General features: G+C 38.1%; 6 protein-coding genes and 1 long non-coding RNA gene across 13 annotated transcripts; all 7 read right to left on the bottom strand.

The window, feature by feature from the left end:
* Positions 1-13,484: 13,484 nt before the first annotated feature.
* LOC121962436 lies at positions 13,485-17,886 on the bottom strand. Its single transcript, XM_042512692.1, has 7 exons — positions 17,669-17,886; positions 17,352-17,503; positions 16,256-16,526; positions 16,000-16,145; positions 14,453-14,684; positions 13,772-13,947; positions 13,485-13,507 (listed from the first exon to the last, which is right to left on the bottom strand). Exons 1-7 carry the CDS (start codon positions 17,884-17,886, stop codon positions 13,485-13,487), a joined length of 1,218 nt encoding a protein of 405 aa, XP_042368626.1.
* A 639-nt stretch (positions 17,887-18,525) lies between these two features.
* On the bottom strand, positions 18,526-21,126 carry LOC121962435 (fucolectin-5-like). Its single transcript, XM_042512691.1, has 4 exons — positions 21,093-21,126; positions 19,827-20,109; positions 18,800-18,951; positions 18,526-18,533 (listed from the first exon to the last, which is right to left on the bottom strand). The coding sequence occupies exons 1-4, from the start codon at positions 21,124-21,126 to the stop codon at positions 18,526-18,528; spliced, it is 477 nt and encodes a 158-aa protein (XP_042368625.1).
* Positions 21,127-22,456: 1,330 nt separating this feature from the next.
* LOC121962434 (C-type mannose receptor 2-like) lies at positions 22,457-28,417 on the bottom strand. Its single transcript, XM_042512689.1, has 10 exons — positions 28,294-28,417; positions 27,483-27,539; positions 27,367-27,403; positions 27,191-27,229; positions 25,916-26,281; positions 24,744-25,082; positions 23,899-23,952; positions 23,251-23,339; positions 22,656-22,742; positions 22,457-22,477 (listed from the first exon to the last, which is right to left on the bottom strand). The coding sequence occupies exons 3-10, from the start codon at positions 27,398-27,400 to the stop codon at positions 22,457-22,459; spliced, it is 1,029 nt and encodes a 342-aa protein (XP_042368623.1). The 5' UTR covers positions 27,401-27,403; positions 27,483-27,539; positions 28,294-28,417.
* Positions 28,418-44,396: 15,979 nt separating this feature from the next.
* On the bottom strand, positions 44,397-45,054 carry LOC121961917. The gene is made up of 3 exons (XR_006107094.1): positions 44,969-45,054; positions 44,692-44,853; positions 44,397-44,555 (listed from the first exon to the last, which is right to left on the bottom strand). It is a non-coding gene; the product is annotated as an uncharacterized LOC121961917 (long non-coding RNA).
* Positions 45,055-49,184: 4,130 nt separating this feature from the next.
* Positions 49,185-65,845, bottom strand: supt16h (SPT16 homolog, facilitates chromatin remodeling subunit). The gene is made up of 24 exons (XM_042512440.1): positions 65,270-65,845; positions 64,140-64,232; positions 62,630-62,800; positions 62,258-62,410; positions 62,014-62,160; positions 60,533-60,684; positions 59,432-59,604; positions 58,573-58,663; positions 58,407-58,480; positions 58,106-58,218; positions 57,912-57,977; positions 56,667-56,765; positions 56,137-56,252; positions 54,629-54,782; positions 54,405-54,532; positions 53,613-53,875; positions 53,411-53,529; positions 52,540-52,778; positions 51,757-51,832; positions 51,305-51,474; positions 51,081-51,210; positions 50,721-50,847; positions 50,437-50,511; positions 49,185-49,969 (listed from the first exon to the last, which is right to left on the bottom strand). The coding sequence occupies exons 1-24, from the start codon at positions 65,333-65,335 to the stop codon at positions 49,863-49,865; spliced, it is 3,102 nt and encodes a 1,033-aa protein (XP_042368374.1). The 5' UTR covers positions 65,336-65,845; the 3' UTR covers positions 49,185-49,862.
* A 1,214-nt stretch (positions 65,846-67,059) lies between these two features.
* tox4b (TOX high mobility group box family member 4 b) lies at positions 67,060-80,498 on the bottom strand. Of its 6 annotated transcripts, none has more exons than XM_042512204.1 (10): positions 80,383-80,498; positions 75,378-75,446; positions 74,606-74,656; positions 72,446-72,733; positions 72,104-72,364; positions 70,976-71,296; positions 70,105-70,185; positions 69,165-69,806; positions 68,896-69,050; positions 67,060-68,313 (listed from the first exon to the last, which is right to left on the bottom strand). In XM_042512204.1, the coding sequence occupies exons 1-10, from the start codon at positions 80,386-80,388 to the stop codon at positions 68,256-68,258; spliced, it is 1,932 nt and encodes a 643-aa protein (XP_042368138.1). In that variant the 5' UTR covers positions 80,389-80,498; the 3' UTR covers positions 67,060-68,255. The 6 variants fall into 6 exon arrangements, with proteins under 6 accessions (XP_042368138.1, XP_042368134.1, XP_042368135.1 ...); XM_042512200.1 differs by lacking the exon at positions 80,383-80,498 and adding an exon at positions 77,218-78,330; XM_042512201.1 differs by lacking the exon at positions 80,383-80,498 and adding an exon at positions 77,248-78,329.
* A 1,811-nt stretch (positions 80,499-82,309) lies between these two features.
* On the bottom strand, positions 82,310-111,943 carry LOC121961835 (solute carrier family 12 member 6-like). Of its 2 annotated transcripts, XM_042511873.1 has the most exons (27): positions 111,839-111,943; positions 106,687-107,523; positions 101,561-101,655; positions 100,854-100,982; positions 99,507-99,653; positions 99,345-99,399; positions 96,574-96,704; positions 95,599-95,840; positions 95,389-95,516; positions 95,113-95,298; positions 94,468-94,632; positions 92,792-92,890; positions 92,340-92,397; positions 92,038-92,212; positions 90,709-90,827; positions 90,509-90,607; positions 90,302-90,421; positions 89,973-90,077; positions 89,248-89,416; positions 88,931-89,126; positions 88,264-88,433; positions 88,036-88,167; positions 87,033-87,140; positions 86,728-86,784; positions 84,369-84,604; positions 83,763-83,896; positions 82,310-83,682 (listed from the first exon to the last, which is right to left on the bottom strand). In XM_042511873.1, exons 2-27 carry the CDS (start codon positions 106,901-106,903, stop codon positions 83,591-83,593), a joined length of 3,564 nt encoding a protein of 1,187 aa, XP_042367807.1. In that variant the 5' UTR covers positions 106,904-107,523; positions 111,839-111,943; the 3' UTR covers positions 82,310-83,590. The 2 variants fall into 2 exon arrangements, with proteins under 2 accessions (XP_042367807.1, XP_042367808.1); XM_042511874.1 differs by lacking the exon at positions 86,728-86,784.
* Between the last annotated feature and the right edge of the window lie 2,480 nt (positions 111,944-114,423).

Genomic DNA, 114,423 nt, shown 5'->3' with positions numbered 1-114,423 from the left:
TATCATCAGCATCTGCCATCCTTTCCAAGATTAAATCCAATCTTGATTTATGAATCCATTTGCTCAGTCCAGAGCCCTTCCCCAGAAAAAACAGAGGCAAAAGGTACCGGCCTCGAAGGTACTTGGCATAGTGGTATTCAAATCCCTCGAAAGCTTTCTCCATGAATGTGACATTCTGTTGCAGGTCAGGGTCAAAATTGAGGTCAAGAGATAGCTGGGCAGGCTCTCTTCTTGTTTCTTGCTCTTCACTGATGTCCTCATCATCCCAGGTTTTGTCTTCTGACCCGTCATCCTCTGTGGACTGTTGCTCCTCTTCTTCATCATCCTCTTCTTGAGCCACCTGAGGCTCTTTCTCAGGCCAAAACAACAGCAGAACCAAAAGGTAAAACTCAGGGCTTCTACGCCCAACATCCGTGTCCAAGAATCTGTGAATTATAGCTTGGAGTTCCTCCACTGGGGTGAGATGAGGAGAGTGATCCGTCCTGTTGCTCAGGATGATGTTGGAGAGGATGTACGTCTCAGCAGCTCTGACATCATCAACACTTGCCTCATAGGTGGTTTTCAAATCATCTTGGATTTTCTCTAACTCAGAGATGGTTATCTGGTCCTCCTCAAATTGAGCACGTCTTCCCTTAGATGTGAAAAGGCCATGATTTAGATGATCCAGAAGGCCTGGAAAGCTGTTGGTTTCATCAGCTGTTTTTGTTGTGTACAGTTTGTAACAAAGTACAATGTCCTTCCAGAAGTAAGGTGGTTCAAGGGATGTCATGCCAGGCTGGGAGTAGTTTAGGTACCACTCAAAAAAGTCAAACTTGGCTTCAACTTCCATTTTTAAGTCTTTGATGAATCTGTGTCTCTCAGGGTAAGACAGTACCCTACTGAGTTTCTCAAAGGTTATCTTTGCCACTTGAATGATGCCAAAACGGCCTCTGTTGTTGAAGGAATGTGAAATGCTCACAGCACCAGCTGCATCCATCATTTCTGGGCCCTCTTCTTTGTTAGCTTTCCTGTCCACATTTTTGAAGGCACTGAAGGCCACTGCTGCCATGTGTAGGATATCCTCCTGTCGCCTGGCTACCCACAACAAACAGTTTTTGTAAACCTGCCCTAGAGTGTCAGCTACATATGAGTTGTTTGGAGCTCTTCGAATGGCCTTCATTGCCCATTCTTCAGCATTTCCATAGTCAATTCTGCCTCCTTTGATGTAAAAGAGACGGGAAACAGTTTGGGGGAAGATGGGGTTCGGTTTCAATTTATTTGATGCCCGTACCAAGACAGACACAGCCTTGTAAAAATTCTCTGTCTCCAGTATATCTTCAATCAACCTTGAGAACTTGTCTCTACCCTTTTTTCCAAATTCTCTCTTTGTCAGCAAATCTTTGACAAACTGAAGAATATGTGGTTGGAGCTCAGTTCCACAAAGTGAGACTATAAATTTCTTTACTGTAGCACTCCGGTAAATCTTTAAGTCAGCTAGTATATTCACCGCATGTTTTGCCAGCACTGGGTGAACCATTTGTACCAACACATCCAGTCCAGGTCCTGGACTGGATGTGTTGATTAAAACCGTAAAAGGCTCCATTCTCTCTTCAAAGGGTGGGCCTCCATGGATGGGATCAGGTGGTCCGAGGATCCTTTGACACTCAGACATCAGGAGGTAGGCCTCGGGAATGTATGCATTCAGCAGTGCCAAAAAAGAGAATAGTTGGGTGTTGGTTGACTTTCGGTTTTGTTGTACATACGGTTTAACATTGTTATCAAGGTGCTGGGTCAACCTTTTGATTTCCTCTTCTATTAGCTCCTCAGAGCCAACCACAAAGGTATCATCTCTGCTGTCAGGGGCCACCGTGTCTGCTGAGTTATTTTCCATGATGATAAACTGAGACTTTCAGATAAAGATGGAGGGTTTTTTTCCTCTTTTTTGTCTTTGGTTCTGTAGTCTAGCAATATTCAAATACCTGAAGATGAGATAAGATCAGAGAACATGTTAATCTTTTAGTTTAACATCTACATATATATATACTTTCACCTTTCTGGAGGGTTTTCATTAGCCTCATTTGTACTGTGGCTCTATGGATGGTAATGACGGTCAATGTGTTGGTCCAAGGTATTTACACAACCATCAAGAGGATTGAATGATGTTTTGTGTGGACATTTATGGTACACAAAAGATGAACCTTAATGACTTAGATGATTCCATTACATTTTCACTAGTGCCATCATGAGGCTGATAGTTTAGTTTTTTGTGAAATGTCTCAATAAGTGTTGGATGGATGACCACAAGATTTGGTACAGATCCTTTTGGTGCCCAGATAATGAATAAATGACTTTTTGATCCCATGACTTTTCATTTAGTGTTGATATCAGGTCAACATTTTTAATTTTTCCAATTGACTGTTTCAGATTTCATAAACATTACAAGTGGGTCCAAGTTTATTTCCTGTTGTTGTTAATGTTTGTTAATGAAGCAGCCCAGACAAGCCCAGATGAAGTGTGCCAGACAGTAAAGCCAGTTTGACATAGAAAGAGTCATCTGTAAATCAACATCACAAACGCACCCTGGCACTCTAGCTCTTGTACATTCGGAGCGCTGCTGGAATGAACCATTGGGTTATCCAGACCACCTCACTCTTGCAGTGGCAGAATGTACTATTCCAGGTATAATCAAAATATGTTTAAAAGGTTTCAACTAGGAATGGATCACTACGTGATTATCAGCAATCACAATTTAGTTAAATAAAAAGTGAAAAGCCTTGAAGTAGCTAGTAAGATCATAGCATGCATCTCTAGATCCTAATAAATTGCATTAAAAAAATCTATTAAAAGAAACAAAGCAGTGCAAAAATACACAACACAAACTTATGGAAATTTTGTTACCTGTTTGAGTTCCAGCAGGTGTTTGGATGACTGAAGAGCCTGAGGATGTAATTTATAAACAGCGTTAAGTCACACCTACTTCATACTTGACATTCATGAAACCTGAATATAGCATAATGTCATTCCTTCTTGGTGACTGAGCATACGACAACATTACGACAACAAATGTTCTGTTGTTTGTGTGATATAATACTTTCAATAGCATGTGCTTGAAGACCAGATGCCACTTTTAAGTTGCGTTTACACAAAAATAAAAGTGAAGTCCTGCAGCTCAGTCACTGCAATGGTAATAATTCTAATTTCCTGTAAATGTCTCCAGACCATCAGAGTTTAACACTAAAGCAATTCTAATTTCACTATATTTCACTCAGGAGCTAAATATTGGACTTACATGCATCGGTTCACTAACATTGATCCATCTTAATAAACATCTTTGGTTAAGAGTTCACGCTATTCTCAGTGGCACCCAAAAGAGGAGACCAGGGGGGCCCTGACCTTCTGATATAACTGGAGGTGCCCCCTGCGGCTCTCCCCGACAAAAAAAATTGGATGTTGACATTACTGTTTTTAAGTGACAACTGTGACACGCTCATTTTTAAAGCTAGCATAAAGTTGAATGTTTCAAAATTCCACTGTTAAAAGAGACTATTTGTTGTAACTTGTAAGAAAGTTTTTAGGTTGACTCAATGAGAAGACATGTTTAAGCATTACAAAATTACATCAACTATTCTTCTCAAATTCAGTCATCTTAAAAATTTAAGGCATAACTTTTTTGGTTAAAACAAATTTAGCTTTACAGTGGTAAATTTGATGAGGTAAAATTATAATATATATGAAAATTTGGATTTAATCACCAAATAAACAGTACGCATGAGTGTATTTGTCTCCATGACGTCACCCTGCAGCAGCCTTTGAATGGCTTCTGTAATTAACCACACCTGCAGTAAAAATAAAGACAGAATAATTTAATGAGTTAATAAACCTTGGTCTAAGTGCAGTTAAAGATATGTTTTGAGTAAAGAAGGAATTATTTTAAACTGTCACGTTATCAAATTATCAGCCTACTGATTGCTATACAGTAAAACAATAGTGATTCATGCAGTAAGGTGTGGGTGTTTTATTGCATAGTCTCAGGTAAAACTATGTGCCTGTCTGTGTAGTTCCATTGTCAAGATTTGTTCATTGCTGTCAGGTCACCAGAGGATTTTGACTTTTGACACACCCTGTTTTTCCATGCGTGCCTGAAACTGAATGCAGACATGCAAATATTTCAAACTATCGACTCAATCTCTCTTTCTCTTTCATTTCCTCTTCATCTGTGTTAGTCTCTCTTTCATCTTACTTGCTTCAAGAGTGAAAGACAGTTTTGGGATCCATGGCTGCAATTTTATAAACTAAAAACAAAGATTTTTCTTTTTTTAGTATTTTATCCACCATAAACAAGCAGTGAAATTTACAACTATTTTTTTTTTAAGATATAAGTGTTCATATGATCCACTGCGCCCACCTCGTCTCTAATCCAGCACTTCTGTGGTTGTGAAGGTTAAGTTATCCGTCCTGTATGCAAACTCACTAAGGTGTGTGATGTATATTTGACTGCTAGTGTACTGTGAAGTATATACACAATTACATAAGTGCATGGCAAAGTTAAGCCCTCAGATCTGTGGGCTAATAGATTCCTTTTGAAGATTTACGTAAGTGTTACATTTCTTTTTTTAACTTTCAATAGACATTTTGGGGGGTTCTTGGGTAAAAAACAAACAAGTTCCCCAACCAATATGACCACATATGTCGCCTGCCCTCTACTATGAACCACACTGTCTTAAAGCGGCAGGAAATCAACACAATAACAACAAAAATGGCCATTAACAGTCAATGTTTTAAATGTATTTCTCTTTTGCATCAATAACAAATGTGGTATGACTAACATCAGCATCAAGGCATGAATAATCACATTTCACAATTAACATGGATATCACCTAAAGGCAATGAGTTTTCTGTGTTATTACTGTGTTAAGAAAGTCCACCAACTCCACATTAAATAGATTCTTATAATTTACAAAATCATATAAGTTTATAACTGTGTACATCAAGATAAATTTACTTGCATGCATTCAGCAAAAGTGTAAATGTTTAAAACACAAGAAAATATCTGCAGATATAAATCCTCTTGTATATGTATAATATAATTTAATCCAAAAAAAGCACGATTGAATATCACTTCAGCATGAGCAAAAGGACCAGGTATCTAATTTATTTACTTAATAAAGCAGGTTAGACTATTTTGAAATTTCAAGAGGATACAGTATGATTCTTAGAAAATTAAATAAACTGAAACTAGATGCATTAATAAAATAATCATGTTCAATTCTTCAACAATTCAATTCATTTTAACCCCTAACTCCATGGACACTTCTGCTCCACAATTCCCGTCCTGCAATGAGAGAAAAAAAAGTTGGTTTTTTTTGTTTGTTTGGTGTTGTTTTGGGGCTTTTATTTAGAAAATTACTTAAGTAAGCACATGAAAAATACATTTATTTTTAAGTGAAAGCAGGTTGGATTTCAACAACATACTCAAGAAAATTTTCATATAGAGAGTTGGTCTACATGTGGCGTTTATGTCATCTGGTCTGAGTATTGAAAAATGAATAAGGATGAATTATTACTATAATTATTATCATTATTATGATTATTTTAAATAATTGCTTTGGTCATAGTCTGTGTTTTTTTGCAGACTTATCTAAATAGTTAATTAATATCTGTCTAATTAACAGCATTGGATCCATACAATTTCCTTCTGGAGGCTTCCATTTAAGCAAAAAATACTCAATAAGTCTAAATGTACTATAAATTACTAAAGGCTCAGTTTGTTCATACGTCACCTACACAGTCACTTCTAGCAAAACATATATTTTTGGGATCGCTTACTGAACTAAAGGGCCATAATTTGGGATCCAAATGGAACCAAAAATAATAATGTGTAACTGGAAAACCAAGACTGAACCAAGAAAGTGAATAAGTATACTTTCATAGATTATTGGCACCCCAAGTGTCATGGCCCCCCTGGTCTTCCTCTGCGAAATTATACTTCAACTGCTGACCAGGTAGAGACTCAAAATGGCTATTCAGAGACGTAAAACCACCAAAAATGACACAAAATAACCTCAAAAAGAGAGAAAGAATAAAAACACAAAAAGATACATAACAACTAAAATCACCACAAAATCTGCTTGCTTTGCTCCTATGTAGGATAGGTGGTGAGGCCCTTGGAGTATTTGTGCCTGGGGCCCATTGTCTCATAATACGCCCATGTGTATTTCCCAGAATGTTGAATTATTCTTCAAAGTGTTTCAATAGGTTTGCAATAGGTTTTCTCAGACCCCAAACTACCATCCTGTTCCTGAGTCACAGGGTCTCAGCTGATAAATGCTGATCGAATGCTATACTGGAACGGTGTCTGTGGTCGAATATTTTTTAAGATAAGGAGACTACGCTCACCTGTTTTTTCATGATCTACAACTGCTCCTGAGGTTGGTAGACGAGTTCACTTATGTAACTTCGCCAGCTGAGATGGAAATCAGTCAGCGACTCTTGTCTCAGTGCTGTCTCCAGCTGAGAACAAAAAAAACACATCCTATAGTTCACTGTCATAGTCTCCAGAAATAGCTTTACCTGCCCATCTGTGTAATGTTTACATATCTGTAAATAAATCATCTTTTGAAAAGCTGAATGACAAATCATTGTGTTTCTTTTATATATAAACAAGTAACTGGTTGTTTTATCATTAACCTGAAAGTGGCTGCTAACACTCAAATCTGTGCCACTAGTCTCATTTTCACTCAAACGCAGGTGCAAACAGATTCCATACACATGTAAGTATTCATTTTTTTACCTTTTTCAGTAGCGCATCACTGACTGTGGAGTCAGTGAGGTCGGCATCAGAGTGCAGTGTCATCCTTATTATCATCTTCTTTACTTTAAGACCTAAAACATCCCAAAACAGAATCACACTGTTAGTTATTATTGTTTGGAAATGTAAAATGTGGACATACAGAGATAGAGTGTAGTTTGTCTGTTTTTGTTTTTTTAGCACGTTTGTAATTTCCACTGGGCTTTGCAGGACAAGTCCAACTCATTTTTAAAAAACCTGCAATAACTTTTTTGAGCCACTTGGTGGCAGCAGAAACAAGTTGTAACACAATGTAGATATATTATCTTCTTAAAAAGTTGTTGTGGTGACCTTGTCAAAGGAAAGGTGTTTAAAATTTAGGGGGATTCATGAGCATCCAGCGAAAAAGCTAAACTTCTGTCAGTTAGGACCCATTCAGTGGTCGCTGCTCAGGGGGTTTTCACCAGAAGCAAATCAGTGTTTCTTCTACATTATTTGACATGTGACAGACTGGCCACTCACCCAGTGCCTGATGTTTGCTCACATTTTTTCTCTGATCTCTTAATGTGTGCTCACCTCATTTCTGAATTCAACTTTTCAGCCAATCAGCTACTTGACTAGCTCAGCACAGTGCTTTCGGTGTATGATTCAAAAACCCAAACGGCACCTTTCGCATCCGCGTGATACTCCCCTCAATGGCATCAATTGAGAATGCAGCCAATCAGAACCAGTCACTTTATTATTATACACTGCTGGACGGCACCTGCCACATTAGCCTGATACACAGACAGGCGGCATCACTTAAATAATACGGCCAGACAGAACCTGTCATGGTTGCATGGGTACACAAGGTACAAATACTCACCTACAGATGAAGAGGGAAGGTTACATGGCCTTCATGTATTGCACCTGCCTTAAAATTCTACACCAGCTTCAGCAATCACAGTAATGTTGCACAATATAATTTTGCAACAAAAAACAAAAAATAGCAAATATAAAATAGCAGCTTTTACAAAAGGATAAAATTTTAAAAAAGCATTAAAGGAAGATAATTTAAGAGATTTATCTTGCAGTTTTGCATTTCAATTACTCACCCCCCTGACAGACAAACGTGACCTTGCCCTCACAATTAGCTCCGATCCAGCGTCCCTTCTCTGACATCGCAGCAGATGCACAGTCTCCCCAAGACTGTGAGCCACTCAGCCAGTACCTGAAGGAGGTTTCTTTTCCATCCGACCACACCCAGGCATCTTTGAACAGCCCGGTCCACACTTTGTTTTCATCTGATGTTGTGGCTACATTGGCAATCAATGAGTTATCTTCATCTGTGCTTGCATAGGCCATGTCAGTGTGCCGACTCCTGCACAGCTCTTGACTGTTCACCCAGTTTTTCTTCTCTGAGTAAAACACATATGCTGGGTTTCCATTCGGCAGGCCTGAGGAAAAAGACAGGGTGATGGCAGCAAAATTAAATCAAATCAGTTTTTTTATCACTGTACATCTGCTGCAAAAATCAAGCTGTATCATTTACTCACGATCATAGCACACAAAACCTTTGTCCTCGTCACACACTATATCGATCCACGTGCCTCCTTCAGCCATCTCTGCACACTCTTCGAAGCCTCCTACGTTGTTTGGTTCACCGTCAGCCCACTTGGTGAAATGCGCCCTGCCTCTGCCATCGGACCACATCCATCTCTTAGTCGTTCCTTTCTTAAGCCCGATCCAGCTGTATGCTGGATGATTGCTCAGCGTCTGCACCAGTTCGTTCATGTCTGCCATGTTGTTCACAGTAGCAAGGTCGGCGTACTTGACTCTGCAGAAGCTCCGAGCCTCATACCAGGTCAGGGCGTTATTGATGTGGTGGTACTGCTGACGTACTTTGGGCAGAAGTTTGGACATTTTTTTAAAAGAAGAAAGGGAAGCAGAGCAGAAACATACAAGCTGTATCAAAACTAGAATTCCATGTTTGTGCCAAATTTCAAAAATTTCCATCCAGGTGATCCTGAGATATCGCATTCACAAGAATGAAAATTTTTGTAGGCTATTTTGCTCTTTAAGAAGACCATTCAGATGCATGTAAGAAGACCAGTGTTTTCATATTCTTTAGCAATGCCCTTTAAACTCCTTTGTTTAAACACCTTTATTTTCAAAAAGCCTTCACATCTCTGTGTGTAATTCTTAAAGAATTTGCATTTTGTCACACACATTAACAATAAGAAATGTTTCAAAATGTAAAATTAATGTTGGTCCTGAACTGGAACTCACTCTGAGCAGCTGTGGTCATCTGAAACAAAAGGAGAATCCCTGTGAAAAAAAAGCAAAAAAAAAATAGTGTTATTTCAATATTTTAACAACCATTACAGTCAATAGTATAAAAAATAGATGCTGCTAATTTATTGTGCTTACCAAAAAAGGGCATAGCACGTTGTAGCCACACCATTTAATCTGTGAGCCAGAAGATAAAAAAATGATACTATGCAGTTTATTTTTCAGCATAAAGCGCATCATAAAATGCATATTGCATTAAAAAATATAGATATATCGGTCCCATATTGACAAATGCAAGAACATACGGTATAGTTTTAACATGGACTTACCTCTCTTGTTGATGAAACTTTCTACAGTCAACTCTGTTTGGAGGCTCAGGTTATGTGTCGGGAACAATCATGGAAATTTCTGTCATTTCATGCAAAAGTCGACCAGCAGTGAGGGGGACACGCAAGCAGATTTGTTTACTTGGGCTTCAGGTGGTTAAACAAGCTTGTTTGGTTGCCCACCTTTGTGTTTGTGTTGTCTGTCAGCAGTGTCGTTTCAAGTCTTACCAAGCTTATTCCTAAATTCTAAACTACATGATTAAACTAAAAACAACACTTTACAAGAAAAACATATTAAAGTGTTTTAGTGATTGTGCATTAGCTTCATTGATGTTAAACATTATGTTACATTTAAGCACTTACAAAAATAACATGACATGAAAAATATGAATAGATACAACAGAGTTTAGACTGTTTACATTTTGTTATTAAATCTTCAAAAAAAGTTGTGGTTACAGTTTACATTCACATCTATGAAAACATGAATGCTTCATACACCTCTTCCCCCTCAGCAGCACAGGAGATCCATACAGTCCTCTAGTTTCAAGATCAGCGTCAGCAGCTCAGTATCTGACCAACTGTCTCCCCTTCTGTTCCTGAGGTATGACATTGAGTAATGGCCAGAAAGGTATTTTATGCAGAATATTATAATGTCACAGTGAAGTTGACCTTTGACCTCTTGGACAAGCTTCAGTTGGTTGTAATTTGGAAACTCACCACTAGGTGCCACTAAATCCTGCATATTTAAAAACAAACTTTGCATCCAGTTATGTAGAATACATTCAAAAGAAGAGGTTAAAAATACTGCTTTTGTTTACAATCTCTTGTCACCTTACACTGTTTTTCTCATTTATTTCTTCCGGTGCACACTATAGTCCATGTTGTTCAACATCAGTCCAGTAAGAGTAGCGGGGCTCATGTTTCACCTCCCTCAGGTAGCAAACACCTCTTGGAAAAAAAAAGCACACACACACTGTTGTCTGAGTCCCTCCACAGGTAAACATGTAGAACAGAAGAGTGAAGGGCGGCTGTGAAGATGAAGATGAAGAGGAAGTGTGCCGGGCTCTAAAGCCAATTTTTCGTAGTGACCAAACAGGGGAATTACAATTCCCAAGTCTGACACATGATGCCCTAGGGCCCAAAAACACTTTCCCATTAACTGCAATGCCAAAACAAGTTACTGTTTTTCTCATGTCGGCCATGTTCTACAAACAGGCCAGTGTGCAGTGTGACAAACACTATTTATACAGGATTTTCCAAAAAAAGAACTAGTTACAAAGCATTTTACAGAAAGGAGAAAACACAAAAAGGTTATACACAGTAGCTCACTTGTACAAAAGGCTATGTCACAGTGGCCACAGGTTTGACTCCAGCTTGCGGTCCTTGGCTGCATGTCATCCCCTTTACGCTATTATCTATCCTGTCAAATAAAGGGAAAACACCCCAAAAGTAATCTTAAAAAAAAATAAGGTTACTTAGTGGACAAACAACATTTTTAAGCCTATAAAAAAGACAAGTAAACAAGTATTAGTAAGTCTAACTGAAACTAAGAACTTGCTAAGAAATCGCAACTTATTTCATTTGTCTTGTGCATTTATAAACTATACTTGCCAAACAGAAAAAAAAATTAAGTTTTCGACACTTTCTACATTAATATGTTAAAAAAAAAACAACTTCATCTTCTTTTTGAAAAAAGGCGAACAGATGCAAGATAGCTGCTGTATCATTAAAGTATTGCCCTGCTCAAAAATTGAATTTCAGTTTGAATTAAACATCTAATAAAGGTCTGTTGAAACATGAATACATACAAAAGGGACAACTATAAAGTGACTTCAATGAAAAGAAAATTAACTATAAATTCTTACTGTGATGTCTCAGTGTGTGAAATTTGTCTGGTCATTATCCAGCTGATCTTAAAATCACTGATGCCCTTTTTTTTCATCTCCGCCTCCAGCTGGGAAGTATACAGACAAATGAGTTAACTTAACTTTAATAAATAATGGTTTCGATACAATTCAGTGTAGCTCTTATAAACTATTCATTACTAAGGGAGTACACCTTTGCGAATGCACAAATAAAATAAATCAGTTCTTTTTCTCACCTGGCTCAAGATTTGTTGTTGGATGACTGGCTCACTCATGTCAAAGTCAGTGCTGATTCTCAAAACAGCTCTTTTCCTGAAGTCTGAAAAATAGAAAAATAGCTGCTGATGTCTTTGCCTGGCTGAATCAATGTTAAGCATGTTTCAGTCCTTTGACTACAGTTGTAGAAGCATCACAGTTGACCAGCTTTTAAAGAACAGAATGAGTTTTGCACTCACAGTAGCAGAGAAACATAGATTTGGTGTCGCAGGACCTTATGCTCCATTTTCTGGTGGAGACGTACGCACAATTCAGACCATCTCCTGAGCTGTTGTGTGGCTCATCAGACCAGTATCTGAACGAAGAGTAACTCCCATCTGACCACTTCCAGGAGTCCACAAACAGGCCAATCCAAGCCAGCGTCCCTCCCGGTACCATGCTCTGGATTTCCTGGTTCTCAGCCTCGTTCCTCACGCTGAGCAAGTCCGTGTGGTGCTTCCTGCAGTAGCGCTGAGCATCGGTCCATTTCATTGCTGTTTTCACAAGAATCTTTGTTTCTGGTGCACCGTGTCTGCCTGTGAACACAGAAATATTCATCATTAAGAGAGTCAATTGTTCCTGGCAGGAGAAAACAATGAGACATTCCTAAATAGAAATAGACGTTCATTAACAGAAAATAGTCGCTACATTAAACTCTTTACAACCAGGTCTTTGGATTATTTTGAGTAACCAGGTCATAATTTCTAGAAAAGCACATAACTGTTAATTTTTTCTTATTTTCATTAATCCATTCCATTATTTGCATTCCGAATTAGTTCAATTATATTTAAGAGAAGGGAGAATCTCTATGGCCAATATATATAACAATCTAGACTACTAAATAACACTGCAGGTTGAGGAAAAATATGCATTTTTGATTTTGGGGTGAACTGTCCCTTTAGGCTAGCCAAGATTTGTAGTTGCTATAAAACATGCAAAAACAGTTAAGTTTTTAAAGACAGTAGAGAACACCACATCAACTACTTAAACTCTGTTAACACACAAATAGTATTTTCCATAATATTACCATCAACGCATAAGAAGTAGTGAAGTAAGTCACAGTTCAGGTCTATCCATTCACCGGTGTGGTTTATGCCAGCACAATGCTGGATGCCGCTCTCATTGCTGTGTTCAGCATCACTCCAGTTCCTGAAACCAGCTTCACCATCTCCATAGTAACCCTCATCTAAAAGAGACCACCTCCAGGTTAAAACATCTTCATACAACCCAATCCAAAAGTCGGTGAAGTTATTCTCCATTTTGTCAACGACCCTGTTTATGTCCTGAGCGTTGTTGATGGTGGCCAGGTCAGTGAACTTCTCTCTGCAGTAGGTCTGGGCTTCAAACCATGTTTTAGGTTCTTCATGAATGAGAATGTACTCACGGCTACAGGAAGGGCAGTAATCTGTTGGTAGATGTAAACTCATGATTTACTTTATTTGTTAATGCATGATGTTGGTATGAAGGACTAGTACTCACCTGTTGCAAGTCTACAATGGTTTCTTTGCATATGACGTCATACATCAATGTACCCAAAAACTGCTGACACTGCACAACTGCCTATTATTTGTGCCGTTTATAGCTATACCAATTTATCAAATTGGGAAAAACCAACCATTTTAATTCCCGAAACGAGTAGGACGTAAATGAGAGATGTGAAAAAAATTCACGGATTTACAGTGGCAAATGTGGATCAAAAACCTCTGTATTAAGTCTGGAGTAGTGGAGTCACCTAATGTCAAATGTTAACATTAAAGCGAAAACATGCCTCAAGTTGGATGCAATTACAATGTGCTGTGACAACCTCATCGTGTTTTTAAGTCACAACCCAAATTTTTAGCGGCATTCACCTGACCTCTAGGAACAGCTGACCTAATAGATAGAAAATAATAGTATAATTTAAATTGTATCTAAAAATATCAAACGTTGGCTTGTGTTGCATTAGTCTTACAGCAGTGCATCCATGTACAGAGTTAACATGTAAAAGACTGTAAAAGACTGTTACAATCTAGCACCTTTACACACTGCCAAAAACGAGAAAAAAAGGCGAAAATCTGAAAATCTGTCATTTGAAATGCCAATTTGCATTCATGAAAGGAAAACACACCCTCAACATGGACTCAGCCAACACCAGCACATTTGACTTGGCAGTAAGTTTTATCAACAAGGACTGTTGTTTTAACAAGGTAATCATGTAAATGACAGTATCATCTGCAAATGAGATGACCTTCCATGTCCGGTTGGATTTTGCATTAAAAGGATTTAGTAAAATTGTATTATCTGCTTACCATGGGGCAGGGGGCTCTGAGGGAATATGTTTTCAAGATTTTCCCAAGTGCTATAGACCTCCACCTCACACAGAGGCGGTGGTTCCTCTGGATGCATCACAGTCACATAGCGACCCACAACCCCTCCGCAATCCAGAGTTACCAGAGATTGTGATCTACTGGGGATGGCCTTACAGCTGAAATAGACATAAAAAAAACAGAGAAGTTAAGCTTGGCCCTTCTTGATTTGCCTTTGAAATCGAAGTATTTATTTTTTAGATTATAAAATATCTACAGTATTATCTTCCAAAAACCCAGCAGATGACTTTAACAAAACTCCCAAAATATTGAGGTAATGTGTAACATGGTCAAACTCCAAAGTATGTACTGTAGTCTTGTAAATTCTCCCATATTTTGTTGAGCCTGTCTATCCACCCGAACCTCCTCCTTCTGCAGACTTTGTTGCTTTTCTAGACATTGGACAGAAAGTGACGATGTGTCCCGAAAATGGTCACAGAGAAAATGCAAAAAGTGCATTGTGGTTATGAGGTGAGCCGCCAGATCGGGACTTTGTTTCCACATTTAAATAGTGATTTTTGCAATGCAACTGCAGAGCTGATGCCGCAGATTTTCTTGGAGGGACAGTCTCCACTTCAAATGTGAGGGATGCATTTGTCCAACTTTGTCCTATTATACATTTACCTTTTGTTGTCCACTTGGACATCATCACTATGGTAGCAGTCCTCAAGGTAGGCAAGCTGGATCAGAGTTACATTGTATGGAACCAGTAGATCCACCGTCACCCACTGGCCGGGTTCGTCTTTAGTTTTGCTGCAGGTCTCAAACTGACGGCCATCGATAACTTTGCTGGCTTCCCCACTAGTTTTCGTTCTCAAAGAAGACTGAAAAGCTACTCCTCTCAAAGCAACATTTTCTAGCAGGGAAAAAAGGTGTAAGAAAGATACATAGTATATGTTTTGGGTTGTTTTGAGTACAGGGGTGTAAGAAAAAGCCAAAGAGGCATTGATGTGAGCTTGTAATGGAAAATAGTGGACAATAAACACAGTTTTTTTTTGGTCTATATCAAGATTTTATGTTGATGGGAAATTAGGAAAAAAAATTGCAAAAATTGAACTGAAATTGACTGACGTTTTACATCGTTGCTGGTTGGAAATAGCTTTGTGGTGTTGTTTTTTAAGTAAGAACACATAAAGCTTGTTCAATTCCAGGCTTTTGGCAACACAATCAAAGCAAGTTACATAATATTCATCTTGTTTTGCTCACCTGCATCTTGTGCATTTGTGTATCTGATTTTTTAAGAGCAACTTAACAGCAGGCTCAAAAGTTGTATTTTGCTGCCATCTGTCAGTTTAGACAGGATTTACACAGGTTACTAAAGTTCTTTAATCAAGAGATTTAAGTGGATATACATTGTTTGTGTGTGTGTTTACTAATGGTAACACACATTATTCTATCATGTTGATGATAAAAACATTGAAAAAAAATGTAACTTGTTATTTATAGCAGGCTATATTATTGCAATGTTACAATACAGGAAGCAGTCAGTGAGGAAATAATTAAAGGTAAGACTCTGAGAGCACAAGTTTAAACCACCCAATAAATTTTGCGGATTTAGAAAGAATTCAGGCTGAAATAAAATTATTTATGTTGCTTTTTACAGTGAGATTGATAAGTCTGGATTTACAGTGAACCTGGGTATAAATCAGTTGTCTCAAATTACTTATTACTTATTTGTGGTCTAAAAGTTGTTGATACCATAAGTAGAGAGATTTTGAGCTTTTCAAATGATGATTAGTAAGTGTGTACTCATAAATAATCCTCTAAACCTTACAAATGCTCTACTGGAGAAATACTAGTTTGTAAATGTGTAGAAATATTTTGTACTTGTAGAAAAAAATGTCTAAATTAAAATTCAACACTTGTGCAACCTGTCACCTGTGTTAGCCTAATTGAATTAGTTTAAAGAGGGAAAAAAACATTTTGACTAAAAGAAAATACTGCAGGCTGTCATTTTGTTGTGTCACTGATAAAATGTTGACTAAAACTATAAAGGATAAAAACAACTAAAATTTGCCTAAAACCAGTAAGGATTTTGGAATAAATACTAACACTAAAGCTAAATTAGCTGCCAAAATTAACATTGCTGCTCGGATCGCAACACTCTTAAATAGAAACCTATTTTGATTTTGGCAGGAACATTTTCATTTGTCATGGTGTGTGGAGCTTACCAAGCACAGTGCCATAAACCAGTACTTCACAAATAGTCAAAGTCTTCTTAAGTCCCGGAAGAACAACATGGACGAAGCGACCTTCCATTACTCCACACTGGTAGTCGTATTTGAGCTGTCCCTCAGAAATGGAGATGACGGCACACCTGGCAGGAGGAGGAGGTATAAGTAAGAAACAAAAGAGAAAATCAAAGTGGCTGATAAGTATATGTGCAACTACATCAAGTAAGTACTCTTTCGTTCCTGTTAATATCACCTCTGGTTGCTGGTGTCATTCCTGAGCCCGATGCGGACCTCAGCACCGTTCAGCTCCTCAGAGTTTCCGTTGCTGATGATAGACACAGCAGTTATGCGGTAGATACTTCTCAGGTCCAGTTGCCACCAGGGGTTGTCTTGCAGTGGGACGGAGGCGCATGTTTCATTTGCGTAGCTCGGCCCAGGGTGCTCATCAATGGCCATGAGTGGAGCGGCTGCTGCAGAAGCCGGTGGTGCAGACTGCATAGCTACTCCTCTCAGCGCCACGTTATCTGGCAGGAGTGTTATGAGGACAATTGTAAAACAAATAATTAAAATTAACAAGTAAAGGATTAATTTGGAAAACCACAGGGTTGGTCGTCCTTTAACATTACAGTCAAACAAGACAATGGGTCTACAGCCATGCCGGTGGCTCTTTGAGGCTGTAATGCCAATTGTAAAGCAAACCAAACTATCAGACAATTAACCAAAGTATTAGACAAATAGAAAATCTGACCTGATATTAGTACTTTATAAAAGTCCATCAGAAGAACATTTCTATCCCTATATCGAGTCTTTAGTGTGGCTAAAATCCCCCAAAAACATTTCTAGTTTTTCAACAAATCTAATTTTAAAGTAAGGATGACATAAACACACTATGATTGATCTAATTATCTTAAATTGATTAAAACGTCTACAGATATAGCATTATTTTTGATTTGCAAAATGAAACTATACACATACTATTATTTTGTAAATATGGTTTGGTAAAGATTTGAATTCTAGAAGAAAAGCTGTATACTTTCTGGATTGCAATGAATTCACAAATTTACCTTTATGTGTCCGTTAAGTGTTTTATGTTGCAGTCATTATTTCAAATGTATTACTTTTCACATACATCACTTCAGTTATTATCAGTTAGATGTAATTAATGTTGACATCTCTGAACATTTCTGATTATAATTTCTAAAACGTAAGTACTACAGGATAAATAAATACATTTATTTTAACTCAAAAGAAATGCTTAGCATTGATATTTTTCAATTTCAACTTTCTTCACACAAGAATTGCTGCATAATTTAATCAACATTAGATTTCATTGTTCAGTGTCGAGTTACCTCCTGTAATTTGGGTAGTGGCGTACACTTTGAGCTCACAAAGCTGAACTATTTTTGCTACTCCAGGGTGGAAAATGTTGACGTAGCGTCCTCTCATCTTGTTGCAATTGAAGGTCATGGTAACGCTACTGCTCACGGTTATGACGGCACACCTATGGAAAGAGGAGGGGAAATAGACAAATAATACAAGAGTAAAGGCTTATTATACCCATTAAAGATGTATAAACTTTTAAAACAGCAGCACATTTCTTCAACCAACATTTAAAGTTCAGTCTTTGCAAGTATCATTATCAGGTGAGTGCAACCCATTGCATCACCTGGGATTGTTGTTGCCATTGTTCTCCAGCGAGTCACCAATGCGGATATCAGCCCCGTCTAGCTCATAAATGCAGCAATCGACTCTTCGGATGATTTCAATGGATATGATGTCATAGACACCCCGCAGGTCCAACCTCCACCAGGGGTCCTTCTGAAAATAAGTGGAAACACAGCTCCCTTGCATATAGTTTGCATAAGGTTTGCCATCAATCGCCATGTTTGGTGTTTGCCAGTGGTCCCAAAATGAAGACTGTGCAGCCACTCCACCCAGAGCCACGTTAGCTGGAGAGTTAGCACAATAACAAATATCAATGTTAGGAAAGCAAAATACATTTTTTCAAAAACACAGAAAAGCACTTAATGATAAGCTTAAAAACATTGTAAAATTCAAGTCAGAAAATGAATTTTACAACAAAATGAAGGCATGTAACTAATTGATTATTGGTCTCAATTTTTCATCAAAACACAACAAACAAATAACAAAATGCCTCTGACTTTACATTGTGTTGTTGAATCTCACATTTATGTTTATTTATCAGTGGTGGTTCTTCAACTACACTATCTCATAGAAAAATACTGTACAGGGTGTCCTACACATTCATTAATTTGTGGCAGGCCACAACAGCTAAAACATCTGCTGCCATGAATAGATATTTGGAGCTGGACTGTTAATTAGGAGTGCTAGTGGGATGTAAACATATATTATTGTTTATTTAGAGCATACTTGGGACCGAGACAGCGCAAAAAAACATTAGGCGCATTGAAAATGAAGCTTAAATGTTCAATCTGCTGGGTGTAAAAGTTTGCTTTCACTTACAAATATCTGTAAACAGCCCATTTAATCCATTAATGTGATCTAATCAGCTGTGAATGGATCAACAGATTAAGTGACAAACTGCTGCTGAGGAAAAAAAACAAACCAAACTCACGGAAAGTTCCACCTGATGTACTCTTGTGCTGTAATGAAGGTGAATTTTGTACTCATGTTTAATATTATCGGTATTAAGCCATGCCCTATTTGTGTTTTAGATGTGTCTTGAAGCAGTTAAACGTCACAGAAACTTTTTTTTCTTTATGATTGAATGACTGATTAAATTCAACTGGCCTTAGATGCCATTGTTTAGTGTTACCTCCTGTAATGTTGCTAGCAGCATACACTTTGACCTCACAAAGCTGAAGTCTCCTGTTTGACCCAGGCAGGAGGATGATGACGTAGCGTCCTCTCATCTGGCTGCAGTGGAAGTTCATGACAGCGTTACTGGTCACAGTAATGATTGCACATCTGAAGCAGAATGAGGAGGAGAGGAAAACAGATTTTTTTTTTTTTTAAGTCTTGTTCTTCAGCTATATCATATAGCTTGTCTCAGGCTGCGAAAACCAAGATAAAACAAGATACAAAATGATAAACATGACAAAAATTAAAGATATAATCATAACATACAAATTAAAAAAAAATAGGGCTATCTTAAATTGAATTGAATACAGTTAGAAATTAAATCAACTTAAGAGGGTTTTGTTTTGGTCTTCAACAAGTTTTAACAATCTACACTTAAGTTTTAACTCTTCCAGCGGTTCACATTGGGTATAGTCTTAAAGTATCTACATGTATGTATGACAAACTTGCCCAGTAACTTGGCAATATTGAGAAAAATACAGATAGTACTGGAAGAAAAACAACATCTGTACAGGCTGTTGTCAGTCAAATAACAGAAGAGAAAAACCTTAAAACAGCATTATTTCTCCAACCAACATGACAAGTTTACAGCTACTGGCAACTTCATTGGTTTGGGAAAAACAGGACTAAATGACCCCACACCCCTTATAAAAAAAATGTGATATGGACAAAATATTGGTGTGAACATGAAGGCTGAAAACAAAATGGGAATCCAGTCTTATTTTAAGGCGAGTTTAACCCTTTGAAAAGGAAATTAGTTTGACTTCTTTCAGAAACACAGGAAGAAAAAGAAATTACCATCTACAGAAATATATATTCCTGTAATATTAAATATACTTTGGAGGACATTTTTCCATGTGTTTCTTAAAAAAGTTCAACCATCGTGCTCAGATATCAAAGTGTCTACTAGCTTGTGAAAAGTGTCTTTTAGTGAAGCACAATAAAAATTGATGTTGCCCCAAAGTGTTAACTCATTACATCACCTGGGATTGTTGGTGCCATTGTTCTCCAGCGAGTCACCGATGCGAATTTCAGCCCCATTTAACTCAGAAGCGCAGCAATCTGTTCTGCGGATGATTACAATAGTTGAGATGTCATAAGGCTCCAGCATGTCCACTCTCCACCAGGGATCGTCCTCAATCAGGGTGGACGTGCAGCTCTTATACCCATAGAAAAAAAAAAAAAAAACATCAATCACCAAGCTCGGTAGATACAACGGGTTCCACAATGAAGACTGTGCAGCTACTCCACTTAGAGCCACGTTAGCTGCAGAGTTAGCACAGTGACACAGATTCAATTAAGTATGTTTGCACTGTAATGCATGTAAAACAATTACACAGGAAAGCGTTTTAGTGGTAAAATTTAACAGTGCATTTTTTTTAAACCTTTGAAACTTGCAGCAACATCACTTTTTAATTTCTCTCCAAAAATGAGATGGAAAGGCAATGAGCAACTTGGTAAGAAATGTCACACAAAATTGCAGGAAATTAGTAGATTTAGCGAATTATTTTTAAAAAGCTAGCAAAAAATATAGAAAATAAGACAAAAAAGGCTGGGGAAAAAACTATAGTCAGAATTATCATATTCGTATATATTTAAATTTATTTTTGAAAATCGTATAATTTTTAAGTATTTCCCTCTTGGCGATTCATTTTTCTGTAATTTCATTTGTCTTTGAGCACCATAATTCAAGTGCCATCTGGGTCCATTATATTGGAGATACAACTGATATCTCTAACACTCACAACTCACACCAAAACAATCTAGACTGATAAACAGCACCACGAGAAAAAATATATAGTTTTTGGGCGTAACGGTCCCTTTAAGTTGTATTTTTACATTGTTGCATCTTCATATTTCTTTAACCTCTACTTTTTAATAATGAATATTTTTTTACCTGCCTGGTGAGAAATCCTCAAACTGAGAAATATAGACCCTGCAAATACAGTTGAACATTGAAATCAAACTCATTTATACACAATTAACATGCATCTTACAGTTTCATAGTAGGTTAGCTGGAAGCTTAAATATATATATATTTTTTAAATTTTATAAATAATACATATTTTATACCAAAATGTAATATACTAATTTACAAATTTAGGAAAATAACAGAAATTAAAATATATTCAAGATCACAATTTAATCTGTAAATTACAATAAATTAACTTTTTTTTTTTTTTAATATTGGACCTTGCACAGAGCACTCCCACTTACTTAAATGTGTAGTATAATATTACATGACTTACCCCAAGTAAAAATTATTTTCCAACTCCGCTCCATGATCTATGAAAGGTTTAATTTAATTTATAGTGTAACACAGACAATGTTTTAAAACCTAAATTATCTTAACTACAAAACATTTGTTTATGATGTCCAGACTTTTGTTCATGAAAATTGCAGACATCCTCTGTTCCCAATCCTTCCTGTGACATCCATTTGAATTAGACAACATACAAATAAATGCAAACCACATTTACATGCATGAGAAACTCCTGTCTCCTCGGTGGTGTCCAGGTCGAGTATATAAAAATAAGAGTGCCTTCAAAATAAAATAGTATTTAAATATTGTCTAATCTCTGAAAAATCACCACATGACATGGAGAAATTCGTCTTTGCTGCAACTAAACAAACCATACCCGAACCTTCAGCTCAAGACGGTTTTGTTCTTAGTGGTTAATTTCTCCATTCATGACAACTGTTCAGGGCGTGAACTCTGATATAAGTCACTCATTTACTTTTTTTTTTTTTTTTCCCAAGTAAGGTTTGTGATCAACAAGCTTGAGAGACTTTCAGGTTTTGTTCTATGACTAAAATATGTCAGTAAATATCCCCAAAACTCGTGAACGTTTAAGCCCTAATGTCTTAAAAAAGGGTTTACTTAACTTGTCGTTAAAAAAGGCGGTTGCTGACAAAATATTGATATCAAAAGCTTTTCCTTTTAAAGGATTTCAAAATCAATCTGGTGTTATATTTTTAATAAACAAAAAAAGTTTTGTATTTTAGAAATTATTGAACGATTAAATCATCTTTAACATTGTTTTAAAATAATCTCTTTTATTAATGTTTTATAATAATAATATAAGAGTAACTCGTGGTAGTAGTAAGTGTGACACTTCATATTTTTGTATAAAGATCATTCAAATTGAAAGATCATAAACTTTAAAGTTAACACGTGATTAAGCTGGATGTCCTTCATACTGACTTTTCTGCTTGGAGGCCAATATTTGGTTTATGAGGAGGCTGTTATTTGATTAACCAAATTTGTGCATGTGCATCAAATTGAGTTTAAGCAAATTAATGGGCGGGCACTTTGTCATGTGCAAACCAACACACACTGGCTCATAAACCAGTCATGTTATCTGTGAAATAACTAGCTGCAAGAAAGGGATAACATTACATTCATTTATTATTATTATTTGTTTATTGATTGCAATACATCTTCTATTAACTGCAGAATTCTGTATTCAAAAAAATTGTTTATAAAATATTTTATACAGACATTATCAACAAGAAAAATACTATACTTGTACAAATTACTGTTTCTAACACATTTTTTCCAATTTTAGGTTATTGCATGAGGTAGATAATTCAATTCAGTTGAGGTTTTACTTTATTCCTTTTCCACATGCATCTGTTGGTAAAAGACACAGCAGGTGAATCAGAGCTGCAAAAATAATAAATAAATAAGTTAAAAAAAACAATGCTAAAATCTATTTTATTGCATGTTATTGCATCAAATAAGCTACATATACCAGCATGCCTGTGCTGGTAATTAATGAGGTCAGCTGATTTTTGTTCAGAGTCATTACCTCTCTCTTGGTTTGTGGCTCTGCCTTTAAATTCCTCCAGTGCAGTTTGACGTCAGTGATGCCCTGCATGTTAAGAGCTGCCTCAAACTAAAAAAAGAAACACAATATCAGAAAAAAGAAAGCTGTTTTATTTTCTGTGGTGCTATGAATGGAACAATTAAAACAACAACAAAATTTTAAAAATCCCCATTAATATGGGCAATGCCAGAATTACTTTTTCTATTAAATTTGCTTTTGATTTGTTTTTCTTGTTTGTTTTTAATTGTTCTTTTCTCTTTCTGTTTGTTTTTTGTCTGTTTTTTTTTTAACTTTGGTTTTTATTTTATTACTGTTTTATCATACTTGTATATTTTTTTGTGTTCTTTTCCTTAGACTGTAAATGGCAAGGTGGGAGGTATATGCTGAGATAGTAATTTATGGGAAGCGGTATTACCATTGAATTGGTACCTAACAGTGTTGAAGATGGACATAAAAAGACCAAAAAATATGAGAAGTATGTGAGCTTACTGCGAACATCTCCTCTGTGTTAAAAAAAATAAAAGAATGGAACAATAAAGTTATTTCAAAGCAGCCCAAACACAGCTGCTTACTGTACCTGCTGCAGGACTTTATGTCTGACGTTTGGATCTTTGAGGTCAGAGTCAGTCTGCAACTTCATCCTCACTGTTGTCATTCTAGTCCCAGCTGGAGAAAAAAATGACACCATTTAAGCTGCAATTAACTACTTTATTATTAATTCTAAAAACATTTTGTTAAATCATGGGAAAACAGGATCCAGGTTTAAAAATACCAAACTCCCCCTTTAATAGATTAATAAGCCATTATAAAGAGCAGCTTCTGGGTTGCCGGTGCATTGAAAATCTATTTTTTTTTGAACATGAAATTTGCTTTTCAATGAACTGTTCAACCACTTCAGGGCAGTTCATCAGTGAATACACTGAATATATGTGTTTTTATAGTAGTAAAATGTATTTATATATGTCATGAAGAGACGAGCTAAACTAGCTCAAAGTGTTGATGTGGAGCTTTAATTAAGCATCTCATTTATGTTTTTAGGCCATAACTTAAAAAAAAAAAAAAACTTACAGGCATACTATGGTGGAATATGTGTACGTTAATTTTACTTTACTTTTGCTTTTTACTGCATTTTATAGCTGTTGTTTTGAGTTTCTTTGCACATAAGGATTATGTTTGTGTATAAATCAAACCACACTCAGGTTTCTGTTGGGATCATATTATATACCTGGGCTGACGGTGTTGGGTTCAGGCTGCGGACTCAAAGTCACCACAGTTATATCTGTCAGAAAGATAAAAGTATATAAAAGACAAGGGGAAAAGAGAAGAAAAAAAGTATTTCTTTATAATTTTAATTTTTGTCAAATATATTATTATTATTATTATTATTATTATTATTATCATTATCATTATTATTATTATTTATTTTATTATTATTATTATTATTGTGATCATCATTAGCATGATATCATTATTATTTATTCTCATTATCGTTGTACTCATTATCATGAGTGAATTTATTCTGAGATTAGGAAGGAAGGAAATTTGAGGTTTTATAGCCGACTACATGGCGCCTCCCTCAGGTAACTGCACCTCAGCACAGTTTTGAGGTACTTGTACTTAACTTGAGTAACTTTTAATCTCATGCCACTTTATAATATATAAAAATAATAGACATACTGTACAATACATGCACATGGTTATGTTATGGTTATTTTGGTTCGTATCATTGCCATATTTTCCCTTTTCTATCTTTATTTGTGTTCTCGAGTTTTGCGGTGCTTTATTTTTATTTCATAGTAATGTTGATTAAAATGAAATAATTAAGAAAAAAAGTTCCTTTTAAGTGAGAACCTGCTTGGTAATAAATCTATTCTGATCTGATTAATTGTCCATTTAGAAGAAAAAATAGTGACAAAAAAAATAAAATGCTTCCCAAATAAAAAACAAGCCATTTGCTGGCATCACCTCAGACTCTACAAAAGCTGTGATTGTTATATTTTTCCACTATGAACGTTTTATAGATTAAATATGGAAACTATAAAAGAACGTGTATGCAGTATTTGGGCTTACTTTGACAGAGAAAGTTGAATTCGGCATCACAGTTCCAGTCGCTCCATCCCCCTCTTTGCATAGCAGCACACGCCTGAGAGCTGTTTTCATTATCAGGCTGCAAATCCCACCACCGTCTGAAAGGGGATGGGCTGCCGTCCGACCATTTCCAGGCGTCTCTGTGCAGGCCGATCCAGGCCTCCTGCACGGTCGCTTTCTCCTGCAGCCTGCTCCTTACCTGCTGGTTCTCAGTCTGACTCCTCACACTGACCAGATCCGTGTGCTGCAGCCTGCAGTACGACTGAGCCTCAGTCCAACTCTTCTTCTCGGTCACCAGGACGTATTGATCTTCCTCATCATCTAACAAGGAGAAAAATAAAACAGGAGATAGATGCAAAATCTGTCTCACTTTATACATTTCAGCTGTACAGCGTGCTATTTCTGTTACAGACCAACAAACAACAAAACCAGCTATTTTAACGAGACATCTGGAAGCTTTCAGCTATGTTTGGAGCAACCAAACTGGGGATTTTCTGAACTTTGGGACAAAAAAACAGTGTGTTTCTTAACAAAAGTTGGGGATGTTTTCAGCCATGTTTGTGACAAAAAACAGCGTACTTCTTTTAACAATACATTTGATATTTAAAGATGTGTTTATGGCAACAAAACCAGATATTTGTATCGAGATGTCAGGTAATTTCCAGACATGTTTGGGGCAATGAATCCAGATGTTTTTAACGATATGTCTCATTGTCAGCATACAGGGTATCTTTTAACAAGGTGTTGGGACATTTGAGGCCATAATATGGTGACAAAACCAAATATATTCAACGAGACATCTTGACATTTCCGGCTGTGCTAGCAACTCAACCTGGGACCTTTCGAGCTGTGATTGTGGCAACCAAACTGGGTATTTTTAACAAAATGACAGAATGTTTCCAATCGTATTTGTGCAGATATTTTTGACGAGACGTCAGGACATTTCCATGCAGACATTCTCAGTGTAATGATCCTAACTATAACCATGTAAAAGCCTTATTCTGTGATTAAAAAGTTGGCAGCCCTGAACATAAAAAACCTCTACAACTACTCCTTACAGACAAGAAAATAGTAGTAATTTTTATAGCCACTAGAGGTCAATGTCAGGTAAGAATGAACACTTCTTCACAATTACCATTTCTGCCACATCTCACCTCTGAAACAAATGAAAGGCAGCTTCACGTGGAAGCAGCTGTTGTCCCTCCAAAAACCGTCTTCCATCATGGAGACGCAGTGCTCGACGGCTCCGTCATTGTCCGGCTGATCTTCCTGCCACTGCCTGTAGTCCTGCATCTCCAGATGTTGATCCATCTGAGACCACTTCCAGCCGTTGACATCATCGTACAGGCCGATCCAGAAGGACACGTCAGCGTTCATGGTGTTGATTGTGCTGATGTCCTTGTCGTTAGATATGGTGGCCAGGTCGCTGTACATCTCTCTGCAGAAGCTCTGCGCTTCCACCCAGCTCATATTTACGTCAGTGAGAGGGATGTACTCTTGGATGATGAAGTATGTGAGGCCTGTATTTGGAATAATAATAAAGCAACACTTAGCTGATCTGCTGACCTCAATTATTGACATTAAAAATGTTTAATTGAATGCAGTCACCTCTCGAACCTTCAAAGTTTGCCAGTTTTAGCAGTTTAAGAGATATTTCAAGATTTTTTTTTAAGTTGGTTGTATGTATAATTAAATTAAAATTACAGCTGTGGTTGCCAGAGTAATTCTGTTAAAACTGAATGAAGATGTACACAACAGTATAACCTGTAAATTTTAAATTTAAAACTGTTGTAATTCAACTGTAAAACTGTTGCAATTGCAACATTTTTAAACTGATATAATGTCTGCAGTTCCATCACCAGTCACCTTATGTGCCAAAACCCTAAAATTACATAAATAAAAAGCTACACATTAGAAAATTAGCATATTTCTTTCAATTTAAAATAGCTCTATGGGCAGGTGAAATAACTTTTTTTGTCAATGACCTATAATATTTATACCAAAAACGTTTTGTTATTATTTTTTAGAGTGAACATCAATGGGAAAGTTAAAGTTTTACAAGTAGTTTAAGTAGTTTAAGTAACATTCAAATGTAACACTCAAATATTTTTAAATCAATTTGCAGGCTACATATTTATCTGTAAATCATAACAAAAAAAAATAAGCAATTTTAGCACAATCAACGGTTATTCTCACAATTATTTAAATGTTTCATTTTTCGTTCAAGTTCATTGTGTCCGCATCTCTTCTTAACAAAATCTGCGCAATCTAGCAATTCTGTACAACCCAAAAATAATAATAAATAATAAATTATTGAGATGACACATTTTAGTCAAGCAGCCAATTGGTGAAAGTTTTAACAATTATTATTTAAATTAAATTGATAATAGGTTTAGTAATTTTAGTCATTATAGTACACGTTTTCTTACCTGTCTGGTGTGTGACTCCTGCAATAGTAAAAACCGTCCCTGAGAATCAGAAGTAAAAATCCACTGTCAGAATTTGGAAAAAAAAAAAATGAACAGCACAAATGTACAGATATTGTGAACAAATAATTAAAATGTTGTATTTTTTTTTTGATAGAAGTTGATAAAAGAATACAAACCAAAGAAAAGCAGCTTCTTCCAAACTCCCGCCATAATCTGCAATAATGACAGAAATTTCACAAATAATTAACAAAATACACAAGTACACAAATTGTTTCTGTAGATGTGGTCTTACCTCGTCTTTTTCTCTTCACTTTGAAGAAAATTTACTCCCATACCTCCTTCCCCGTCGCTGAGTTTGCATACAAAATGGTCGTGACCACAAGTAAGTGGCTGTGTATATTTTGTCAGTCTGCTTCCATCTCAGTGAGAATTGTTGTCAAGTGTTAGACAATCAGAGAGGAGATGTTTGCATTCATGACAGCAGTTTTGAAATAACTATTCAGATCCTTTTCTGTGAAAATACTCAGTTACAAGTAAAAGTCCTGGTCTGAAAATGGTATCTGAGTAAAAGTATGTATGTATAATCAGGAACATGGACTTGAAAAACCCTATGAGGAATCTCACCTCAATGAGGATAATAAAAAAATACAATAGCCATATAATCAAAAAAAGTAAACAAAGTCAATAAACAAACATGAAGTGAGTAAACATATTAGATTCAAATGCTATCTAAACACAATATCAGCTAACAAAGGGACAAAAAAAGACATTAAAATGGCCTGGGAAAAAAAGTGTTTAAAAAATAATAATTTAAAATATGTAAAATATGTTTTAAAGCTACTTATTTCTTCTCCCAAAGTTGCTCACTACCATATTTTTTTAAAAAAGAAATGGCACCAATTTGCTCAGAATGCAAATGCTGAAATATTGAAAGGCATCTCAAAGCAAAATAAGTAACATTGCTCCACGTTTCAAAGGGTTAAAGCCGTTTGAATGCACCATATTGAGACCCTGACACACATTGTGATGCCGTCAGGACCACATGTTGCAGCTTGCATTTTTGGAAACTTAAAAAAAACTTTTTGCATAACTTGCATACTCACCACATCTGTTGATCCAGCAACTTCCCAAAGCCACTGAAGCGGTGCTTCAAGTCACAATCAGAAACCTGATCAAGTCTTTGTGAAGGAGATGTGTCGCACTGCATGAGGCACACAGTGTCAAACCACATAATCACTGTTTCTTTAAGGTAACTGTGTCCCAAAAATGCTTTTCTAGTCATGCACAGTCCAAATAAATGTATTCTTTTAAGGTAAAATCACACATTTCAGAGTGTGCTTTTCATACTGGTCATGCCAAAGTACACCTGTGCTGTAGACGAGCTTGCTCTTCTTCTTTTAGTTTATTGGCGGGCTACAAACCGACGTTAGAGGTGCATGGCGCCACCTACAGTACCGGAGAGTATAACGCCATGACTTGTCGGGAGTTTAGTCCGGATATTAAACAATAAAGCTGTTTAATCAGCATCCTGACATGCCACACCTGTCAGATGGAGGGATTATCTTGGAAAAGGAAAAGTGCTCATGAGTTTATTTTTCACATTTTTTACAGTGCACATTTAAAAACAACAAGCTGGACCAAAACACTTTACACTGAGATAAAATAAAACAGAGGAATGATCAAAGAAAAACAGTCATGAATACTAGAAAGTGAGTGAAATTAAAATCTATAAAATCTGACATGTTGATATTACTTAAAATAAACCAACTGCCTTGAAACGGGAAAGTAACTGTTAATTTAATAATTAATTCATTTTATTTTGTAAAATGTTGAAACTTAAAAATGACAAGTGAAATTATTGTTTTCTTTCTTAACTTGATCATCAAAAACAGGATTTTGCCAATGATGAAGTTAGGAGATCTGCAAGTTCTGTTTTCTTAAAATGTTAAATAAAATAAAATATGATTGACTAGTTTGCAAACAGCAGAATACAGATATTCAGGACAATAAACTTGATTAACCAAAGTTGCGAAAAAATTGTTTTAATTAGACTTGTACAAATTTTAAACCAGAATGAAACAATACAAGAGCTTTTTCGCCAGTGACTAGCTGGGCCAAAGAGTAAAACCTCTGTTTTATCCTTGTTTAGATGAGGAAAGGTTCAATTTCTAAAAGATTTGCAACCAAAATTTGAGAAAAGCATATCTAGTGAGAGGATTTTTTAATCTTTTTTTTTTAATCTTAAACTTAAACCTGAAAAAAAGGCGCACAAAAACAAAAGAGTTGCATTTACATTTTTGTTTAGTGTTCGTCCCGAGTACAGAAATACAAATGAGCATGTGTTTGTGTTTAAGAGAGACGTTCCCCAATATATTTTGGTTTGCAGTAGACCACAGCGATGTGTACATGATGTCTGGACAGGACATTTGGTTACTGTCGGTTAATGTTTGTCTGAGTGAGTTAAAACTACAACTTTGTTTTGAAAAGGCCAGGTGAGCTGCTTGTTTGTCTTGTGCACAGCTCCTGTCCTTTTTCACAGTTTATTACAGAGAGATTAATAAAAAATAAAATTACAGAAATATTATTTTCACCAGGATATGAAAACCCCTGAATGAAAAATGAAAAATCAAGAAATGAGTAAAAAAAAAAAAAAGCTGTACAAAGTACATAAAAATGACCTGACAAGGGGGGCTGTGCATTTTCCCCCAGCCACTGAGGGAGGGTCAAGATAAAAAAATAAAAATAAAAAACTACAGTAACATGCCAGCCACCTCCCTCCTCTCATCAACAAACAGTTCCTTACTGCATAATAACCTTATTGTAGCTCTATAAAGATGATCACACACAACTATATCACCACTTGGACATGTTACAGAGAATAATCTTAATAAAAGATCATGTGATTTGGTTTGGCTGGTATTTCTTTGTTGTGAATTGCAGGTCATACTTTTGAAATAAACTGTTGTATGTAAGAAATAATCTTATATATGTGAAAAGGAGAAAAAAAACACTATTTATCCACAGTTCTTTTTTGTGTGTGCTTGTTTTCGAGTAATTTTCTTTTACAAATTTTTACTCATTTTTATACTATTTACAATTTTTTACTAACATTTACATTTTCTTTTTTTATGCTTGTTTTCAGATAATTTTCTTTTACTACGTTTTATTCATCTCTTGATATCAAGCTAATTTGCTCAGGTTTTTAAAGGGTTAAGCTAAAGGGTCAGTTACAGGGTGACTTTTTAAATGAATTCACATAAAGTGATGCAAATTTTCACAGTTGCAGATTGTTTTTCCTTTCAGACAAATACAGCGAGGCCAGTTGAACTTTGACTCATGCGTCACTCCTTTTCACCATATTGTCATCCGTTTGAATTTGTTGTGATGCAAAATCATGACGATTTTCAGGGTGCCAGAGGTCATTGAACATCTGCATATTTACATTTGAAGACATGTTATAGTTTTGGTTTTCAAATACGGCAGTCTGGTTTTGCTGCTGCTGCTGCTGCTGCTGTTCATCTTCAGAAGGCAACCTCAGGACAAAGTAACACAGGAGTCCATCCATCAGGAGTTGAAAGTTTGTGCCAAATAGAGCTTTCTCAAACATTAAGAGATGAGTTGAGTCCCCAACGGAGGCCATGCACCGAAGAATAAAAGTTGGGGCGAAAATACCTAATACTGTGAACATGGTGACAAGCACAATCGGTATCTTCTGAGCAGCAGCAAAGGGGGATGTGGCTAACTGTGTACATTTTGCAATGAAAACCAAAGACAGTACAATAGTGTCAATTTCCAGGAAGATTATTACCCCCCCGAAGGAAAATAATAAAAAAAGAGGGATAAAAACAAATATTGTCACAATCCCCAGTATGTAAACAGGCCACATTCTGACCCCCTTTTCCGGTTGGCACAAGTAACGGAGGCACATCAGAGCATTTTTGAGATGTAAAACAAATCCGAAGTTTCTCAAGAGGAACCACGCAAGGATGATGTAAGAACAGGTGAGTTCAGAGTCGCAGCTGGATCTGAAGATCTCAAACACCAAGATGATTGCTGAGACTGCATTCGCAAAGTCCAGAAAGATCAGAACCAGAAGATTGCCGTACATTTTTTTTACAGGACTGAGGCAGCTTCCCTGACACGAGAGGGTCAATCTGATGGCTTCGTTAAAAGCTTTGAGCTTGCTGCGCTGCAACACGAAAGCCAAGATGTAGGTGGCGAGCCCCAAAAAGACAGAACCCAGGAGAAGTCCTGCAACCACATTTAGGCTCCATGAAGAACTTAATGTCCTCACTTGGGCTGTTTCCCGACCATGGGGCGAGCTGCTAAAAAGACTGATGAAGCCCTCCATGATGTCAACAGATGAGTTTTGACAGTCTGTTCAAAGAGAAAGACCAAAGTCTTGATTTACTTTTATCACAGAATATAATCCATACCAACCCTGTCTCCCTCTTATTTGTTTTCATTATCACATTGTGGTAAGAAAATAGGTGCTACCTGAGCTGCACACACACGGTGTAAAAAGGTGGTTATGGTGGTGGTGCATACAAAGCACTAGTAGTGGAAGAAGTATTCAGATAAAAGAAAGTCCTGCATTTAAAATTTTACTAAGGTAACCGTAAGTATATGTAAGAAAAGGTATTTAAAATATTAAAAGTACCAAAAAAAAACTACAAGAAACATTTCAAAAACTCAAAATTGTTTAAATTTAAGTAAAAAAAAAAAAAAAAAAAAAAAAAAAATATTTTTTATTTTTTTTTTTTTTTATAACACCTGAAAATCTAAAAAAAAAAAAAAAATACAGGGGGAAATCATTTAAAAGAAAAAAGAAAAAAACACCAATAAAACTCAAAATGTAAAAAAAAGTTAATAGAAAAGGACAAATGTTTATCATTCTACCAAAATATATTTTATACACTCCTCTGGTTATGCAACAATTTTAACCTGTACAGTAACTAAAGCTGCCAGACAAATGCAGTAAAGTAAAAAGTACAATATTCCTCTCTGAAGTGTAGTGGTGTAAAAGTATAAACGGTATGAAGTACAAATAAAGTACAAGATTTTCAAATTAATACTTAAGCACAGTACTAATGTAAATGTACCTTTTTCTTTGCATTCCACCACTAAAAATATGAAAAAAAGCTCTTCTCTTTTCACAATAGCAAATAAGTGTTTTGCAATTATGCATTTTTTCTGTTAATTTTGAAGTCACTACTTGTTATTGCTTGTCAGTGGTATCAACTTTCTATATGTTTCTAAAGGGTAAAATGTGCATGTAAATGTAAAAAAAAAAAAAGAGAGAGAGAAAAGAAACAAAGAAACAAGAAATGGTTTTTACCTGATTCAGGTGTTGACTTTGTTGCAGGAAAAATCTCTTGAGTGTCTAACTTTGTCTCTTTGTGCTGCATATTTATGGCTGTACAATACCTTGTAAAACTAGTGTATCAAGCACATACTGGTTTTTTTTTTAATTTCCCTTTCCACAATTCCACTGCTGACCTCATTTTGGCCGTTTAAAACCTTTACAACATGAATTAAAGTGTTGAGTGGAAACACGTGCAGGTTTTACAGATGTTTGGATGAAAAACCCCAAAAGCAATCAAGTTAATCATTGATTTATCTCGTTTATCACGTTATGGCGTAGTTTTCAACCTGGCTCTCATTTGGAAGTGTGAGGGATCACATGGTGTGAAAGAAGCATTCACACTTTTTTATTGTTTTGTTGAAGGACGATCTGCTGACACATTATAAGCGGAAAACTAGAGCAAAATTTCATTTAATACTCTACCCTACCCCTAACAGTTTTAACTCTTAAATAAAATCTTTACAAAAAGACACTTCAAGTCAGTCCAGTCAACATAAGAAAATGTTTGCATTATACGTCTCTGCAAATCACAAATGTCATTTTTAGGTTTTCTATGTATCATGATTTTGACTGTACTTTGTTTTGGGGGATGGCAAGCGCTTTTTGGTGACCTTGTTGATTTTAAGTAGTTAAACCCTCTTAAATTTGAAAAAAATGTCTTTCAAAAACATGAAAAGAAGGCAATGAAAGAAGAAATAACCCCAGCAGTTAGCAAGAAATTAGTTTTAAAAAAAAGTGCAAGAAAATTACCAGAAAAATTGTTTAAAAAATAAAAATAAATTAATTTAAAAAAAATAAAGGTGCAAAAAATTTGGAAAAAGTGCTTATGAATTTATAATAATTCTATGACATAATTTTAAATATTTAATTATAACAACTAAATCTAGTTTTTCCTTAAATGTTTTCTTCCTTTTTCCCTAGCTTTTTAAAATAATAATTCTCTAAATCAAATAATTTCTTAAAATTTTGGGGATCATTTCCTATCAAGTTGCTTATTGCATTCTTTGTCCCATGTTTTTGAAAGTCGCACCAATGTACTTCCCTAAACTTCAAGGCCACATCTGTTTTGGGGACGCACAAAAAAAAAAAAAAATCCAATCAACGATCACACAGCGCAGCACTAGATTTTAAATGTAGTGTATTTTGCACAATATTAGACATGTTTTGGGAATTAAATGAATGTAAATGAAACAATAGCCAAAACAATGTTTATTTAAAACTTTTTTTTGTATAAAGAAAAACAAAACTTTGAATTATCATCTTTTTAGGCTTTATTATCCACAGCTATTCAAAATCAAAGCTCATTAACTGCAATATGTTTTTTCTGTTTAGAAATCATATTAAATACTCATTGCTTGATTTCATCCACCAACCATCCAACATTTAAAGGTCACTTAATATCTTAGGTTTTCGGGTTAGGGTTTTAAAGGAATGGTTAATTATAGGGGACCAAAATTAAAAAAAAAAATAAATCAATACAGTGTGAGTGAAAGTGATGCTAATATTCACAGTTACAGATGTTATGCCCTTGAAAACAAAAAACAGCAAGGAGTATTTTGAATTATGAGACATTCCCCTTCAATAAATGATCTATTGTTTGCAATTGTTGTGACGCATAATTATGAAAATGTTCACAGTGCTATGAGATATGATTAAACATCTGCACGTTCGGAAGCTACATTTGCAGAAACAGCATAATTTGGGTTTTCAAAACTCTCATGTTGCTCCTGTCGTTGTTCCTCTTCCTCAGACGGCAACTTCAGGATGAAATAGCACAGGAGTCCGTCCATTACGATTTGAAAGTTTGTGCAAAGCAGAACATTCACATAAATTGTGAGATAATCAGTTGAATCTTCACGCTTGGCTGCACTGAACATTAGGCACTGAAGAATAAAAGTGGGGGCGATGACAATAAAAAACGTGAGCGTGGCGACAAGCACGATCTGTTTCTTCAGAGTGTCAGCAGAGGGGGACGCCGTGGACACAATACATTTTGCAATGATAGCCAAAGTCAGTCCAGTGGTGATAGCTGTGAAGGCATATATTGACACTTGGCTGATAAGTTCAAGAAAAGAGATAAAAGCATACAGAGCATAACAAGGGACACACACAAAAGTTGACAGAAACACTAATATGTAAACACGGCGCAGTTTGGCTTCCATTTGTGGGTGGCACAAGAAAAGGAGGCACACCAAGGCGTTTAGGAGATGTGAAACCACTCCGAGGCATCTCCACGTGGACCATGCGAGGAAAGCGTAGAAACAGGTGAGTCCAGAGCTGCAGATGGACGCTGTCAACTCAGCTGCCAAAACAATTGCTGTGATTGAACTCAGAATGTCAATTAAAGGCAGAAAAAGAAGCATGTTATGGATGATTTGAACACCCCTGAGGGTGTGCTGCTGGCACAAGAAGATCGAGATGATGGATTGTTTGAAAGATTCGAGCCTGCTGCGCTGCGACCAGAAGGCCCAGGTGTAGCTGGCGAGCCCCAACAAAAGGTGACCCATGAGAACTCCTGCACCCAAGCTAGGGTTTATTGCCGTCATATTAAAGGCCATTTCTTCATCATTGGCTGAGCTGCTGATAAGGTAGCTGACGTTCTCCATGGCGTGGTGGGCTGACTAGTTCTTCCGTCCTGTTAAAAAGAAAGAGAAAAGTCTTGTTGATTACAGATTATCATCCACACCAATGCTGTTTCCTGATCATTTGTTTTCATCATCACGTTGGGGTAAGAAACATGGCTGCTGCTGCCTGCGCTGAAAAGAAGAGAATTGTTAACCAACTTACAAGAGCTACACAAATGGGTTAAGTTTTCTCAACTTGATTTCCAAGTGGATGTGTAAACTGAACTCAATTTCTTGATTTAAAAAGGAAAAAAACACCACCAACAAAAAAAAAAACTATAATTTATTTATCACAGATTTGAGCAATTATTTTAAGTTGGGTAATAATTCTTTTTCAGTGTGGATAAAGGTGAGTAATTACATGTCAAAAACAACACTTAATCTAAATGTAATAAGATTAGATAGATAGATAGATAGATAGATAGATAGATAGATAAATAGATAGATAGATAGATAGATAGATAGATAGATAGATAGATAGATAGAGAGATAGAAGTTGAATACAACCTTAGTCCAAACACAATCAAAATAAAGATGATCAGTCCTTAAATAGTAAGAGAGAGAGAGAGAAACAGCGAGAAACAGAGAGAGGAAAAGTGGTAGCATAAATTAAAACAGTGGCAGTTTGTTTTAAGATGATGAGAATACAGAGCATTTTTAAACAGGTAAAATGACGACAGAAAGATATTTAAAGGTAACTCATTCTGATATGAAAGGAGCTCGAAACATAAAAGCATTTAAACCAACTTCTATAGACACCAATGGCACTATAAAAAAGGGTTTGAGCTTTTCGGTGGCTAAATTAATGTATAGGGCAGGATTCTGCCAGTAGTGCCGCTTTCCAGCTTCAACAGCACCCTTGTGCCTAATTTCCTTCCGAAACAAGAAAGGAAGAGTTGTTTTTGTGATTTCACATTTTTGTAATTTATTTTGAAGTTGATGTATCGTCTAAATTTAAATGATGAAGACGTGCTTCCCTTTGCTAGCTGTCAATGTTCAAACACATTAAAAAGTATTTTAAAAGTCAACACCAGATATTAAGTACTAGTTATTTATTGTCAATGGTTTAATGTACCCATATTTCTAGAAGGTAAAATGAACATGAAAATATATTTTGGTTCTTACCCAATTTAGGTGCTGACCTCTTGTAGCCAAGGAAAAGTTGATATGTGACTAACTTTGTCTCTTTAGTCTCCATATTTATGACTGTACCTTGTAAAACTTGTTCATCCTTTTTTTTACCACCTTAAATAATATAGCAATACCAAGACTGACCTGATTTGATGAGCCACATTAAATAAAAAGAAGCACTTTGTTCAACTATTTATGCTTCATTTTTTGTTAACCGATGTGAGGCTGATTCTACTTTTGATTCCAAATGAATGTTACGTCTACATGTTAGCAACATTTTATGTGTTTAAATTGTTGGGCAATCTCACAAAAGTGCACACAAGTTGACCATCTAATCAAATAAAGCTTTATATTTAAGACGAGAGGGAAACCTTTTTTTAACCAGCAACCACTTTGTTAAAACCTTTGCATTGTGGATTAAAATGTTGAGTGAAAATATGTTTAGGACAAACAGACACGCAGATAAAAGACCCAAAAAAGCTCTCTATTTAATCATCATTTACCTACATTTATGCCGTGAAGTTGTATCATGCAATTCAACTTAATTATCATTTGGAATTATCATATGATGTGAATGATGTGAAACATTCACTTGTTTATTGTTTTGTTGAAGGTTGTAGCAATCTGCTGACGCATTAAAACGTGCTGGAAGACAATTTATGATGTCTAAATAGGATAGTTAGCATAGTAGCATGCAGTTGTTAGCATTTAGCTTGAAGCACAGCCTAACAGAGATGAAACTTTAGTTATGCCGGGCAAAATTGTTGTGCATCATTTGGAATATAAAGTGGGAAAAGTGGTGTTTAAACATGTTTTTACCAATGAATTTTCAAATCTTTAATTATGTTTTACCTAATTTTCATGACCTTTTTTGTGTATGGGCCTATATAGCGATACAGCCATACATAGCCTAATTTACACACATTTCCCAGCAAACAGCCGGCACTTGCTAATTTCTCTTGCTTATAAGACATTCCCATCACCAACTAGTGGCATATACAAATTCATCAGACCAGTATGTGCTAGCTCTGGTACTTACATATCGAATGACACAATGCATATTCAAGTTCTTCTCAAATATTGTGTTTATTCCAAACCATTTCCAGACCTGGAAAACAGTTTTTCTAACTTTTTCAGTTTTTTTTGTGACTGTGGGAGCCCTGGCAAATACACAGGGTGCAAATTTAAATGCAATAGCAATACAGTGTAAACCCCAAATATATTTAGCCTACAACATTACCATAATTATGTATGGATCAGGAAATAGTATGGAACTAAAATATCAACAGGTAGACGGCAGGTTAAATTACTTAAAATGAGAAGAAACACCATTTTATGATTTATTAATTCAATTTTATTTACAAACCCCTTTATCACAAATTGCACGATATATGATACAAGTTATCCACAAATCTTTAAAATCACAACTAACATATTTAAAAGACAGGAGCTCAAAATGAATGAAAAACTGTGACAATGTTATGACATGTTTTCCATGAATTTTAATGAGAAGTTTTCCACAGAGTAGATTATTATTTTAGATTATTTCTGAAATTATAAAAATTCTGAACATGAAAATTAGCAGCATACAAGTCCCCGGTGAGCAAAATGTTTTACTGTTTGAATTATGTTCTTACTTATACTTTCAGCATTCACACTCATGTAACAAATTAAATTTTATAGAGTGAAAAGTGATGCGTTTGTCCTTAAAGACAAGAACAACAAGGAAGGATGAATTTTGAATTGAGAGGTATTGTCTATTGACAAATAATTGATTGCATTTGTTATTATGCAAAATCCGGAAAATTTCCATGGTGCCAAGAAATAATAAAACATTTGCACATTATGAAATAACATCTGCAGAAATAGCATAGTTTGTAATACCTGAACTCTGGTGTTGTTGCTGCTCTTGTTGTTCTTCCTCCTCAGAGGGAAGTTTCAGAATACAATAACACAAAAGTCCGTCCATTAGGAGAATAAAGTTTGTGCAAAACAGAACAGTCACATAAACTGGGACATAATCAGCTGAACTGGCTGCAATGAAACTTAGGCACTGAAGAATAAATGTGGGGATGTAGACAAATAAGAACGTGAGCATGGCGACGAGCACAATTGGTTTCTTCTGAGCGTTAGCAGAGGGGGTTGACATGATGAATTTCGCAATAATAGCCAAAGCCAGTCCAGTGTTGATAGCTAGCAGCCCGAATATTGACACCAGGCTGACAAAAAAATGAAGAACGACAAACACAAAAGTCAAAAGAAACACCCATGTGTAAACACAGCGCAGTTTGTCTCTCCATTGTGGATTGCACAGGAAAAGAAGGCAAATTAAGGCGTTTAGGAGATGTAAAACCACTCCGTAGCATCTCAGCACGAACCACACGATGAAGGTGATGGCACAGTTGACTCCAGAGTTGCAGCTGGACCTGAGCAACTCCACCGCCAAGATGACTGATGTGATTGCATTCACAATATCATTAAAAAGCAGCGCAAGAGACCAGTCGTAGATGATTTGAGCACCCCTGAGACTGCCTGGCTGGCACGTGAAGGACAAGATGAAGGCGTCTTTTAAAGCCTTGAGCCTGCTACGCTGCGACCAGAAGGCCCAGCTGTAGCTGGCAAGCCCCAACAAGACAGAACCCAGGAGAACTCCTGCAACCAGGTCAGGGTTTACTGCAACGCTTGAGATAATGAAGGTTGATTCCCGACCAAAGGGCGAGCTGCTGAAAAGAGAGCTGATGTTCTCCATTGTGCGGTTGTCTCAATGGTTTTGTTGTACTGTTGGAGAGGAGAAAAGTCTTGATTTATTTTAATCACTCAAGCAACATTATCCACAAACTACTGACTTACTGTTCTACTAATTTCTTTTCAGTCATGTTATGGTAAGAAGCTGCACCCTGGATAATCACACATTAACAAAGGAGGTCTTTTAGATGCTGTTAGAGATTCATGATATTGGATTTTTTTTCCAATATCCGATATTTAATATTATCTATATCCACTTTTTTCTCCACTCTAAATTTAGTGATCATCAAGTTTTGTCTGTAGTGGATTTCAAGTCATCTCATGCACACTCTGATTGTGATGGTCACCAGCATTTGGAGACATAAAATTCAGTGATATTTATTCATTGCGCAAAATAAGAAAAAAAAAAGCGCTCAACTTAGAGTTGATGCTTTACATATGTTTACGTTCTCAGTACTAACAAAATAATATCTGCCCATGCAGACAATGTGCTGATATTATGGTGTATTCCCAGATGGAGGACACCCTGAGTTCCACGAATAGTTTGGTTTAAGTGACAAAAGTTCTTTGGTTAATGGTCAGGAAAAAAAGCTGTTTTATTAAATGTCAGGAAAGTGAATGTGTCATGTGTCGTACCTCAGGTCACTGAGTGCTCTGAGTGTCTTAACATGACCATAAAATAGTTACTATGCAAGTAGAGACTTGGGGGGGAACAAATTAAGTACTATCTGTACATTGCTGTGTTGATAAAAAGAACTTAATCCAGCGGGCAGTACATAGAAATAGATTTTAATTCTGTGGGATACACTGTACCCCTGTAAATCCTGATCTATCAGAGTCGATGTTTAAATGACGTCTATTGCTGAGTGGGTTTTAGAATTTTGTCAGGTAAAAAGTGAACACCAAATAGCATATCACCATGTCATGTCATTGGATTCATTTAGCTACTTTTGTAAAAAGTAAAATGACTATTAACATTTTAAAAAACTGAAGATTGGTTATTACCTGATACAGGCACTGACCTCTTGTTCCCAGGCAAAAGCTGCAGTGACTAACTTTGTCTCTTTGACTGCACTTCATGGCCGTGTCTCATAACACTACTGCACTGAAGCACACACCTTTAACTTCCTTGTATCATCATGTGATGCCAGTACTGACCTCATTTGGCAGATAACAAGTTGGAATTATTGTTCATTTTCGTTTAACCTTTTAAGTTATGTTTTCATGTTAGAATTTTTATTTGTTCAATTTTTGAGGAAAAATGGTGAGTTCACATAGTCTGACCATCTAAATCATACTTTTCTTCAATTTTTGTTGCCTCTTGCGAAAAACTCTTTTGGCCAGCAACCACTGTGATAAAGCTTCAGAATGAATGAATTTAAGTGCTGAGAAAAACTCATGTGTGTAAAGATGCTCTGGGAAAAAAAACCTTAAAAAAGCACACCAGCTTATTATTAGTTTACCTCAATTTCCCCCAATTAGTTGTATTGTCTGTTCTGCATCACTTGAAATTGTAATGGATTGTATGACGTGACAGATGTTAAACATTTATACTTGTTTATTGTTTTGTTGAAGGACAATCTGTATAGATGGAAACTAAGAGCATGTACTATCCGTAATGCTACTATTGTACTGAATACAACTAGCAATAGAGTGCCCAAAGGGTCATGTTTTTATAGGCTGATGAAGAAATTAGCATCCCTCTGGTTCCCTCGTCAAAAAGGCAACGGGATTTTTGATTATTGCAAAAAATAAGATCTGTGCCAAACAAACGTTGAGGTTACTTACACGTTGTTTGTTCAGCAAGAAGTTCGCAAATGATTTTTAATCAGCACATATCTATCTACCTAGGATTTTAACATAAGTATGATTTTAATAGAGAGGGAGTGAGTGTGGGGGACATGCTATATATGATATACAGTGAGATGAAATTCGACAACAGAGATGCATAACCGATTAAAAATAACAAAGGTAGTGATAATGGAAGCAACAGTAACAATAGCACCAATAATCAATGCTATAATAGTAAAAATAATGGTAATAATAATAGTAATATCACTACTACCATCGCCACCACTAATAAAAATAACAAAAACAATAATAATTATGCCTATTATTATTACCACCAGCACAATGGGTCGCATAGTGGACAAATGGTATTTTGAATTGGATTTTTGATGTTTGAGGAACTTCATTCGATTCAGTTTTAAGACAGATGACATTGTTGAGGTGACCTCAGCACATTCACACAGTTTCAAGTTTACAAAAAACTGAAATCGGTTAAAACTGAACTAAAATGAAGTTTGTGTGTGCGCGTGTCTGTGTCTGTGTGTGTTTTGCTTTTGCATTTTATGGTGGTATTTACTTTTAACTGTTTAACTGAAATCTTAATATGATAACTTGATAAATAATTAAGGTACACTGTGTTAGACAGAAACCGATATTTAGAGTTCAGAAAATAAAACCTGCACAAATATTTTATGTTATAGTGTTTGCTTTAAACAAATAAAATATAACATTTTGGTTAGCCTAAGTCGTGTTGGCATACAGAACTTTTTATATTTGAACAGAGTCGGGCTAGCTTGCATGATAGTTGCACTTTTCAACAAAGTGCAAACACAAAATCCTTATACAATGCCAAAATCAGGTAGAGATTCACAGAATACATCCATAAATTTAAAGTAGAATTAGGTTAACAGTAGGGTACATTTCTTAATGTCCCATTATTAGTCACCAGCATAGCTGTTGTTGAATGTATTACTGAGATCTAAACAAAATGATAATTAAGGTAAACCATTACATTTTACTCCTCTTCCAGAAACATAAAACCCACTGACCTTTGTTCAGTTTCATCACTGACATACTGCTCCCTTGGCATGATCTTAAATTTACACTGATATCAAAACTCATCCCGATATGTGAGAAAAATGAATGCAAACACGTGACTAAGAAACATTCCCTAGGGGATGACTGCATGTGACATATTTTTCTTCTGTGTTACTGCATGCAGTAAAAACCTTCATTTAGCTCTATAAAGATAAGCTACCATATCACCAATGGGACATATTACAAATGGTTTTGGATATGCTAAAATAATAATCAAATGATCATATACAGTATTTCTTTCTTTCTTTCTTTGTTTCTTTCTTTCTTTCTTCTCTTCTTTTTTCTTTATGTAAAGAAAAACAACAATTTTAGGATACAACAACATTTTAGGATATATTATCAACAGCTGTACCTTGTAAGACTATTGCATTCAGTCACATACCTTCGTTTATTTCCTTGTCAGGCGTGTGCTGAACTAACCAGTACCGAGCTCATTCGGTAAATGACAAGCCAAACCTCCACAATAAACAAATAGCAGTTTATTCAAGTCGATATTGCTTTTAACCATGTTGTTTTGTAAAAATCATAATAAAAAACTCAGATGCAGAAATAATTTCAAGTCCTCAAATCAGATGTTAAAACTAAACATAACAAGTAATAATACATGTGAAAATTGAAAAAAACATCTTTTCACAGTACAGCTTTAAAGATAGGAGAAATGTTCTCTTGTTAAATGTAATTTGGTCTTAAATTAATTTTGTGTGGTCAAAGCAGAAGCGATCCTCTTCATCTTTTCTAGCTTTCTTTAATCTATCCATTCATCTCAGTCAGTTGGTTTCTCATTATTTCAGAGGTCTCTTCTTTAAGCCCACCTTGATGCTCGTAGGAAGTCCCAATTTTATAAGCACATCACGAAACTGACAAAGCAACAAGAATTTAACTTGAGTAATTTTAGTGACAGATACTAATCTCCGTACTTGTTAGAAGGACCAGAAGAATTTAATACCATAATATGTAGCAGCAACTCTTACAAAGCCACTTTGCAATTAAGGGAGATGTCATCTTCATATCTTTTCTCATTTAAAAGTACATATAATATTCTGATAAAGAATGGAAATGGACATTTATTATTTTGGACATTTATATTTTGTATCTCACCTGCACTAACACCAATTCTTCAATGTCGTCTTCACCAAGTTGTGTCTGAGAGGTAATTTTCACCCCCAGGCTTATCACATGTTTTGCTGAGGAAAAAAAAACATTAAATACATTAACTTTACAAACAAGCATACATATTTTTTTAGTTGGCAGTGACATCACATAAGGCTTTGTGAATAAGGATCATTTTTGAGCCAAGTATTAAATTGACTTTTAATACAATCTTTGGAACACTAAAGCCACAAAATGAATCTAACAATCCTTTTCAGCGTCACAACAACAACAAATTAAGACTGTCACATCGCTGAATTTTTATAGTTAATCACGATTAATCACATTTTTCATTGCATGTTTGCAATTACATTATTCTTAATTTCAGAACAGTTTTGAAGTCCATATTGACAAGGTGAAGCAATTCTTACCAGATGTATGGTTTTTGCCCAAAACTGCATGGGACTAGTATAAAGTGGGCATGTCTGTAAATGGCAGGCTCATGGGTACCCACAGAACCCACTGTCATGTAGATATCTTGAGGTAGGAGGTCAAGGGACCCCTGTGAAATGGCCATGCCAAGCTAATATGATACACTTGGTACTCTTGGATTCCTCAGGTTTACTAGTTTCATATGATACCAATATCATCACTCCAGCTTTAACACCCTCCCAGTACAGCCAGTTAAAGACAGGAATGTTGGCCAGGATCGCCCACAATTAACGCTATTTGAAAAACTTAAAAATAAAAGCGAAAATAAAAAAGAATTATGAACGAAAAGCTTTTTTCCTCCTTATTTAAGCATCATGATCAAAATCACAATTACTGGGACTACTTCTTGTATGATCCATCGTTGGAGTTAAATACTTCTGAGATAAAACCTTTTTACTGGTTGAGTCCCCTTGCATGGTGGTCATTTTGGGGGAAGACAAAGCTGGCTGGTTTGGAGTTGCATTTGAAAAGTGGAGGCATGATGTCCCAAGGCACCACTGATAAAAATAAATATAATCTCACTTACCTCCAGTAATGGGTCTTGTTCGGTCCATTTCTTTGGTTGAAGGCTTCCCAAATGAGGTAATCTGATTATGACCAGTGGTAGATAGTATCTCACTGGTGGTTCTTTTATCTGGGGTCAGTGCAGATGTGGTGGACATGGCCGAGTTGTCTGGAGTATCACATTTGTGATAACAAAAAATAGGAACCAAAAGGTTTAACAAAAATTATTCTTTATGACTCCTATATCTCATTGTTATTTTGTTTGGGATTACTGTGGTGGTGGTAGCAGAAGACAAACATTGCTATTTTCGAGATCAAGATGTGACATTACCACAACCAATTGAGAAAAATAAACTGAACTCACTGGTAATAGGTCTTGTTTGGTCCACATTTTTGGTTGAAGGCTGCCGAAACGATGTTATCTTTGTACTGTGATGATGAGTAGTTGATTCGACCGCAGTGGTGGTTCTTTTGTTTGGGGTAACTGTGATGCTGGTGGTGGAAAGAGATGATATCTGTGGAGTTTGGTCTACAAATTGGAGATATTGACAAATTATATATTTTGAGATGAATGAGCAAAATAGAAGCAAGGTGTGAGGGTATTCTCAAGATGTGATAGTACCACCTCCACTAAAAAACAAAATAATTAAAGCAACCTAACTCACTAGTAACAGGTCTTGTTTGGTTCACTTCTTTGGTTGAGGACTGCCCAATCGTGGTAATCTCTGTACTGAGATGACCAGTGGTTGATTCAATCTCAGTGGTTGCTCTTTTATGTGGAGTTGTTGTGGTTGGTGTGGAATGGGTTGATATCTGCGGAGTTTGGTCTACAAATTGGAAACATTAACAAATTATATATTTTAAGTTGAATGAGCAAAATAGAAGCAAGGTGTGAGAGTACCACCTCCACTAAAAGTGAAAAATAAAAGTCATTTAACTCACTGGTAGTAGGAATGGGTTCAGTGTGGTTTGCTTCCTTGGTTGAGGGTTGCTCAACTGAAGCAATCTGAGTACTGAGACGACCAGTGGTTGATTCAATATTGGTAGTTGTTCTTTTATTTGGAATCAATGTGGTGATGGTGGAATGAGATGATATCTGGTCTGCAAAATAGAGATGTGAACAGTTTATACATTTTCAAACTAAAAGATATTTTTTGCCACATACATTTCCAAAGAAAACATATTTAACTTGGTATCAAGTTCTTTCTTTACCCAGTTAATATGTGGTGTTCCCCAGGGATCACTGTTCAAACCCTTTCCATCGTAAGTTAACATGCTTCCTTTTGGCAACATACAGTAATATTTTACCATTATTTCCAAAAATATTGATGTGTGAATGATGGCCAGCATCACAATTTCCTAAATCCCAGCTATAGAAATACTGACAGGGTGTAATGAAGAATGTAAACTGTCTCACCAGGAATTGATGTGGTTTGATTAAAATCTGGGGTTGAAGGTTGCACAGATGAGGTGATCTTTGTGCTGCTTGAATTGTCCTCAGTGGCGGTTATTGTGTTGAGGGTTGCTGTGGTGGTGGTGGTGGTGGTGGTGGTGGATAAAACTGCCTCATCTGGAGGGATGTTAACATGTGTGGTTTGGTAAGAATAAAATGAACAACTATGCAAAAGCAGCAGTAGCCACCAAGACATTCACCAATCTTAAAAACAAACCCTCACCTTTTTCTCCATGGCAGATAAAAACAAGCTTTTTGTTGCAGTTTTCATCTGACCATAGGCCTGCGTTTCCTAGATCAGTCGCAGTGCAGTTCTGCTGCCCGTTGACATTATCAGGCTGTCCTTCTTTCCAGTAGCGGTAGGTGGAGTCACTTTGATCTGACCATTCCCGCGTCCTTCACAAAGACACAAAGGTCTGTCACAGGATTTTCTGGAGTGTCTTTTACCATTTTTCAACACAAAAACATTGATCAAATGAAGGGACAAGGGACATGTGATGCTTTTCATACCTATTAAGGCCAATCCAGACACTCATGTTGCTGGCCAAAATCTGTAGTTCCTGGTTCTCTTCCTCATCTCTTACACTTGCCAGATCTGTGTAGCGTGTCTTGCAGTAAAGCTGAGCATCAGACCAGCTCATCTCCTCCTTAACAAAAATGAAACGCTGACTGGCTGTCGCTGAGGAAGAAAAGAAAGATTTAGAGAAAAACCTCATGAATCTAACTTAAACATCTGCAACAAAGCAGAGATATGTCATGAGCTTGTCCTGATGCAGCTTTAACATAAAAACACGGTACATGAAGCTATTATGTGTCAATCTATTATGCATTTATAAAATGTGAACTCAGACCATCAAAACAGATGAAGGGGATCCTCAGGAGGCACTGCACGTCATCCCATACTCCCCCACTCCACATCCGCACACACATCTGGTTCCCGCCAAAGTTGTCAGGCTGACCAAAACCCCAGTTCCTGTAGATCCTTCGGTTGTCGTAACGGGGGTCTGAAAATGACCATCTCCAGCTGGTGCGGTTGTCATGCAGGCCAATCCAGGCCCTCCCTGTAAAGCCTCCAGTGGAGTCCTGAGCTGTGTTTACCAGCCGGTTCATGTCCTCTATGTTGAAGATGGTGGCCAGGTCAGTGTACCGTTCTCTGCAGTACTTCTGGGCATCTAACCAGGGCAGGGCGGTACCAATGAAGTGGTACTGAAGAGAAAGGCAGCAGGCATGAGAGCACAGGCCTGTGGATGGACGACATTGCTATTTATCAGTAGGAAGTCACTTACACCCGCTCTCCACCATCATGGAACCAGTTCAGTTACGGTCCTTGCACTTCATTATAAAACCTTTCGGAGCATTTCCACCAAAAAATAAATTGTTTAAGAACCTGCAAAGTTGATTATACATCTGTAACAAATTCACAGGTGATTCATTTAATCTGTGACTTCACTGGGACATAGTCTTAGCTTTAAGGGGATATTCTTAGAAAATGTCGAAACAATTTTGTCACTAGGAGTAACTCTACCAGGAAGCTGTGTGAATGCAGCCCCAGGGATTTCCAAGATGGTAAGAAGGACAATAAAGACACTTAAAATCCAGCTGACATACTCATCTCTTTTAGTCCAAAACGTCATCATTTATTCCCCCTCAACATGAGGCCTAAAAGATAATAATTACCAATAGATGTTGTCCTGCTGGTTCTGCCAGTTCAGACATAGCAAACTATATCTTAATGACAAGTAATATTTACCTGTGAAGAGCAATAGTAGAGGCAGTTGGCACTTCATGTCTTGTCAGCTTTCTTCACACGCCTTTGTTTTCCTGCAACACACATCAACATTTAGAGAACGTTTTAACAGACACTAGACAGTGTACTAAAACACTGTGGATCTATGTAAACATTTATGCGTCAGTAATCTTTTTTCCTGTTTTGAGTACTTTAATTTTATAGACTTGACATGTTTATTTTGATAATACTAATGTGCTTTAACTCAAGATTTTGAAAGTAGGACTTAAAGTGTAATAGCATTTTTTGTCTACAAATCCAAAACTCACAAGCTGTACTGTATAATACATAATTACACGCTTGATTTAAATACAGAAGTAACTCATCTAAAATATTCTATTTGTTAGTATTTGCTACTATACTCAAGACTACATCAAAGATCCAATGATTTAAATTAAGACGAAAGAAATACATCTGCAGGTGGCTACAAACATTGCAGTTTAAATGTTCAAATTAAAGCATAAAGGACAGAGAAAATGACATTTTGTTACATTTAAACTTTATGAGAAACAGTATATTAAATCTTACTTACCTGTAGCTTCTTAAAGTTGTTCTGTTCGTCTGTCTGACCTAACACACTAAGTTGTGCACAAGCAGGATGCGACTTCAGAAAAGTTATCTTTGTTGTAAACGGGAGGAAACTTTCTCACCAGACAAGTTTCTGGTCCCCAACACATTTCTTTCTTTGAACTAAGTGACATGACATGATTCTCCAAAGCAGAACAGGTTTTGTTCTTAAGGCACATCCACCCTCGGGGGGGATTATTGAGCCACAAGTCATTTTTAACACTTAACACTTCCTTGGTAGAGATGAGTGTTAATTGAAACATCTCAAAAATAAAAGCAACTTTCACATAGCTATTTGGCGTCAAAAGGTCAAACTCAAAACAATTAAGTTAAAATTAGTTAATCCCTTTTAGCTTCCCAACTAAGTCTTTGTGTTAAACACAAATACTAATGCAAATCTTTATTCCTTGAAGATTATCTCTTACTCCCCCTCTCGTAGTCACGTATTGTTAATAACATACTCTCCATTGTGTCCCAACATAGAAAATAATGGACTTGGAGGGGTCACTTGAGCATATTATTACCTGCTTAAAAAACATTTAAATGCAGCTTAATCGTGCCATTTGTTACACAGTTACATTATCTGTGTGTCCGCCAGCTGACATGAAACTGCAATGCAGAACTACTATTTCATACAGTATTTTTTCCACCAGACAACTATGACAAGATTGAAGTTTCTGCAGTAAAAATGCTGCTCTGAACATATCTTAAAAGCATAGAAACTCTGGTATGTAAAACAACAGCTGTACATAGCGAACTCCTTAAAGGTCCAGTGTGTAGGATTTAGTGACTTCTAGTGGTGAGGCTGCAGAAGTGGGTGATATTTTTTGTTGCAAATTACATGTTTAAATTTCACCAGTGCTTATAATTACACATATTTAAGGGCTTGAGTGACAGGCTGTTTGCTGATAGAGGCCTCGGCTCCCAGTCAGCACCACCCTGTCGCCCAAATATGGTCACTTCTGGTTCCTAACAAAAAAAAAAAAAAAAAAAAAAAAAAAAAAACAGCTAAAATGCCAAACTTGAGGATTACAACCAGCAGCCCAGAAAGCACGAAACAGTGGCTGTGTCCATTATTTATACGAGCTATGGAGACGGTGTGATTGTTCGCAAACACGCAGAGAAGCAGCAGAAAGGAAGAAAATTGAACATTCAAAACAACAGTTCCTTTTAATTTTATTACAAAAACAAAAACAGGATTTTCAGAATTAACAGTACAACAACAAATCTACTGAGAATAAACAAAAAAGGGGAACAGAGGAGCACAAGTGCGAGGGAGACGGCGTGTGTGTGTGTGCATACGTTTACAAACCCCACTTTAAAAAAAAAAAAAAAGAAAAGAAAAAATAATCAGAAAATGTATCAGCCCCCTTCAAAAAAAATGTTCCATCTTATTACTACAATTTAACAAACACTGAAGAAAACATGAGGGAAATGCAGAGGCGGAGGAGTCGGAGAGTTTCTCAGTTTTTATATAAAAACACTTGGCAGAGGATACGTCAAGCCTTTTCTTTTATTATTCATTAGTTAAGAAACTCATCTTTTTGAACAGAAAATAAACAATGCTAGCAATAAAAACCCATTTAAACACACATGCACACACACAGACAAACAAATATGAAACCCTGATGGATGGATAGAGATGGGAGGTGGGGACAGAGAGGAGAATGAGGAAAGGAAGGAATGAAGAGGGGGAAGAGGAAAAAGAGCTAATGAACGAAGTTTGTGTATGTGTGTGTGTAAGTGTGTGTGTAAGTGTGTGTGTGTAAGTGTGTTTGTGTGTGTGTGTGACTGTCCTGCTGGTTCTTTCTTACCATTTCAACATGACACTTCACTGATCGACACGAAGATAAGGGGCGTCTACGTCTATATACACATCGTGTGTCTGAGCGTGCGCGTGTGTGAGTGTGTGTGTGTGTGTAAGTATATGAGTCCAAAGAGCCTGTTGGGGTAGAAGGGAGGGTCAGCTAGGTTTGGCAGTATGTGTGTGTGTGAGAGAGAGAGTGTGTGTGTGTGAGTGTGAAAGACATTTAGGACCGTCGCTTCTTCTTGCTGGGCAAGCTGCTGTGAGAGGGTGGCCGCACCTTCCTCTTCTTGTTGGAGGTGTCCTCGTCCTCGTAGTGGCTCTCTCTGTCAGCTATAGGACAATACGTGAGACAATTAATATTTTTAACAACGATCGTTATGTTATGTTTACATGTTTGAAATAAAATATTCATTCATTCATTCTTGTGTCTTTACTGAAGTTCTGCTTTTTGTTTAAAAAAAAAAAAAAAAGATGGGACAGTGTCTTGATTGTGTTAAAACTGTTTCGTTCTGATGTAAATGAAAAAAAAATACACTTAAATTAACTTAACAAAACGTCAGCTCCACAAACATCTGTTTCGTTCAGCTCTTTCATTATTAAACATGTATTTTACACACTTTAATAACATTTTTTCCTGTTATTTTTCCTATTCTATATCAATTTTTTTTTAACTTTTGGTGTTTTTTGCTTTTGTCTATATTTTTTCTTGATGAATATATCATCCATCAATACATCGAAGCAAATTTTTAGGTTAAAAAAAAAAAATCAATGGCAACAAACCAGATTTTCATACAGACCTTTCCTGGCCTCTTCCTCCAGCTCGTCCCAGTCTTTGCCGCTCTCCTCCTCGCTGCCCACTGACGCGCTGTAATCTGCAAACGCACATGGCAGACAGTAATGAGCGCGAGTAAGTATGAGAGATTTTAGATTCACATCTGTACACTGAGCCATGAAACCAGTCAGAACAACACAAAAAAAAAAGGACAACAAAAGCTCCCACTAATTATTTGACCCTGTTTAGTGATCTTAACAGGTGTCACATGATAAAAAAACAACCAAAACACTTGGTCGAAAATTGTACCAGAGTCCTCCGTCTCCGAGCTGTAGTCCTCGTCGCTGTCTTCCTCCTCCTCCTCCTCTTCATCTGCAGACGGGTTGAACGTTTCATCCTCTATTTCTGACTCTGAATCTTCCTCGGCGCCGCTTCCCTGCGATCGAAACAGGACAGTCAGAACGACACTATCAAACAGGGAAAATACATGAAGTACAAATTAGTTTTTTTTTGATTGAAAAGAAATGAATGGATGTAGCAAGAAAAAACAAAAAACTGGTACGCACCGTTATTTTCTGCAAAAGAAGTCGATAATTACCCCTAAATTTGCCCCGTTTATTTCCACGGCACAGACCTGTTGAGTTTTTTGGTCCAGTGTGCAGAACGTACCTCGCTCTCCGGGTCCAAGAAAGACCAGCCTCCCTGCTCGAAGAAACCCTCGGGATCATCGACGATGGTCTTCATGATCTTGGTCCAGTTCAGAGACTGGACTCCCTCTGTGTACTTGATGTCACACGAGCTGTGAAAGACACGGAAAGCAGAGCAGCATGTGAGACGATCTGAAATAACATCATCTGTTTACGGTCTTTGATAATAATAAAACAAAAACCTACTTGAGCCACTCTTTGATGGGGTCGAGCGAGTTGACGGGCACGGCGTTGATCATGGTGACCTTCTTGTTGTAGTCCTTGTAGACGATGACCATGTCGAAGTTCTTCAAGTGGAACTGCACACGCTCGAAGTGGACTAACTCCACTTTGTCCAGAGTCACCACGAACGGCGGCTGGACGCAGAAAGCAAAGATTTTAAAATCACTGAAGACAAAAGAAACTAGAAAAATATTGAAAATGCAGAGAAAAATGTCAAAAAAAGCCAGAAAAATGTCATGTTTTATAACCTGAGAGATATTTTTTTGAAACATTTTGTTGATAAAAGATAAAAACCTGCCTACAGATGTCCTTTATCTAAATACCAAGTTTTTACTGCACATTAACTAAACAATTTTCCTGAATTTTTTTGAAAGTTAAAATCATGAGCATCAATGCCGGTCAGTGTGCCCACTCACCCATTCAGTGACGTTGACGAGGGAACTGGACGTGGGTTGTAACAGGCAGGTACTCCTGTAGGGGGCGCCCTGGAACCTGTAGGGAACCAAAATATTTAGTCCACCTGCTCACAAAGCTTTCAACCTTTCAAATGTGTTTCATTCATGATTTGCTCTAACCGGAGCTCCCAAACATTTTCATGGACAAAATTTAAAAGACCTTTACATGATTTTTCAAGTGCCCATAATTTTTTTTTTAAAACTGCAATTTGAGCTAGCTGACATACATGGAGGGAGAGACCGAGCATGGCGTTGAATGACACTTTCAATAACTCCATGACTTTTCCAGGCCTGGAAAATGTGATTGGAAAATTCATTCATACCCAAGACTTGAAAAAAATCAAATGAGGGAGACCCTCATTTTCAATGTTGCCGAGCATGAACGAAGACATTAAAAACAATCAACAAGCAAACAAATAACAATAGAAATAAAATCATACAAAACAAACTAAGAATGTAAATGGCTAAAAATATGAATACAGGATAACATAAGTGTTATGTTGTAGAGGCATAAATGGTGTGGATGTATCAATAAAAACATTTACACTTGTATTTATCGTCTGAATTTGGTGATAAGAGTTACAAACTCTGAAAGCCAAAACTTTATAAAATCAAACGTAAACTGACCAAATCAAGATGTTCACATAAATCCACGTTTATCTACAAATCAGCTGCTGCAACAACAGACCGATTTCGATAGCGCCGCATTTTACATTCACGTCACTAAAAGTGTGTTCGACTCACCCGAGGTCTCTGAACGGCACCTCGAACTCCAGCTCCTCTTTAGTCAGCGTCTCCACCTTCTCCTTGAAGTTCTTGAAGGCCGACTTGAGCTTGTGCCTCATCTCCCGCTCCATCTGCTCGGCGTACAGGTCGTCTCGGTCGTGCATGTGTTGATGTTTGCCCAAATCTGTGGTGATCTCCCCGACCTCTGTGTAGAACTGGACGTCCGTGTGGCGCCTTTTGCCGAACATGATGGCGTTCTGGAGGGGAGGAGGGTAAAATGAAACATTACACAATCCTGAAGCTGAACTAAACACAATTTATCTTAAGACCATTTTGGAAGGACATACGAGGCATTTTAACCCTACAGAAACCACGCACCGGACACATTTCATAAGAAAACAAATGCAAAGTGAAATTTAATGTCATCAAATGTAAAATGAAGCAGTATAAATAAATATAAACAAATTAAAAGTAGTGTAAATAAATAAACAAATGTAAAATGAACCTGTGTAGGTAAGTGTAACAAAATTAAAAGTAGTGTTAAATAATGAAAATTACATCAATAATATAATAAATGAATGTAAACAAATGTTAAATGTAGCAGCGTAAATGAATGTAAAATGTTAAATGTAGCAGTGTGTAAATGTAAACAAATACAAAATGAAGGAGTGTAAATAAATGCAGAGAAATGCAAAAATGCAGCGGTAGTAAATGTAAAAAAAAAAAAGCAAAATGAAGGAGTGTAAATAAATGTAAATAAATGCAAAAACACAGTGCTAATAAATGTAAAAAAAAATGCAAAATGAGGCAGTGTAAATAAACGTTAATAAACACAATGTGAAGCAGCGTAAATACACATATTCACACAGTGTTGAATCAATAAAGCTACCTTGAGGTGGAAGTGTAGTACGATGATCATCTCCCCGTCACACGGCTGGAAGATGGCGTGTTTGATGTTGTTGTAAAGAATGTCCACTTTATCGCCGCGGACCGACGTGAAGCGGAAACCTGCGAAGAGGAGGAGAGCGATTTTAGGCTTTTCCAAGTTCTCGCCTCCACCAGACTCCTGTCCATCTTTAGCGCTCTCTCACCGTTAGTATGCGCCTCCAGCGAGCCCTGCATCCTCTTCTGTGCGATGTTGGGTCTGATGTAGAGGTCTTTGAGCTTGGGGTTGCTGCGGTTGAGGTTGATGATCAGCGAGTCTTGCTTGATGATGCCCTCCTTCTCCTTCTCTTCGGCCTCTCGTGTCTTGTAGCGCTTCTGCACCTCCTTGATGATGCGGAAGGCGTTCTGCAGGTTGGTGGAGGGAACCGATGTGTCGCCGGGAGCTTTGAGGTTTGACGCTCGGTACGTGCTGAGCGGGAAAAGAGAGGAGAGTTCAATGATGGAATTTTTTTTTTTTTTAAAAAGGAATAAAACATGCTTTAAGTTAATTTAAGTAGAGGTGGAAGAAATATTTTTGGTGATTTTAAAGCATGCAGCATTTCATTAATTTTTCTTTTTTTTTTTTTTTTAATAAATTTTTGAGATTTGACAACACAATGTCAGAGAAAAAGATTCATTAAAACCTTTTTTCAATGTTTAAGACTAATTTAACACATTTCATTAGCAATGTAGCAATTTAGGCTTTTTTAGATTAATTATTTTTAATTACTTTTACTTAAGACCCTTCTGATTATTTAATTCGCTTCTGCACTATCATGAGTCAAATGCCATTCAAACAATATACTGACTTAATCTTCACTGACTAAAATTTCAATTAAAAAAAAAAAACGAGGAGAAATCATTTAGTTTTCCTCCGTCTGTCTGGCTTGAAAATACATGAACCCTGAACTGGAATTTCATGAAATAATCTCATCATTTTGCAAATAGTTGGGACTCACATTTCTTTAACAAACGTGGCGTCGGGGTTGGGGAAGATGTTTCCCTCCTGTCGCCCCAGAGAGCTGCCGGGGACGTAGAAGTTGATCCTCAGGTATGTGTAGTCTCCTTCTACGGACATACTGATGTTCTGGACAGGAGAGACGAGTCATCCGTTAACGTGAAAGTCCGTCGGGATATTAGAGACAAAAAGCCGGCGGATGTTGAAAGATAACCTTCAGCATACCTTGATGGTGGCGATGTGGAACGGCGTGGCGATACCAAAAACAGGCATGATGACGGTCTCGTATTTCTTGTCGATGAAGATCTTCATTTCTCTGATGTCCTTTTCTCTGGGCATCTGAGAGACGTTCTTATAGGACACGTTGGATTTTCTGGCCCTGGAGAGGAAAAGAGAGGAACTTAATTAGCGGACAGAAAGTTAATTACAAGCGTGAATCCAAGGCTCTGCATTGCCTACTGCTACTAAAACAGAATTTTACAGAAATACTAAAAAAGGCAAATAAAGCAGGTAGTGCTGGACGATATGGCTTTGATATAGTATCCGAATATTTTTAGACTATGCACAATATACAGCTTGATATTTTGAAATCTCCCCTAAACTACTGTAAACTATTAAAATACAAATCTGCAATGAATGACTCCACAATATTTAACATAAAGTCCTTTTTATTGCTTTAATTGAGAAACGTCAAAAATTACGAACTCTACGTTTAAAGCCTGTGCACAAACCACAGTTGAGATTTTTGTTCATCTGTGTATTTTTTGTTTGCAGTGTCAGCCTAAACAATTAAAAATGTTTATCTGTAAAGGGAGTTTGGCACGCTGCTGACCAGAGTTTCCAGATCTATAAACAGTTTTATTCATTGATGTTATTTCAATCACAATAGTTTTGAATCCACCTCAGATATGTGGGATGTTCTACTGTTTGACGAATGTTGTCATATTCTGACAATAAATAAAAGTTTAAACCTTTAACTAATAAACTTAATGGTTTCTTCAACTCTTACCCAGGGAGAGAAATCAGCCTTTAACCCTTTGAAACCTGGAGCAACATCAGTTTAAGTATTTAAAACTTTGAGCGAACTGGTGCGATTTCTCTCAAAAACATGAAAAAAAGGCAACTTGGTAAGAAATATTTACAAATTGCACAAATTATTTTAAAAAGCTAGGGAGGAACTGTTTAAAATGATGTTACTGGATTATAATACATTTCAAAGCATGTTTTTAGATTATTTCCATGTTTATTTTTCGTTAATTTTTTTTATTACTAATTTTCTGGTCATTTTCTTGTACACTTCACCATTTCTTGTTAATTTTTGGGTCCCTTTTTCATTTATTGCTCATTGCCAATTTGCTTCAACGTGTTAAGAAATACTGATTTGACATTTATTGGGATAATTATCAATATCAAATGATATAAATCTGAAAATCACTAGTAAAATGTCACAAGAATTAGGAGAGATTTTTTTCAAATTTAAATCGTGCTTCTATGAAGCGTACATGTAATAAATGAAGTGAATCTAAGTCACAAATGCTATAATGCAAATTTAATATCTAGTTCCTGTTTTCATGTAGTTCTAACAGCTGCCGAGAGGAAGCAGCACACGTGTGAAAGGATCGATGTCATTTCTGTAATTTTTGCTTCTCACAGTAGGATCGTGGTGTTTTATTATAGGGATCCGGGTTGTGAGCACTTGCAGAAATGTCTGACTTGTAAGCATTTACACTCACTTCTGAATCTGCTGCTCTCCTTTCTGCTCCGTCAGGCGACGCTTGGCTTCTTCGTTCAAATTATTGGCCAACTCCTTCTGGTGAGCCCGCCTCTTCTCCTCCGCCGTCATCTCATTCTGAGTTTGACAAAAACAGACAACTGAGTGATCACACACACAGAAACACTGGTATTTTTTTTCTTACAAAAGAATGGAAAAACAAACAAAAAAAAAAAACACACATGCAGAATACGGACATGTTTCACAAGGCTCTGGATGGTCGGGGAAAAATTAAAAAAAAAACACAAAAAAAGAAACTCATTCAAATAAAAAAAAAAAAAAGGGCGATAACTTTTTCCCTGTCAGTATGTGAAGTCATAAAACTAAACCAGTTCAGCTGATGAGATTTTAGAAAAGACACTGAATACTTACCTTTCCAAGTAGCTGGTAGAGTACAAAGACATTCACACTTAGTTATTAACACTCCCTCAAGGTGCCAAATAAACACTGATCACCAGTTTCAGATGTAACCACGCAAACATCCGCACTTACTCTGGTTCTGTCGGCGAGCAGGGCGGCACTGCGAGCTCCCTTCCCCAGCAGCTCCTCGGCATCGTCTCCTTCCTCCTCCTCGTCGTCCTCATCGTCATTCTGAGAAGCACGGCATCAAGAAAAATGTTTCAGTAAATTAAAAAAAAAAAAAAGAACAATTTTTTTTTGTTGGGCCTGTATCCAGTGAAACATAACTGTAGTAAAAATAATAAATAAAAAAAAAAGAACGAGCATTTATAGACCATTTTATGCCAAAAAAAAATATGTATTTTTATGGAAAACCCTCAGCAGACCAAATCACAAACTGCTGCTGAGGAAAAAAAGAACTCATGGAGAGCTCCACATTTGAATTTAAAGGGCACACAGAATGATTTAAAAAAAACAAGCAGATTTAAAAGATCGTCAGTCCGTCGATCTCCAGCTACTGCTGCATACACACTCATCTTGCACGAAACATGCAAAGTGCATGATATGTAGATTTACACCTGTTGTGGAGATTCACAGGCACGCTTTCCGCCTGGAAACGCTTTCATGTGGACGTTAGCGCCACGAGCTGATTGGCGCTTGTTAGTCACGGAGAGTTGTTTAACGGTTTGGTGTGCGAATAGGGACACATTTAACGGCAGCAGCCAGGTGTGTTGATCACCAGGACAATTAATGCTTTGGTGCTTCTAATTTTTAAATATAGCCAAGGAAGAACTAATGGAAATGCTCCTAATGCACGAGTTTTATTTTTTTTGCCTTGAAACTAGACTGTTTCTTTGCAAACTGTGTTCTACTCATGCTCGTCCGTTGCACCTGTTTTTAAGTATCGTGCAAAGTATTATTTTGTTCTGAACTACTGTGTACTATTTATTTTTTCCTGCTATATCGAACTTGCACCAAACTGACTCCTAAACAAGAGTGTGAACCAAACTGTGACTTTTCTGTACCCCTATTGTTGAATCTGTTGAAGCTTTGAAAATGTGCCTTATTCTTAGTGGAAACTGAACTGAAGAACTGATCTTTAATATTACAAGACAACAAAATAAACATGCAAAATTAAAAAGTCCTATAAAATGCGACCCATCAAATACAATTTCCATTGAGGTGAATAAAATTCTTATCTTATTCAAACACTCGAGTACGTTTTGCACCGTCAACCTGCTCGTTTACCTTGAAAATGTCAACAACAATACGCCTTCAGCTTCACCTTGTTTGTATTATTCCCAAAATTACTCACACAAGTTGGTGAAAAACACGTACCTTCAAGAAGATTCCCACATTTTTAATCTTTTTCTTGACTGGTGTGAGTATCGTGGCCACCTCTTCCTGTTACAAACATTTCAAGGTTGTAAAATAAAAGTGTTTTACTGTTGCACTTCATACGGTTTATATTTTGAGGTCACAATATTTCTACAGTATGAATCATAAAGAGTGACAGTCAAAGCAGATCTTACCTCGTTGATCTGTATTGTGTCGCCGATAAACAAGGCGTACTTTTTCTGCTCGTCCTTCTTGCCGTCTTTGTTCACGAGGTCCGCAAAACCCAAACTGATACTTAACACCATGCCTGCAGGAGACGCACACGAGCTGTGGTTAGCTATTGTGAGATTTTCTACAATATATATGTTTATGAGCTTTGACTCTTATAAAAAAAAAAAAGCACTTTGTTTTGGCTGTTTTCTGGAGCGTTGAGCTCTCAATAAAAAGTCAGATGTAACATTTGATGTGGGGAAAAATAACTTGCTGAATATTCACCTTTTTTCAGTTTGTACTGGTTTTTAGCGTTCAGAACCAAGGAGCCTTCTCTGAACTCAATTCCCATCGCAAAGCTACAAAGAACGACAAATAAAGGTATGAGACATGTTTAAATCTGATGGAGCAAATGGAAAAAAAATTAAAAAGATAGCATGTGCGCATTTACCCGAGGTTTTTGGTCAGCTTCGCTACGAGGTCTGACTTTTCTTTCTTGACGTACTCCAGAACGGCGTTGTAGGCGTCGCAGATTTTTACACCTGCGGAGGAGAGAGAAAACTTTTAAAACAGAAACACGCATAAAAAACTCCAAAAAAAACTAGGGATGGAACGGTTAATGAACAAGAACATTTTTCATTGGTTTCAAGACATCGACAGCATAAAACATTAAAATTTCTCCACCTTTAAATGCTCAGTGCATTGAAATTTCTAGATCTTTTGGTCATGTATTACTGACCCCATTGTATATCGCTTTCATCAGAGTATTGTTATTTATTGTACTACCTCCGGTGAAGTATTTCTATAAGCACATTTGGGTTTTCTAACCTGTTTTTCTGTGTTCTTTTTGACCTGTTTACTGTTGCTGTTTTTAATGGTGCGAATAAATATATGAAATGAAGCGTTAAAGCTCAGTGAGTCTACGGGACGTCAGACTACAAAGAAGGACCTCTTATATTCATGTCATTTTGCTTTTCTTTTTTTTTTTTACCCCTTTAATTTACAGACATCCCTCTGCCCAACAACCCCCCCTTTTCTTTATTTAACCATGGTTACACTGCTGCTTATGACAACTCGCCACAGTGATAACTGACATTCTCAAGCAAAAGAAAGCCAAAGATTTGCTGTTTTAATGCTTAAAATGTGAGGAGGATAAGAATAAGAATTTTGAATACACATCCTTGGGCTTTCGGATGTTAAAACCAGCTTTTTTTTTTTTTTTTTTTTTTACAACAGAGGTGCCAACGTCACTCTTCGTGGCTTTAACATGTACCCACGTCTGCATACTCCCAGCATGCTTCTGGACCCACCGTGTTTGAGCTGTTTGAGCAGCTCCTCTTCCACCTGCAGCAGGAAGTTGTAGTTGTCCTGCATCTCCTGAGGGGGGTCCACCATGAGCGTGCGCACCAGGTTGGAGCAGTACGACTTGTAGCGAATCCCCATGGCACACGTGATGGCACCGAAGTGCATGTGGTTCTTATCGCTGGAAAGGAAAGAGCAGTCTGTGTTAAATAATCAAAGTAAAAACGTGTGATTGACTGTCTAAAATTGCCTTTTCTCTCTCCATTTAAACAGCATTTAAAGCATTTAAACCTCTGAAACCGAAGTGAATCGGTTTGATTTCTTTCAAAAACATCAGGGGGGAAAAAAAAAAATCAGCATGAAATGTCCTGCAAATTGCTAAAAAAAAAAAGAAAAGAAAAAAGTGAAAGGTATCAAGAAAGCTATGATTCTAATCATTATAATTATATATTTAAAATTTTTTTCCCATTTTTTTTCCTTCCTTTTTTGTGCTATTTTCAGGCAATTTTCCTGCACATTTTTACTAATTTCAAGATAATTTGGGCCTTTTCCATGTTTCTTGAAAAATCAAACCAATTTGCTTATTATAAAGGGTTAAAAGACAGGTATGACTGTAATATCAACCTTCTGAAAAAAACAACAACTTTTAACTTTTTATTTGATTAACCGATTACTCCATCTACCAAAAAATACTGCAGCTATTTTAATATTGAAACATTTAGTTAAAGTAATTTCTTGATCACAAATATTCCCATATTACATATTCTCAACCGTGAAATACTTATGCTTTAGTTTTTAAACTGAAAAGATTTGGCTTTTATACTGCTGCTCAGACAAAACAAGTTTCCAGATATCTCTCTGGTTTAACATTTAATACACCAAATAAACCAAAGAATTAATTAAAAAAAAAAAAATTAAAAAAAAAGACAAAACTGCAACTCTATAAAATTCACATTTTTGAATATAAGTTATAAGTTTTAACTAAATGAGTTAAGAGGAAAAAAAATCCCAAACAGCTGCTGGACAAAAAACAAAAGCCGTGTTTCTCTAAAGCGAGGCTTGCTGTTAAACACGTGAGTCCGAGTCTCTGCTCAGATGAGGCGAGCTACCTGACCACGCTGAACTTGAGGCTGTAGTTGCCGCCGCTCTGGATGATCGGAGGGTAACACATCTCCACTGTGGAAGGATCTGCACCGCCCAGGTACTTCTTCTCCTCGATGGCCTTCTCCACCGACTCCGCCAGCTTACTGTGACGCACTTTCTGTTGGCGAGGAAGAACAAGACGGGAATCAAGTTTCTTGATGTTTACTTTACATCGACACTGGACAGAATAAACTGCAAAATACGTCTTTATTTACAGATAACGATTATGGACATTTGGGTTTTTTTTTTAAACTGTATTAACATCATGTATATAGGTTATTGGGCTTTACAACCTATTGCCTTTTGCAACATTTAAATTCAAATATGGAGTGTTTATTTGGAAATTCAGGATATTTACCACAACCTTTGGTTTTATTCTTTGGCGGTCATTCCTGTTTATTCTCACCCATTGCTTCTTTTTTTTTATAATAAAGTGGAGATACAACATATATCACACAAATGGCAACAACCATGATAAGACTTATGGGTTGCAGTGACCCCAAAATTACCAATACACTACACACGACATAAGTATGAATAAATAATTGGATGAAAATGACAAAAATAAATAAATAAATAATAGCACACAAATAGGGAAAAAAAGAAAAAACAAACAAACAAGGAGGCTCAGTTGTCACTACCAGACAGGGAGGTCACCCAAAAAAAAAATCCCCTTAAGGCTCCAAAGGGAAGCTTTAAGGGAAAAATCTTTCCACCAATGACTTTTTAACAGCTCTGTTATTCAGTCATGGACTGAGTTTGGTGCCGGTGTGAAAATGTGAAAATAAATTTACGCCAGACACCAGACCAGACTACCAAAGTGTCGACTCAGCAGTCACTCCCAAATGGCACATCATGAAACTCGGCTGTTACAACTGACGGCTCGACGTCTGAACAACGCCGCCTGCCATTCTGCACATTTTACACAACAGTGAGCTGAAATATTGGCAAAACATTACATAACATACATCATTTTTGTGACAAACTAACCGGGAACGGCTGCTTGTATATTAATTAATGGTAATGGTGCAAATATTGTGTGACAGAGGCTTTGCAGCGATGTTGCCAACGGTTTGTTGACATTTCTGCAGTTTCTTTTCACCGAGTGGGAAATACTGCTGCTGTCAGAAATATCTGACACTGAATTGCAATTAATATTAGTTTGTTCCAACCTGGTTTATTGTAATTGAGCACGAGAGCAATCAAACAAAGGATGAAGAAATGACTGTTTTCAACACACGTCAGTGCAACAAAAGCCATGAAGCTTGTGTGTTTTATATCAGTTTTAACAACTGGCAGCACACAGCGGTAGAGCAGACGGAGAGAAAGATCTGAGCCAAATTATGCAACAAAAAACAGCAATAATTCTGGTACAGGCTGCCCGCATTAGTCGAGAAAAATTGGCATTAAAATCATCAGTTTAATATAAATCCTTCCTTCTGCTCACCTCATCTGCATCGACGATCTCCATGACGCGCTCCTTGAAGAACTTTGAGTAAACCTCGCTTGTGATGGCCGCCGCCTTCTTCATCAGGCTCAGCTCTCCGTCTTCCTTCACCGCCATTGTGTACGCAACCACAGCGCTGATGTCGACCTGCGGGCAGGAAGCAATGTCAAAACAGAGAGAGATGAGGACCACAGTGAAGACAGAAGACAGAGGCGACAGAGTGAGATTTTGGATTGCGTCTTACCTTCTGGAGCCCTTCAGCGGTGATGGTGTCGTTCCAGCTCTTCATGTACTCTCCCGGGAATTTGTCCTTGCTGAAGACTCCAACCACCTTGCCCTCTTTGCTGCCTCTGATCGCCTCGATCATCTTGTCAAAGTTGGCCTTGTTGCTTTCATTCTGAGAGAAGCGTGACGTCAAATGGCAACAAGAAAAATCATTTACTCTGAGGCGGGCCGACATAAAAACGAGAGTTAACTAAGAGAAAGCGGCTTCGCCGATGGGGAAGTTCACAGCTTTAAAGCATTCAATCTCGTTTCTCACACTCTGACAACAAAATAGGTAATTGTGCAAAAAGGAGTGCATTCGGCCTTTACCTCTGTGTCTTTACAGGGTTACCTTTTCTCTGGTGAGCAGGGTGATGGGCGGCACGCCGTTCGCATTTTCGTTGCCTTTAGTGACAGCAACCTGTTTGAGGAAATCCACCTTTTTCTTGCTGGCGAGGAAGATGATTTTGGTATCGCAAAACACCATGATGGTGTCCGTCAACTCATAGCCAAACAGCCATGTCTGAGAAAAAAAGGAAAGGAAGAGTTTAGGTGATTTATTTTTTTATTTAATCCGAGAACTGAAACCATGTGAACAGACAGATACAAAGTGAGACAATCATCTTTAAAACCCTGGAAATGTATGTGTAGTCCTGTTTAGCTCGAGTTATAGTCAAAGTCAACACTAATTTATAGTCATACAGTTAAGTTACTGACACAAGGATGCTACACCGACATGCCGTTTTAAGTTGGTGGATGTGCACCGTTTCCACGCCAGGGTACGCCTGCAGTGTGCCGAGTAGGCGGGGTCGGCACACCAGCCTTCCTTCAGCTTTAAGACAACAGGATATAGGACTTTTTGGATAATTTTTTTTAACGCCACTCAGAATTAAATTCAAGAGTAATTTTACAGTAGCCACAATCGATGCTTAAAAACATGAACTGAAATATTTACTTTAGATCAGGAAAAATTTGCCCAAATATTTATTGCAACATAAAATGTGACTTTTGGTGACAAGACGCATACAGTAAATTAATATTATTACTATTTAAGCTAACAGCTATTTTAAACTTTTACGGTGCAAAGTCATAAAAACAATTGATAAAAAATCTACTTTTCATGTTTTAGCATTTTTAAGACTTTTGAAGAATGATTTACGACAATTTAATATCCTTTTTTTAATTAATGTATTCAATGGCTTTTAAGATTTTTTAAGGATCCGCAGCCCTGCTGCAAACTACTTGATGAGTATCGTATCCAGCAGATTCGCTGGATCTGCGGCTAAATTTGAGCAGCGAGAGTGATGAATATGCCACCACGAACACATGTCCAATACAAACACAAACATAAGAAGATTGATAAACCAGCGAACACTTGCATGTCGTTCAATCATAGTGAACACTACTGTCAATGTGGGTAATTATTTTTTAACTAGGAAAGCTAACATGGCTATTATCATTATTTATTATGTCATCTGACAATTTCACGGTTGCTACTGCTGGCTGACAGATTAAACTCCATTTCAACATTTCTGTTTTGAAGTGCATCAGCGCACTGAAATGGAGCACCAGAGGCATAAAAAAGGGACTATGGACTTCATTCAAATATTTCCATTCCAAAAAATAAAACTTAAATGAGAATTATTAAGCAAAATCTAAAGAAAAGTGACAAACGAGTCCTCAAACAGCTTCAACTAAGGGTTAGACGAGATAATAATGTAGCCAGAGTGCATGTAATATAAATATATTGAGCTCAGAACATGATGTTAACACGGGACACAGCAGATCACATCATTCAGCACCTAAATGCATCTGCACCCTGAGCGACCTTATCGTGCTGCTTTAGCTGGGGCCATCCTTACCTGTATGGCTGTGGATTTGGCATACACAATTTCCTCGTCCACTCCAACAGACACCACAATGGCATCGACTTTGCCAAACTCATCTTCTCCTTTCTGGGAAACAAAGAAAAATAAAGAAAAATATAAAACACACATGATTTCTTGTTATGCCTTGAAAAGAGAGAATTACAAACCTACACTACAGGTGCTCCTACCTACAGCACTATTTTTTACTGTGGAAGAGTGCTGCTTTCAGTTGTTGCATGGATTAGTAAGTGAAGTCAGGGAGCTAGCTTTGTTAGCATGACTGAAAAGTTGATTTGTAACACTTCAGCAACATCAGCACCTGATGCTGCATCACCTGACAGCACACAGAGGGGCTGCAAGCTTCACAAAGTTGATTTAAGGTCTCTAAACTGCAGTCATAATGCACATATAGCATTTATTAATGAGCCATTTATTAGAGAGCATGATATGGCTAAATTATTATAAAAATGTTACTATAAGCATGTAGTAACAACTTCTAAAAATGAGCTAAATGTCTTAAAAAGTAGCCAAAATGTTGGGTTAGATGCGATAAAAGTGTTATCTAGCTGCTACACATGTTACTGGGATGCTGGCGTTACTCTGATGCTAATTAGCCAGCTAACGTTAGCATGTAGCTAACGTTATAAACTGACATACAACAAACGTCAAGCACATATACGCGGTAAATTGTGTTTCTGTGTTCACTAAAACTTGGTTTTTAACTTAATTTATTCGTCAAATCATCCACGGTTCACTACGGGTTTAGCTGCTCGGCTAATAGTAAGTTAGCTTGGTGGCAAACTTACTAGCTAGCACGCTAGCTAACGTGGTGAATGGGATGTTTAGTGTGCTAACGTGTTAGCTAGCTTGTTTGTAAATGCATCTTCCAAACACGAAAGAGTTTAGACAAAGCAGGTCAAAGTGGCAGACTGAGGCCTGGTTCTCGGCCCTGGATGCGGGCAGGGAAGCAGCACCGCTCACACCGACAACAGTCAACTCGCTCGGGGAGAAAAACGCGGCTAACTTAGCGCTTGCTATCTCCCAGAAGCCCACTTTCTCCACGTTAAAGTCAACCACAGCGGACGCCTTTACTCCCACACACGCTCCAAATCATCCTATTTTACCTTCCAGTTGCTGTACAATCTCTTGATCCGGCGGTAGTACGCTTCCTTGTCCAGGTTTACCGCCATGGTGAGTCCTCTGTAACAAACTCCAGCTCCCGGCTACGCTTCTCAGCAGGCCGGATGGTGATGATGATGATGATGATTAGTGTCAACTAACAACGCACTTTCTTTCCACGCCTGCTGAGATCCACGAACCACTACGAGATGCTGCTGCTGTTTCCCTTATAATTTCACCACTGAGGCCTTTCACCACTGAGGATTAATGTAAAAACGACGCACGTAAAAACCTAATAAGCGCGGTTAAAATACCCAAAATTATTAAAAATAATTTGGCTTTACGCCACACTCAAACACGCACACACCAATATGTAATAATTAAGTCCTCAGCCCCCCCTCCTTTCCTTCCTCCTGTGCTTCTTTTTTCCTCTCCCTCCCCCTGCGAGTCTTCATATAACCGCTTTTATAATAAACACACGTGATTCAAAATCATGACGGCGCTATAAAAATCCTCATGCTTGATTCCGATTTAAAAAAAATGTTTAACCGAAAAGAAGAAAAATGTCTGTTCGGTGGATTCCTCTTTTTTTCAAGTTACTTTGTAATTGATTTGATGCTTGTGGCGCATTTTAATGTAATTTGTAGCGCTGCACTACGCAACGGCGCCCCCTGTCTTGTGTTGACCACGCTGCTTTTTCCCGCCATGGTGGGTTTTCCCGCCATCGTCATCAAACACTCCTACTGACATTAATCTCGCGATAGGCACTGAAGTGACGATTTCACACTTTGAAACTTCCAAATTCTGCATTTTTATCATTTACAGATCTAAATATTATATATTAAAACAATATCTAACTTAAAAAAGAAATAAAAAACAAAAAAAATTATTTATGCAAATCTTATAGCTTTGTTTTCTATAATTAACTAAGCAAACCACTGTGCGTGTTCATACTTTTTTAAATTTTATTTCATTTTCTTTTTATTTATCTGGTTTGTATCTACTTGTCTACTTATTTTCATGTTATTTTCTGTATTGATTACTGAATGTACTTGTTTTCAAAACTGTTAATAAAATGTTCTCTTGGTGCTCCTTATTTGTCTACCTATTTGTTTGTCCTTTTTGTTTCTGTTGCCTTTTTGTTGCTAAATCCTAGTTTTTGTACCTCTATTCCCTGATTTGATCTGTATATTATTTTTCTTGTGGAAAAAAAACCCATAACAATTATTAATAATTATTAATTATATAATAGCAATCAGCATCATCATCATAACTTTAGTTTTTTTGTTGACAGTAATATTCTTTAATATTTCTGATTTTTTATTCTACTTGGTATCCTATCAACTTTAATTCTCAACTGTTTATTTATACTTTTGCAGAATTTCAAATTATTTACAGATAAAATGCTTAATTTACTGTTTTTCACAAAGGACTCTATTTGTTCTGTTGGCAAATCACACGACCCATTTACAGAGGCTATTTCTTTAAAATATTTTGTAACATATTTTGAATATATAATTAGAATATTCATAAATAAATTTTTTGAAGAGAATTAAACTTTTTTTTTCAGGATTCAAGAGTTTAAATACCAAATGCAGATCAAGAAAAACTGATGTTCATCCAGGTTTCAAGGGGTTCATTTAAGAGCACAAACAAGTGTTGCGCTCACATTTTTTGGTTCAGTTTATATTTAGTCTCTTCCTGTTCAGAAATGAAAAAAAGTACATCTGTGAGATTCATCAGATAAATACCACTCCAGCTGCAAATGTGAGACCAAAATGTGCATCACCAAATGTATATTAAACATAAAATATTTTATTTCACCATTAAAAACATTTCCAGGATATCTACAATAAACCAGACCAGATCACTGCATCATTTCATTTGACCAGGAACAGTTTTTGTTTTTTTAGGAAGCAACTATTCCCTTCCTGTCAACAGACCTGAAAGCAATTTTATTAAATTAAACACAGCGGTGTTAAAAAGTAAAGCTTTTTTTTTAAAGATTGTATTCCCTTTCCCATTACAGTAGTGTTGTAGGAGCTGGTGTGTTTATTTCAATACTTTTCCACCAAATATGCACACAAATGTTCCTCATTAAACAAAATATGCAGCACATATTTAAAAAGCTCTTATGTTGCAGAGTGTTTCAGCAGGAGAGGAGAACACAGAACGCCAAACCTGAATTTTAGCACCTGTTTTCAACGTCTGAATTTAAATCCTTTCCATGACGGCAGATTTTTCCGACCAAAGTGGCTTCTAAAGGTGACAAACAGCGTTTGGCTGGTGGCAGATTAATTTCCAGTTTGTCCCAAAAATGGCTTCTAACAAACATTTGACCCTTTTATACGACTCCAAACAAACTCTGAGGTTGTTTGTGCTTCACCCAGATGTTGCGATTTAAAATCTGTAAAGCAGCCAACTGACCCCCCCCTCTGCGCCAAAGCACCCGCACATTACCGAAAAACATGAAACAAAAATCGCCTGTTTAGATTTCATTCACATCGATCAATCCTCAGTGTAACAGTAAAGGGAAAAGCACACACGTATGAAGTGGAATTTTCTTGAAATTAATAAAAATGAACTCATGATTCAAGATTTCCTTCCTTTTTCTTTTCAAAACAATTAAAAACACCAGAAGTTCATAAAAAATGTTCTTTTTTTTATCAAGTTCATAATTCACAATAGATTGGAAGTTTCTTCAGTTGTATAATTCATCCATCCGTCCTCACTGTTGAGCACTCACTCCCGCTGCAGGATTTCAAATAATTCAGCGTTTTTTCTGCTCGAGCTGTTTGTGCAGCGTCGATCGCAGAGAGAGATTTCAAATACTCTCCTGCGTCGCTCGCGTCTCTGTTCCTGCAAAAAACAAACCACTATGTGCCGATACCTGAGCCTGATCATTCATTCTTCTGTTCGTTTGCATTTTATGTGTCGTTCTCTGTTCTTTTCTGTCTGTAGTGCTCCTCCGCCGCCACACGTGTCCTTTCCCTATGTGACGGTGGTGGAGTTTTGCCCTCGGATGGCGCACCAGGCCATGAACACGTCTCTGTGGAGGAGAAAAGATAAATCAGTCAATTTCTGACGTGACATATTTTACGCAGGGTGTAAAGTCTGTTCAAGAAGATCTTAACTCAGGGTTCCTACAGCGTAAGGAAAGTTACATTTAAGACATTTTATTGTCACTCGAAGCAAATTCAAGACCAGTTTTACAATTACCAAAACTGAAGGGGGAAAAAATTACTGATTACTTATTATGGACAATTTTTCCCAAATATTTAATTCTACATAAAACATTTTTTAGGTCATGCTATAAAGTTAGACGATCTACTATAATATTTTTCACAATTTAAAAAAAATATTTTGCAAAGCAAAAAAATTCACTGAATTATCTTATAGAATATATCTGTAAATTAACTGATGATGGAAATAATTGTTGCTTGCACTCCTATTTATAATTACACAGACAACAATGATGAAAAAAATAACTATGACACACTAATTCGCCACACAATAAAAATAAAAAAAGTCCAAAAATGAACACCTGTCGCTCCTACAAACTGCTAAATGGCTGCAAACAACTTATGAGAGGCGGTTAAAGCGTCTCTGTTCTTGTTCCTGGTGTGCGTACCTGCAGTGTGTGGCGACACACTCATTGCTACAATACTCCTTGTCCCAATCTTTGCTCTCCACAGCGGGGTTGGTGCAGCCAGCGCGCACACAAATGTTACGGCTGGCGGCGGGGGTCACACTCGGGACGGGGGCAACGTTCACCTCAACCTCCATCTGAGAAAAAACACCAAAAAAACCACACAAATGTAAAGATATTTACCGTCTCGTTCAGAGCTGCAGATGCAAAAATGCAACAGGTCTGAAAGTGCACGATGCTGCTGAGCTCACCCCTTCCTCTGCCTCCGCCACTTCCTCTCCTCCCGCCACCAGACCAGCCGCCGGTCCCACCTCCACCGTCAGACCTGAGGACACTGACGTGGGTGTTTCACCAGCTGTCACAATGATCGGCGCGCTTGAATCCGACTGCCGTGACGATGGGACGACCTTGATCTGCAGCGGAGGTGGAGCCGTGGCGGCAGCTGCTCCTCCGCCTCGTGGTTTAGCCTGCAGAGGCGGAGGGGCCTGGGCGTGCACCATCTGCTGCAGCCGCGGCGGAAGAGGGGTGCTCTGCATCTGCTGCAGCGGCGGCGGCTGGCGCGGCGACGAGGCAGGCGTTGCTGTGACGGATACGCCGCCGGAGGGCAGCTGCGTCTGCTTGATGATGATCTTGGTGACGGTGGGCGGGTTCGGCGGGGTGGGAGCGGGCGCAGGTTGAGGTTTGATGGCGCCTGTGCGGGAGCGCGTGGTGACCTGGGGCAGGTCCAGGATGATGTTGGAGGTACAGATGTTGGTGATGGTGTTCTCCTCGGGGTTGTAATGCTGGGACCTGGTGGTGCGAGTGGCTAGGGTTGGGGTGGGCGTGGCTATGACAGCCGAAGCCGGGGCTTGAGGTGGAGGTGATGGGGAGGTGTCCATGACCTCAATAGGGGCCTGAGGAGAGGATGTTGGACATAATGAAGACATTTAATAGGGGCCGACAAAATATCAACCTGGCTGATTATCGAGCGAATATTTGGCATTTTGCTGATAATCTTACGGGAATCTGAAATCTTCACAGGAATAAAGACTTAATCATGATGAAATTTACAATACAGGTAACTGCAAATCTTACAGTTTGTAAGCAAAAGTGCAACTGAGCACATTAAAAGAGACATTAATGTAATGCAGCTACATACTGATTCAAAACAGCTGTCAAGTTTGACAAACAGACGATCCCTCAGAGACTCACCTGAGACGTGTGACCGGCTCTGTACTCTGCCAGCGCCTTCAAGTAGTCCTTCTTCGCTGCTTCATTTTTCCTTTTGTAAACCTGGAAAAAAAAGGGTGAGAATCAAACACCAAAGTTAAGATTTGGTTTAATTCTGACCACGTAACAGAGTCTGCGTTCAAGCAGCTGAGTTGACCCTTCAATACCTGCGCCGTCAACAGTGTTCTTGTGCTGCATTAACACACCTTTCACAGTGTTTTAAACTCTGAAACCTAAAAAAAAACTGGCTTTCAAAACACTGGAAAAACATAATGAGCAACTTGGCAAGAAATATACCGCAAACAGCAAAAAAGAAAAAAGTAAAAGGTGACATGGAAATGAAAAACCGAGAAAAAAAGTCCAGAAAACTGTATTTAGAATTCTCTTAATTATGTATTTAAAATGATGTTACAGGAAAAAAAAGAAGTAAATAATATTTTTTGGCACTTTCTTGGGAATATAATTTTTTTTATTTGTTTGTTTCCACTTAACATTTCTTTTTGTTTTCTTATTTTCCTGTAATTTCTTCTAATAACCTGCTCACCGCCCTGTAATGTTTTTTTAAAGAAAGCAAGCTAATTTGCTCAAGTTTCAAAACTTTACAAGACATCTTTATACTTGATTAAAACATCCTTTTTGCAAAGTATATCTGTTGAAATGAATGTCTAAAATCTTGTTTTGCCGGTTTGAAACACTCCGGTGGGATTTCACTTGTAAAAATGTATCGAATCTGATATTATTTCACATTTCCTTAAAGCTGAACTCAATCTACCCGAGTTTACGCACTAAAAAGATGACATGAGCAATAAATTCATGGACTTTCAGCAGGAATCAAGCTCTGTTTTCCTCTCACCTGTTTCTGCTCCTCCCCCAGGCTGTCCCACATGGACGCCACTATCTTCGACACCTCTCCGAATGTAGCGTTGGGGTTCTGCCCCTTAATAGCTGCCTGCGTGTCCCTGAAGAACAAAGCGTAGGCCGACACAGGTTTCTGAGGCTCGTTGGGGTCTTTCTTCTTCCTCCCCCTCTTCATTCCTCCCGCTCCTGCTTTCCGCCCGACAGCTGGGGAGACGCTGGAGGCCGGCGCAGAGAGCGTGGACTCGGACAGGGAGGGATCGAGGGAGATGACCCCGGGAGAGACGGCCAGAGAGACCGGAGACTCCACCAGGACGCTCTGATCAGAGACGAAAACAGCGATACGTGTTAGAATAAAGAAGCTTCTGTTTCAAATCATCTTTATTTTACGCGGCACATTTAATGTCGCTTCACACGATAAACTTGAACACAATAAGACTACATGTTTACATTTTTAAAAAAGGCAGAGGTATAAAAACATTAAAGTGACCCTAAAAAGGTAACGGGGCTTTTTACGCTGAAAAAGTGGATATTTTGGAGGTCCATGTTTTACTATAAAACATAATTTGTATTATCTATAAATCTGTCTATTATTTTCTAGACTAATCATTTGGGTTTTTCTGGTCTAAATGTACACCATGAAAAGTCATACCAAATTAGCAGTTAGCACTTCCTGTTTGCACCGTAACCACGAAGCTACAAATAAAAACCACTGGCTTATTTTTTGATGCTGAAGAAAACAGCTTAACGTGATAAATTTGGAAAGATCTGAAGGTATAAGGACAGTCTTTTTCTTCCTATGCAATCTGCAGAAAGTTTAAGTCACATCAAAGTAATGGTTTTATATCACGTCTGTGCGGACGCAACTGGACGCAAATTGCATAAAATGTGCAGCATGGTTTCACAGGCCTGACATTTTTTCTTTACACTATAATTTTGTTGTTTTTTTTACTTTTTGAGCTTTGATCAAATTTAAAGATAGAAAAAAAGTCTTGCTTATAAAGTTTGACACTCAAAAACTGCATCGACCAATCTGCTTCATTAGCACTGTGTGGTTGTTTGCGATAAACTATAATCAAATTCGGATTTTTCCCTTTAATTCATTATGAAAAGTTTTTAGACTCACCCTTCTAAAGTCATCCATGTCGTCATCTTGGAGCGAGCTGGTGGGCGACGCTGTGGCCGAAAGCGGGTTATCGGGCGACTGAGGGCGTTGCAACATGTTCCCGCCTCCCAAACCGAGCCCGAGTTGAGCGCTGAGCTCCGACTGGTCGATGGTGGTCAGCTGGTTGGATCCCAGCAGGCCCTGGCTCATGTCACCAAGCGGGACATCGATGGTCACCGGGGACGAGCTGCTGAACTGAGAGCCGATGGGATGACCGAGATCCTGGGGACGGAAACGAGATGTGAGCGAACTGAACTGGTGTTTGAGACTGTGACAGCTTCAAACAGTTAAAACTCTGCACACCATTCCCAGAGACGACCCCAGCAAGGCACTTCCTCCTGACTGGTTGATGACTCCAAGACTCAGGTGCTCCAGTCCCTGCGAAGGGGCGTTGACGAAAGTGGAAGCGAACGAGGGGTCGTCCCCTTCCACCACAGCGTTGCCGGGTACCACCACGCTGCCCGAGGGGCCGGTGTCCGAAAGCTCCCCGAAATGGGACACCACATCAGACACGGTGAGGGCCGAGTCTGGATCCAAAGAGATGGGCGGTATCTCGAACTCCTCATCGCCGAGGCTCGGAGTGTGGAACGTCTGGAGAGAGGATGGCGGACGGAAAGTGGAAGGAGAAGATGATAGAAGCAAAAAGAAGAGAAAAAAATTGTGAGAAATTGGGGTGGAGAGGAGTGAACGTTAATTTGGAGAGGAAAGTCAGAGAGCCACAAGAAAGTTGGAAGATTAGTCGGTCGTTAGCTTTCGAAAGCTTTCTCAAACACATTTATTATTTGGACAAAATATATATTTAAAGTTAATTATAATATTGACTTGTCTTTTAAATACTGTATGTGCGTGTCCGGAACGAGTCAAGTGTAGAAAGTCGTTTTAGCGCGACACCTTCAGTGTTCAGGGGCCTCTGTCACAGAGCGAGTTCAGCAGAGCCTCTGCTGCGTGCTGATAAATACAGCAAAATATGACGTTATTGGTACATTTTGTACTAATGTGCCACGTCTGCCTGCGGACTCACTGGCAGCGTCTCTCATGTGCAGCACAGCAGCTGGTTAGACGCAGCAACGATCAAAAACCCCTTTCACGCTGCATGTTAAAGGTGGCAATATTACGTCGTTATGCTGCCGTGAAATCACAGAATGAGGGGACAGAGTGGTCTCGCTTTTAAGCTGCTACAGGACGTACTAACACCTAAAAAACAGGACAGCCAGGAGGACAGGACCATGGGCAGGACAGGTGAGACAGTTTGCCGTGTTATGCTTGCAACCCGTCAAGGGACACGGGGTTTAAAGTAAGTGCCGACTGATATAACCGATATTTGGAACCAATATGCATTAAAAATAGAAATGAAAATCTTTCCGTCAATATTTAGAATTTGGAATATAATAAACTCTACAACAGAAAACTTTGTTCGAATATCTTTAGCAAATGTTTACTCGAAACTGAAACTTTCAACATCATATACAGGAATTCCCAGCAACTTCAAGTCAAGTGAAAATAATCTGTTGAACTCGCTGTATTGTATCATAATTACATATCTATCTATCTATCTATCTATCTATCTATCTATCTATCTATATATATAGTGTATATATACCTAATTTCACCTTAACCATTACATTTCATGTCATATTAATTACTCTGTTGCATGGGAACTCTTTAAATGTGCGCACTGATAGCTTTATTCGAGAATTCTGATTCAATTGAGTCAGTTGATAACCAGCTTAGTGATTCGAGTTATCCCGGATCACAGACGGCTCGGTGAAGCAAGGTAGCTCAAAAAGGGCAAAACTAAACTGAACTTGCTTTGTGACAAAGGCCCCACGTCGTGCACCAAAAACAAAAAAAGCATGCTATAACTCACAGCTGCACCATGTGCTCAGGTGACCAGTAGGCAACAGATAATGAGTATGATGATTGCAATATTTCTTAAAAGTATGTGCACAAAACCATCACACTGCACCACTATTTAATGTATGTAATATGTTTAAGAGTATGGGAAGGATATGTGATGACACTGCCATGCCTGCCCAGTGCTCTCGAACCTGTCTGCAGCTGTTTCACTCTTATATTCTTATAAATATTACTGCTGTAACGCCGTTTTGTAATGCACTCCGCTGTGGAGACGTTTCATTCCTCTTTTTGTGATGTTTCTTTCTATTCTGATCACAAAACAGCTCTTAAAAGATGCATAAATAAACTCTAATTAGCCTCAAACTCAGCGCTTCCGTGTACTTCTCGTGTCTGCAGCACATTGTAATGTCAAAGTAAAATCCCTTCCATTATTTCACCAACACTTCGGATGAGTCAGTTTTTCATTTGTTTTAGATTATACTCTGTTTGATGACTCACTCTGCAAAAAGTTTCATTAATTACAACTTTTTTTTTTTTTTTCCAAAAAGGGTCTGAATTTCAGCAGGAAGGGTAGTGAAACATAAAGTATTTATAAACAATTCATACTCCACCAGCAGATCCAGCGAGGTTGAAGAGGTCAATGGGTTTAGTGGCACACTAAAAAATGCGAGTACGTCAGTCAAGTGCACGTAATTACAAATGTCATGGGTCATATTTGTGGCAGTAAGACTGTTTTTATATGTTCTGGCATTAAATGATTCATATATATACACATCAAAGGTCTCATTTTATACGATTCACACATGAGAGAAATCAAATATAAAAATTAAAAATGATTGAAATGCTTGAAAAATGTCATCTGCAACTAAGATGCTTGAGTTTAGTTTGTAAAGCGGTTAACGCTGATTTCAGACTCTGCTGCATGAGCCTGATGCGCCCCATGTTTTGCCTCTAATGTATTACCGGTACATTCAAGTCACAGAGCTCAGCGTCCATTTTTCCTAAAACATAAATACCTGCTGATCTGTTCTGAAAAAAAAATAGAGTCCACTGCACGACTTAAAAAGGCTGCAATTTTTTTTTCTCATCTAGGAGGCCAGAGACACAAGAAAAAAAATATGTTAAACAGCATGCAATAAATAAAAATATTATTAATATCTAATAATGAATACTGAATTTTAGCGAAGGAATTTTTTAAACCACGGTGCTACGCGAATCCTGACGCATTTTATCTTGCAACTTGTAACTACTGTAACTCTGATATGATGTGAAAGCAGCTTCAGCTCTGTGACTGTAATGTATGGCAACACATGATGCGATTCTGCTCGATTGTAAAACAAAACTAAAATGCCAGATAATTTAAGATGTAAGGGCTCACCTCTGAAGAAGAGAGGAAGGGATGGCTGGACCCAGAAATTGTCAGGTAGTTATCACTGCCTCCGGGGAACTGAAACATTAAAAAAGGAAATGTTATTGTTTTAGAAGGACGGAAAAATGGTTCCCATATTCTACAAAACCAGACTTAATCTTCTCTTTTGGATATTAAAGGGATAGTTGGATTTTTTTGCAAGTAGGGCTGTATAAAGTACTTATCCATAGTCAGTTTTTTTTTACATACAATAGATGTCAATCAGCACTGAGGCTGCAATGGTATGAGATTTTCATCAATTCGATAACTGTCTCTGAAATTATCCCAGAGTCACAGTCTCACTGTAATACAGAATTATTATTACTATTAGTTACAATAACGCTTTACATCATACTTTACATAATAGAAAAGAATAGAAGAACTGATGGAAGCAGCAGTAGACCAGCAGCTCCTGTGTTCAGCGAGGTAAAATTACAGTTTGTTCTTTGTCAACGATGTCTGGTGGCTTCCCAGTTGGAACAGGCTGTCTGACGGTATGGCAAAGTGATGAAAGTACTCTCAATATTGTACACACTTGGAGGTACACTAATTTTTTTAAGGTGGCTAAAACATATTTTGCTGCTGACCCCCTTCACAGCAGTACACTGCTTATCTTCCTGGTGCTGAATGGCAGCTCCGCTAACACTGACTATGGATACCTTAAAACAGTCACGTCCAAAGTCCGGCCGAGGGGCCAATTTTTACTAATTTTAAATGGCCCTCGGCTTGTTGTTAAAAATACACTATGTGTTGCCATTTAACTTTGCATTGTTCCATTCACTATCACACACACTGTCGACAATGCACCAAGTAGGAACCACACAGGCAGAACTTATGTGTTTTCATAAACAGACAACAAATAAGCAAACGAACAGTAACCTAAATATTTCCTGCAAGGTAGCGGACATGACAACAGCAAAGTAGGGGTGTAAGAAAATATCGATACACTTGACAATCAAGATTTTATGTTTTGTTTTTTAAAAATCAATACAGATAAAACCCCTGACTGCTCGATAACAGCACTGTAATCTGTCTTCAGTCATATGACTGTTATTACAACATAACAACATAATCTTAGTTTATTATAAGAGTATTACATGGGCTGTGATAAATACAGATCCTACTGTTCTGATTGCTTTAAAAAAATTAACTTTCCTATGGTGGAGTGGTCTTTATTAGGGGTCAACAGATTACTGGCCTGGTCAATTATTGGGGCTGATATTTGACATTTTGCCGATTATCTGTATCAGCGTTTTCTTTTACTGATCACACATAAAATGAATTAAAAAGTGCAAAGAAACAATTTTTAATTCAGTCTCATTAACTTCTAATAATCAGTATCAGTTTCGGCCCTGAAAAACCAATATGGGTCGACCCCTTGTGTATGACAGTTTTCCTTAAAATGAGATATTACGATATAAAACCTTGCCTGCAGTATTGCAACATATCCAAATATACTGAACCATAACTTGTCTCGTGGCATGGATTGTATCGCCAGATTTTTGCCAATTCGGAGCCCTACAGCAAAGAAATGTTGAGTATACATGCAAATTCTTATTTCTTCAAAATGAAAACTCTGTTTGTCTCATTTGTATGATTTATTTTTTAATAACCCACATGATGTGAAAAGCAGCTGGCCCCCAGGTACATTATCTTATCTGGCCCCCATTCAAAAAAAGTTTGGACACCCCTGCTGTAGGGCTACAGTCATAACCAAAATCAAGCATTAAAAAAATAAGCAATATCAACACTGAGATGCGTTTAATGTCAGCTTTTAGATAGTAAATGCAAAGCCTATGTAAATAAGTACCATTGTGTCCCATTCATTAGATAGAGTCACCTTGTTGTCAGTGTCAAATCCATTGAAAGACTGCGGATCCAGGAACTCTGGATCACCGTCGTGCTGCCCGGTACCGTCCGTTAAATCCGAGTAAAAATTCAGGTCCATCTTTTCAACCGGGCCTCATATGTTAGCTATGAGGCCCCTCTTCAATTCAAGATGTTGCGCAATTAACCGAAATTTCTTATCCCGTGCCTTTACTTGAAAATGTGTTTGTTTAAATAGCTCGTAAATGGAGAAATCAAGCTCGAAATACAGAGAGCAAAAATAGCTGTAATAGCTGTTATTTCTTATCAAACAAGCTTTTGCACAGATGTTAGGCTAGCTCACGCGACTCAAATAGGAGCATGTGTACGCCAGCAACCGTGCCAAAATAACCTGCGAGCCGGCTGGCTAGCCACCGAGAGGTAACGTGGCTGCAGCCCGTCTTTCTTGCTGACTTGTCCTACCGCGGTTTAGCTTTAGCTGGCTTTGACGCAAGGCTGCGGTGCTCCCCACTTCACGACCAGCCTGCTGGCGCCCGTTTGTCTGTCGGTCCTCAAAGGTAGCATCCAGTCAACGGCCGCTAACGACAGCAGACACGGCCGACAAACACGCGTTTGACGGGCTAACGGTTGATGTAGACGGAAAGAGCCGGAAAAACGACAATGATCGTTTCAAGGTGTCTGACAGCAGAGGGAGGCACGCAGGCGGACCAAATCCCCGTTTTCGCTTCGTGTTGGCCCGGGCCAGGCTGATCAATGGATCCCGAGCTACGGATCGAGGATGGGGATGAACGGAAGACGTCAAGCTCCACGAGGACAACACCGGATGTTGAGCAATGCGGGTTCCAAACTAAAATCCGATGGATAACTTTGTGTTTTTCACGATTTTAGTTAGCTAAAGAAGCTCAATTATGCTCATTTTAGGGGTCATATTTGTATTTTTTATGCTTTATTGTTCAAAAAATACATCATGTATCTCATACTGCAGCACCACTGTCTGAAAAGGACTATAAAGATGGATGTGTGCTGGTGACGTAATTCGGAGCCGGAGTCTGCGCAGTAGCGACCTCCGTGGTGAGGGAGTTCCCACCAAAACACAGTACGACCAATCACGAGCGACCCCATTGAACGCAAGAACATGGATTGGCTGTAACAGTTGTCAATCAAGGCATAAAATCAGCTTGTTTTAGAATTCAATAAATCACTAAAACCGATCTAATTATAAAAATGATCACATGAACAAACATCTGGGTGACAGAAATCATATTTGGGGAAACACGTATTTGGTGTTTACTTTAAGTTTTTAATTTGGCCTATGTCCCGTTTACTAACACAGAGAGGCGGGCTTTACGACCTATACTGCAGCCAGACACCAGGGGGCGATCAAAAAGCTAAACTTTGGGAGAACTGTCATGATGTCTATCTTTATATATAGTTTATGGTACTGTGGTGAAGGGATCTACAACAAAACAGATTTTAAGTGACATTTACATCGCGTGTAAAAGGCAGGAAATTCAGGCCATTATGCCGCCTCGCCATTCTGTACATAACGTCAGATCGCAAAATGTGCTCAGAGAGTGGTCAGGCCTTTGAGCCGGGACAGGAGGTGGTAACGGCCGCAAAACGAGCTCTGTGTAAAACGTAAAGCAGGAAAGATGTAACCATGGGAGGCACGGGCATGACGTTTTGACTACATGTTCATGTGTGCAACCACACCGCAGGAGATATAAAGAGCAGCTGTTAGCTAGTGGCTAATTAAAAGAAGAAGATTGGCGGCCATAAATGTCCACAAACTAGGAAAACAATGAGATCCAGGAGCTCCTTACCCTCTGAACAGAGGACAAGATTAGCCACAAAATAACAGAGAAGACAAATGACTGTGATTGAGATTTTATACCTTTGTTATTGTTTACATTAGAGTGAAATGATGCCACCATTATATGGCTCTGTGTTAAAAAGTAGTAGCGGTATAAGGGGGTGATTTTGTTACCCTATAGCGTGATCTCTGTGAAAAAGCAGCTTTAGACACCTACCTAGTGTACAATATACCTAATTATATTTTTTTTAATTACTTACCAAAATAATTATAATTTTTAATCAAGTTTTCAGGTCATTTCTTGCTTTGCTTTTTGTTGGTTTTGTTTCTGTTATTTGTTTGTTTTGTTCTGCTCTTTTTGTCTGTGTTTAGATTTTTGTCAAATTTTCATGTACCTCTCACAGATTTCTAGCTAACCTCTCAGTCTTGCTTTCAAAGTATTAAACAAGTAATTTCATTTTATTTCGGTTTTGGGTAAAAGGCTTTACATGCCAGTCCCATACAGACGCCTGTCCCAAATATAAGCCTGCTGAGTTCAAATAACCCATGCTTTTAATTGAAGTTTTACGGTGTTACTGTTAAGACTGCAGCCTGAAATTATCCAAGTAAAAAATACTTGCACATTTACAATACTCATTTTTGCGTTATCCTTTTATACATTCAAAAAAGTAAATGGAAGTCCTGGTTTTATTCTGAAAGCCACGACAGGAAGCCGCCTGTCGGTCTGATTTTCTCGCCTTTAATCCAATCGACAAACGAGTTTCGTTAACTGTATTTCAGTCGATAATTGCAGCTTTAACACGCATCGGACACGGAGTTCAGCTACGACCAACACATGATTATGTCGCCAAACATACTATTTACAAACTTTTAACACATAAAGTAACAGTATTTCAGCTTTTAACAACCGACAGGAAGCTTATGTTACCTCCTGTTCTCTTCAGTGGTTCGGTCCGACTCAATCCTCAAACTAAGCAGTAAATAAAGAGGACCATATTATTTCAATAGATTACAATTTACGTTAAAAAACAATTAAACGTCTACATGAGCGATTTCGGAGCCGGTTGGTAGCTTTAAACACTTTATATTCGCGTATGATTTTTAATTTGACATTAGGCGCACTAACGTTGTCTGAAACCCGTGTTTGAAGGGTTAAATCGACGAAGCTAAAATAAATCAAGCTATTTAATAAAGGGCTGATAAGTCAAACACGTCCGCCATCATTGTTGTGTTTGTGACAACCAAAGATCGTGTGTAATAATTTATCATCACATATGAAGAAAACGGTGATTTTTATTTATTAAGTGAAAAGTCTCTGATATCAGCTACTCTTACCTCCATGCTCACCCCCGAAATCTGATTAATGTTTTGTTTTTAATCCCACTTTTGCAAGTGAACTTCGCCCAGAATTGATTTCCTCAAACATCACAAGGCACCGGCTCCCGGATTGTACGTACAAGTGGAAATGACGTAATCACGCAAAAGGAATGTCACGTTGGCATTCCAGAATAAAAGGCGGCTCATTAATTCTCTTCTAATAAATCTAATTAACATTATCTCAAAAATGTATCTCATTGAAAAAAAATGCTTTTGAAATCTCTAATTTTCTTTTCTTTTTCTTTTTTTAAAATGACCTCTCAATCTTAAAAATTGCTGTTTGAATCTAAATTTCACTTTTCTACCTTAAAAAAAATGTCCATTCATGTAAATCAAAAATTTGATTTGCCTCATAGGTGTGACTTAAAATAAGAGATAAAAAATACATTTCTTTATCTAATGATTTTTGCCTAAGTAAGTCATCATTTTTAATTTTACCTCAAAATACTTTTACATTTTATAAATTATTAATATATAGAATTAAGTAGACAAATATAATCAGCAAGGTTATCCTTCATATATATATATAGAATTTTTTAAAAACAGAACAATCACAAATTTTATAACATTTCTTTCAAAATTGCTTTATTTCTTCCTGTATTTTTTCAAGCAAAGTTTTTTATGATTCCTTTTTTTATATTAATGTAATTAAAAAAAGATAAAACTTGGGATTTTTTTTTTTCGTCTTTATGTACAAGCAAGAAAAAAAAAGTTTAGGAAATAACAATGAACATAAAAGAATCCCTGCACGATAACACTGTAAAAAAGAAAAAGCATTAGAGTGGAATCAAACCCCTCCAGTTTACAGTTCCTTACTTTAGCAACAAGCTCATGTTCTCACACACACACACACACACACACACACACACACACACACACACACACACACACACACACACACACAGACGCACACACACAAAAACAGAGCAGGATGTCAGCAGGTTTAGTTCAGGTGATGGTGAAGTGGAGTTTCAGGGCACAAGCTCAAACTACACAGTGCAGCCAAATATTCTCATAAGAGGGAGTGGAAAACACCATAACAGACATCTATCACTCACACACATACATACACACACACACACTTCTCACCAAGTGACAGTGAGATTTTGACAGCATGCAGTGCAGTGATCCTCTCCACGATGGTCCAGTGTGTCAACAACCATAAAGTCCAGTCTCACTTTTTCACACTCTACACTGCCATCATTTATCCGGACACACCAACATGACACAGCCAGTTTCCAGCATGACACAGAGAAGACCTCCCACAGTTACTGTAGAGTTGGTTTAATTTTGGTTTCCTGGGATCTTGGCTGACGTCACAAATCCATAAATGTGGAGCAGAAAAACATCTCCCTCCCCTCTTGATATAAATAGATTGCCATTTCCATCTCACTGTTGACTCCTGTAATATCAGAGCACACTGCTGGTGTTCAACTGTTTTGCAGATAAATATACTGTATGTGTCAGTAAATCTGTAAATTTGTTTTCATGAGACTGTGGAGTAGCAGGTATATAGAAGCCCATTTTTACCAAGAAAAAAAAAAAAAAAAAAAAAAAGAGTGACCGAGTCAGAAACATGCAATAAATATTAATTCTTAATATCTCAGGAATTTGTTTTTTAGGGTTGTTGGGATTTATTCTTTTTTTAAACTTTTTATTTAAAAATTATGGTTTTAATCTAAAAAAATTCGATTTTTTAATAAATAAATAAAATAAACAAATTTTATCTAATTTGCATTATCTAAAAAATGCTATTTTAAAATCTTGAATTTATCTTTTAATCTTAAATTTGACTTTGTTAAAAAAAAATGCTTTTCAATGTCAAATGTGACTTTTCATCATAGAATAATTTTTAAAATTTCAAATTAGCTGTTTAATTAAAAAAAGAGGCTTTTTATTTTAAGAAATTAGAGTCATAATTTTGACTTGAGTAAATCAAACATTTGATTTACCTCAAAAGTATGACTTATAATACTTATGAGGTAAAAACAGATTTCTTTATCTAATCATTTTTGCCTTAAGTCATTATTTTCATTTTTTATCTTCAGTTTTTTTTTATTTAGGAAGTCAAAATTTAGACTTTTAAAATCTTTGAAATTAATGATGTGGCCTTAGTGGGATAATGACTTCATTTCATAATTTTGAGAAGTCAACAATAAGTTGTTTTTGAAAAATAGTAAATGAAAAATTTGAGCAGTTTCAATTTAAATCCCAATTAAAATTTCATTTATTTTTCCTGGCAAAAATGGGCCTCCACACAGGAGAGAAGATTCTTAGAAAAAGCAGCAAGTTCAGACCAATACAAGAATTAAAAGATAAGTCAGTCTCTCTAGTGGATATCGAACAAAAGGAGGCCGCTATTGATATGCAATTAAACGATGACCATTTTCCCCTATATCTCCTAAAATGTAACATTTTCAAGTAAGGAGACAGCACAGACGCACACTGATTTTCCTTAAATAAACCAGTAAGCAGGTTTAAAACTAGAGGCTCCTCACTTCCTGTGGCGCAGTGTTACGTTTCCTGTTTTATACAGTACTGTAATAAACTTCACAAGGAGGAAAAAAAAAAAACAACCACAAAACAAAAAAACACTCAGACATTCAGCCTTTTCTCAGATCACTCACATTCGCTTCCAAAATACATTCTGTACAAAAAGCAACCCTGAGTCTCGTCAGTGGAACGACTGCTCCGTTTCTGGGACGCTTCACAGCCTCTCGCGCTCTACATTTGATATTTCCTCTCATTCGCTGGTCCACCAGCCCGGACACACCGAAAACAACACTGGTCCCCTTCTCCAACAAACCAACCCTCCCTCAGGTGGATGACTTTCTCACACACACACACAGACACACAGACACACACAGAGACACACACAGCTGATCACACTCTTTTTTTTTTGCTCGTTCGTGGTATTGTGTTGGCATTTCTGTAGCTTGACATAAGTGGAATGGAAACCCTGAAAGATGAAAGTAAAAGGGCTGACGGGGGTGTGTCGGGGGGTGTTGGGCGTGACGACTGGCGCTGCAGCCAATGACAGTCTCTCCTTTTGGGGCCCACGCCCCCCCCCCCGCCCCCAGGACACACAGGCCCCCCATCGTCTCCCTTCGCTCACTTCTGCGCAACTGGCTGCGTCTTTAACGCCAGCTTCCTCTGTTTTGTCCAATCAGGAGTAGATGGTGATGACTTCACTTCCTCCACCTCTGACCAACAGGACGCGCTCCAGTCCCTCTGTTAGGACCTCGAGGAACTCCATGTCTGGTCAGCAGGTTAAGGATGACTGAAATACGGAAATCATGTACTTATTAAAGAATGTAAGCCTCAGTGTTTAAGGATACAGTTCTCGTCTCCGTCCGGGTTCCTCGGCGGTCCCGGCATGTTGTGGGGGACGAGCCGGGCAGCATGGGACTTGTTGACGATGACCTCGTTGAGCTTGACGGCGGTGTGCATCCGCCTGACGTTGGAGTGGTCCCTGAGGGAAAACGAGATGCACTCAACAGACTGTTTAACCCTTTAAAACCTGAGCACATTGGTTGGAATTCTTTCGAAACATGGCAGGAAGGCGATGAGCATCTTAAAAAAATACATGTCCCAAAAAACAGCTAGAAATTAGTCACAAAATTGTTAGAAAATTACATAAAAATAAGCCAAAAAAGCAATTAAACAAAAACAGAAAATTACCCCAAAAAGTGTTGAAAAATGTATGTATATATGTAAATTCTAATTAAAACTATAGTTTTCTGGAAAATTTTCTTTTTTTGATCATTTTCTAATAACCTCCTATTTGAAAATAAAATTTCAGGACATTTTCTTGTTGCCTTTTACAAATTTCTTGACATTTTTTCCAAGTTGGTTTCACTATGTTTCCCCCCCAAAGAAATTACACTGGTTTCATGCGGTAAATGTGCTACGCTGCAAAGAGAAATCGTGTTATCTGCGCTCACGGCCTGATGCTGAGCATGTCTCTGAAGCCCTCCGGCGTGGAGCAGCCAGAGTGTGTGGCTCTGTACTGCGACGTTTTCTCTTTGGTCCAGGTCATCTGAACTCGCCGATGATGCTCGGTGCTGCCTCCGCCAGCGCTCGTAGCCCTCTCCCGCTCCCCGCCGTCGGTGTCATCGTCATCGTCTGATCCGATGCTCGTCAGCCGCAGCATGGAGTTACGGTCTTTCACCAGCTGCGCCTGGTTTGGACACAAACACATTCGCTCTCATCTTGTCTCGACTTTAATTCTACTTTATTTGCTTCCTCGTTCTTCTACACATCTGCTCTGCCTTCCCCACCGTCTCTCTCTTTCTCTTTGTACCTGTCTGTCTCTGTTTCCTTTGGACGTGTTTGAGGTGTGGACTCCAGTACTCCAGTACCTGGGAGAAAGATACACCTACAGACAACACAGGGTCACCTAACTTGCTAATGCAAAAGACAGGCTGCGTCTACTCTATCCGAAGCACTGGAGGACGACTACAGGGGACAACATTAGTGCTCCTGAAAAGACCTGAGTCAAATGGCATTGGAAACTCAGAGGTGAGTGATGAAAAGAGCAGCGCAGGAGGTGAAATGACAGCAAACATCTTTACTGCCCCTTTTTTAAAGTCCAGAGAGAAGAGTAATAATAAAAGCACATTTGACCCAGATCCACAAACTTTATTATTGGACAAACTCTTAAATGAATCCTTCAGATAAAGAACATTTTAAAACTTTTACATTTGAAAATAACATTGAAATGTAAAATAAATTAATTCTCATTTTGTTTAGTCAAAATTCAGACACTTTTCACCAATTCACTATGCCAATAAGCCACTAAATGTGCATTTATTGGTGTATTATCATTGGCATACTGATGTTTAAGGCTGCACGAAAACACACTGACGCTGTTGTCTTTATCTGAGGGATTGAGGGTATTCACTGATCTAAAATCGTGGGATTAAAAAAGTCTTCGCTTTAAAGCCTAGTTCAGACCAAAGATTTGGGACAAGAAGTTTTAGAAGGTTGCAGAGAAAAGTTCAAGTCAAGTCCGTCAAATTGACAGAGTTTTGGATGGAGGAAAAGATCAATTAGTGCTTTGTAATTCTTGTTTCTGTCTGATGAAAATAGCACCTGAACCTTCAAGGAATGCAACGGTTTCAAGTGTCTAACTGTCACTATCTTCAATCAGACTTTAAGACACTACACATTATATCCAGTTACCAAAAAAGCCTGAAAAGCCAGAAGTTAGAACAGAAATACAGAGAGTCGTTGCAGTGGAGATGATACACCGTCTCGTGTAGTCACACAGAAGTACACCAGCAGGTTTCAGAACGTTGCAGAGCTGCCAACTGCAAGTAGTTGCAAGTTTCAACTTGTCTCATTGGGAAACTTTGGTCTGAACTGGGTTTAACAATGTGTCCAAAAGTTCACTACGTCTAAACTGCTCTACATCATTAAATACTGCTGCTGTCTTTACTACTGTTTAACCAGTAAACTTACATCATCAAAACTCCAGCGAACCCGCTGACGACCCCAGTGAGAAAAGAGATGAACACCAACTTTAATAATAAAGCTGGAGGGGAGACGCTGATCCAACTATTGATTATTAAAAAAAGATAGCTTTTTGTGTTCCTCTTGGGTGTAAAACACCTGGATTTAACTGACATAAACTAAATATGTAGTACTTTTGGCCAATTTCTGTATTCTGTTTCTGGTTTTTTTTTAAATGACATTTAAAATGTTATTTGTGTAATTTCATCTGAGACAATAATAATGTTTGGGATTTCCATAACATGGTCACTTTTTCTAAACTACTTTACAAGAAGATACTGAGGTTTTTTTTTTTTTCATTTTAACCCTTAAAACACCTTGATCAGCATCTTTTTTTGTACTGCATTTTACTAGTATTTAGAAAATTGGTTTGATTTCTTTAAAAATACAGGAAAAACAACACGATGAGTAACTGGGCAGGAAATGTCCCGAAAACTTCAAAAATTAAAAAGAAAAAAAAAATCAAAAAATTAGCAAAGGAAGATTATAAGATATGATCCAAAATGAGGGAAAATGTCCAGAAAACTCTAATTATATTCAAATTATAAGTAAAAGGGGGAAAGCCCTTTCTTGGGGTCATTCGCTTATTTTATTTTATTTTTTGTACGTTTGTTTTTTTCTCATTCTCTTGGATATTGTCTAGTAATGTTCTTTGGACATTTGACTAATTTCTTGCTAATATTTGTGCCCTCTTCCTGTGTTTCTGAAATAAGTCAAGCCAATTTGCTTATAACTTTTCAGTTTGATTAAACTCATGACCTCACAGCTGGTTGGAACCACTGTCCTCACCTGAGACCTTGTAGCTCCACCTGCCTCTGGCCTACTGCTGCCGCTACCAGGATTTCCCTGATAAAATGATGCACGACAATCACAGACAGATCAGACGAGTAGGTCATGGCTAGTCTCGCATTGGCTTGTCTACAACTGATGTTAATAATGACCCAAATACTGCTGATAAATCATTCGGTAAAACTTTTAATCCACTGCTAGGAATAACAATCATGAAACATCAAACTAATGATGGTGACCAGTCAGTGATCTTTTTCTTCATGCACAACAGAATTAGCGTCCGTGCGCACTTGGCCTGAGCTTACCTCTTTTTCCCGGTCTGATTTAGACAGTCGCATCTGTCTGAGCATCTGAGACCTCTGCTCCATCATCAGGGTCCTTTCATAGGTGTACGCACTGATGTCACTGTCATGCTGAGATGAGACGAGAGAGAGACATCGTGAGACATTAAAGAAGTATTTCACTGCTGCTTCACACACACATCTTCTCCCCAGCAGCACAGGTGGTCTCTAAAATCAGCACTTTTTTTAAGATTAGTGTCATCAATTCAATATCTGACAACATGTCTCCTCTTCTGGTCCTAAGTTCTAACGTTGAGTAATGGTCAGAAAAGTTTATTGTGTTGTAAGTTATTATGTCACAGTGACACTGACCTTTGAGATTTTGGATATAAAATGTCATCACTTCATTTTATTATATTAGGCATTTGTGTGAAATGTTGTCAAAACTGGCATGTGGATTCTAACAAATTCTAATCAGTTCATTGATGAGTCTAAGTGGATGTTTGTGCCAAATTTGAGGAAATTCCCTCCAGACCTCCTTGGAATATCAGTCTCAAGAATGAGACGCATGAAAGGTCAGTTACACTGACCTCCAACCCACGATATTCTAATCAGTTTATGGTTGAGTCCGAGTGGACGTTTGTGCGAAATTTTAGGTCCAAATGGACGTTTGTGTCAAATTTTCTTACCTCAAGCAGCTCCTAAGATATCATGTTCATTAAAATGAGAAAAAGTTGGTCACATTGTGCTTAAATTTTGACATATGATGACCAAAATCTAATCAGTTAATCTTTGAGTCCAGTGGGTGTTTGTGCCAAAGTCAAAGGAATTCCCTCAAGGCCTATTGCGTTCACAAAAATGGGACAGACAGACATCCCAAGAACTTAGTGCCTCTGGCTATGTCTTTTGCTGGTGGGGAGGCATAAAAAATCAAATAAAATCATGACAGCATGGAAAAAATAATCAAGATTTTACAAAATTCTTATTAATGAAAAAGTCCTGAACCCTTGTGTTGTGAAAAACATACCATTTCAACCACTTCCACCTCAGCCTCAATACGTAGGTGATAAAGGAAGGTTGCCAGATCCTTCTTCATCTGGATGGAGTTATCCTCCATTTGGGCCACTGTGAAGATTCGCATCCCACATTTGCGCCACACCTGAGGAGGAGAAGACATTCAGATAATGCAGCATGATTGTCAATATAGGAAAGACTTTAATTTAACTTCTAACGACACAGAACAACATGCTCCTACCTTGTGTTGGCGCAGCAGGAAGGGCAGCAGCATCAGCATCCCTCCATCGTGGACGATCCACCAGACATCTATGTAGCCCTCTGTGCAGGGCTCGCTGTTACTGGGGAACAGAGAGATGTTTTTGGGCACCAGCAGGGCCAAGTGGGCTGCTGTTGTCACCCGTACTGTGTCTGGAAGGAAGAGAGGGGGCGCTGTTAGCCTGCTAACTCTGATACAAAAAACTATGCCATCAGGAAATAAGATTCTTTTTTTATCTTAGTTTTTATTTCTGTTTCAACAGCTCATACGATCATATTCTCAATCTTGTGTTTTTTTAATGATGCATCTACATAAATTATACGTCATTTCACACTAATGGAATAAAACTTAGAAAATTATAATAATAATAAATAACTATAGTAGTGGGATTTAAGCTTTAAGAACAGAAGTACAAATCTGAAGAACAAACAAAAAGAACAAGAAAACGAACAAGAAAAAGAAAAATTTAAAAAATAGGAAAGGTGGATTGGGTTAAGGGTCACGGAAAGGGAGTTAATGTGTGTGGAGCTGTGAGTGTAAGAGTGTGTGTAATGAGACAGGATGAATCTGTTCAGGCTGTGTTAGAGAGAGGAAGAAAAGACATTGTAGGTGGACAGTTGAGAACATTTTACCATCTTCTTGGACTTACTGATGAAGGTCTTCCAGGACTGTGGGTCCTCGCTTTGCCTCCAGGCGTGAGGCCAGCCCATCACCACCGTGTTGGGCTTCATTCCTCCCAGGCCGCTGGACTGGATCATGTGGCTGATCCCCTCACGTGGCTTCTGAGCCACGATACATTGACAGAAGCCCTTCACACGCTCCTTATCCATCAGGTGCTTCAGAGTCTGAAATAGGAGGAATTTGGCAAAACTTCCCGTCATCTGAAGGTAACCCGCTCTACAGACTAACAAAGCTTCACATGAAACCCCTCGATCACAGAGACGCTGCCAAGATAGATCTTCCCACCTGTTCGGCGGCGAGGGCCTCTCCGTAGCTCTGAAGGAAGTTGCCGGATACGACCGTGCCGACGATGGTCAGGCCCTTTCCCGCCTTCAGCTGGCTGGCAAACGTCAGCAGGCGAGGAGACTTGACGTGGGCGTCCTCGTCCAGTTTTAGTAAGACCAGCACCTGCGGCCTGAAAGAGAGCGGGCGAGGAGACGAGTGTGTTAAAGGATGTAGAATTTAAGAATCAACAGCAGCAGGATATTGTAAATATGTAGAAACTCAGGATTATGTGAACAATGACTTTTATTATTTAGTTATTTTTTATTTTTGAGGGAATTTTAGCTTACAAGACACAAAGGGACCCACTGATTGTGTATATAGCAGGGGTCGACAGATTATCGGTCAGGCCGATTATCTGGACCGATATTTGGCATTATACTAATTGTCTGTATTGGCATTTTATGTTAATGATCACAGCTAAAAAGTATTAATAGGTGTCAGCAACTTTGACTTTGTAAAACCCCAGGGAGCTATTTTTATTTATAAATTTTATTATTTAAATTTTCATTTGCGAAAGGCATTCAAACAAAGTTTTATGTTGTAGTATCATCGACCCCTAGTATCTAGGATTGGTGCTGTAAAGCAGCTGTGTATTATGAATGGCGTGTACGCTGAGGTTTATAATGGCAGCGCAGTTACAGTGAATGTGATGAAGAGTTGTGAAAAATCGAGCTTCAGTTCTGTACCTCCAGTTCTTGGTGTGCGGTGGTCCCTCTTCCAACCTCAGGAGGGCATATCGGGCAGCGCTCAGCGAAAGACCGCGGATCCCATCCCCCCACTCTTTCTCCGCTCTGATAAACACACACACACACGGACACATGTATGTACCGCATGCTGCGTACTGTTTTTATTACGCCCTCCCCTGACACACACCCACAACAAAACCATGGGGTGAGTCACACTGTTAATAAACACACACATACTTCGAAAATACACACTGATACACACAATGCTCTTGACCATGCTGTACATGTACAATCATGTGGGGGGGAAACACATCTCCATGGCAACATACCCGTGGTACTCTATGTACTTGTAGATCATGCCGGCTATCACCATGGCAATGATTGCGTAGTACCAGGACGATATGAACATGAGCGCCAGGCAGATAGTCATCCCCAAAAACGACAAGGTCCTGAACACACCAGAGGCACAGATTAGTGTTTGTTTCTATGTGTGTGTGTGTGTGTGTGTGTGTGTGTGTGTGTGTGTGTGGTAGTACCAGTGGTAATAGGAAAAGCGCGGCCTCCAATTGGGTGTCCTGAGGAGCGTCTGGAGGCCACAGGCGAGGTTCACAAACAGATAACACATCAAGAAGAACCTAAAGAAAGAAAAGTGGGCTGAAAGTGAAGTCTCTGTGGGAGATAAATACAAGCTCCAATAGTGACACACACACACACACACACGCAGCCTGTGTCTCACATCGTAAGGATGGGAGCCACCAGGTCCAGAGAGGCGATGAGAATCCCCAGTTCGGCGATCAGGGCCGTCAGCAGCAGGGCCCAGGTGGGCTCCCCATTCGCCTTCCCGTGGCCGAACACCTGGCAGAAACACAAAAGTAACAGAGTTTAAGGGACAAAAACACAATGAATCTTTTTTCTTCCTCTTATTCAGAGTGCTTCCCATTTAGTCACATAGCTTTTAAAAATGTTGGAAAAGGTCTTATCCCCACAAACTGTACAGGGCAAAAAGCGTCTATGGATTGTTGTAATAATTAGTATACTGTTATTATAAGGTAACTGAAAAAAGAGACAACTATTTGATTGCAGCAAAACAAATTGAGCTCCATTACTTAAGCATGCAAAAAATCATCTCCAAATCTCAATAAATTATACAAAAACTGTTTCAATAAATGTATAAAACTCAATGGAAAGAGGAAACATGCCTTATGTTGCATAGGATTTCCTCACCTGTATGACTTATTTTTAAGAGCTTATGGAATTTAAAAAGTGCGTGTGTGACATTTTGATGTTTTGATGGCTGTGGGATCAAAAACTGAAGTTTGAATGGGTTTCAATGGCGCATTCTTTGCATTTAACAGTATGAATGTAACAATTTTGTTTACACTGTGTATTTTAGACTTATTGTAGGAGCTGAGCTGGAAATTCCAAGGTTAAACAAAAATACACAATCTTGCCAAAATGAATGCCGTATGCATGAACACAGCCAATATTATCCAAAAAAAAAAGAAGAATGAAAGGCGTAAAATGTTGCCAAACAATCCCTACGGGTTATATCTGTCAACAGCAGTATGCTGGCAAACATAAAGGGTTAGAGTGCTTGGTAACATCCTCGGTTGCTCCGTACTGATGTAATCATATTTTCCATATTTTAACTCCTACATATCTTCAAAATAAAATGGAATGAAACACAGCATGCTCACTCACCATTAAACCTTTTAAATTATTAATGGAAGTAACAATGAAGTAAAGATCAGAGTGCTGTCCCGATCTTTACTGCACTGTTAACTCCTACTAATCGTAAATTTTAGGGCAGTGATGAGTCTGTGAGCAGTTCAGGGGGCTTGATATTGGATCTGTAAACCTGTCATATAACAATATAATAATCTGGACTGAATATCAGTACTGACAAGGTCCCAGACCAGATTTCTCCTTCTATTGTCAGGAGGGGTGAACTGGGGATAAATCAGATCAAAACTCCTTTAGTCTGAGCCAAACATTAGCTAAGGGGACAGTTTTACCACTTATGATGTCAATTTCGTGTCCCTGTAATTAAAAATGCAGCTCTAACCCGTAGGAAGGGGATGATGTTGTCCTTGGCGATGGCTTGCAGAAGTCTGGGAGCGCCAGTTAGCGACTGGAGGCCTGCGCCGCATGTTGAGAAGAAAGAGCCAATCACGATGACCCAGGGACTCGGCCACGCCAGAGTCCCCACCACCAGATTCCCTTTGACTGAATCTCCAAACCTGCAGGAGGCAAAATTACATAAACACCAAGAACTTTTATGGCAGTGGACAAAAATATTAAATCACTGCTCTATGTCAGGACATAGCACCCATATATACAGTCAGATAAAAGAGCAGATGTACTGACTTGTCTCTGAGGACCACCCCGTCAATGCAGGCTCCAAACAAGAAAACGCTGCTGAGATCTGGATGGACAGCACTCAGGAAAACAACACTCATCGTTCAAATGGCATCACATTAAATGCATCTTAAGTGCCTTTTAGACATAACAGAAAATGAGCAATTAATTAAGCTTAAGTGGAAAGCCATAAGAAATGAAATAGATAACTACATAGCAACATACACAAAGTATGTTGGGGAAAAATAGGAGACCCCCTTTCTTTTTATTTGATAAGATAAAAGCAAGAAAAAAAACAACTTATTGCTTAGATCTAACTTTGTATCACACCATCAAAACAGCACCTTGTTGTTGAGGTGCAGGTCATTTTAAACATTGCACACTCACTGGGACAAAATCTGGGAACAGTGTTTTGAGTCGCTGCCTGGAAATTGATTTTTAAATATATCATGAACGGATACAGACGATGGAGGTGGTGAGGATGGCGAGAATGGTTCCAATGGGGATGGAGCGCTGGGCGTCTTTCAGATCTCCGGACCGGTTGGAACCAGCCATGATTCCTAAGGAAAAGAAGAAAATAATTTCAAATGATGGGATTAATAACACAAGCACGTACGCACACATCCACAGTCAGACCGAGAGTAGAGCAGGCAAAGGAGAGATTCTGCACGTTAGATTAAGTGTAGCGCAAAGCACTGCGGCTTTTGCAAGCGACACGTCACCTGACAAATAGTGATTGTCTAAAAGCCAATGTGTAAATAGCTAATGTAGAGACACTGAGTCCGACCGTCTAAAGCAGGCGAAAATATTTGCATTTTTTAGACGCACACAACATGAAACTAGCATCAGCAGCGAGGATATAAAAGAGCATCCCCTGACAAGCAGCACAGGAATCACCACAGGATGACAGGCTTTGATCCAAGTTGGCTGTCAGAGAGGAAATACTCCTCCTGGCAGACTGACTGAACTTGGTAAATAAATAAATAAGCTATAGATGAATATAGTACACAGAAAATGAACAGCGAATTATTAGTTTTCATTATTGGCTGGTAATAGGAGCTGCAAGGAGTGGTCCCGTGACAGACCCTCCTCAACCAACCCAGTCAACCCAAAACCAGTCAACTTCGGGGAAACACTGCACTGCAATTATTTGTTACCTCCGCTGAGGAGGCTATGTCCTCGGCTCTGTTAGTTTGTTTGTCAGCAGAAAAATGAATAAATGAATAAACTACCGGCCTGATTTTCACAGTGGAAAGATGTACTATGAACTACTTAAAATATAATTCCTATTTAAAATAGGAAAATCAAACCAAATTGGACAGAAATTTGCTTTTTTGGTATGGAGTGAGTAAAAAGAAATCCAAGAATAGATGCCTAATGGGAAAAGAGTCATGACAGAGACATGACGCACCTGATCCTAAAACAGCAAGAATCAATATCACACCTACTGTGTTCTTCTACATTTCCTCCATGTTTCTATTTTTAGAATGGGATAGTTCCCATTTTTTCGAGGTGGGTTTGTATGATGTACTTGTCCATAGTCAGTGTATTACCTAAAGTAGATGGTAGTCACCACACTCCCTGTTTTTGTACTGCTGAGGCCTGAGGCTGCAGCAAAAGGTATTTTAGCCACTTAGGAAAAGGTCAGATCTAAAAAAGTGTATGCTATATATAGAATACTTTTACCACTTTATTTTCCTGTCCGACAGCGATTTCAGCTGGTCTACCTCTGTGTCGATCATTTAGTTTGTGTTATTGTGTGACTTTTGTCCTTTAAGGGTTAGTTTGGATTCACGAATGTTGAGTTCTGCGAGGTAAAATGACTGTTTTTGTAAAAGGAGTCTATTGTCAGAAAGGCAAAGTGAAGCAGTGAAAATGCTCTAAATGACATTTATCTATATTTTTTTGGATGGCTAAAATACATTTTGCTGCAGCCCCCATCCACAGCAGTACGTTGCTTTGCTTATATGTTGGTATTCCGGTCTGCATCTCCAAATTGGGGCCGTAATGAGCGCCATCTAGTGTATGTAATACACCGATTATGCATAAGTACCTTTCAAACCCAGCTTCAAAAAAGAACTTAACCTAAACATCATGACTGATTTCATGTCATAGAAAGAGCAAGAAAAAGCTGTACCTGTGACAGACGGGAAGAAGATGCCAACCAGCAGTGTGAAGGAGGTGGTGATGTCGGCAAACACATAAGGCTGCTGGGTGGAGGCCGGATGTGCATCATGAGAGGAGCTAAGGGAGCCTTTCTCCACCACATCCCCTTTGCTGGGGTAGGAGCTCCACAGGTTCTCTATGAGGAGAATATTCAATATGTGCTTGTTAATATGACTATGCATTTATCATTTTGTAGTTTTATGAGCAGAGTTCATAAGTGCCAATCCCATAATATACCACATTATGATTATATGCCTATTATTAGTACTTGATCATCATGTGCTGGGAAGACCACAGACACATTCACACACGAGTAGATGACAAAATGTTGAAGCACTGCACCTAGATGCATGAAAAAATATATAATTTGGGCATTGTTTGAGTGTGTTTTCAGTACGATCTCAAATAAAAGCAGCGACTTGGTTGCAGTTTGTTCTACGTCCTGCATGCTCTACCAAGGAGCCAAAACCATTATTTCCAGCAGGTGAGAACACTTCTGACATGGATAATCTCCTGTCATGTGCAGCATATGTGTAAAGGCAACTCTGCACAATGTCTGCACCCGATTCTCCGGGCAAAGTTTATATGAGCAAACACCTATTGTCACAAACTGTACCTGAAATTATTCCACTGGCCAGCCCCGGGATCCCTTCGATCTGGGAAAAATTGTTGGAACTGAAGTATTCGTCACAGGAGGCGTTGAGTTCAGGGCCCTGGCAAAAATGGTTCCAGAGATATGTGGTCTTCTCCACCAGATCAGGGGCAGGGCTGGGGTCAAAGGTCGGCCCCACAGTGGTGTTTTCTGATGGGAGGCATACAGTGTGTCAAAAAAAAGCTCAACAGGTTTGTGTGACTAAGATAGGAACAAAAGTTATCTAACCCTGGCACCCACCATTAACAGCTGTGAAGTTGTTGTCAGCTCTCTCCGTCGGCTCTCTGATCGGCAGCAGGACGGTTTTCGCACACTGGTTGTCATCAATTTCATGGCCACTGATAGTTCTGTTTCCCAGCATGCACACGCTGTGGATGGAAGCCCATCAGTCAGTCAAAGCCGTGAGAGTTAAGAGGACTGGGTCAGTGTGCAATTTAAATCAACACTCACGGGAAATGTGGCGGTTTGAAGGCGGAGACCAGCGCTCCGATGTAGATGGAAACGATGGAGACGATGACGCAGGCCAAGAAGATGGACGCCAGTTTGTTGACGTACTTCACTCCCACAAAAACCAACAAGGACATGAGGAGGAGACAGATGGAGCCGTAGACCCGCATGTTGTTTAACATGGCCGCCCCTTCGCCTTCAGGGTGCTTTGACTCAAAAATGGCTGCCTTAGGTGCGATGTACATCTGGAGGAGGGAGGGAGGAAAGTGGGGGGAAAAAGAACGATTTTTATCAGATTTTTGTATCAATAAGATCGAGTTTATTGATTTGCATTGTGGATTCCCATCTTTCATTTAAACCGTACCACCGTTTTCTTCACAATTTTATACCATCACAGTAGTGATGTGCCACCATACCTTCATTATGTTTTACAGTTTTACAAGTCAAACAGAGACAATCACAACAGGACCAGTCTGTCAAAGCTGAGAATAGCTGTGCTGTGGTCAATAACGACTATCTTATATCGTTCTGCCTTATAACCACTGACACCTAGAAGGTAACACTCAGAACCTCTTGTACTACAGACAGTCTGATAGACAGGTGGGCATGATCATCGCTTCGAAAGAGCCACAATAACAAAAAAAAATCCTGCACACTATATTTCAATTAATCATTTTTACCTCATGAAGCTCTCAGGACCGAAACGCAAGGTTAACTACACATTCATTTATTTGTGCCGGCCTGCTACGGTTTAAACATCTGCCGCCACATTTGGATTTTCCATTTTTGGAGCTTAACTACTCATTAGAAGCACTAATCAAATACCTATACCATTGGATTATTCACTGCACCACACCGCATACTCTGGGCACAGATGGTGCAGCAGAACACCAGATGCAGTGAAAATGAAACTTAACCATTGACTGTGCAATGACTGACCATTGACCAGATAGTAATGGTGACAAAGCAAAAACCCACCAGAAGGATCTCGATGGCTCCCAGGATGTACATGGCTCCAGCGAAGGTGGTGCCCAGGTAGAAACACAGGCCCACCGCCCCCCCAAACTCTGGACCCAGAGAGCGGCTGATCATGAAGTAGGCGCCTCCCGCTGAAAGGGGGAGGAGAGAGGAGGAGGAAGAGAGAGAGAGAGTGGGGCAGGTTGTACATCAGGGTAGAAAGAAGTGGAAATGAAGAGAGAGAGAGGAAAAGCAGAGTAGTAAAAGAGTAAGAAAAGGGGGAAATTAAAGATAAAAAAGAAGGAGAGAGATGATGGACAAGAGGAGGAGATGGGACATAAAAAGAAAGAGAGAGGAATGGATGGATGTTAGTATCGTAATGATGTTAGGAAGTAAAGAGAGAGAGAGAGAAAGGACAGCTGATGAGAGAAGTCATCCTATGCTTGAGGAAATAAGCATAATGTTCTACATGAGACACTGGAGTAAGAAGAAGACAGAGCAGATCTTTGGTCAAATTGTATCTGCAAAGGACTCTTTACAACTGTTTTTTGCGTCACTCAAAGTAAAAGTACTGCATCGGCTGTAAACTCTTCATTGTCTTTAGGGATGGGTATCAGATCTAAATACCTTTTTTAGTCCCCTCCGAAATGTGTCACTAGCACCAAGTATCGTAAAATAACTGTACTGAAAGCTGGCATCAAATGAGTGATCTGGTTGATATTTGTGTTTACATGTTCTCTGATGTGTCAATTTCTGATTTATATTAAAATATTGGCATTTTTTGTCTTGAAATGTTATAGGTTAGAAGAACGGAGGGAGTTGATCTGATAAGTGCGGTCATTGTAATGGCTGACAGGAGTAATAAAGTTTCCTGTCTTGTTTCGGATGCTTTCATGTTGTTGTTGTTGTTACGCACAGTGTGATTGGTTGATGCTCATATTCGCCGTGCAAAAGCTCAGAAAAACTGACCTGGTTCAAACTAAAATACGTTTTTTAAATTCAGTTTTTTGTATGTAGTATTCATGTTTTGTATGAAAATACAAGAAAAACAACAGTTTGAAAAAAAAAAACAAAGAAAAAAAAAGCATTGACATGTTAATTAATCAAAAGGAAAATAACGCCCCTGCTGTGTAAAGGCCTTTATCCGAGCAAAGGTCTGCTTATGTTTAGACAAATATTAACATTTTAGAACTTTGGCCTCTTTTGTTTTATTGTTTATTTTTACTTTCACTTCTATGTTTTATCTTCTGTTGTCTAATAATAAATTTTACAGTCTATCATTTTTTTTTATATGTTGTATGTTTATTGTTTATTGTAAGCACTTTCAGGTGCATCTCTTATTTTGAAAGTGCTCAGTAAAAAACAGAGTTAATATTAATAGTTATGATTATTATTATTATTATTAATAATAAGAAATATTGTTGGCAAGAGTAGGGACAAGTATAGATAAAACCCAGCTCCAATCATGCTCTGAACTTTGTGTTGCAAACAGCATTGTCCTACACAACTCGATTGACTTGATACTCCAAGAGAGCTTTTAAAAAAAAACAAAAAGAAACAATTGTAAGCTTAATTTGCTGATACAATTTGAACCAGTCGTAAAAACAGAGCACATGGGAGAATCATACAAGTAAGAGAAACTACAAATTTGCTACTGATTGTAGGCTCAGAATTCAGTGTTTGGTTTCCAAAATGCAGCCCTTAAACAAACAAACACAAAAAAAAGTCGCTCATGTCTTGTGCATTTGACATGCATGCCACAAAAACGTTCTCTAAAGTAGGACTAGGTGATATGAAGAAAATCAAATATCACCATACATTCGACCAAATACCCCCAAATCAATATTGCAGGGTTCACTGTGCTTTCACAAAATATATATGGGATTTTTTAAATAATAATCATCAGTAATGCGGATATAATAGCTACATGGATAAAGGCAAGTAACAGAACAGCTAGAATAGTCTGGTAAGTTCCGAAAATTACATAATTTTACTGTAATGCATTTTTTAAAACGAGCAAAGACAACACTTATAATATTCCAATATACAAAGACGTTTCACATCATGATATCAATATAATATAAATAGCCTGCTGAGATAACAGTCGTCTCATTAAATTAAAAAAAAAACTGATGGTGAATGATTTTTAGTGCTGAGTTGTATTTAGGAAGCCAAACACTTTTGATTACTCCTCCACATTAATCACAGTAAACTACATACATACAGAATTAACTACCATCAGACTAGATGGTGAGAAAGTATGAGAAACTGTGTCAGGAAAAAAAAAAAAGACAGCATGGAATGAAATGTCTGATGCCAAACAAGACACGTTAGATCAATACTCTATGTTACCGAGGGTTTTCATTCTACATTCAATTATCGAAATGTCACATGCTAGTGGAAATATCACACTACTTTGACATTTGGGATATTCGTCTAGAGGCGTTCCAGTGAGAGGTAAAGTCAATGGCGGATAAATATCCTGGGTTTTTTAATGTGCGTACAGACAGACAGGGAAGAGGTAGACAGAGGGAGAGACAGGACAAACAGAGATAACACTCATTAGAAAACACACGCATGTACTGTATCAGTGCCGCCAAAGCTGGAAGAGAAGGGAAGCAAACAAAAAAATATATCTACGGAGGTCGCATGGCTAAATAAAGTCACAATGGTCACCATAAAAATGGAAATAAGATTCAACTAGCTGTGTGAGAGTCAGATTAAGAGATTACCACAGCACACCAGTGCCATTTAATCCACGTGTCGAAAAAGAGTGGAAGGTGACAGAATACCTGGAACGACTCCATTGGTGGCGATTGCACTCATCGATATTGCGGTCAACATTGTCTGCAGAGGGACACAAAGACAGACAGGTTTTTAGTAAATTTGGAGTGTTTTAAGTTTTGTTTCGTCATTCCTGCGCGCTAAAACAAACGGGACACTGAAACACTCACACAGCAACAGCATATGAAGACAATACAAAGGCCCTGCAGCACGCCAGCACTTCCCACCACCCACGTCAACCGCAGGAACAGGATGACGCCGAAAATGTTCTGGAGGCAAGGCAGGTAAACTCCCATAAACGTCCCCATCTGTGGCGACTGTAAGGTGGATGTGACAGAGAGAGCGGACAAAGAAAACTTCAAGTCATTACTGCAAGCAAAGATAAAACATAGTAAATAATGTTGAAGTTTTTAAGACTGCATTTTGAAAATGCCCTTTCTTCCTCATTTTCTTCCCGCAGTAATTTCCCACCTTCACTGTACTACACCAGCATGATGCAGCAGCCTTTTATCAGGCCAGAAGGGAAGATTTAAAATATTTTGGTTTAACTTTCTCAGCCGTCTGTTGCCAAGTGTGCCGTGTAATCAGAACAGGGTGAAAACAGTGAATTACTCTGAACCATCACAACAGCCTGTCTTATCTTGGCCAGCCAGCAGAGATTGAAGTGCAGATCGAGGTCACACCCTACTGTACTCACTTTCAGATGCTGAGTCATGAGGGCAACAAAAGAATAAAGTGACTTAATGACTATATGTCAAAAGGAAAAAGGATGGTTGCATTGTACCCATAATCATCACATAGGTTGAGACTGCTGTTGTCAAATAACAATGTATTTTTTGGTAATTTTTAACCTTTTTTAATTCATTTTTTTTTTCATTTTTTTCATTTTATTTGTGGTTTTATTTGCTTTTATTGCTTCTGTTGTTGTTTTTTTCCGTTGGTTTCTTTGTATTATTTTATACTGACATTTTTACATCCTGCATCTAGCATTTTTGCACTCTGGTTTTAATTTTGTCCTAACTAAACCCTAGTTTCATCTCACTTGTGTTCAATAAGACTGTTTTGCTTTCCGTTGTTGTATCACCGTCTATGTATCCCATTTCTGCTATGCTTTATTTGTCAAAGCACTTTAAAAACTCTGTTTTTAAAGGTACTATATAAATAAAGTTATTACTATTATAATGTACAGCTAGACAAAAGAACGTATGGAATCGAATACTATGTATGGGTGCTGTGAGCACATTTAAACAGAAAATATCTGTATTTAATGTACTTGATCGCACAAAAAGAGAGCTCATAAAATGCTGGCATCAGGCCAGTTACATCTGTCAATATGCATTGTGGGGTATTGAATCAGCAAATAGTCTTCTATAAAAAGACACTGAGGATATTACATCCTTTACCGTGCTTGTATTTTTGTACTGTGTGTTTCCACTGCAAAGCAAAATCCCCTGATGGCTGTGAAAGTCTATAATCAGTTAAAAAAAGTAAATACAGGCACACAGAGTCTGGTATACCTTGCCGGCTTTCTTCTTCTCGCCGATGCTCTCGGCCTCCTCGTGTTCCTTGGCCCCCTGCGTCAGGTTGGTGTAATTGGCCAAGCGATTGAGCAGAGATGACACCTTCGGCCGAGTGTCCATCTCCTCCTGAGGTAGGGGGAAAAAAAAGTGGAGACATAGGGTGGAAAGAGATGAAGAATGTAGGTAGTAGGCAAAGGAGAGCAGACAAGAGGGAAGGAATGATGAGAAAAAGAAGAAAGAAGAGTAAGAACAGGAGAGGTTATAGAAATAACATGACAGCAAGGAGGGAATAAACATAAGTGGGTGAAGCGAGAAGAAAAGTGGGATGACAAGCACAGAGGAAAGCGCCAGATTAGAGGTAAAAGAGCTGGACATAAAGCGGCATATTGAATGGCTCGTAAATGGAGTGGGAGACAGAAGACAGAGCTGTTTCCAGGGAACTTCAAGATCTATAAAAATCGAAATTATCTGCACCCAACAGCCAAATGCTGGTTTATTTTTGGCTCTAGTTGAGCAGACACTTTGGCAAATAAACAGCCTCTGTTTAGAGGTTCTCTTTTTTTCCACGTACAATAAAACATGAAAAGTGGATATTTTTAAGGAAAGCACAGGTCTTTTCCAGCTTTAATACAAAGATTTACAGCGCATTATGAAATGATTATAATGTGTTTTCAGGACAGTTCTATACATTATGGGTTTCAAACCTCAAATAAGGCCAAGTTTCTGTCGTAGAAGTCATCATCGTCCACCCCGTGAGTGTTGTTGATGTACACACTGGAGATTTTGGAATTTCCATCACCTGGACACAAAGAAAAAGATTATTAGAGGGAATAAAAAGAAAATAGAAAAATAAAGGATGGGTTCACATTTTTTTAAGTTTTAAGAAAAACAACAATCAAGTGCTAATGTTCATATTAGAAAATATTTTGCGTGCTTTAATACAGCAATTGGAAAGGACTTACACTGATACTAAGTAGTAGTAAAACTACTGATAGCTACACATCAGCACTATCCTCTTACTGTTTTGGTTGCACAATAGTTGGCGCACTTGCTTTCTGCTGTAAATTGTCCCGGGAGATTGTATTGGGTGGCAGAAAATTTCAAAGTGACCACAACAAACGCAGATGGTGCCATTATTCTATAGCTGTGACACTGTGCAACATTTACTTCATAATGATAAATTAAAGCAAAGCATGTTTCAAAAAGGTCATCTGGTCACCTGACTTTGAAAAAAAAAAAAAACGTGAGCCTCTCCTTTAACTTCTCTCTCCCACAGACACACAGATATAGTTTGATGCAACGGCCACCATGTCGCCAGTTCAGTTCCGCCTCAGTCAGCACAGACCACTGCATCAGCAGCACCTGAGTCAGCAACATCACTTCCCTCCCTGCTACGCCACAGTCACGCTAACGGCAGCAAACGGCCACATGCAGGGAACAGAAGGTCACTTATACATGACATGACTTAAGACCCAAAACAGGCTGGGCTATTTTTTAAAATGAAATAATATGCAAATAGAAAGAAATGGACTTGCATTTCCTGTTGCTCTATAATTTGATCTGACTATAGTGAAAATAAATATCCTTCAATCATGTGTCAATGCAGCAGATACAATGGCAATTGATTTATTTTACACTGTCTCGATTTCACCTTAGTGAGCAGGTAGTTTTCACTTCACCAGTGTTTCACAAGTTCGGGGACAAAGTGATTAAAGGGACGACAAAGCCAGAAAAGATTCTGTTACACAAAATTACATTCTTTTTTTTGCAATTATTTGCTTTTTTCCTGCAAAGAAAGGTAATATTTTTACCTCTTTGAGCTTGTAAAATCATCAAACTGCTCCATATCTTGTGGTGAGGGAGTTAAAGTATTCTTTTCTTACACATGAGGGGTCAAAAGTCAAAAAGTTCAGGAACCCCTCCCGTACATTACAACTATGAATGAACGGTCGTGAGTCCAAAAAGAAAGCAACACAGCACACAAGCTTGTAAATCCCAATATGCATCAGCAACTCTCACTATCTCACCAGCAAACTACATTTTTAGACACACTGAGAAAAAAGTCAATAGAAAAAAAAAAAAAAAACAGCATTTGGATGGTGGGTGGCAACTTCCCATCCTGCTCGCAGTCCTTCATTTGGCCAAAGATAGCCAGTGTGAAACTGATTCCACACCAGCGACCAACGACTCGCCTGTTAATATTCAGTGGCTGAAGCTACTGGTGTGGTACAACAACATCAACCAACAAGCTAAATGGGCCTTTTGCTCATTTGTATGTATACATTAAGTATAAATATGCATATTTACACTAAACACATGCTATGTTAATACTTAAAATAAAGGCAAATTGGATAAATATGGACACACGTCAGTGCATATGCACACTGAGGCACGGGATTTCCCGCTGGCATGTTCAACATCTAACCTGTTGATCAGGACAGACAACATATCATGGACGTCAAAGTTTCCTAACTGCTCAGTCTGACTGACTAGACTGCTGACTCATTACAGAACTAGAGCTGGCAACTATTAAATTAATCACAAACTAATGTGATAATAGATTTAGCAATGTGAGTAACCCTTAAAGAAAAAAAAGAGTCAAAATTCTCTGATTCCAGCGTGTACACATTTAAGTATTTTGCTGATTATCTGTATCAGGATTTTTTTCTAATGGTCACTGATAAAAATTAATAAAAAGTAAGTAAGTGTCAGCATGGAGGGAAATTATACTTTGTAAAACGTCAGGGAGTTGCTAATACAATTATTTAATAACTTATGAAAATATATAAGTGCAGCAAAAACAATTAAACTGATCGACTGGCAAAAATATTATGTTTTTTTTTTCTTTTATGCAAAAACGTGAAAGAAAGGCTCTCCGATAAAAGTACTTAATATGAAGGATTACCCTGACTGTATGGAAGCGTACAGCGGTGTATGTTTCTGCAGAGACTCTGCCCTCTGCATGCATTTTTTTCTTATTTTATGCGTACAGGATGTTTATGGCCGTGCACCCCCACAATGCTCAGGTGAGGTCTGTGCGGTGGCGACCAATTCCCAGACCCTAGGCAGCACCTTGCGAGCGAGCGTGTTTACAAACAGTAACCGACAATCCTTCCTCACTAGACCTTTTAAAGGAGCTCAGCCGACCTGATTTCTTTGGACAGATCGTCCCAGAGCCTCGGGGCTGTGACTGCAAACGCTCTGTCCCCTTTATTTTCAGCCGGGGCTCTAAAACAGACAAAAGATATCTGCCAGGGGATCTTAAAGTACGTACTGGTGCGGACTGTACCAAGAGGTCAGATACAGCAAGAAGAGAGTCGACGAAGAGCAATCAGTAAAATCTTAAAATCTAAAACATATCTGGAGATTTTTGAGCATTTCCTGACATTCTTTGTGTCACGCAATTACCAGTTAATTATAGAAAAGAATCTTTTTTTGCCATCCTAATTATGAAACGCCAGTGATTGACCATTTTAAAAAAAATCACCGCTATTAACTTACTTTAAGTCACTACTGCAGAAAAAAAACATCCTGTTATTGTTTAACTGCAGCATTCACACACAACACAAGCGAGCACAGCTGTCTATTCATGTGTGTGTTCCCCAAGAGAAGTCCTCCACCTGAGTTTAACACATCTGACCGTGACGGCTTTCTGTGTGTGTGTGTGTGTGTGTGTGTGTGTGAGCAACCAGTGAAGCAGAAAGCTACTGGAGCCAGATGCGTGTGTGTGTCTGCGAGCTGTAAGCACATCAAATTCAATAGCAAACTTTATTGGTGTCAAAAATGATGGATCACGGCGCATTTGGCCTTTCTGAAAATAACTCCCCGCTCCTCCTGCCTCCTTTCCTCTTCATCGCCTTTCAGCATCTTGACTCATCCACGTCAACAATGGCATTTTTCTTGTCAGCTTTCTGCTTTTCTACCGGCGTTTTTCTCCAGCTGAGACCACTGCTGTGCAGTTGCGTCTCCCGATGATCTCCCTCTTTTATATTTCTGTTTAAACAACAGCAGGGTCACACGGCCTGATCGAAGCTCAGTCGGATTAACCGGCTCCATTTCTATTTATGGAAGCTTATTAAACAACGTGGGGCATCCTCACTACTATGCAACCGCTTAAGTGGATCAGCGTTGCTAATACAGTTACATCTCTCCACTGTTATAACCTCCCGTGTTGAGCCTGTGAATCAGAGCGGCTATTCTTAAACACTTTTCGAAAGTGAATTACTGCTCGCTGCACGACAACTGCACAGTCACAGAGGTCAGATGCAAACTATTTACCATTTTACTCATCACAATGTCATCTCAATTACACTTGCTAGCTGTACCTGTTCAAACTGGGCCCATGTGAAAAGGTTTCTGCTGTCAGCTACCATTAGGTAAAGAAATGAATCACTGTGTCTACCGTGCTGTAGGTGGGCCGATAACAGCAACGGGGGAAGTGAAACCTACACTATGATCACAACAGACATACATCACAGTCCTCTCATTGTTCTCACCATCAGCCAAGTGCAATAAGTTAAACCTGATTTAACTGTGCACCCCAGAAGTTCAGTTCTCACTTTGAAAACAAATAAAGAGCTTTATGACCCAGAGATAATGTAAAACACATTTAAAAACACTTGAGGCATGCACGACGATACATCTAAAAGACAGCACTTTTCTTAATTCCTATATATAACGTAAATAAGACGTAATAATATACTTGACTAATCACAACAACATGAGCCAGCAGAGCCACGACTGTGACGGTGTTTGTACCAGAACAAAGCACCACTAACAGATTATGAAGGTGGATGTTAGAATTCCTGAGTCAAAACTTTTACCGACTAGAAAAGTGCAGTCAGTAGAGCGCAGACCTCTACAAAGTAGCGGCCCAAGCTGATCGCAGCCACTCTCGCTGATTCTTGTAATTCCAGCAGATGCACCGCAGCACGTTTAGGAAGCTAATAAAACACGTTTTGTCTGTTTGTGATGGAGCAGCAGCATGTTGCACAGAACTGACTGATTTCTCCTGCGAACAGGCACTGTATGTGAAAAACAGATGCAACATAATTATGAGGATGAATTTATTTTAAATGGCTGTTACACAGCCACAAATCATTCATAACTTGACTTTTAACAATATTTTTTTTTCTGTAGCTACACTACAACAAAGAAGGAGATAAACACAATTTACATCATAAAACAGAAAAAATAGACTAAAATGGGTGTCCGGTAGTTCAGTCATAGCGGCCGTGGGTTCATTCCAACCTGCAGCCCTTTGCTGCTTGTCATCCCATCTCTCTACTTTTCTCTAAAAAATCTACTAAAGGTACAAATGCCCCGCCACCAGCGTGTTGGTTCCCTCGCTCTCTCCTGCAGCAGTCTTTCTCTCACAGACACACCCACAAAGCAGAGCAAGTGCAGAGCTCCTTTACTATTTAGTCACAATTTGCAACCATGGAGCACTACTGTGATTTGCAAATACTATTAGCATATGAACTAGAGAGCTGTCTAATTTAATGAGACGAGCCAGGTCCTTCTAAACAAAAAGCACAATGAGTCCAGCTTTGATTTATTTAATTATAACAATACTTTATAAAATGTAATCATAAAAGTACTTTATTTAACCTGCTCATAGCCATATTTATTATAACTTTAGTGTATTTATCTTTTATATTTTAGTAGTTAACATTAGTTTAAAGGACATGTAAAAAATATCACAATATACTACTATATATATATTGTGTATCGCGATATAGCCTTAAAATATTGCAATAATATTTTAAAGCCATATTGCCCAACCTTAACTGCAGCATTTTATGTGTATATGGATGTGTGTTTTCTTCACCTTGCTCCACATTGCTGTGGTCCGGTGTATCCGCCCCTCCTGCAGTTGTCGTCAAGGCTCCCGACGCCTCGCTGAGTGGGTCACTTCGATTGACGCTCTCCCTGGAGCCAAAGCGCACTCGGGCACCGGAGCGGGAGCTGATATCAGGCGACGTGTCGGACAACCCTGGGAGGTCCTCTGCCTTGGTGGGCGTCACCGTAAAGCGCACTGATGCCATGGCAATTCACTTGGAGAAAGGAGAAAGGGAGGGGTGTTGCGTGGGATGCAGGAGGAGAAGGATGGAGTTGGGGAGGAGTCAAGCTAGCAGGGCTGTGATGACCTGAGCTAGGCTAGGCTATCTCCCAGTTGCTGCTGAGGTAACGGCAGCCTCTACAATGTGTTCTTTTGCAGCTGCGAGTCTCCATTGAAGCAAAGTGGTTGGCTGCCACCAGGCATGTGAAAAAAAATCTGCAACAGGTCTCTTTCTAAACCTCCAAGTGTCTCTAATCTCTCTGATTATGTTTGAAAAATAATGGGTTTAAAAGTGACACAGAGGTATAAATTCCTTAAATGTGTGAACGTTTAGTGTACCAGTTTTAAGCAGCTGTCGGAGATGATAAGTACTCATTCACGAAGAGTTAACGTCATCTCTTTCAAGCCAAGTCTTTGCCATTAAACAGCACTGAAATAGCATCTCTGAGCTTCGTACAGTATCTTTTCTCTCTACACTGTTTCTTGATTCTTATGGATAAGGACTATGGTTTAGGATAGCAGGCGAATAGCTCGTCTTTATCTCTGCCTAAAATGTGTCTGACATGCACCTCGAAGATAAAAATGTCTGTGTAATGACAGCAACCACTGGTGGTCACAACCAGGACGGGGGATGTCATTGTAGGAAGCAATCAGAGGGAAATGATTGAGATAAGAGAGAGAAAAAATAGAGCGGAGATTAGTTTACACAGCAAAATCTGGCTGAGATGTCTGTGAAAAGAAACACAGTATTTTAAAATGTAATGTAAATGTACATCATAGTGAATTACTAGAAAAACGACTCTAATTTTCATAACTAGAACATTAAGTTTCCTTGTAAAGGTAATCAGTTTATCACAGTTTTATAATGATGCCTCTGAAGTACCGTAAATAATGATGCACAATGAGGAGAAGGACTGCAGGCTCACTTTTTCGGGGTGTCTACAGGTATTAGACGCTCCTTTGAAACTTCCTGTTCAAGGCGAGAATAGCATGCATTTACACCGCCTCGCCGTTTTGTATAAAAGGTATGGTCGTGGAATTGGGGGATAGAGCTGTGCATATCCACCTATGCAGAGATGGGCTCTTTCAAATAACATTTACAGGCCAGTGCATAGGAGTGGAGACAAAATGGACATATCTATAGAGAGGTAAGAGATTACATTTACATATTTTAAAGATATGTATTTATTTATCAACAAACCGTGAAATGGGCTTATTTGACACACCCATGGGCTTAAAGGGTACATTAGGTATCCATGAAGCCCAGGTCAGATTTTAGATGTATTTCACAATAAAAACATTAGACAGTTGGATAAATAAATTACTGACACATCAAATGAGAGATTAGACTTTCATTTTAACTTAAACATTGTCACCCAAATTGGGGCAGGACATGAATGTCTGAAAAGCCATGTTGGTTAGAAAATTAGAAAATGCAGACTTAATATTTAAATTAGATTAGATTAAATTAGATCAAATATTTGAGGCAATCAAACGTTAAGACTATTTAATGTATTTTAAGGCCCAGGACATTTTAAGAACTGAAGACACTGTTTTTCGGTGAAGGATCCATTAAGTTACTTCAGGCTCTCCTCTGTGCTCCAACTGCAACAAATGCAGGCTTAAACAGGCCTTGTAAACAATAAAAACGTCACTAAAAACTGACTACTCTAAAGATCACACCACAGATTGATTTCATTCACAGTCACAGACTCTTTTTATGAAAAATTCATATATCTTTTTATAAATGAACCCAGCTAAATTCAGATTTTTTTGACAGTTTTATTATCCTTTTACAACAACATCTGTCTAAATGAAGGAGTTGTAAAACAATAACTAGCATGAATCACCATCTGTTGGCCCGCTGCTTTGCAGGTGCAAAGTCAACTATGCAATGTGCCCCTTCGTCATGGGAAAAAAGTGACAAGACAGGTGGATATGGCTGAATTGTTGTTTTAGCTGGGTTCATAATTTAATTATTAAAGGAGAGCGGTTCCAACCGGTTGTGGCAGTAGCTGCTGGCTGTTTTCTCTCACTCTGCATGCAGAGGCACGGCACATTTCCCTGTTTTATAATGCTGCCTCCTGCCTTGCACGCTCTGTCCGTCCTGAGATGGACAGGGGGCGAGGCGGCAAAATAAAAAGAGCTGTGACACCCGTCTTTCCCGTTTGACTGGAAAAGTGTCTCCTTGAGAAGGGGAGGGGGGGTTATTTTCACAAACTTCCAGTTACATTTGGGCGACTCAGCAGGGGAGGTGAGGCCTATCCCAGCATGCATTGTAAAGGCTGGGAAACACCCTGAAGAGGTTATTAGTCTAGACAAACATATTCAAACAGCTATGGGCATTTAGGAGTCTCTGATACAACTCAATGGTACGTCTCTGGACTGACGGAGGAAAGCAGTTGGACATATGCATATTTCAGCACTTTTGTTATCTTCTCTCAAACATCGCAGCTCCATAACACACTGTTCCAGTCACACACATGCGGTAATATATCTAGATACAGTTTCCCATGTTATCGATTAGCTGGCAGTTTTTTTGCAATCCCTTGTGATACACGAGCCAAGGGTGTTTCCTTTTTTACTGCAGACATTTGCTCCCTCATCCTTATGTGCTATAACAGCAGATGTAATTACTATAAAACCTTAGCTTTCCTCTTTCTGTCCACTGTTGGTCTAAGCAGTGGAGCATTACGAGGTCCAGAACATTTTGTTCTACTTTCTGGCAACTCAGCTCTGGTTTTTGTTTTGTTTTTCTTGTTTTCAGCTGTTATTTTTGCATAATAGAGGGTTGTTTTACTGTTCAGTTACACAAAAATCACACTGAATCACATATAATTGCCCTTTGATATGTTGCAAAGCAGCTTTGTTGGTGTGTTACTATAATTTCCAGCCCTAAGGGACTGTACTTTATTTATCAAAGTAGGTGGGTGGCTGCGGTGCGACTTAAGGTTTTTTTATATCTTGACCCTCCCTGAAGCTACAAATATTTTTACTTGAGCTTCCCTGCGTGAGAAAATGCATGACCCTCCCCTCCACCATAAATAACCATATTTCAGTTTCTGGCTGATAAATGCTGTCATTTGGGTTTTGTTTTTTTTTAACACAAAAAGCAGGCATTTTAAACCCACATGCAGGTTACAGGGTTCTGAGGATATTTACAATAAATACAAAATACAACCATTTACAGTTGAACATCACTACCTGAGCTAAATCACAAACCATAATGCCCTTCCCCACTGCTTAAAAATAAATAAAATAAAAATAATTTCTTTCAAAAACATAGAGGTAAATGGCAATGAGTAATTTAGAAAAGTTCTACAAAGTCCAAGAAATTGGTAGATTTAGAGGATTATTTTTAATAAAGGCTATGGAAAAATGTCCAGGGAAAAAAAACTAGGGAAAAACTTATATATATTTATAATTATCATGATTATATATTTATAATTATGTTACAAATGAACATCATCATCATTCTTCTTCTTTTTTGCCCTGTCGGGGTTCCTATATCTTTGAGAAAATGGGATTAAAGACTTTTTAAGACTTTTTCAAAGTCACTCAAAATTCAATTTAAGACCAATTGTATAGAAGCAAAAACTGAAGGGAAGTAAACATGAATCGACGTGTTACTTTAGATAAGGGAGACTGTTGCTCAAATATTTTTCGTAACATAAAACATGACTTTTTGGTGACATTAATGTTAAGTTATTCTTTGTTATTTCAAGAATTTACAATACAACATCACAAAAACAATTAATAAAAATCTTACTCCCCATGTCTTAATATATTTAAGACATGTTAATACAAAATAACACCTTATTTTTAGATGAATTAATTCATTGCCCTTTAAGACCTTTAAAGGATCAACGTTGTTTTTTTTTTTTTACTTTTTTTTTTTTACTAATGTTCAAGCAAGTTACTTGCAATTTAGTAATTACTTGCTGTTTCTATTTTATTTATTTATTTATTTATTTATCTATTTTGGAGGGGGGGGCATTTTTTTATTTTTTTTTTTTTTTCTTTTTTTTTTGGTCGATGCCTTTTTACCATGTTTTTGAAAGAAATCAAGCCAATTTTCAGCATAGCTATCAGAGAGGGATCAGCCACCCTTAATATAAAATACCGCATCAAAGCACCTGGAATAATACCCCAAATCGCAGTTATTATGAACAACAAAGTCAAAATAAGGAGAAAAAAATGTGTCTTATTCTCTTACCTAGCTGTCGGTCACTGCCACTGGTTCTCACGTTAATGCGGGTATAATCAATATGATCCAGGGACACGCATATAGCCAAACACGCCTTCATTAATTTGGATAAACATCCTCTAATTAGTCCCAATCAGCAACTTAAGGAAAGCCCAGTTGATAGTGATCCTCGCTTGCTAACCGCCACTCAGTTAAGCCAATTAAGCTAGCCATAATAATTCTGGCTTGAACCGGTCAGTAAACACCATCCGATATTCATACACACAGAGCTGGAGTTGTGATCTTTTTTTAACGAAATTGTGAGCAGATGTTTGGGCTTGAGCTTTTTGAAAGGGGAATGCGGCATCTGCTGCAGTTTCAGTTCAGATCGAAACTGGCTAAAAATCAGAAAGGCGCGCAGTTAATGTGGGATAAACCGGTGAAGTAATTAGCCTGTTATTGACAAAGTTGTGATTTTTCTGTCAAATTAAGCATCACATATTAAAGAGCAGCCTGTCGGGCGCTGAGCCATCACTCGGGTAGCTGCGGGTACCCGGGGCTTGTATCGGCAGAGGTGGTCTCCGCTTCAGTCGGTACAGCTAACCGAAGCTAACGTTAGCCAGAGGCTAGCCATGCCGCTGTTAAACTCCGCGGACCTCCAGCTATTTCACTGACAGCGACAAATACCCGCTGAAAATCACAAAACCGGACACGTTGGTCACATAAAAGGCCTACCTGGCTCAAGTTTCCGTTCAAGAGCGCTTCCACCATATGGCTGTTTTCAGTTACATCTGGGAAGATTTGGCTCCTCTCCCAGGTTTTCTCGGCACTTTTTTTTTGTCCAACCGACCCAACAAAAAAACATGCGAATGCGCCTGGTGAGTCCTATATCGCTTACCGTCGTTCCAACGGCTAGTGCATGCGCAATGGCGAATATGCGGTGTATGCTCTCTGGGAAATGTAGTCTTTAAAGGTCAAGTAGCGATAATCTTTGTTTGTACAACTTTTTTGTGGTACCTACGTCAAATGTATAACCAGTTTATCAATTATTGTATTAGTGGTGACACGAATACACATTTTAATTTCATATGCAGGATCTGAATGTCATTCATTTAAAAAAAATCCTTAAATCTGCATGCATCATAAAATATTCATGCATTTAAATATAATACCACTGTTTCCCCTTTTATTTAAAAAAAAATCTAATTTTAATATCAACATTTTTTGCAGTTAAAATTTTAAATTATCACAGACAAAGTCATCCTTCAAAACTTGGAATAGTCTGTAAATAATGCTCTTCCTTGAGATTTTAGAGGTATCCTGTAATTTTGTACATTTCTTAAGGAGACTTAGACGGGTTCCACTCTGGTGACTTAGGCTGTAATATATTATTCACACCATTTTCATTTAGCCTGCATGCTTTTTATGAAAGCATCCTTCATTGTGATTGTTCTCAACTAATTTTTTACGATTTTATTCTTTAATTTGTCCCCTGTCTAGATTTTATTCACACAGACAATTGACTAGAAATAGTAAACGAAACATTTATTCAGCATGAAAACAAAATTATCACATTAATCTTAAACGAATGGCACAACTTTAAAAAAGAAGATCCATAACAGCAACAAGAGCTGATATCCAACATATGACATCTGATCAGATACATTTGGGCCAAGAGCTTTAGGTGAAACGTTCTGGCTGCACGTTCACAAGTTGTGATCCAGACTATATTTTTTGACTTTCTGCTTCTATAGTCCCATCTTCGCTTTCATCCCTCCATGTCTTGGTGTGATCTCCATCTATCCATCGCCTTTTTCTCTCCACCTCTCTCTCACAGAACAGGTCTGGGCTGCTGGGTGAGCAGAAGGCCGAAACGTTTCTTCACCATCACTCGGTGTCGGGAGAACTTGTCATCTGGAGAGAAGCGAGCCGGGTGGGCCGAGCTGGTGGGCTGCCCATCAGGACTGATCTTCTGTTGGTGATAAAGAAGGACATAGAAAGCAGCACACTTGATTTCAGCACTTTGAGATCATTTTAAAAAAGGCATTTTTAATTAACAATGCATCAACACACCTCACTGGATAACAGCTTTTTGGTGTTAAAGTAAAAGTCCAGTGTGTAGGATTTAGGAGGATTTAATGACAGAAATGGAATTCGACAGATTAACTATGTTTTCTTTAGTGTTAAATCACCTGGAAATAAGAACTGGTCAGTTTGTTTTGGAGAGGAAGAGACATCTGCGGATAATTCAGCTCCTAGTAAAAAGTCGTCACCACTAAATCCCACTAAATCTTACACACTTTTCCTCTATGAAACAAAGGGGTGTAAAACATTTCATCATTTAAAAACATGCCACTGAATGAATGCTTTATGGTATGAACTATTTGTTTCTTGTATGGCTGCAAAATACAATTATTTCATTATAAAACTTCAGAAAATAATGCCAAATGGCACAAATTCCCCAAAAGAACTCTTCAAATTGCTATTCCAAAAATCCAAATTTAACACAGCATGAAACAAAGAAAAACATGCTAGAAAAGGAGAATGTTTTGCTCAATGTAATATTAAAATAAGGTGTCACTAACTACGTTGGGTCAGTCGACAAATAATTTCTGCTTTCATGTGTTGTATAATAACTACAATAACTAAATCTGCATGTCATAACTTCTAATTAAGTCTATAATATAGCAAGAATATAATCATATAATAATGTGAGGACGAATCAAATCCAAAACCTTAGGATTTGACCACAAAGTATTTGACATGCCCACATTAGAAATATCAATATATTGCCAGGACCTTGTATATTTATATCATAGCAATGAGCATGTATTACGTTTCACAGACTAATTGGAAGCTTTTTTATAAACTTGAATTCTGGTAACCTATATTACAAACAGCTTTTTACTCATGAATGATTACATTACTAAAACAAAGTTCAGATATACCAACACAACTAATGCTAACAAAACTGCTAACTAATTTCAAAATAACGTGCATTAATGTCCATTTAAACCTAGAAGAATAAGTTATAGTCTTTCAAATTGGCTTTAGCATATACAAATTATGGTAGGAGTACTTTAATAACGATGTAAAATGTATTTAGACGGAATAAAGATAGATATTAAGGATGTAAACACGGCGTTAACGTTACCTTCAGAGTGTAAACTCTGTCTCCGTTCTCGTTTAGGTAAAACTGCAGAAACATTTCGACGGTTGCTGGTTTTAAAGCTTCAAATTATATCGAATATCTTGATTTATATCGAAAATAATGCTAAAAGTTGTAGGCAACACGGTCTTTCTCTTCAGAAATCCACGTG

This window comes from Plectropomus leopardus, chromosome 23, assembly GCF_008729295.1.
Source record: "Plectropomus leopardus isolate mb chromosome 23, YSFRI_Pleo_2.0, whole genome shotgun sequence".
In the NCBI taxonomy this organism is placed as follows: domain Eukaryota; kingdom Metazoa; phylum Chordata; class Actinopteri; order Perciformes; family Serranidae; genus Plectropomus; species Plectropomus leopardus.
The sequence above is the reverse complement of the archived record's forward strand: the minus strand, read 5'-3'. Positions and strand labels throughout refer to the sequence as shown.

Bases quoted from the DNA above. Each gene is read 5' to 3' on its own strand.
- LOC121962436 (XM_042512692.1), bottom strand. From the start codon at position 17,886: ATGGCGATTGATGGCAAACCTTATGCAAACTATATGCAAGGGAGCTGT. The intron at 16,146-16,255 runs GTGATATTAACA...TCCTCCTGCCAG, and splicing joins AATGACACCAGCAACCAGAG to GTGTGCCGTCATCTCCATTT. The intron at 13,948-14,452 runs GTAAATGTATAA...TGTCTATTTCAG, and splicing joins GTCCAAGTGGACAACAAAAG to CTGTAAGGCCATCCCCAGTA.
- LOC121962435 (XM_042512691.1), bottom strand. From the start codon at position 21,126: ATGGAGCGGAGTTGGAAAATAATTTTTACTTGGG. The intron at 20,110-21,092 runs GTAAGTCATGTA...CTAACTCTGCAG, and splicing joins GAAAATAATTTTTACTTGGG to CTAACGTGGCTCTAAGTGGA. The intron at 18,952-19,826 runs GTGATGTAATGA...ATTCTGCTTCAG, and splicing joins AATGGCACCAACAATCCCAG to ATGTGCAATCATTACTGTGA.
- LOC121962434 (XM_042512689.1), bottom strand. From the start codon at position 27,400: ATGGCGGGAGTTTGGAAGAAGCTGCTTTTCTTTG. The intron at 25,083-25,915 runs GTGAGATGTGGC...TCTCCTTGTTAG, and splicing joins GCCTTTCATTTGTTTCAGAG to ATGATGAGGAAGATCAATAC. The intron at 23,953-24,743 runs GTAAGCCCAAAT...TCTTTCTGACAG, and splicing joins ATTCAACTTTCTCTGTCAAA to ATATAACTGTGGTGACTTTG.
- supt16h (XM_042512440.1), bottom strand. From the start codon at position 65,335: ATGGCGGTAAACCTGGACAAGGAAGCGTACTACCGCCGGATCAAGAGA. The intron at 52,779-53,410 runs GTAGCTTTATTG...CCTCCCCTCCAG, and splicing joins TACTACACTTCCACCTCAAG to AACGCCATCATGTTCGGCAA. The intron at 50,512-50,720 runs GTACAATTTTCG...GTGCGTTTGCAG, and splicing joins CTCGGAGACGGAGGACTCTG to ATTACAGCGCGTCAGTGGGC.
- tox4b (XM_042512200.1), bottom strand. From the start codon at position 77,355: ATGGACCTGAATTTTTACTCGGATTTAACGGACGGTACCGGGCAGCAC. The intron at 75,447-77,217 runs GTACTTATTTAC...TTAATGTTTCAG, and splicing joins CTAATGAATGGGACACAATG to TTCCCCGGAGGCAGTGATAA. The intron at 72,734-74,605 runs GTATGAATTGTT...TCCTCTCTCCAG, and splicing joins TCGCTGGATCTGCTGGTGGA to ACGTTCCACACTCCGAGCCT.
- LOC121961835 (XM_042511873.1), bottom strand. From the start codon at position 106,903: ATGGCATCAGTGCGCTTTACGGTGACGCCCACCAAGGCAGAGGACCTC. The intron at 90,828-92,037 runs GTTAGAGCTGCA...TGTTTCTGCCAG, and splicing joins ACATCATCCCCTTCCTACGG to GTGTTCGGCCACGGGAAGGC. The intron at 87,141-88,035 runs GTATGTTTTTCA...GTCTCATCTCAG, and splicing joins AGGTGGAAGTGGTTGAAATG to CATGACAGTGACATCAGTGC.